This window comes from Schistocerca cancellata, chromosome 11, assembly GCF_023864275.1.
Source record: "Schistocerca cancellata isolate TAMUIC-IGC-003103 chromosome 11, iqSchCanc2.1, whole genome shotgun sequence".
Lineage (NCBI taxonomy): Eukaryota > Metazoa > Arthropoda > Insecta > Orthoptera > Acrididae > Schistocerca > Schistocerca cancellata.
Genome location: NC_064636.1, coordinates 147,773,499 through 147,893,884, shown reverse-complemented (window position 1 = coordinate 147,893,884; position 120,386 = coordinate 147,773,499). Strand labels below are relative to the sequence as shown.

General features: G+C 43.8%; 1 protein-coding gene across 1 annotated transcript; it reads right to left on the bottom strand.

Annotated features, from left to right (window-relative positions):
- Nucleotides 1-14,792: 14,792 nt before the first annotated feature.
- Nucleotides 14,793-96,299, bottom strand: LOC126108372 (ankyrin repeat domain-containing protein 65-like). The gene is made up of 4 exons (XM_049913586.1): nt 96,184-96,299; nt 95,405-95,593; nt 78,871-80,007; nt 14,793-15,267 (listed from the first exon to the last, which is right to left on the bottom strand). Exons 1-4 carry the CDS (start codon nt 96,297-96,299, stop codon nt 14,793-14,795), a joined length of 1,917 nt encoding a protein of 638 aa, XP_049769543.1.
- Between the last annotated feature and the right edge of the window lie 24,087 nt (nt 96,300-120,386).

Sequence of the window (120,386 nt, the reverse complement as noted above, 5' to 3'; positions counted from 1 at the left end):
CGCCAGATATCGCTCTGCACGTTCGGAAAGTCTCCCGAGCGTGCTATTCCACGCTGTGACGTCAGAAACTCGGCACGCTCAATGCTCAACGTTCGGATGCACGGTCCGTGTGCCGACGGCTTAAGCCTGTTTGTTCGCTGGAGGATATTGAAGAGGTACGAGCTGCTCTACAGAGAAATCCCGGGAAATCGTGTAGAAAGGCAGCAGTGCAACTGGGAATATCCAGACGCTCCGTTCAACGCATTCTTAAAAGTGACCTCCGTATGTACCCATACAAGATGACCTGTGCACAGAAGCTCACTGAAGAACACAAGCAGCAGATACTACTGTTTGCTCAGTGGGCGGAGGATAGGGAAGAAACTCTCAACAACGTTTGCTTTTCAGACGAGGCGCATTTTCATTTAGGCGGTGTGGTTAAGAAACAAAATGTACGCTTTTGGGCCACTGAAAACCCAAGTGCTTCATGAACGACAACATTATGCTCCGAGGATTACAGTGTGCGCAGCAATTTCCAGTCACGGACCCTTTTTCTTTGAAGAAACTGCGAACAGCGAGCGTTATCTGAGCATGTTCCGCAGTAGCTTCATTCCACAGCTTCTTGCTACTGCCTTGCCCTTCAACACGCAGTGGTTCGTGCAAGATGGAGCAAGGCCACATACTGCAAACACTGTGTTGGAGTTTTTACACGAGTATTTAGACATGCGGATCATTTCACTCAGGTTTCCAGGTCGCTTCAGTGACGGACAAAATTGGCCCCCCAATAGCCCAGCCCTCAATCAAATGCTTCAAATGGCTCTGAGCACTATGGGACTCAACTTCTGAGGTCATTAGGCCCGTAGAACTTAGAACTAGTTAAACTTAACTAACCCAAGGACATCACACACATCCATGCCCGAGGCAGGATTCGAACCTGCGACCGTAACGGTCTCGCGGTTCCAGACTGCAGCGCCTAGAACCGCACGGCCACTTCGGCCGGCAGACCTCAATCGATGTTTTTTCTTTGGGGGTACCTAAAGGAAAAAAAATTTCCCGAAACGTCCACGTTATTTAATAGAGCTCAGAAGACTTAAGGGGCTCCGGAATGCCCTATACTGGCAATGTTAAAATAACGCTTATAAATTACATCTTTCCTCACAAAGTATTTGAGGTAGGAAGTTGAACTTTTTACAGATTATTTATTGGAATATGGGCTACAACTTAACACAGGGATATTACAAAATTGTAGTTCAGTTATTAAAGATGATTTTTTTTTTCAACTGTAATGAAAATTCACATTTTTTTGCAATTTTTTATTTATATATTCAAAAATATACAGTTTTTTGGAAAAAGGCTGTGTTAAATTATGCAGAAGGTATTGTGTAACATTTACTGAAAGTTTGAAACAAATATGTTTGGAAGATCCTTAGAAAACATGTAATTAGTATGAGAAAATAAAAGTTTTGGGAATCGAGCGACAAAGATTGGATTAACTTTTTAGTGCATTCCGGGTCCTTAGGATGGATTATCTTCATCCTCTGCAAACTCCTCCTCCAGCTTCCTCTTGTTCCTCCTCCTGTTTACTCTTGCTTGTATTTCTAGACTCTTTACAGCCCTGTCTGCAGCCCGAAGGCGTTCCTTGTCTAAAGCAAGCATCGCTCGTACCATGTTAGAATGTTATTATTTACAGTAATAACACATACCTTTGGCATTCCAACATTTTTCCTTTTCTTAAAAGTCTTCAGAGGATTTCTAATAACTTTACTTTTACTCATTATTATACTTCAACAAAACAGAGACTCAAGAAACAGAATTAATTACGAATATTTTCGAGATAACGACAGAGTAAATAAACATGAAACAATCGACAATCACACCAGCGATATATATTGAACCATAACAGGTTAGCCACAACACATACTTTATCTGACATCACTAAAATGTACCTGATGAACACGGACGTTAATAATAACACCATTTGACCGCAGTTTAACAGCGCCACAGTGGGTCACGCCCATGTAGAACACATTTCAAAAAAAATTTAAAAATAGTTGTAGTCTTCGGAATTGAATAAGTTATATATCTATTAAAAGATAATAGTCTGCAGATTCAGAAAACGCAAAAAAGTAAAAATTGAACTTTTCTTGATTTTGAGCCTTTCCGGAGCCCCTTAAAGCTTGTAGTGAAATTACGGAAGACATGTGCCGTAGGGTTATCACTAACTTCAGTATTCGTTTGAAGGAAGTTAGGAAACGAAATTGTGGACATATTCAGCATGTGCTGAGTTTGAACAAATCTCCATGGACGGCTGTTCATTGTACTATATGTTCCTTTCAGATTGTATTGACAATAAAGTTTATATTCGAAAAGAAAATGGTACACACATTTCGTGCGCCACCCTGTATCTGGCAATGTGGAACTGACTAGTGTACAACCTCGTCAATTAATTTAGCTCACCTGATTAGCCATCAGGAACAGCTACTGTACGCCCTTATGTGAGGGGTAGTCACTAAGCTCTAATAATCGCCTCTAAAGAGAAAAATTATGTAATTAATTTTTTGGTTGTTTGCACGTGTGCGCGCGCACTGCCCTGACTTAAGCCCTCGCAAGTTCAACTCGATTTCTAAACTGAAGGAAACACTTCACAGCATCCGCTTCAGTACTGCTACAAATTCGTCCGGAAATAGACCGCGCCGCTCGAACTGTCAACACAACTAGCACTGCTAAGAGTATCCTACGACTTCCACATCGCTGGCAACGGGTTATACACAATGCTGGTGACTACTTTGAAGGTCGATAAAACTTTGAAACACGTATCAATTTTGTGCGAGGTAAAAAAATGGAAATGTCGTGTGGCTAGGGCCTCCCGTCGGGTAGACCGCTCGTCTGGTGCAAGTCTTTCGATTTGACGCCACTTCGGCGACCTGCGCGTCAATGGGAATGAAATGATGATGATTAGGACAACACAACACCCAGTCTCTGAGCGGAGAAAATTTCCGACCCAGCCGGGAATCGAACCCGGGCCCTTAGGATTGACAGTCTGTCACGCTGACCACTCAGCTACCTGGGCGGACTTATTCGACGTGTAAATAAATAGTTGCCAACCCTCGTACATTAACTCGCATTCTGATTCTCCATGAACCTTTTCCTCCAGTACCAGTCAGCCATCGAACTGTCAGTTGTCACCAGCCCATCATTTTAGTTCATCATCTGGTGCTGTCCTTCATTGACAAAAATGGGAGTCATCTGTGCATGACCTCTGAACATCATAACCGCTTGAAGTGGTGATGGGTCAACTGAATGGTTTTAAAAAGGGATTGGCCAGTCAGTTGTTTTTCGTACAGAAGGTTTTCCATTTGAATGAAGCAACCAAATAAAACTTATCTCTGTGCCCACATCAGCTATAGGAATGCTTATCACCCATTTCTAGGAATGCTTATCACCCATTTCTGGGTTTGAGTGGTTTCATTTAATGTCAGACAATCGATTGACACAAGCGTTTGGCCGGCCGGTGTGGCCGTGCGGTTCTAAGCGCGTCAGTTTGGAACCGCGTGACCGCTACGGTCGCAGGTTCGAATCCTGCCTCGGGCGTGGATGTGTGTGATGTCCTTAGGTTAGTTAGGTTTAAGTAGTTCTAAGTTCTAGGGGACTGATGACCTCAGTAGTTAAGTCCCATAGTGCTCAGAGCCATTTGAACCATTGAACAAGCGTTTGAGTAAACACATTCACGTAACAGGTTTGAGTATTTTCACTTGTGTAGTTCTTCAGCCTTTTTGGTTGTTCATGAGCTATGACTGGCTGCCAACTTTCTTAGACACAAATGACATATCTTCTTTGGTTGCCCCTTTCTTGGAATAACGTATCCTATTTCAAAGAGAAAATAAAAAATATATATTTCTAAAAACGAAGTATTATCCAAATTTATAAATTTATTTAATTTTTCTTACTTCTCGTATTAAATATCAATACTTGGTAGGTTTTAAAAGTTTAATAGCTGGGGCTACATTTTAAATTAATGTTTAAACAAATGAAACATTTTTTATCTACAGTAATTGAATTTCTGCCGCCCCCCCCCTTCCTCCCTCCCTCCCTCCCTCTCTCTCTCTCTCTCTCTCTCTCTCTCTCTCTCTCTCTCTACTGATTTTCACCCGTCACAGATAATTCTCTTTCGGTAAATTCTGGGATGACATAATTTGTTTAATTGCGCTTTTCAAGCTTAGTCACTTGTTGGAAGCACTTTTTCGCGAGAAATATTTGTCGTTATTTGTTAATTTTCTTTGAAGTTCTTTAATTGATACAGTTTTAGGATATGAATCACGTTTGCAGTACAGTATACCATACTGAATTTATTTTGAGGAGTCTTTCTTATCCAATCGTATGCTTTCTTCTGTTCACATGCTTCTGAGCAATACAGCATTCTGTTCCAGTTGCAAAGTTCACGATTAAGTAAACGCTTATTTCTAAACATCGACAAAAAACTGAACAAATTGCTACTTATTTCCCCCCATTAAAAAGTAAATATAAAAAAGACAATAGCAGTGACAGGAGTTAAAGCCGATTACAATAGTTTAACAGTGTCAAAACGAGCGAAACTTTCTGCTCAGAACTGAATGTGGCAAGGGTCAGGTGATTCCAGTTGTCTCTTCCAGTCAATAGTACCTCTTCATGGCTGTGAAATGTTATACCTGCTACTTTTCAGGGAGTGTAAAATGCAGGCATGTTTTGTGCATGGGTATAATATAACTTTCAGCACATTATATTTGTCTTCCATATGTATAAATAGCTAAATAATTACGTGCTAGATACAAATGAATTTTAATAAATGGACATTATCACACCTTTTCAACAAAACGGAATGCCATCGGTCACGAAAATATGGCGACATTCTTTCCTTCTTTCTGTATCCCAAATGCAACTTTCATGCTCAAATTTCTACTGCCACGAATACTACGTCAGCTTAATTAGTTATGTGTTAACTGCAGCTGGAAGTACAGCACTATATTAATCAGTTGTAAATCATGAGAAGACCGGTTTCTGCCACAAGAATGAATAGATAGTTTAGTCAACTAAAATACTGAAGTGTGGTTGTTTGAGTTGAAACGAACGAATCAGTCTATATTTGGTAGCTCGCATAAACTGGTTTCACGCAAAATAATGAATGAATAATTGAACCAATACGTAAAACAACTAAATGAGTCGATTGTCTTCCAGCAACCAACTAAATCGACAGTCTTCACTCGGTTGTTCCTATCACTAGTTTCTAGCTGCATCAAACCAGTCTACAGACCGAAGACGACGACGATGACAAGTGTATGTCACAACTGTAAACATGATTTGAAATCAGTAGACTGAAGAAATAGAATTTTTTCGCTCGTCAGGGGGGGGGGGGGACGATTTTATAAAACATATCTCTGACGAAGTTTATAGAAGACACAGCTGTAGTTCACAATGTTACGAAATATGTTACATACACTCGAAAACATTTGAAAATTCTGTAAAATATATCTTTTACTGGGTAAATATGAAATAAAATTAGGGAGTAATTGTTTCTGAATGAGGATACCCGTGCTACAAATTTGCAGGAAGCGCAGAATTGGCGATGTGGTACAAATTCTTCACCGATTAACAATTGTTCAAAAACTCGCGATATCACAGTATGCACAAAGCTGGACACAACCAGTGAAGGATTATGGGAAAACTAGAAGAACCATAAAATACTGTAAGGCAGAATTTCAAATTGAACTTAACTGACGCATGCAGGCTCACTAAGAGTGAAATTCGGTTATCTGCTAATGTGTGTATATAAATGTGGGAAATACAGACTTTGTACTGACAAAGAGAGGCCACAATATTGCGATCACAGCTTTACTTCAAACATTGTACACCTTTAGTATGTCTTTAAAACATATATCTGTGCGTGGGGCTGACACTAGTGTGCTAAAAATGATCGCTGTAGCGTCGGTCTATCACGGACAAAAACCAGAATCATAGGAAAACAGCAAGACACGTTTTATGTGGGGTAAGGGGTTAGTGTTGGAGCCTCATATGACAAATGTGTATGAAGTGATTGTTGACTTCTGCTCAATCTTAATTTGTAGTCTATATTTTTTGTCACTGGTCATATTATTTAATTTATGACATTTGAGAGATAATAATTTAAAAAAAAACCACGTGTATTTGCATAAAGTTTCAGTGAATTTCATGTTATTTGACTACTTACTATTTTAATGAAATTAAATTACTATTTATAACTGTCCACAAGTAAACGAAGAAATGCGTAGAATTCTGCTGAAAATATATGCCTATCGTGATTTGCAAAATCCCTTATACAAGCAATGTGGTAAGGTACCCAGGATTTATTTTTCTTTATTGTAATTTTTAAGCACCTCATACAAGGCGGGCTGTCAGCAGCATATTACGCCGCTCTTCAGCCTTAAGTGGTACAATAAGATGACAGATAGGTGACACAAACAATACAATAAAAACGGCGGGCAAAAATGTAGATACAAAAACAAGAAACATGAAGCCGTTCACGCTGGACGAAAAAAAACACTAACACTTGTTGACACGTTGACACGGCGCACATAACACGGACGACTGCGACGGCACACGTGGACAGTGGAGGCGTGACGACGAAAGAACACTAAACACAGATGAAGGCACACACGAGAGACTGATGGCGATGATCTCCGGCGCGCGAATGTCCACTGAGCGTGTGCGAGTCCGGGGACCTGCCAAGAGAGGAGGAGGGGGAAGGGGATTGGGAGAGGGAGAGGGGAGAGCAGAGATGCCACGGGCAGGGGAGAGTGGGGGAGGAAGGAAGGGGGAGGGGAAGCCCGGGGGAAGAGGGGCAGAGGAAGGGGGACGGGGGAAAAAGGAAAGAGAAGGGAGGGAGGGTGCCTAAAGGAAAGGAAACAGGAAGTGGGGGGAGGATCAAAGTTGATAGGAGGGGTAAATGGAAGGGAGGAGGACATCATCAGGGAGAGGGAGCTGGCGGAAGCCACCTTGGGAGAGGGTAAGGAGGGTGGAGAGATGGAGACCGGGTGGGACGTGGGAATACAGGCGCGGCAGCGGGCGGGGGTGGGAGAGGATCGGGGAGACGAGCGGGTGAGGGGGTTCGAGTTTACGGGAGGTGTACAGCATCCGTATCCGGGACTACTTTGCACTTTTTTGATGCTTCGAGCTGCAGACACACAGCCAGACTCCATTTGGCAGTTAACCTGCGCCGTGGTGAGACGTTGCTTTTGCAGCGAGAACGATTAGTGTAGGTGCAAATTTTTTGAATATCGCAGAATTTACAGTCGTACTACAGAAGTGAAGCTTTGAGTCGGACTCGAACCATCGAACCTAATACACGTTCGTGTTACCCCAGATCGCGTAAGAAACAGATTGACCGTCCTTAGGGCGGAAGAGGCAACCGTCGGTCAACAGATGTCGCAGGCGGCGCTACAATGCTAACTGACCTGTCCCTGTCGCGGACTTGGCAACGCTGTATCTTCGGTGACGTGAATGACGCCCATTTGCGTTCGGCTAGAGCGCTTGCGCGCGAAATGCATCCGTCACACTGCTGACTGTAGCTCATGACCGGCTGTGGTTTTTCCCGAGTTTTCAATCTAAGAATGTAGATTAGCTCCTGTAATTCTACAAACGAAGTTTATTTCTCAAGATCATATGTGAAATGAAATAAATGAAAAGTAACAAACAAACATTTCTCGCGAGTTACTGTTTAAATGCAGAGTGTTTTGCAGTCGCATAGGTTTTACACTCGCCTTCCATGCCGTCTATTTCCTCTTTGCTATACAGCTCTTCTGATACGGATTATGGCGGTAAAAAAAAAAAAAAAGTTTTCAAAATCCGCACTCGGTTATGATGCGAATTAAGGCTGAACATATTTCAGTGACAGTCATTTCAGATTTAAATTATTTTACTGTGCATGTAACTTATCGTAAATGATATAAGAGTGGCACAAAACGATGAATTTCGGATTGTTGTTGAAAGGGGGCTGCAAACGCGGTAATATACAAGTGAAAGCGTCTTTTTCGAGTATATTTTGGCGGTGTCAACTTTGAAGGGCCACAGATGGCAAACCATGATTACGTTAAAAATTTACTTTGTGCAGTTTAAAGATAACCCGCAATTATTCGCAACAGACGTACGCTCTTGTCTGCAACACAGTTATTACTGGGGATATCCGCACTCGCGCAGACCTGTTACTATAAGTAGTGTTGGTTTCGAGTGAAAGCTGTGTGAGGATTATTAGGGCACAGATAAAAAAAAATTAAAATAGGCAGCGTCTATAGTTTCCAGTCGTTCACTTCGTTCGCTCTAGTATATACTAGGATTTAGAGGGACCGATGACCTAGCAGTTAGATGACGGCTATCATTCATTTATTTCACTGTTGCGATTTCAGCTCTAGAGCCATTTTCAAGTACAAAGGGAAAGGTCTTGTAAGGTAATGCTTCTTAAATTGTTTACCAAATGTTACCACACTATGCTTTGCATTTCGTTATCCATATCTTATATTGGTTTCAGTTTTCACATTGCACACAAAAATGCCTCTACAGCCAAAATTACGATAGTGAAGTGAATAAACAGCTTAAAAAAGTCCAAATCGCAGCAAAGATTTCATTTAAAACTTGTATGACACGATTCTTGTACAGGAAGGGCTGCCACATTATATCAGAATATAAGATCGACAAATTTAGATAGGATAGAACGCTTAGGGCTCTTTATTAATTCTTACTCGTAACTAATTTATTGATTTACCTGAACTTAAAATCCACTTCCGTAACCTTTCTTTATCTTTGACAGGAAATCTGAACATTTTTAGTTCAGGATTTGTCCGTCTACTCCTTCCACAGTTGATATACTCGCAGGCCCTCGGCATGACGACTCGATCCACTACGACCGGTATGTCAGAAACAGCTGTCCTTCACAGGCGCCAAATGGTGGAAAGCTGCACGCGTTCGGACCATGTTGCCACATATTTCACAGAACGGAGTGCCATCTAGTGGTTGGTGCCACAAGTAAGGGTGTGACGCTGTTGCCGCCTGGTGGCCATTCCCTGACAAGGGTTGCCTGCGAGACCAAGCGATCGGGCAATCTGTTTCTTACGTGATCTCGGGTGTTACGATGCTCGAACTCTAAACGTCTGGCAACTACACACAGATGTATCGACTTTCGTGGAATTGCCAGAGCAGTGCATCTTCCTACTTCCACGTTATGTTGTTTTAATAGCCTACTAAAGATGTACAAAACTTTGAAGTAAATCCGTGCTTGCACCGTTGTGGCCTCCCTTCTTTGCCACATTTCTAACACTGACGGTAGCGTGCTAAAAATGATCGCTATAGCGCCGGTTCATCACAGACAAAAACGAGAATCACAGGAAAACAACAAGGCACGTTTTATGTGGGGGCAAGTAATGTACGAGGTCTGTCTGAAATGTATTCGACCCTTGATTTTTTTTTTCCCCCGCAAAATAGGGACGATAGCGCGGCGCCACAGTAAAGGAAGAGAAACCTTTATGCGCATGCGTGAATTTTGTCCCCACTTTCCAGCACGTCAGTCACTGAGTGAGGTTCTACACAACGTGTTCGTCGGATTACCGATTCTCTCGAGATGACTGAACGTGTTGAGCAAAGATACTGCATCAAATTTTGTTCAAAGCTTGCTGATTCTCAAAGCGAAACAATTCACAAGGTTTAGAAGGTGTTTCGAGAAGGTGCGATGGGTTCGACACAAATTAAGGAGTGGTTCAACCGATTCAAAAATGGCCGCCCGACACTGCAGAGCGACCAGCGTTCTGTTAGTCCCCACACTTCTCGGAGTGCAGCTGTTGTTGAGAGGGTGCAACATTTGGTGGTGGCAGATCGTCAGTTGACCGTGCACGAGATTGCCCGAGAGGTTGGAGTGGGTAAAGATTCTGCACATGCAATTTTGCGTCATTATTTGAACTTTCACTGAGTGGCTGCGAAAGTCGTGCCCAAGTTGTTGTCTCTGGAACAAAAAGTTCTCCGTTTTGACGTTGCACAGGACCTTCTGCACACCAGCAGCACTTATCCCGGGTTCCTGAACACCGTGATAACTGGAGATGAGTCACGGGTGTACGGGTACGACCCAGAAACAAGAAGACAGTCGTCACGATGATAGCATCCCGAGTCTCCGAGGCCGAAGGAAGTGCGGCAGGTGCGAGGATGATGCTGACTGTCTTCTTTGATGTCCGTTGAATTGTGCATCACGAATACACACCGGAAGGACAGACAGTGACAGAGGAGTAGTAGCAAGATGTTCTCTGGCGACTCCGTGACGCAGTTCGGCGCAAGAGGCCAGCTGTGTGGACAGTGAAAAACTAGCGACTGCATCACGATGACGCCCCCAGACATTCATCCCACTTAATGCACGATTTCTTGACCAATCATGGAATTATAGCCGTTCGCTAACCTCCACACTTTCCAGACATGGCTCCTTGCGACTTCTGGTTGTTTCCAAAATTGAAGACACCACTGAAAGGACCCTGTTCTGAGAGTAGAGAAGAGATAATGTGGAACACGACGACTGAGCTGAACAACATTCCAAAAGAAGACTTCCAAAGTGTTTCTGGCAGTGGAAGAATCGGTGGGCTAAGTGTGTGCAAGCACAAGGGGCCTAGTTTGAAGGGGATTAGGGTCCCAACCCCGTCAGGTATTCGAAACATTTTTTTATGGCCAAAGGTCGGATACTTTCTAGACAGGCCTTGTATATTAAGAAGGAGGAGGTAAAAACAGTCTTAGATGGGTGTGGAGAAGGGGAGACAGGGAAAGATGAGATGTCAAATCCCAGAAACCTTTTAGACAGTCTGCAGAAGAAATGGAGACACGAAGGACCTGCTAACATAACAGAAAGCTGGTGCTATGTGGAGTGCTAATCCAGATTCTTATACACTTCTGGAAATTGAAATAAGAACACCGTGAATTCATTGTCCCAGGAAGGGGAAACTTTATTGACACATTCCTAGGGTCAGATACATCACATGATCACACTGACAGAACCACAGGCACATAGACACAGGCAACAGAGCATGCACAATGTCGGCACTAGTACACTGTATATCCACCTTTCGCAGCAATGCAGGCTGCTATTCTCCCATGGAGACGATCGTAGAGATGCTGGATGTAGTCCTGTGGAACGGCTTGCCATGCATCCAGTCCCAAACATGCTCAATGGGGGACAGATCCGGAGATCTTGCTGGCCAGGGTAGTTGACTTACACCTTCCAGAGCACGTTGGGTGGCACGGGATACATGCGGACGTGCATTGTCCTGTTGGAACAGCAAGTTCTCTTGCCGGTCTAGGAATGGTAGAACGATGGGTTCGATGACGGTTTGGATGTACCGTGCACTATTCAGTGTCCCCTCGACGATCACCAGTGGTGTACGGCCAGTGTAGGAGATCGCTCCCCACACCATGATGCCGGGTGTTGGCCCTGTGTGCCTCGGTCGTATGCAGTCCTGATTATGGCGCTCACCTGCACGGCGACAAACACGCATACGACCATCATTGGCACCGAGGCAGAAGCGACTCTCATCGCTGAAGACGACACGTCTCCATTCGTCCCTCCATTCACGCCTGTCGCGACACCACTGGAGGCGGGCTGCACGATGTTGGGGCGTGAGCGGAAGACGGCCTAACGGTGTGCGGGACCGTAGCCCAGCTTCATGGAGACGGTTGCGAATGGTCCTCGCCGATACCCCAGGAGCAACAGTGTCCCTAATTTGCTGGGAAGTGGCGGTGCGGTCCCCTACGGCACTGCGTAGGATCCTACGGTCTTGGCGTGCATCCGTGCGTCGCTGCGATCCGGTCCCAGGTCGACGGACACGTGCACCTTCCGCCGACCACAGGCGACAACATCGATGTACTGTGGAGACCTCATGCCCCACGTGTCGAGCAATTCGGCGGTACGTCCACCCGGCCTCCCGCATGCCCACTATACGCCGTCGCTCAAAGTCCGTCAACTGCACATACGGTTCACGTCCACGCTGTCGCGGCATGCTACCAGTGTTAAAGACTGCGATGGAGCTCCGTATGCCACGGCAAACTGGCTGACACTGACGGAGGCGGTGCACAAATGCTGGTGTGTCCGCTGTGCCGTGCGTGTGATCATTGCTTGTACAGCCCTCTCGCAGTGTCCGGAGCAAGTATGGTGGGTCTGACACACCGGTGTCAATGTGTTCTTTTTTCCATTTCCAGGAGTGTATATCTACGTCGACATGTGCATCGATACTCCGCAAGCCACTGTACTGTGCGTGGCAGATGGTACACTGTGCCCCTAATAGTCATTTCCTTTCTTGTTCTGCCCGCATCTCGTGGTCGTGCGGTAGCGTTCTCGCTTCCCACGCCCGGGTTCCCGGGTTCGATTCCCGGCGGGGTCAGGGATTTTGTCTGCCTCGTGATGGCTGTGTGTTGTGTGATGTCCTTAGGTTAGTTAGGTTTAAGTAGTTCTAAGTTCTAGGGGACTGATGACCTAAGATGTTAAGTCCCATAGTGCTCAGAGCCATTTGAACCTTTCTTGTTCTACTCGCAAACAGAGCGAGGGAAAAATTTGGCTGACTATATGCCTCCGTATGAGCCCTAATTTCTCTTACCTTATCTTTGTGGTCCTTAAGCACAATGTATGTTGGCAGCAGTAGAATCGTTTGGTTGTCAGCTTCAAATACCGGCTCTCTTCACTTTCTCAGCAGTGTTTCTTGAAAAGAACATCACCTCTCCTCCATGGATTCTCACCTGAGTTCCCTAAGCGTCTCCATAACACTTGCGTTTTGTTCAACCCTACCAGTAACAAATCTAGCAGTCTGCCTCTGAATTGCTTTGATGCCTTCCTTCAGTCCAACCTGACACAGACCCCAAACGCTGGAGCAGCACCCAAGAACAGGTCACATCAGTGTCCTATACACCGTCTCCAACACAGCTGAACCACTCTTTCCTAAAATTCTCCCAATAAACTTAAGTTTACCATTTGCCTTCCCTACCACAATTCTCACATGCTTGTTCCACTTCATACCGGTTTGCAACGTCACACCCAGATACTTAAACGAGTTGACTGTGTCAAGCAGGACACTAGCAATACCGTATCCAAACCTTACAGGTTTACTCCCCATATTCATCCTCATTAAGGAGCTCTGGAAAGGCTAAAAATCATGAAAAGTTCAATTTCTACTCTTTTGCGGTTTCTGAATCTGCAGACTATTACCTTTTAATAGATATATAATTTATTCAATTCCGAAGACTACAACTATTTTTAAATTTTTTTTGAAATGTGTTCTACATGGGCGTGACCCACTTTGGCGCTGTTAAACTGCTGTCAAATGGTGTTATTATTAACGTCCGTGTTCATCAGGTACATTTTAGTGATGTCAGATAAAGTATGTGTTGTGGCTAACCTGTGATGGTTCAATATATATCGCTGGTGTGATTGTCGATTGTTTCATGTTTATTTACTCTGTCGTTATCTCGAAAATATTCGTAATTAATTCTGTTTCTTGAGTCTCTGTTTTGTTGAAGTATAATAATGAGTAAAAGTAAAGTAGCTGTTGCGACTTTCAATGACGGCAACATTGTGAGGTGCAAGGTATTTAGAAATATGGGAATGAAGATAGGTTCTAACATGGTACGAGCGATGCTTGCTTTAGACAAGGAACGCCTTCGGGCTGCAGACAGGGCTGTAAAGAGTCTAGATATACAAGCAAGAGTAAACAGGAGGAGGAACAAGAGGAAGCTGGAGGGGGAGTTTTCAGAGGATGAAGATAATCCATCCTACGGACCTGGAATGCACTAAAAAGTTAATCCAATCTTTGTCACTCGATTCCCAAAACTTTTATTTTCTCATACTAATTACATGTTTTCTAAGGATCTTCCAAACATATCTGTTTCAAACTTTCAGTAAATGTTACACAGTACCTTCTTCATAATTTAACACAGCCTTTTTCCAAAAAACTGTATATTTTTGAATATATAAATAAAAAATTGCAAAAAAATGTTGTGAATTTTCATTACAATTGAAAAAAAAAATCATCTTTAACAACTGAACTAAAATTTTGTAAAATCCCTGTGTTAAGTTGTAGCCCATATTCCAATAAATAATCTGTAAAAAGTTCAACTTCCTACCTCAAATACTTTGTGAGGAAAGATGTAATTTATAAGCGTTATTTTAACATTGCAAGTATAGGGCGTTCCGGAGCCCCTTAACTTACAGTTTTCCACATTTAGGGCTAGCTCGCATTTGTCACACCAACTGGAAATTTTGGTCTTCCTACCTAGCTACATTAACTTACATTTTTCCACATTCACGGCTAACTACCTTTCATCACACTAACTGGAAATATTGTCTAAGTTGTCTTGTATCTTTATACAGTCACTCAGCTTTGACACCTTATGGTACACCACGGGATCATCAAACAATTGCAGATTGTTAGTACCCCCTGTACCAACTTGCCTAATTTTCATCTCAACTATATCTAACATTGCATGTGTATTTAATGCACTCGTGTGTCATGGGGCACGAAATTCTGTGTGAATGTGCAAACGTCACTAAAATAAAATATTTAGTGTTAAATTGTGCTTGTAGTGCCACACAAGATTGAGAGTTTTCCCATTTGAAAAATGTTAATGTGGGAATTTATATTTACTTGATAGTGCACATGTTTTGTGAATACCCTAACTAGGTGGGTCATATCAGTTGGAATGCAGTACCTGAAGCAGAAAATCTTCAAAAATGGTTTATTGTAAAATTTAGAGCCATATAACTAAAGGAATGAAAGTTGAGCACTATATGAGATTTGCTATTAGTTAAACATTGGTTTTGTTGCTGCGATTGCTACACTTGCAGGTATCTTCCCTCTGTAATTCTTTATGTCCGTCCTAGCACCAGCCATCAGCAGTGCCTTCACAGCTTGTACATTCGATTCTGCAGCCCAGTGGAGCGGTGTCTTCCCCCAACGATCCGTAGCATCTAGAGGTGCTGAAGCCGCTATGAGCATACACATAACCTTCAGGTCAAATAGCCATGCGGCGCTGTGCAGAGGTGTCTGCAGACACGAGTCGGTGGCTTTGACGTCGGCTCCAGCATCGAGAAGGCACTTGACAACTTCCACTTGCTTCTTTAGTACTGCACAGTGCAGTGCAGTATTCCAGTGAGCGCTCCTCCCATCAGGTGGTGCACCCATGGCCAGCAGCTGCCGTACCTCCAACACACTTCCACGTGTTGCTGCCTCTGCCAGACGCAGTCCCAGCTTCTGCTTCTCATCTGTGGATAAGATCCTGCAATGCACAGTATAATTGCTCCATCATTTGCTGCAAAAATAATCAAATGGCATAAATACAGTATGCAGAGCTGACACACACACAGCTGTTGCTTTTTGTGTTGAAAACAGCAGGTCAACTTAACTGAGGATGATATTTGTATAAAAAATAAGAGCAACCTACACTCCTGGAAATGGAAAACAGAACACATTGACACAGGTGTGTTAGACCCACCATACTTGCTCCGGACACTGCGAGAGGGCTGTACAAGCAATGATCACACGCACGGCACAGCGGACACACCAGGAACCGCGGTGTTGGCCGTCGAATGGCGCTAGCTGCGCAGCATTTGTGCACCGCCGCCGTCAGTGTCAGCCAGTTTGCCGTGGCATACGGAGCTCCATCGCAGTCTTCAACACTGGTAGCATGCCGCGGCAGCGTGGACGTGAACCGTATGTGCAGTTGACGGACTTTGAGCGAGGGCGTATAGTGGGCATGCGGGAGGCCGGGTGGATGTACCGCCGAATTGCTCAACACGTGGGGCGTGAGGTCTCCACAGTACATCGATGTTGTCGCCAGTGGTCGGTGGAAGGTGCACGTGCCCGTCGACCTGGGACCGGACCGCAGCGACGCACGGATGCACGCCAAGACCGTAGGATCCTACGCAGTGCCGTAGGGGACCGCACCGCCACTTACCAGCAAATTGGGGACACTGTTGCTCCTGGGGTATCGGCGAGGACCATTCGCAACCGTCTCCGTGAAACTGGGCTACGGTCCCGCACACCGTTAGGCCGTCTTCCGCTCACGCCCCAACATCGTGCAGCCCGCCTCCAGTGGTGTCGCGACAGGCGTGAATGGAGGGACGAATGGAGACGTGTCGTCTTCAGCGATGAGAGTCGCTTCTGCCTTGGTGCCAATGATGGTCGTATGCGTGTTTGGCGCCGTGCAGGTGAGCGCCACAATCGGGACTGCATACGACCGAGGCACACAGGGCCAACACCCGGCATCATGGTGTGGGAAGCGATCTCCTACACTGGCCGTACACCACTGGTGATCCTCGAGGGGACACTGAATAGTGCACGGTACATCCAAACCGTCATCGAACCCGTCGTTCTACCATTCCTAGACCGGCATGGGAACTTGCTGTTCCAACAGGACAATGCACGTCCGCATGTATCCCGTGCCACCCAACATGCTCTAGAAGGTGTAAGTCAACTACCCTGGCCAGCAAGATCTCCGGATCTGTCCCCCATTGAGCATGTTTGGGACTGGATGAAGCGTCGTCTCACGTGGTCTGCACGTCCAGCACGAACGCTGGTCCAACTGAGGCGCCAGGTGGAAATGGCATGGCAAGCCGTTCCACAGGACTACATCCAGCATCTCTACGATCGTCTCCATGGGAGAATAGCAGCCTGCATTGCTGCGAAAGGTGGATATACACTGTACTAGTGCCGACATTGTGCATGCTCTGTTGCCTGTGTCTATGTGCCTGTGGTTCTGTCAGTGTGATCATGTGATGTATCTGACCCCAGGAATGTGTCAATAAAGTTTCCCGTTCCTGGGACAATGAATTCACGGTGTTCTTATTTCAATTTCCAGGAGTGTATGTCCACTGAGCTGAAATAAGAAGGAGAGAAGGAGAGACACCAGAAGAAGTTCACAGCTCTCACTGGCAGATAACCACATTGTGCTGAACAAGTTCATCTACCCTGCAGTGTTCAAATAATGCAGTTATAACAGCAACATTTTGGGTAGAATCTTACATTGATGACATCATTTGAATTGCTGGACATTAAGATGTGTGTATCTCTTTTCCAGAGTTATGGCATATTACCTCCACTATTTGCTGGATTCCTCAGATACACTGGGAACTGGTGAATGGCAGCAGTGCATCTTCCATTCCGAAACAGCTTAAAACTGTGCCGGGAACGTATGCTGGCCTCAGTAGGGATGTGACGCCACGGTGTTGTCAGTCACGGTGGCAGCAACTGGTTCCTGCAGGTTGCCACATAAACAGGAACACTTGGTGATACTCAGTTTGAGCACCCTGGGTAATGTAAACTATTGCGCCCCACATGAGGTGTTAACAAATTCAGGTTTTCTAAATCTACAGCTATAAAGCAACAGTGCATAGGTACCAATACATGTATAACCAAATAGGGAAACAGAAAACCTTAAATACTAGACATATCAGTACATAAACCGCATTTATTTTAAATTTTCTGGGTTTTATTCGTTCGAATAGTTCAATTACATGGCTAAAATTTAAATTAATTTTTTTTCAGTTGATGACATTACAAGGTTGCTTGACATTTCCTGGCTCATAGTCGATCTCTGATACGTCTTTATTAGTTTTAATTTGGGAAAACGTCTTTCACAAGTACCATTTCACATAGCGATTGTTAAAAAAATAGTGTCACAACAACGCTAATTAAACACACATCTTACAATTAATCATCCACTCTCATAGTTCTAAAATTGTCCATGCAATAATTTTCTCTCCTGTATAAAGTTCTCCAAACAAAAAAGTGGGGTCTAATAAGATCTACTTCAGTAATCATAGCTGAAGCATTCATCTCGAAATATTTTTAAGATAATTGCTGAATACTTCCAACAATGCATTCAGCTTTTTACTGCATCCAATAGTAGAGGGTGGTTATAAATAAACTATCGCTGCTTAAGGCAGTGTATACGGGAAACTATTAACCATGTGAGTTCTCAATTTTATAGGAATAACGTTCAGACTGCACAGCAGGAATTGTGTTCTTTGTGTGGTAGTGTCCTGACTTACTGTTAAGCGCTGGTACTGGTACACGAAGGGAAATGGATAGGTTAAAGTTAGATATAGTGGGAATTAGTGAAGTTCTGTGGCAGGAGGAACAAGACGTTTGGTCAGGCGAATACAGAGTTATAAATACACAATCAAATAGGGGTAATGCAGGAGAAGGTTTAATAATGAATAAAAAATAGGAGTGCGGGTAAGCTACTACAAACAGCATAGTGAACGTATTATTGTGGCCAAGATATACACGAAGCCCACGCCTACAACAGTATTACAAGTTTTTATGCCAACTAGCTCTGCAGATGATGAAGAAATTGACGAACTGTATGATGAGATAAAAGAAATTATTCAGGTATTGAAGGGAGACGAAAATTTACAGTCATGGGTGACTGGAATTCGTGAGTAGGAAATGGGAGAGAAGGAAGCATAGTAGGTGAATATGGATTGGGGGTAAGAAATGAAAGAGGAAGCCGTCTGGTAGAATTTCGCACAGAGCATAACTTAATCATAGCTAACACTTGGTTCAAGAATCATGAAAGGAGGTTGTATACATGGAAGAACCCTGGAGATACTAAAAGGTATCAGATAGATCATATAATGGTAAGACAGAGATTTAGGAACCAGGTTTTAAACTGTAAGACATTTCCAGGGGCAGATGTGGACTCTGACCACAATCTATTGGTTATGAACTGTAGATTAAAACTGAAGAAACTGCAAAAAAGGTAGAAATTTAAGGAGATGAGACGTTGATAAACTGACTGAACTAGAGATTTTAGAGAGTTTCAGGGAGAGCTTAAGAGAACAATTGACAGGAATGGGGGAAAGAAATACAGTAGAAGAAGAATGGGTAGCTCTGAGGGATGAAGTAGTGAAGGCAGCAGACGATCACGTAGGTAAAAAGACGAGGGCTGGTAGAAATCCTTGGGTAACAGAAGATATATTGAATTTAATTGATGAGAGGAGAAAATATAAAAATGCAGTAAATGAAGCAGGCAAAAAGGAAAACAAACCTCTCAAAAATCAGATCGACAGGGATGGCTAAGCAGGGATGGCTAGAGGACAAATGTAGGGATGTAGGGGCTTATCTCACAAGGGGTAAGATAGATACTTCCTACAGGAAAATTAAAGAGAACCACTTGTATGAATATCAAGAGCTTAGATGGAAACCCAGTATTAAGCAAAGAAGGGAAAGCAGAAAGGTGGAAGGAGTGTATAGGGGGTCTATACAAGGGTGATGTACTTGAGGACAATATTATGGAAATGGAAGAGGATGTAGATGAAGATGAAATGGGAGATACGATACAGCGTGAAGAGTTTGACAGAGCAATGAAAGAGCTGAGTCGAAACAAGGCCCCGGGAGTAGACAACATTCCATTAGAACTACTGACGGCCTTAGGAGAGCCAGTCCTGACAAAACTCTACTATCTGGTGAGCAAGATGTATGAGACAGGCGAAATATCCTCAGACTTCAAGAAGAATATAATAATTCCAATCCCAAAGAAAACATGTGTTGACAGATGTGAAAATTACCGAACCATCAGTGTAATAAGTCACAGCTGCAAAATACTAACGCGAATTCTTTACAGACGAATGGGAAAACTGGTTGAAGTCGACCTCTGGGAAGATCAGTTTGTATTCCGTAGAAATGTTGGAACACGTGAGGCAATACTGACCCTACGACTTATCTTAGAAAATAGATTAAGGAAAGGCAAACCTACGCTTCTAGCATTTGTATTCTTAGAGAAAGCTTTCGACAATGTTGACTGGAATACTCTCTTTCAAATTCTAAAGATGGCAGGGGTAGAATACAGGGAGCCAAAGGCTATTTACAATTTGTACAGAAACCAGATGGCAGTTATAAGCGTCGAGGGGCATGAAAGGGAAGCAGCGGTTGGGAAGGGAGTGAGACAGGGTTGTAGCCTGTCCCCGATGTTATTCAATCTGTATATTGAGCAAGCAGTAAAGGAAATAAAAGGAAAATTCGGAGTAGGTATTAAAATCCATGGAGAAGAAATGAAAACGTTGAGGTTCGCCGATGACATTGTAATTCTGTCAGAGACAGCAAAGCACTTGGAAGAGCAGTTGAACGGAGTGGACAGTGTCTTGAAAGGAGGGTATAAGATGAACATCAACAAAAGCAAAACGAGGATAATGGAATGTAGTCGAATTAAGTCGGGTGATGCTGAGGGAATTACATTAAGAAATGAGACACTTAAAGTAGTAAATGAGTTTTGCTATTTGGGAGCAATATAACTGATGATTGTCGAAGTAGAGAGGATATCAAATGTAGACTGACAGTGGCAAGGAAAGCGTTTCTGAAGAAGAGGAATTTGTTAACATCGAGTATAGACTTAAGTGTCAGGAAGTCGTTTCTGAAAGTATTTGTATGGAGTGTAGCCATGTATGGAAGTGAGACGTGGACGATAAATAGTTTGGACAGGAAGAGAATAGAAGCTTTCGAAATGTGGTGCTACAGAAGAATGCTGAAGATTAGATGGGTAGATTACGTAACTAATGAGGAGGTATTGAATAGAATAGTGGAGGAGAGGAGTTTGTGGCACAATTTGACTAGAAGAAGGGACCATTGTGTAGGACATGTTCTGAGGCATCAAGGGATCACAAATTTAGCATTGGAGGGCAGCGTGGAGGGTAAAAATCGTATAGGGAGACCAAGAGATGTATACATTAAGCAGATTCAGCAGGATGTAGGTTGTTGTAAGTACTGGGAGATGAAGAATCTTGCACAGGATAGAGTAGCATGGAGAGCTGCATTAAACCAGTCTCAGGACTGAAGACGACAACAACAACAATAACTGGTACAGTGACATAGGATTCAGCCACAAGCGTTGTGTGCCTTATAGCTGCAGACAGCTACTTCAGTGTGGCTTCAGCTGCCAGAGACTGTGGTCATGTGTGTGTGAGTTGCGATTGCGTGAGTGAGTGTCTCTGTCTATTTTTGACAAGGGCGTTGTTGGCCATAAGCTTATTTTGTGACAGTCTTTTTATTGTGCCTATTTGCGACTCACCATATCCGCTGTATGTTGAGTAGCAACTATCCATTTCACAATGTTGTTACTTTCCAGTCTGGATTTTCCATTGTTCAAGTCAGCCCCAGTACGATGTAACTCTACACTGTTATAAATAGGCCAACACGTCTGAAACATGTCTGAGATCATCCAGCTGTGGACCAGTATGCCACAATTCCACAGGGTTCCAAATAGCCTGATAGGTCTTATCTGCATTGTGACGCCAGGGAGCCAGTATGCCGAGGCAGTCGGCATATTGATGCATCATCTCAAGTCTGGGTCAGTATGGCAGAAATCCATACTTTTACAAATAGCCCAACAGGTCTGAACTGGATCTTGATGCCATAGAACTGCTTTATTGTGCCCTAGTCACCATCGTGTATTCAGAGTCGGGCATCTTGAATTCTGGTGTCATAGTTAGGCTGGTGCCCATGTACTAAGTCAGCCAGCATGACGATGCACAATTTTTCATTTCCTTCCAATTTATTCTTATAAGGGAACCTCCCCATCGCACCCCCCTCAGATTTAGTTATAAGTTGGGACAGTGGATAGGCCTTGAAAAACTGAACACAGATTAGTCGAGAGAACAGGAAGAAGTTGTGTGGAACTATGAAAAAATAAGCAAAATACAGAAACTGCGTAGTCCATGCGGTAGATTGGCAACGTCAAGGATAGTGTGAACTCAGGAGCGGCGTGATCCCGTGGTTAGCGTGAGCAGCTGCGGAACGAGAGGTCCTTGGTTCGAGTCTTCTCTTGACTGAAAAGTTTACTTTCTTTATTTTCGCAAAGTTATGATCTGTCCGTTCGTTCATTGACGTCTCCGCTCATTGTAATAAGTTTAGTGTCTGGTTTTGTGACCGCACCGCAAAACCGTGCGATTAGTAGACGAAAGGACGTGCCTCTCCTATGGGCACCGAAAACATTTGACTGCGAGGTCATAGGTCAAACGATTCCTCTACAGGAAAACACGTCTGATATATTCTATACGACACTGGTGACGGCATGTGCGTCACATGACAGGAATATGTTGTCGACCCACCTAACTTGTACACTTTGGCGAATGGGTAAAAAGATTCTTCTACCTTCCGATGTTTGTTTAGGTGTAGCGTCCCCATACTAGGGCGCAGTTACCTCGCATCGGACGGTCGGACGGACAGATAATAATTGTCCGAAAATAAATAATTAAACTTTCCACTCGAGGGAAGACAGGAAGCAAGGACCTCTCCTTCCGCAGCTGTTCACGCTAACCCCGGGACCACGGCGCTCCTGAGCTCACACTATCCCTGACGTTGCCTATCTCCCGCATGGACTACTCAGTTTGTATATTTTGCTAATTTTTTTCATAGTTCCACACAACTTCTTCCTGTTTCCTCGATTGATCTGTGGTCAGTTTTTCAAGGCCTATCCACTGTGCCAACGTATAATTAAATCTGAGGGGGTTGCGATGGGGAGGTTCCCTTGTTAGGATAATAGCACTAAATCCATAAGAAATACACTAGTTGAATTTCCCACTAAAATTTTGAATTTCCCACCAAAATTTTGAATTTCCCTCCAAAACTTGAACTCCTGCAGTTTTATACGTAATGCAGTTAGTCTTTGTCAGAAGGAAGCAGTGGAGGGGAGGCAATGGGCGTAGGTGTGACAATGGGAGTGGGGTGGGCGTGGGTGTGGGCATGGGTGTGGTGCTGTGGATGAGGATGGTTTTGCTGGTGGAGGTGGGGGTTGAGGTATGGGTAGGGGGTGGGGAAGACCCACGACTCATAGATGATGTCATCAGTGGTCAATACACTAGAAAAGCGTGCCAGAACGCTCTTTATGTTTACTGTGACCTACTGGGAGTGAAATTTGTCATTCCTTGATACTCCTGCCTGTGTTGGGTGGCAATCCATGACACTTACGTGAATGAGATCAATGGGATGAGACGGGCCATACTTATTGCCATGCCACATCTGAACTGTCCCATGTGACTAGCGCCCAAGAGGACGGACAAACTGATTTTTGGGTAATCTAGGATCCCAAACCACGTTGCTGCTGTTGTGGTCTTCAGTCCTGAGACTGGTTTGATGCAGCTCTCCATGCTACTCTATCCTGTGCAAGCTTCTTCATCTCCCAGTACCTACTGCAGCCTACATCCTTCTCAATCTTTTTAGTGTATTCATCTCTTGGCCTCCCTCTGCGATTTTTACCCTCCACACTGCCCTCCAATACGAAATTGGTGATCCCTTGATCCCTCAGAACATGTCCTACACACTGGTCCCTTCTTCTAGTCAAGTTGTGCCACAAACTTCTCTCCTCCCCAACTCTATTCAGTACCTCCTCATTAGTTATGCGATATACCCATCTAATCTTCAGCATTCTTCTGTAGCACCACATTTCGAAAGCTTCTATTCTCTTCTTGTCCAAACTATTTATCGTCCATGTTTCACTTCCATACATGGCTACGCTCCATACAAAGACTTTCAGAAACGACTTCCTGACACTTATATCTATACTCAATGTTAACAAATTTCTCTTCTTGAGAAACGCTTTCCTTGCCATTGCCAGTCTACATTTTATATCCTCCCTACTTCGACCATCATCCGTTATTATTCTCCCCAAATAGCAAAACTGCTTTAAGTGTCTCATTTCCTAATCTAGTTCCCTCAGCATCACCCGACTTAATTCGACTACATTCCATTATCCTCGTTTTGCTTTTGTTGATGTTCATCTTATATCCTCCTTTCAAGACACCATCCATTCCGTTCAACTGCTCTTCCAAGTCCTTTGCTGTCTCTGACAGAATTACAATGGCATCGGCAAACCTCAGAGTTTTTATTTCTTCTCCACGGATTTTAATACCTACTCCAAATTTGTCTTTGGTTTCCTTTACTGCTTTCTCAATATAAAGATTGAATAACATCGGGGACAGGCTACAACCCTGTCTCACTCCCTTCCCAACCACTGCTTCCCTTTCATGGCCGTCCACTCTTATAACTGCCATCTGGTTTCTGTACAAACGTAGGTTTGTCTTTCCTTAATCTAGGTTCTAAGATAAGGTCAGTATTGCCTCACGTGTTCCAACATTTCTATGGGGTCCAAACTGATCTTCCCTGACGTCGGGTTCTACCAGTTTTTCCATTCGTCTCTAAAGAATTCGCGTTAGTGTTTTGCATCCATGACTTATTAAACTGATTGTTCGGTAATTTTCACATCTGTCAACACCTGCTTCCTTTGGTATTTGAATTATTATATTGTTCTTGGAGGGTATTTCGCCTGTCTCATACATCTTGCTCACCAGATGGTACAGTTTTGTCATGACTGGCTCTCCCAAGGGCGTCAGTAGTTCTAATGGAATGTTGTCTACTCGCGGGTCCTTGTTTCGACTCAGGTCTTTCAGTTAAATACCTCTAATCATGAAACATTCTGGTTTGCACCAAGAAAAGTACCCACACACATTGCAGTGGTGATGATGCCTGGCTAACTGCAGACTTGTCTGCATGGGGACGATTGTTGCCATTTCCCTTGACATGACAGCAGAGAAAATCGCGCCAGCAGTGCACGATAGTCAAAAAATTTCGGTAATGGCATATTTATAAACATAGCGAGCATAAGGACACTCATACATTGACATCAAGTGATGTATGGCTTGCAACTGGAATTTTTTCACTTTTTTGACACGTGAATGTATGGAGCCAATGGTAACCTGTTGGTGCCACCGACTCTTTGCATACGTAGAAGCTTAAATCAGATCGTGAGCTCACAGAGAAGTGGCGCCAGTTAGAGAGTACAAAACGTGCGCCTGGCCACTAGCTGCAGCAGTTAATATATTGTGCAATCGCGATGTGAGTATTGCTAAGGCACAATGAAAGCGCTGTTGATTTTGCATGGAACTGGTTTCAGTAGTCGATGGGCAGGACTAATGCTGAGTGTTTTGAGTGATTTTCTGCAGTTTTCTGACTTAGTATTGAGAATTTCCATATGCCGCTGAGCAACTGGGTAGGTTATCCGACGACTCTCTGAATTATTTGCAGAGTTTCATTACAATTCCTAACTACGCAAGTTTTGGTAGTTTATTAAGGACTGTAGTGAATTATTTGATAGTGGTCGCCGGACGGTGTGGCCGAGCGTTTCTAGGCGCTTCAGTCTGGAACTGCGTGACCGCTGCGGTCGCAAGTTCGAATCCTGACTCGGGCACGGATGTGTGTGATGTCCTTAGGTTAGTTAGGTTTAAGTAGTTCTAAGTCCTAGGGGACTGATGACCTCAGATGTTAAGTCGCATAGTGCTCAGAGCCATTTGAACCATTTGATAGTGGTCATTAAGAAAGGGGCTATCAAGAATAGTTAACTGTTGAGGCGGTAATGTATGACGAAAGAGGTGTGAAAATAACTGATTGTTAGTGATGAACGATTTTAAGCAAGTGTAGTATCAGAGCATGAACAACACTTCCATGGCTTAATTGGCTGCCTTACGGAACCATCTAAGTGTCGTCTAAAGTAGGGGTGGGAGGTGGGTTACATTGGATGGTAACAGATCAAGTGGTGAAATATTATCTTTGCTGTAGTGAATGATTGGCGATAACGAGTAGTGATCTTTGTTTTATTTTATTCTCTTGTTTCATCCAGGCCAAGTAGATAGGTAATGCTCGTGTTATAAACTCCTGGAAATGGAAAAAAGAACACATTGACACCGGTGTGTCAGACCCACCATACTTGCTGCGGACACTGCGAGAGGGCTGTACAAGCAATGATCACACGCACGGCACAGCGGACACACCAGGAACCGCGGTGTTGGCCGTCGAATGGCGCTAGCTGCGCAGCATTTGTGCACCGCCGCCGTCAGTGTCAGCCAGTTTGCCGTGGCATACGGAGCTCCATCGCAGTCTTTAACACTGGTAGCATGCCGCGACAGCGTGGACGTGAACCGTATGTGCAGTTGACGGACTTTGAGCGAGGGCGTATAGTGGGCATGCGGGAGGCCGGGTGGACGTACCGCCGAATTGCTCAACACGTGGGGCGTGAGGTCTCCACAGTACATCGATGTTGTTGCCAGTGGTCGGCGGAAGGTGCACGTGCCCGTCGACCTGGGACCGGACCGCAGCGACGCACGGATGCACGCCAAGACCGTAGGATCCTACGCAGTGCCGTAGGGGACCGCACCGCCACGTCCCAGCAAATTAGGGACACTGTTGCTCCTGGGGTATCGGCGAGGACCATTCGCAACCGTCTCCATGAAGCTGGGCTACGGTCCCGCACACCGTTAGGCCGTCTTCCGCTCACGCCCCAACATCGTGCAGCCCGCCTCCAGTGGTGTCGCGACAGGCGTGAATGGAGGGACGAATGGAGACGTGTCGTCTTCAGCGATGAGAGTCGCTTCTGCCTTGGTGCCAATGATGGTCGTATGCGTGTTTGGCGCCGTGCAGGTGAGCGCCGCAATCAGGACTGCATACGACCGAGGCACACAGGGCCAACACCCGGCATCATGGTGTGGGGAGCGATCTCCTACACTGGCCGTACACCACTGGTGATCGTCGAGGGGACACTGAATAGTGCACGGTACATCCAAACCGTCATCGAACCCATCGTTCTACCATTCCTAGACCGGCAAGGGAACTTGCTGTTCCAACAGGACAATGCACGTCCGCATGTATCCCGTGCCACCCAACGTGCTCTAGAAGGTGTAAGTCAACTACCCTGGCCAGCAAGATCTCCGGATCTGTCCCCCATTGAGCATGTTTGGGACTGGATGAAGCGTCGTCTCACGCGGTCTGCACGTCCAGCACGAACGCTGGTCCAACTGAGGCGCCAGGTGGAAATGGCATGGCAAGCCGTTCCACAGGACTACATCCAGCATCTCTACGATCGTCTCCATGGGAGAATAGCAGCCTGCATTGCTGCGAAAGGTGGATATACACTGTACTAGTGCCGACATTGTGCATGCTCTGTTACCTGTGTCTATGTGCCTGTGGTTCTGTCAGTGTGATCATGTGATGTATCTGACCCCAGGAATGTGTCAATAAAGTTTCCCCTTCCTGGGACAATGAATTCACGGTGTTCTTATTTCAATTTCCAGGAGTGTATTTTGTTCTAGCACTCATGTCACAAAAATTTCAGCCATTTCCTATGTACAAATACAGCTATCCTGTATGACCATGATGTGTCCGGATTTTACAATGTGTGTAACGTTTTTTTACAATGTGTCAACAGTTTTTTCGATTTTTATTTTTTCCATTCTATATGTAAATGAACAAGTGTAGATATGCTCTCATTGCTCCCATTACAAGGTCTGGGTCGCTATTTTTACCATACAACTGCCATAATGAGTATTTAGAAACTATACCTCTTCCAAATGGCAACATACATAACACTAATTGACAAAACCAATGCACATAAATGGACAGTTGTGAGGTTAGCACGTTGCCTCTATTCTGACGTAAACACATAACTCAGCTACACCGTTTTGTGTGTCTCAAAGGAGGATCTGACCGCGTTATGTATGGAATACTGTTCACGGTGGATCTTCAATGTGAATATTGCTCAGGGTGGACTCTCCATGCGCTACATTCAGGAACACTGTTCAGGGTGGACACACCTGCACGAAGTCCAGGATAATGGCTGGGATGGATGTATCTGCGCAAATTCGAGGACAATATTCCAGTCGTGCATAAATTTGGGAATAAAATTTGGAGCCAGGAGATAAGGCATAGGCTTGGGAAATAATGTAACTGAGCTATGTGTGTTCACAAAAGCATAACTTCAACACTCAACCCTTACACCATCCATGTATGTGCATGTGTTTTAGTATTGGCTTTGGCACGTAAAAGGGATAACCCCAAGTGTAAATCAATTATTGTGATAAGTTAGGTTACTTTACGCAAATTAGGTTGCTAGGACATGTTCTGAGGCACCAGGGGATCACAAATTTAGCATTGGAGTGTAAAAATTGTAGAGGGAGACCAAGAGATGAATACACTAAGCAGATTCAGAAGGATGTAGGGAGCAGTAGGTACTGGGAGATGAAGAGCACAGGATAGAGTAGCATGGAGAGCTGCATCAAACCAGTCTCAGGACTGAAGACCACAACAACAACAACGCCCAATTTCACTTCACTTTCAAGGGCTAAAAAACTTCCCAAAAGGTAATTTGGCATTTAGGTTTAGAGGGAACATCTTCGAAATGATGAAATACGAAAATAGTTTTAATATTAAAGTTTACATGTAATTAATATTATCGAAAATTGTATAATTACAGTGAAGCGCCAAAGAAACTGGTATAGGCACGCATATCCAAATACAGAGATGACTATGTAAACAGGCAGGATAGGCCGCTGCTGACGGCAACGCCTATATAAGACAACAAGTGTCTGGCGCAGTTGTTAGATCGGCTACTGCTGCTACAGTGTCAAGATTTAAGTGAGTCTGAACGTGGTGTTGTAGTCGGCGCACGAGCGGTGGGACACAGCATCTCCGAGATGGCATCAAGTCGGGATTTTCGGTACGACCGTTTCACTAGTGAACCGTGAAAATCAGGAATTCGGTAATACAAATCTCCGACATCGCTGCGACTGGAAAAAGATCCTGCAAGAATGGGGACGGCGACGCCTGAATAGAAACGTTCAACGTGACAAAAGTGCCACATTCTGCAACCCTTCTGCGTATCTGGGAACATTGAAATGTGCTGTTCAGAAGAAATCTCCAACCCCTCCTACTCTCACGGATTTATGGACAGCCCTGCAGGATTCATGGTGTCGGTTCCCATTTAGCATTACTTCAGACATTCCTCGTCGTGTTGCAGCACTGCTGCATTCTCGCCGGGACCCTACACGATATTATAGAGCGCGCCATTTACGACGGTGGCCGAGTTTACGTTCGTTCTGCGCATCTGACGTCACAAAACAATAGGCAGCCAATGAACAGAGAACGACGTTGCCAGAGCTCGACCATAGTGCAGAGCATGGACGAGTGTCTTCAGTTTTAGAAACGTTCAGTCATAAATAAAGTAATTGAACAAAAGCAGTGTCTTGATAGCATACTTTCTATAAAAGAAAGTTTGGAAAATGCATTCTTTATACCAATTGCTTCATATTCTATTAATTAATTAAACCAAACAACCAATAAGCCTCCTAATTCAGGCGATAGCAAGGAAATTCATTCTCACTAACTGCTTTTTCACAATAAAGAACAGTGGTAATTGTTTATTTCCTTTTGTACTTCGACGAAACATGAGTAATTCATTGTCATACCGACAGTAAGTGTGGGTATTTTGCGTGATATTTTAGAGCCCTCCAGCAGTTCTGTCGAAGGACGAGCTGTGTTAGCGTAATGGTTAAGGTGTTTAGCTGCTAAAGGAAAGGTTCTGAGTTGAAATCTCCTTCGGCACCCAATATTTCCTTTATTTAAAAACAATATCGAAGTGTCTTACTTCATGAATTTTATTCATTTGAACGCGAGTTTTTCGGTTTTTCTAATTTTGTCCCCCAATATTTCTTTTCACAGCAATTAAAAACAATGAAAAGGCACACATACAATATTCATGTGAAACTTCCTGGCAGATTAAAACTGTGTGCCCGACCGAGATTCGAACTCGGGACCTTTGCCTTTCGCGGGCATATTCATGTTATCTGCTTTGTTTGAATACCTTCTCTTCCGCAGTCGCTGTCTTAATATTCATATTAAGATATATTCTTTTGCGACAGTATTAAAAGTATTATTTAGAGCAGACTTTCGGCTCGTTCGTTGCCGAGCTACTTGATTGTCTGACGCAACTCTTTGCTTCCCTGCTTTGGCAACATCATTTTCGGCGACTGATCTATGTTTTGGCAAGTATTTGCTGTCCGTTGTGACAAACACGAGTTGTTTGAGCACTGCACCTCACTGACAATATATTTTAGTTTTTTCTGTTTTATTACGTCCACAATTCAGTTTTGTGTACTTTGCCAACTTTGTTTTAATCAGAACGTTTTAGAAAAAAGCGGAATGACTGGTACAAATAAAAGTTTTATTACAGTCGCTGTTTATGTTATAAAGGGTGTTCATTTTAACTGGGGACATTCTAATCTCTTGAAAACGACACACAGAGCCAAAAGAAATCCTAATGAAAATTAGTTCCTCTCGGGAGGGGACATCAAATTATAACAAATTTGACCACAGATTCGTCGGATTTGGTATCATTGGATGTCCCACAGTTTTGTTTAATGTATTTTGTCTACTTCCTTTTGATTGATTGATGTGTTTTAAAATAAAACCAAACGCGCCCGGTGTAAATAAAACTTTTATTACATTCTCGAAAGACGGAACATTTCTCAGTATTACATACCCTTAAATTAAATGAGATATTGTTATACAGTAAATTTGATATGAAATTTAGGTATCTTGTCCACATTTCATTCTCAACATTGTGACAACTAAAATCGACCATATGGAAAATATACGCTATGGACTTTTACCTCTGCAAACTCATCAAAATTTCGTGCAATGGTTTACTACATTTAATGCTGCACAATAACTGCGTTGAACATGGAAACAAAATTAAGTCATTTATGGGGGGGAAGGTATCAGTCAAGAAGATGTGTAAAAATCAAACGTAAGTTTGCGAACTATACTATACTATGGCGCTGCTTCTCTTGGCGCGTCGTCATTTACAACTGGGAACGCAGCAATCTCCCGCGACTGGGCGGGCATGCGCGAGCCGCTGCGATAGAAGAATTGAACTATAGGCAGGTATTCCAGTTTCTTTGGCTTTTCAGCGTATATACCTGTATAATCATAAATATGAAGTACACTTTCTGAAAATAAGTTGTCAGAGTTCTTTCAAAATATCTAATGAAAATATATGATTATTTATTATTATTCTAATTATTCATTTTACTTATATTTTTTTATGTTTTAAATTGTCATATGTTTCACATTCGTGGTCTTTTTATTTTGCTGTTTCCATACATATAATTTGTTAATTGAAAACAATAACTAATTATTATAAAATAATTACAATAATGATAGTCTGTAAAGAAACCCATAAAAAATATTTTTTTACACCATATGCACAGAATGAACGAAATTTCTTCGATAAAACACGATAGACATGACAATAAAAATCAAAATTAAGCAGGATTCTCTCACATTGTGGTGGGCGATCTTCTAAATGTCCTGTTTGTACCAGGCATATTTGAATACATTGGAAAACCTCGGCAAAGGGAATTGATTATATACTTATGACTTCAGCTTGGTTATACTGTTTCTTAAGTGGATATTGACATCATAATCATCTAATAGAACTAGATCTGAAAACCTTCTCATAAAATTCTACCAACAGCTGTACCTGTCCCATTGAGCTTTTTGAGACCACAAGGTGAACAAGTTCCTTGTCCTCAAGAATGATGCTCAAATTAGTTCTTTCACACTGATAACCCAAGAATATAACCACAATACAGTTTTCCTCCTTCTCTGGGAATGAAAACGTGTCTCAAATATCGTGTGATGTCGTCAGATGTTAGTTTACCAGTTCGATGTTACCCCAAGATCATTTGGGGCTTCAAAAATAGATTCTCGAATTATCGGTCCTAACTTGAAAACTACGAGAAATGGGTTAAGCAGTCTGCCAGCTGCAGAGACTGCTGGTTGAATACTATAACTCTGAATAACTGATGACAATGACTGCAGCGCAGATTCAATTTTCTTTGCACCCGTTTGGAACAAACACGTCCAGAGTGCTACTCCAGGTCCAATACGCTCTGACCAGAGTTGCACACATTTTCAGGCCCCAAAACTCTGATGTCCTCCTTAGCTTGCTCTAGAAATCGTAAAATGACCTATTTGAGATCTTTGTATCATTTATACAGTGTCTTGTTATAAACTTTGTTCTTTGCGGTGATATAATTCCGCGCGCCTTTACAAAATTCGATAGCCATTTGGGGCTTGCCTTAAAATTGACTTCAGATCCCAGTTCATTCACAAGGCCCACTTTTGAACATAAGTGTCGTGGACAACCAGTTGATGATCCATAGTACTTTTTGCAAAGTCCAGCAATGTGTTACTTTCAACAGATCACATACTGAGCTGTTGTGAAGAACAGTGATACAGCTGAACCACTGAACCAACTTTGCAATATTTATGCTTCATAGGTGAAAGCGACCTTTTCCTCTTTTTTCCACTTTTCCAAAATTCTGCTGCAGAGTTCTTATATTCGAGATTTAATTCGTTTTCTCGAGAAACGACCTAGCTTGGGCTAGACTTCTCACCAGTTTCTGCTATCCAATCACCTTCAATTATTGCTACATCATGCAGCTCTGATCCATCAGACCATAGTCAATTATCTCGAACTGTTGAAATGATCATTTAGCATTCAGCAAATGACAACTATGTTAACGGTTGGCATGTGCCCTATTCGTAAACTGAAGTATTTGACACAGAATAATATGTCTCAAGTTGGCAACACATTTATTCAACACAAGTATCGCCAGTTCGAAGAATAAGTCGAAGAAAAGTGTGTGTTGTTGTATTAGTAGTACATTAATTATAAAACCTACAAATGAATAAAATGTATTAAAATACTGCAATTTAAAAAAAAATTAAGATTGAAGCTATCTTTGTTTAAGTAAGAAAGTTTATCAAGACGATTAAACTGGGTAATTAACTTACGACAATAGTATACTACCGTCACACAGTAGAAAACATAAATTTAATTAAAATGGTCAGTGCTTCTCGTAAGACACACAGCAACCACTCACAAGAAAAAGACATCCAGCTCGAAATGTTCGCTCAATAGTGGTTATCATGTTGACGTTTGGTCCTATCACCATTATGTTATTGGTAAAGTCTTCTACTCGCCAATAAATTAATAATTTTAACTAATAGACTTACAATTTCAATTAAGTCTATTGTTAGTCCGTCAGTATCGTTGTTGTCACTTGTTAAAGTTGTTATTTTTGTTTTCTTAAGGGGAGTTACCTCTATTTGTTCTTCTGTATCAGAAGTTTTTCTCTTACGTCCTGTGTCTATATCTTTTGCTGGTGTCGTTGGTCTTGTACCGTCTTCGTCTGAATAGTCAGAAGATTCTGATGAAATGTCCTTTTTAGACATATTAAAAAATAAATTTATGTCTTTTTGAGTTGGAGTGAAGTATTTAAATTGTACTTCTTCAGTAGTAATAATAGATATGTAAAAAAAAAAAAAAAAATACATTACTGTTTGGAACTTGGGAGCTGAAAGTCTGTTGAAGGACCGATGTCTAGTGTTAAGTGCTTATTTAGTGGTGTATTCAACACAAGATTCAATGTCACGGTCCTGTATTCATTGTAGCAAGCATAGCTTCATACTGCAAGAATGAGTTTCCTCTTATTTGAATTGAAATTTCTCTGATTTTAGTACTGTGTCCCCTGTTTACAATGTTGCCGTCACAGTACTAATTTTAAAAGCGTAAGACTGCATGCATCATTAACAAGATATGAGTTGAAGTCTGTCGGTACAGTGTTCATTGTAGCAAGCATAAGAATCACACCTGGAGAATACACGATGGTAATACTTCATGCAGCAAGCAGCAAGTGAATGAATGTTCGTGTTTATTCAATAACAGTTTTTACATAAATGAACTGACATTAAGGCTGAAGTGAGCTCTTAAGAATGGCAACAGTTTAGGCAGACACGCAGTGTGTTACTCCAAGAGGAGCAGGTGCGCTGTGTAAAATTTCTCCACCGTGTATTCCTCCACCGTCTATACAGCAGGTATGTCTCCCTTTGAGCACCATTATCCCTTTATGGTTGTGTGTTTGTGTTTTCTTTTTGGAGCAAGTTTCAACCACACACGGATTTACTTAGAGTATTGTCAACAAAGCATATTAGTCAGGTGGATCTTACTAAATAACTAAGATGAAGATGACATTCTGCGAAGCGAGCAGAATATTTCATCCTTTCACAGTAAGTGAGAACCCACACTCACACAAAGCTTTCATTTGGTACAGTTGAGCTTCTGGAGGATCTACGAGTAGCCTCCAGACAGTTTACAGAAGTAGAATAAACGTGGGCCCTGACGGGTTTTAACTGCATGCAGCAGCGGAGGCCATCATGTGCGAAAAGTGCGAGTGGATCGGCACACACTCAGATCCGTGTGTATCTCATTTACATGGGACGTATTACACTACTGGCCATTAAAATTGCTACACCAATAAGAAGTGCAGATGATAAACGGCTATTCATTGGACAAATATGTTACACTAGAACTGACATGTGATTACATTTTCACGAAATTTGGGTGCATAGATCCTGACAAGTCAGTACCCAGAACAACCACCTCTGGCTGTAATAACAGCCTCGATACGCCTGGGCATTGAGTCAAACAGAGCTTGGATGGCGTGTACAGGTACAGCTGGCCATGCAGCTTCAACACGATACCACAGTTCATCAAGAGTAGTGACTGGCATATTGTGATGAGCCAGTTGCTCGGCCACCATTGATCAGACGTTTTCAATTGGTGAGAGATCTGGAGAATGTGCAGGCCAGGGCAGCAGTCGAACATTTTCTGTATCCAGAAAAGCCCGTACAGGACCTGTAACATGCGATCGTGCATTATCCTGCTGAAATGGAGGGTTTCGCAGGGATCGAATGAAGGGTAGAGCCACAGCGGTAGGTTAGAAAGGCCCTACCTATGGGAGGGGGTGGGGAGAGATGTTAGGAAGGAAGGTAAGACTGTTTCTAAGCACCTTATAGTTCAATTCTTTTATCTTGGCGGCTCGCGCATGCCCGCCCAGACGCGGGAGATTGCTGCATTGCCAGTTGTACGCACCAAGAGAAGCAGCAGCATAGTATAGTATAGTTCGGAAACTTACGTTTAGGGGGGAGTGCGCAGTTTATGAAGTAAAGCCTCCACGGCCGCATTAACCCTTTCACTGCTACAAAGACATGATCCCCGCATTCCGCGCTGTGCGCGATTTTGTCATCACTGCACTGCTCGCCTGTGCAGACACATGGTGTTCAGACTGCTTTGACACACGTATCATTCGATTTCACAAAAACTATTTGGCCCCGAAAATTTGATTCTTACACATCTTCTTGACTGATACCTTCCCCCCATAAATGACAATTTTGTTTCCAAGTTCAACGCAGTTATTGTACAGCATTAAATTTAGTAAACCATTCCACGAAATTTTGAAGAGTTTGCAGAGGTTAAAGTTCATAGGGTATACTTTCCATACGGTAGATTTTAGTTTCCACAATATTGAGAATGAAATGTGGACAAGATCACTAAATTTCATATAAATATAACAATATCTCATTTAATTTAAGTATCAGCTAGATGTTTTATGTAATATTGAGAAATATTCCGTCTTTCGCGACTGTAATAAAAGTTTTATTTACACTGGGCGCGTTTGGCTTTATTTTAAAGCACTTCAATCAATCAGAAGGAAGTAGACAAAATACATTAAACAAAACTGTGAACTTACAAAAACATTAGGACTTGAATGTACTGTGTATGAGTGAAGTGCTCTGAGCTATGTCAAATATAATTTTTCTGTGTAGCAGACACAAACAGAATTTATTTGCTAAAACACTGATCAGCCGACACAAACGTTGAATATTGTGTTAATGCAGCACAAAACTACGAAAGGTAACTTGACAATGGAGGAGACAAAATACTGTCCACTGAATATGCTTCAAAAGAGAAAAACGCGTCTGGTGAAAATAAAAGGCTTGTTACAGTTGCAGAAGAGGAATATATTTCAAATTCTGCTCTAAATAATACTTTTAATTCTGTGGCAAAAGAATATATCTGAATATGAATAGTAAAACAGCGTCTGCGGAAGAGAAGATATACAAACGAAACCGATGACATGAATATTGTATGTGTATCATTGTTTGTAATTGCTGTGAAAAGAAATATTGGAGGACAAAATTAGAAAAACCGAAAACTTATGATGGTTATAATGAAGAGACAAAGCACTAGAAACTTAAAAAAATTACATTCAAACGAATAAAATTTATGAAGTAGGACACTTCGATATTGTTTTTAAATAAAGAAAATATTATACACGGAACAAGGTTTGATCCCAGAATATTTCACTTAGCAGCCAAACACCTTAACCATTACGCTAACATAGCTCATCATTTAACGGACCTCCTGGAGGACTCTAAAACATCACGCAAAATACCGACAAACACTGTTGGTATGACCTTGAATTACTCACGTTTTGTCGAAGTGCAATAGGAAATAAACAATTACCACTGTTCTTTATTGCGAAAAAGCAGTTCGTGAGAATGATACAAACACCTTTCCTTGCTATCGCCTGAATTAGGAGGCTTATTGCTTGTTTGGTTTAATTAATTAATAGAATATGAAGGAACTGGCATAAAGAATGCTTTTTCCAAACTTTCTATAAAAGAAAGTCTGCTATCAAGACATTGCCTTTGAGCAATTACTTTATTTATGACTGAACGTTTGTAAAACTGAAGACACTCGTCCGTGCTTTGCACTGCAGTCGAGCTGTGGCAACGTCGTTCTCTGTTCATTGGCTGACTGTGTTTTGTGACGTCAGATGCGCAGAACGAACCTACACTCGGCCGCCGTCGTAAATGACGCGCACTTTAGTCTGTAACCACATATCAAGGTGAACACATGTGCAGTTGGCTCCACTCTGTCATGGTGAGTGAGACCTTTAGGGGTTGGTCTTTGTGGTAGCTGTGATATTACAGTGATGTTTCTCAATTCCCAGTGAGCGTATTGCATTACAATCGCTTGCTAACAAATGGTGGTTTCTCATGAAAATTTCTGTGTGTAATTAGAGCAGCGAATCATTTCCCATCATTTGTGGTATCATGTACTGGCCTTCTTACACTTCAGTTTTCTGCCCTGCCCCTTCTTACCATGTATCTGTGCACAAGTTTCTCGGCAGCTAACACTTGTGGATTGGTGGGAGGCTACTCTTCCTCCACTTCAGAGATAGTTTGCTGTGCTGTCCCTTCTTAGTGTGTGTGTATGCATGTGCGCGCAAGTCCTCAACAGCTGTTTGGCTTGTAGATCTGTAGGTGGCCAACTCTTCCTACACTGCAGTGGTAGTTTCCTGCCCTATACCTTCATACCATCTAACAACCTCCTTAGCAGCTATACACTTGTAGATCAGTAGGAGACAAATTCTGCCGGCAGCAGGTGTAGGACAATTTCCCGACGATTTAAAGTGGTATTGTGGACTAGTGCACACAGCAAGTTGAACATATATACACATACATGATCAGAAAGGGGAACGAAACCCATTTCAAGCGCCCATACGCCAAGGCAAGCGCCTCTGTGTAGTACATTTGGTTTTTTGGTAGGTAGTTTATTTTTTAGAGTTTAGGGGGATAGGAACTCGTGAATGACACTACCCCTGATTTTCGATCCGAAGTAAAATTGCCAAAATAAAATTTATTTCTATGTGAACAAATTTCTATTAAAGTTTTCTAAGTCGCCAGAAGAAAGTGTTTTTAATGCAGTATTGAGAATGTAACTTTTCACTACCGTATCGGACAATATGGGTCAATTTACTACAGAAATAACAACCTTGGATAATTTTTGAGATTTAACTGAGTGAATTTGCTTCTTAGAATCCCTTTTTACCCAATTTTACAGTAGGCTGTGTAGATCGTTTTCTCTTGATAGCTGCTGGTCAGGCTATTGTCTCCATTGGTTTTCTCCCTCCGATTCTTGAAGTAGGTAGGTATGGAAATTATTTTTTTCTAACTGTTGATCTTGCTGTTTTTCATATTCATTTATTGCTTGTACCTATTTACGACCATACGAAATTGAGTTGCAATGAAATCTGACATTATCGAATCTTCAAACTGGTCAATGTCATTTACAAGAATACATCAGTCACTTGCACTGTTCCTATGAACTGCGCTACGTGTTATCACAGTAAGAGATTTTAAGGGGCTCTGGAAAGGCTCAAACTAATGAAAAGTTCAATTTTTACTTTTTTGCGTTTTCTGAATCTGCAGACTATTACCTTTTAATAGATATATAACTTATTCAATTCCGAAGACTACACCTATTTTTAAATTTTTTTTGAAATGTGTTCTACATGGGTGTGACCCACTGTGGCGCTGTTAAACTGCTGTCAAATGGTGGTATTATTAACGTCCGTGTTCATCAGGCACATTTTAGTGATGTGAGATAAAGTATGTGTTGTGGCTAACCTGTGATGGTTCAATATATATCGCTGGTGTGATTGTCGATTGTTTCATGTTTATTTACTCTGTCGTTATCTCGAAAATATTCGTAATTAATTCTGTTTCTTGAGTCTCTGTTTTGTTGAAGTATAATAATGAGTAAAAGTAAAGTTGCTGTTGCGACTTTCAATGATGGCAACATTGTAAGGTGCAAGGTATTTAGAAATATGGGAATGAAGACAGGTTCTAACATGGTACGAGTGATGCTTGCTTTAGACAAGGAACGCCTTTGGGCTGCAGACAGGGCTGTAAAGAGTCTAGAAATACAAGCAAGAGTAAACAGGAGGAGGAACAAGAGGAAGCTGGAGGAGGAGTTTGCAGAGGATGAAGATAATCCATCCTATGGACGTGGAATGCACTAAAAAGTAAATCCAATCTTTGTCGCTCGATTCCCAAAACTTTTATTTTCTCATACAAATTACATGTTTTCTAACGATCTTCCAAACATATTTGTTTCAAACTTTCAGTAAATGTTACACAGTACCTTCTGCATAATTTAACATAGCCTTTTTCCAAAAAAAAACTGTATATTTTTGAATATATAAATAAAAAATTGCAAAAAAATGTTGTGAATTTTCATTACAATTGAAAAAAAATCATCTTTAATAACTGAACTAAAATTTTGTAAAATCCCTGTGTTAAGTTGTAGCTCATATTCCAATAAATAATCTGTAAAACGTTCAACTTCCTACCTCAAATACTTTGTGAGGAAAGATGTAATTTATAAGCGTTATTTTAACATTGCAAGTATAGGGCATTCCGGAGCCCCTTAATTGCGACTGCTGCCGCTCTCGACTGGCGGACGACTATCAACGCTACCGCACCTCTTTGGTCAGAGATAGCAATGCCTTGTCTTCGCTGCTTCCGACCAAAGAGCGCGTTTACAAGAAAATTTATTTATTTATTTTAATATTAATTTACAAAAATGATAATTTAAATAATTAATTGCGTAATTTCATTTGAATAAAAAAATTTTTTTTTCCTTTTTCGTCATTTGCGTCAGTGGGGAGGGGTCTGTTCCACTACATCTGGTTCGTTCAGTTTGGGATAGTGGAATAAGAGGAAGTTCTCTCCTGCACTGTGGATTGAACAGCCGTTTAGAAAAAAGAAATCAGGAACACCTAGCACAGGCAATAGTCTCTTTAAGTTGCAAAATGCATCCACAGTCCATAACGCTGCAACACCATTATTTGATGAAATGTACTCCCCCTATACACATCCATTATCGCCCCCTTCCATTTCTTGCCTAGGGGGCTATGGGCGCAGTACTCAGCTGTTTGCTTACAGCTAATACATATATTAAACTCCTCTCTGTCCGACACCAACATATCATCAACTGATCACATTTCCCACCAGAAATAAAGGCAGTACCTTCCACTCCAAACTTTTAAATTAATCATTGGGGGGGGGGGGGGGAGGGGAGGTGGCGATAGGACAATCCGGCAACAGGACAACACCCTCAAATATAAAGTACATGAATAAAGACAGTGCCTCACATACAGGATTATTACAAATGATTGAAGCGATTTCACAGCTCTACAATAACTTTATTATTTGAGATATTTTCACAATGCTTTGCACACACATACAAAAACTCAAAAAGTTTTTTTTGGCATTCACAAATGTTCGATATGTGCCCCTTTATGATTCAGCAGACATCAAGCCGATAATCAAATTCCTCCCACACTCGGCGCAGCATGTCCCCATCAATGAGTTCGAAAGCATCGTCGATGCGAGCTCGCAGTTCTGGCACATTTCTTGGTAGAGGAGGTTTAAACACTGAATCTTTCACATAACCCTACAGAAAGAAATCGCATGGGGTTAAGTCGGGAGAGTGTGGAGGCCATGACATGAATTACTGATCATGATCTCCACCACGACCGATCCATCGGTTTTCAAATCACCTGTTTAAGAAATGCCGAACATCATAATGGAAGTGCGGTGGAGCACCATCCTGTTGAAAGATGAAGTCGGCGCTTTCGGTCTCCAGTTGTGGCATGAGCCAATTTTCTGCGGGCTACGCGTGAAAGTTGCCCGCACGCGTTCAACCGTTTCTTCGCTCACTGCAGGCCGACCCGTTGATTTCCCCTTACAGAAGCATCCAGAAGCTTTAAACTGCGCTTCCATCGCCGAATGGAGTTAGCAGTTGGTGGATCTTTGTTGAACTTCGTCCTGAAGTCTCGTTGCACTGTTATGACTGACTGATGTGAGTGCATTTCAAACAAGACATACGCTTTCTCGGCTCCTGTCGCCATTTTCTCTCACTGCGCTCTCGAGCGCTCTGACAGCAGAAACCTGAAGTGCGGCTTCAGCCGAACAAAACTTTATGAGTTTTTCTACGTATCTGTAGTGTGTCGTGACCATATGTCAAAGAATGGAGCTACACTGAATGTATGAAATCGCTTCAATCATTTGTAATAGCCCTGTACTTTATCAATTGCAGGCAGTTTTCTTCACGACTTGTAATGCATATACTGCTTACGCCACGTGGGTGTGTGGAAACTGATCTGAGCCCACTTGAAGTACCAGAGTGTGCTAAAGTGTATTAATGTTCTATGGAGTGTGGTAGGGCCTTCCGTGAGAATTTTTGTTAGATTTTAACTATTTCTTTCTGAATGATGTTTCGCCATGTGTGTAGTAGCAGTTCACACTGTACAAAATTCGAGTTTTTCAAGTGTTATGTAGTTTCCTGCACAACGATTTAATGATTTTATGGCCATCAGCTATTTGACTGTAATAATTTAGTGATTTTTGGTGAGCTGCCTGTGTGCATGCTAATGGATTCCATGTGTCTCCGCCATTATGAGTTTATTACCCCCTGTCTATGTGTCTCGTTCGTTTCAGTCACTTGGTGTGGAACAGTAATCCATAAACGCTCAATTGATTTATTTAACTCAAATTACAGTAGATCTTTTTTGTGGAACCCATCCACACCATTTTGCTTTGCTAAACGATGTCAGATACAGTGATTGTCTGTAACGTACACTCCTGGAAATGGAAAAAAGAACACATTGACACCGGTGTGTCAGACCCACCATACTTGCTCCGGACACTGCGAGAGGGCTGTACAAGCAATGATCACACGCACGGCACAGCGGACACACCAGGAACCGCGGTGTTGGCCGTCGAATGGCGCTAGCTGCGCAGCATTTGTGCACCGCCGCCGTCAGTGTTAGCCAGTTTGCCGTGGCATACGGAGCTCCATCGCAGTCTTTAACACTGGTAGCATGCCGCGACAGCGTGGACGTGAACCGTATGTGCAGTTGACGGACTATGAGCGAGGGCGTATAGTGGGCATGCGGGAGGCCGGGTGGACGTACCGCCGAATTGCTCAACACGTGGGGCGTGAGGTCTCCACAGTACATCGATGTTGTCGCCAGTGGTCGGCGGAAGGTGCACGTGCCCGTCGACCTGGGACCGGACCGCAGCGACGCACGGATGCACGCCAAAACCGTAGGATCCTACACAGTGCTGTAGGGGACCGCACCGCCACTTCCCCGCAAATTAGGGACACTGTTGCTCCTGGGGTATCGGCGAGGGCCATTCGCAACCGTCTCCATGAGGCTGGGCTACGGTCCCGCACACCGTTAGGCCGTCTTCCGCTCACGCCCCAACATCGTGCAGCCCGCCTCCAGTGGTGTCGCGACAGGCGTGAATGGAGGGACGAATGGAGACGTGTCGTCTTCAGCGATGAGAGTCGCTTCTGCCTTGGTGCCAATGATGGTCGTATGCGTGTTTGGCGCCGTGCTGGTGAGCGCCACAATCAGGACTGCATACGACCGAGGCACACAGGGCCAACACCCGGCATCATGGTGTGGGGAGCGATCTCCTACACTGGCCGTACACCACTGGTGATCGTCGAGGGGACACTGAATAGTGCACGGTACATCCAAACCGTCATCGAACCCATCGTTCTACCATTCCTAGACCGGCAAGGGAACTTGCTGTTCGAACAGGACAATGCACGTCCGCATGTATCCCGTGCCACCCAACGTGCTCTAGAAGGTGTAAGTCAACTACCCTGGCCAGCAAGATCTCCGGATCTGTCCCCCATTGAGCATGTTTGGGACTGGATGAAGCGTCGTCTCACGCGGTCTGCACGTCCAGCACGAACGCTGGTCCAACTGAGGCGGCAGGTGGAAATGGCATGGCAAGCCGTTCCACGGGACTACATCCAGCATCTCTACGATCGTCTCCATGGGAGAATAGCAGCCTGCATTGCTGCGAAAGGTGGATATACACTGTACTCGTGCCGACATTGTGCATGCTCTGTTGCCTGTGTGTATGTGCCTGTGGTTCTGTCAGTGTGATCATGTGATGTATCTGACCCTAGGAATGTGTCAATAAAGTTTCCCCTTCCTGGGACAATGAATTCACGGTGTTCTTATTTCAATTTCCAGGAGTGTATTTTGTGTCTTCATCAACATGAAATACAACCAAGCCCGTCAGGGATCCCAGCTTTGTTTCGTTTTCCTACAGTGCAAGCTGAGGCAATTGGCTGGAAGACCAACCACGCACAACACCTACCTCTCTGCTGTAGTTCCTATGTGGGACTGCGATGTTGCATGCTGTGTGGAACAGCATTGAAATTAATCCATATAGCGTGACGGAACTTCCCGTTTTTGTACGTGGGAGACTAGTTAATGTAAAGTTCATAACTACCATTAATCCAAATGTGATTATCATACTTACAAGGGAACCTCCCCATCGCACCCCCCTCAGATTTAGTTATATGTTGGCACAGTGAATAGGCCTTGAAAAACTGAACACAGATCAATCGAGAAAACAGGAAGTAGCTGTGTGGAACTACGGAAAAAATAAGCAAAATATATCAACTGAGTAGTCCATGCGCAAGATAGGCAACATCAAGGATAGTCTCAGCTCAGCAGCGCCGTGGTCCCGTGGTTAGCGTGAGCAGCTGCGGAACGAGAGGTCGTTGGTTCAAGTCCTCCCTCGGGTGAAAAGTTTAGTTACTTTATTTTCGCAAAGTTATGATCTGTCCGTTCGTTCATTGACGTCTCTGTTCACTGTAATAAGTTTAGTGTCTGTGTTTTGCGACCGCACCGCGGAAACCGTGCGATTAGTGGACGAAAGGACGTGCCTCTCCAATGGGAACCGAAAACATTTGATCGGAAGGTCATAGGTCAACCGAGTCCTCCACAGGAAAACACGTCTGATATAATCTATACGACACTGGTGACGGCATGTGCGTCACATGACAGGAATATGTTGTCGACCCACCTATCTTGTACACTTGGCGAATGGGTAAAGAGATTCTTCTACCTTGCCCGATTTAGGTTTTCTTGTGGATGTGGTAACCACTCCCAAAAAAGTGTGTTTCGATGTTTGTTTAGGTATAGCGTCCCCATACTACGGCGCAGTTACCTCGTATCGGGCGGACGGACGGACAGATAATAATTGTCTGAAAATAAAAAATTAAACTTTTCGCTCGAGGGAAGACTTGAACCAGGGACCTGTCGTTCCGCAGCTGCTCACGTTAACAACGGGACCACGGCGCTCCTGGGTTCACATTATCGTTGATGTTGCCTACCTTGCGCATGGACTACTCAGTTTGTATATTTTGCTTATTTTTTTTCATAGTTCCACACAACTTCTTCCTGTTTTCTCGATTGATCTGTGTTCAGTTTTTCCAGGCCTATCCACTGTGCCAACTTATAACTGAATCTGAGAGGGGTGCGAAGGGGAGGTTCCCTTGTTAGAACCAATGTCATATTTGCATCACCTAACGTTGAAGACAGTGTTTTAGACCAATAAATGCTGATAATTAGACTGCAGGAAGAATGATATGTGTAATGGTAGTTCACGTGATACAAAAATTTGAAAGTGATTCACAAGTTATTTATTTTCCTGCACGACGATATAATGATTTTGTAGCCAGTGCCTATCTCATACGTAATAACTCAGTAATTTTTTTGAGTTTCTTTTGTTAATACTAATTTAATGTGATGAATGCATTTAATTTATGAAATTAATCCAATTAATGAAATAATGCAATTATTTTAATGGAATAATATCAAATAATCTTTCAGTGCTTTTAATGACCAGGCAAATTTTAGTATTTCTGGCTTAGCAGCCATCATATTCAGGTACCCTTCTTAGAGCAGTGGAGAAGGCAGAAGTGGGAAGGTGACGTAATGTGTTGTGAGAGGTCTATGACAGTTGGTTTGTTTGGTACGGGTATCGTGAGAAAGACCGCATAAATTGTGGTTCTTCTCCGTGATTGGCTGCTGTGTTAGTTTCGTGCCAAAAATGACAATATTGTGTTATTGATAATAGACAAACTAAATATTTGCTTGCATTTCAAATTAAAGCCTCTCTGAAAAGCGTGCTATCATTCCATTATTTCACAACTGTTATTAAGCAGCAGAGTAATAAACAACCGCTAAACGAAAAGGCAGACGTCCGCAGCTCGTGGTCGTGCGGTAGCGTTCTCGCTTCCCGCGCCCGGGTTCCCGGGTTCTATTCCCGGCGGGGTCAGGGATTTTCTCTGCCTCGTGATGGCTGGGTGTTGCGTGATGTCCTTAGGTTAGTTAGGTTTAAGTAGTTCTAAGTTCTAGGGGACTGATGACCATAGATGTTAAGTCCCATAGTGCTCAGAGCCATTTGAACCATTTTTTTTTTTTTTTTTTTTTTGAAAAGGCAGACGAAACACTTCAGTGATATTCAGATCGTTACCAAATTGGATGGCGGGCGAAGTGGTTCGGATGTAAGATCAGAGCTATTTCGGCAGTCTCGGGGGACAGACGTGTTGTCTGCTGTAGTATCAGTTAAGACTCAATTTGGAATACGTAGATTGTAGATGTGAGAGCTGGTTCCGAAGCCTTGGAGGACAGACACGTTATCTGCCACAGTCGGCGTCAGGTTAAGACTTTTATTAGCAATGTATGATTATATGGACGTGCAGTTGAGAACAGTGTGACTGTTATAACAGAAATACGCAGTCCATTAATTTGTTGACGAATGTGGAATGAAATTGTGCAGTTTCTCGTGTTCTGTCAAAAAGAGAGTGGCATCACCTATAAACAGACTGATTGGAAATTTAATCATTTCTAAAATAACAGTTCCTCGCTAAGAGTTTCTTACAACCTCAAGATTGCGGATTCACGACTTACATGCTGTTTTCTGCAGAGGGGACAACAACTATAGAAGACTGCAGGTTGGTGAATATTTATTAGAACTTATGCCTTCCACTCACAGTGGTGCTAGCAAAAGGGCACCTCGTGTGTACTGCAATCTTAGTGCAAATTAGATCAGTGACACGTCATCTGTGGGTGTCACAGAGGAGGTATGAAGGAGAGAAATATTTTTGAGGGAAGTTTTTTTTTTCCTTTATTGTTATTTAAACACCTTTACATAAGGTGGGCTGACAGCAGCATACTACGCCGCCCTTCAGCCACAAGTTTGACAATGAAAATACAAAGAAGACACAAAAGATACTGAACAAGGTGGCGGACAAAAAACAGTAGACACAGAAACAAATAACACGAAGCCGTTCACATTCGACGAAAAACACACTAAAAACTGTCGGCACTGTGCACAAACACTGACAACGTAGACGGTGCAGGTGAATGAAGGAGCGTGACGGCGGAGAACACGAAACCACAAACACGACGGCACACACACGAGAAACTGATGGCGATGATCTCCGGTGCGCGAATGTCCACTTAACGTGTGCGAGTCCGGGGACCTGCCGAGAGGGGAAGAAGGGGGTGGGGGGGAGAGGGGAGAACAAAGATGCCAGTGGCAGAGGAGATAGTAGGAGGAATGGGGGTAGATGAGCCCGGGCGAGGAGTGGGGAGAAAGGGAGGAGGGAGGGAAGGGGAAGAGAAAGAGAGGGTGCCCATAGGAACAAACACAGGAAGAGGAAGGGAGGATCAAAGTTGGTAGGAGGGGTAGATGGAGGGGAGGAGTGCATCATCAGGGAGGGGGAGCTGGCGGAAGCCACCTTGGGAGAGGGTAAGGAAAGTGGAGAGATGGAGAGCAGGTGGGACGTGGAAATACAGGCGCAGCAGCGGACAGGGGTGGGAGAGGATGTGAGAGACCAGCGGGTGAGGGGGATCTAGTTTACAGGAGGTGTATAGGATCCGGATCCGTTCGAGCAACAGGAGGAGGTGGGGGAATGGAATATGATCGTACAGGATCCGCATGGGGGAGGGGAGACAGAGAGAAGGGTTTCATCACATGCACATATATATATATATATATATATATATATATATATATATATATATATATATATATATATATACACTCCTGGAAATTGAAATAAGAACACCGTGAATTCATTGTCCCAGGAAGGGGAAACTTTATTGACACATTCCTGGGGTCAGATACATCACATGATCACACTGACAGAACCACAGGCACATAGACACAGGGAACAGAGCATGCACAATGTCGGCACTAGTACAGTGTATATCCACCTTTCGCAGCAATGCAGGCTGCTATTCTCCCATGGAGACGATCATAGAGATGCTGGATGTAGTCCTGTGGAATGGCTTGCCATGCCATTTCCACCTGGCGCCTCAGTTGGACCAGCGTTCGTGCTGGATGTGCAGACCGCGTGAGACGACACTTCATCCAGTCCCAAACATGCTCAATGGGGGACAGATCCGGAGATCTTGCTGGCCAGGATAGTTGACTTACACCTTCTAGAGCACGTTGGGTGGCACGGGATACATGCGGACGTGCATTGTCCTGTTGGAACAGCAAGTTCCCTAGCCGGTCTAGGAATGGTAGAACGATGGGTTCGATGACGGTTTGGATGTACCGTGCACTATTCAGTGTCCCCTCGACGATCACCAGTGGTATACGGCCAGTGTAGGAGATCGCTCCCCACACCATGATGCCGGGTGTTGGCCCTGTGTGCCTCGGTCGTATGCAGTCCTGATTGTGGCGCTCACCTGCACGGCGCCAAACACGCATACGACCATCATTGGCACCGAGGCAGAAGCGACTCTCATCGCTGAAGACGACACGTCTCCATTCGTCCCTCCATTCACGCCTGTCGTGACACCACTGGAGGCGGACTGCACGATGTTGGGGCGTGAGCGGAAGACGGCCTAACGGTGTGCGGGACCGTAGCCCAGCTTCATGGAGACGGTTGCGAATGGTCCTCGCCGATACCCCAGGACCAACAGTGTCCCTAATTTGCTGGGAAGTGGCGGTGCGGTCCCCTACGGCACTGCGTAGGATCCTACGGTCTTGGCGTGCATCCGTGCGTCGCTGCGGTCCGGTCCCAGGTCGACGGGCACGTGCACCTTCCGCCGACCACTGGCGACAACATCGATGTACTGTGGAGACCTCACGCCCCACGTGTTGAGCAATTCGGCGGTACGTCCACCCGGCCTCCCGCATGCCCACTATTCGCCCTCGCTCAAAGTCCGTCAACTGCACATACGGTTCACGTCCACGCTGTCGCGGCATGCTACCAGTGTTAAAGACTGCGATGGAGCCCCGTATGCCACGGCAAACTGGCTGACACTGACGGCGGCGGTGCACAAATGCTGCGCAGCTAGCGCAATTCGACGGCCAACACCGCGGTTCCTGGTGTGTCTGCTGTGCCGTGCGTGTGATCATTGCTTGTACAGCCCTCTCGCAGTGTCCGGAGCAAGTATGGTGGGTCTGACACACCGGTGTCAATGTGTTATTTTTTCCATTTCCAGGAGTATATATATATATACTTCTCACTTTCTCTTTTTCAACTTTCTGTAGAATGGTTACCGCCCTCTATGCTGAGAGTGTTCCCTTGAGGTGCTGTTTGCATTATCTGTTGCAATGTTCAATTCATTATTCTTGAGGTTCCAAACTAGAACCAGTAAATAAAATTAAAGTTGGGTTGTCGTTGATAATTAGATTCGCTGTGCCAAGAACACTCAGATTAAACCAGCTGACGTTTGACGGAGCTGTCACTTAGTTTCTGCTCTGCCTGACTGTGTTCGGCGTTAGCAGCGCATATCGATATATCTCCCCTCGTAGTATCTTTGCTCAACTGCTATTACTTCCCGGTCGTTGTCTGTCGTTAGGAGTTCGGGTCGGGAGATAGTAAACAATTTCACGGTAGTGTTCGGGTTTATGTATTTCTTTGTCATGTTTTTTCATTCTTTTATATTTAGAAATCGTTACTGGTTATTTTAGTTTATCGGTCTACACTGCCCCTACATTATTAGTACTATTTTTTATTAAATTTTGTGCACTGTATTTAGATAATAGTGTTTCTTGTTTACATTTTATGCACTAAATTAAAACTGGAATGTGTCTGGAGTGCAGTCCGGACCAGCCAGTCGGGGAGCTGCAATGCGGCACCAGTGCAGTCAGGTTGGAGCAGCAGTAAGGTCCATGTCGACATGGCTTGCCTGACCATTGCCGCCACACATCACTTGAGCCGGGCCATGGTTTTGGTGCATCGTCACTCAGTTGTCCTACCGGACGACGCGTATTGGCTCGCCGATCGTTGACGAGTCGGCTCTGTGTGTGTGTGTGTGTGTGTGTGTGTGTGTGTGTGTGTGGGTGGGTGGGTGGGTGGGTGGATGGGTGGGTGGATGTGTGTTCTATCAATACCACCACTTGCAAAGTAGGTTAGAAATCAGATTAAGAATGTTGCTCACGCAGCATATGTTTGCTGTTATATGAAGTCACTGTAAAACAGTCATTAATTTTGGCACGTATCTTGAATGGATTCCCACGTAGATTTCGACGAAGTTGTTGTGGCTCATCTTGTTGATTCTAGGGTGATTCCACTTTGACTGCTAGAAGGTCCAGATCTGTATCTTAGCAATATTCGAAGACCTAACAAATGCGTTTTTCAGGAAATGCTTAATGACCAAACAATCCCAGATCAGAACAATGGTATGGTAGAAATAATTTTTGACTTGGTGTTCACGATGCATGTTTTTATTAAACTTCTTGTAAATTCACATATACTTCTTCTTAATTGTCACATCATCAAGAAAACAGTTTTGTATCAATCTTCATATATTTAATTTCCACTTTAACCAAACACAAGACTTCACTGTTCTTTTACAGAGCAAAATAACAACTTTTTAACCTCTGCAAAGTGAAACAAAGACTGCTCTGTGCGCATTCGTGCCAAAACGGTTTCAACTAAGTGAAAGATTATGACAGTCTCACAGAAATGAATACACACAAGAACCATATGACTGTAATATATCGAAATATGGGAGTACCTATACATTAATAAAACCAAATGTGAATATTGGGACAAAAATATGACTGGTGGGAAGGAATGGTGAATAAAAAGGGGTTTCAAAATCGTAAATGACCGTGAAAAAGGGAAAGAATGAAGAGCAAATCGGACTTCGTATTACAGAAAAGTTATCGGACTTCTTGATTCGGAAAAGCTATTGTTGGGGTTGTCCTTGTGGCGTTTTTGAGCAAAAGTTAAACCAATTTCCACTACAAGAATTATTGAAAAAGAACAGAGACTAACAAAATGTAACTGACAGGGAGAAATGGCGTAGATAAGAGTTCATCCTTTACCAGGTTAACATATCTTCTTTCGTGCGGCGTCCAGGTCTTCAAAAATCTCCTACTTCATTTCTGCGTGAGAAGTCTGCTCCGAAATCTTGGAATAAGTTTGATTGTCCAGGAATTTCTAATGCATACAAAAACCGTCTCGATATTAAATGCAATTTATTTTACGTTGCTTCCCTCCTCCAAATGTCATAACAACTTCCACAATATGTCTACACATTAATAAGTTTTTTTCGTCTTCATCAGATCGCGTCTGCATTAAGCTTCCGCTCTCGAGACACACTAAAGAAACGGATAGGAAACAAAGAAGAGCTACTCTCTGCCGTCAAGCGCTCGTACCGCTGCGACGGTATATTTTTTATCTGACGGAACGAGTGTAGCGCGGCGAAATTCAAAGTCCCGCTACAGTTACTTCGCAGAAAAGTAGTACGATATTACTGGTATCGAGAACTGGTGTTGGAGTGCCGTAATGGTCACGTAAATAATCAACCATTACAGTGAAACTTCCTGGCAGATTAAAACTGTGTGCCCGACCGAGACTCGAACTCGGGACCTTTGCCGTTAAAGTTTGGAAGGTAGGAGACGAGGTACTGGCAGAAGTAAAGCTGTGAGTACCGGGCGTGAGTCGTGCTCCGGTAGCTCAGTTGGTAGAGCACTTGCCCGCGAAAGGCAAAGGTCCCGAATTCGAGTCTCGGTCGGGCACACAGTTTTAATCTGCCAGGAAGTTTCATATCAGCGCACACTCCGCTGCAGAGTGAAAATCTCATTCTGGAACCATTACAGTGTGCTTGTGTGTGTGTGCGTGTGTGTGTGTGTGTGTGTGTGTGTGATTGTGTGTGTGTGCGCGTGTGCGTGCATCGACTCCCGATTTGTCTTCGTGCGTGCTTAGTCACTGTTCAGTATCGTTCAGTTCTTTGTGCAAGTTTTTGTCAGATTGTGTGTGTAGTTGGCGTTGACGACTGTTTTAGATAATGTCGGCATTATGAGAGGAGTCGGTAGGTTGCTGCGGACCAGGGAAGTTGTCTCCGCGTGGTGCAGTCGGCTGGGTCCGCTGGCGGTCCCTGCGCAGTACTGGAGCGTGTGTGGGGCTGTCCGGTCGCCACGAGCTTCGTGGTTCACCGACCCAGCACGGCAAAGTTGAGTAGTGGTTTCGACTACCCAAGCCACGTCCATTCACGTTGTGAGGTTCGTTTTGGTGGTTCGCTGTTGGGGAGGTTTTCGTGTGAGCAGCACCGAGAGTTTCTAAGGCTGAAATTTAGCCGCCATGCGGTGCAATTAACTATAGAAGAGCGTAGCGTTCCAAAGGATTGGAAAAGGGCACAGGTCATCCCCGTTTTCAAGAAGGGACGTCGAACAGATGTGCAGAACTATAGACCTATATCTCCAACGTCGATCAGTTGTAGAATTTTGGAACACGTATTGTGTTCGAGTATAATGACTTTTCTGGAGACTAGAAATCTACTCTGTAGAAATCAGCATGGGTTTCGAAAAAGACGGTCGTGTGAAACCCAGCTCGCGCTATTCGTCCACGAGACTCAGAGGGCCATAGACACGGGTTCACAGGTAGATGCCGTGTTTCTTGACTTCCGCAAGGCGTTCGATACAGTTCTCCACAGTCGTTTAATGAACAAAGTAAGAGCATATGGACTATCAGACCAATTGTGTGATTGGATTGAGGAGTTCCAAGATAACAGAACGCAGCATGTTATTCTCAATGGAGAGAAGTCTTCCGAAGTAAGAGTGATTTCAGGTGTGCCGCAGGGGAGTGTCATAGGACCGTTGCTGTTCACAATATACGTAAATGACCTGGTGGATGACTTCGGAAGTTCACTGAGGCTTTTTGTGGATGACGCTGTGGTATATCGAGAGGTTGTAACAATGGAAAATTGTACTGAAATGCAGGAGGATCTGCAGCGAATTGACGCATGCTGCAGGGAATGGCAATTGAATCTCAATGTAGACAAGTGTATTGTGCTGCGAATACATAGAAAGATAGATCCCTTATCATTTATCTACAAAATAGCAGGTCATCAATTATAAATTATCTGGCAGTAGGCATTAGCAGTGATTTAAAACTGAATGATCATATAAAGTTGATCGTCGGTAAAGCAGATGCCAGACTGAGATTCATTGGAAGAATCGTAAGGAAATGCAATCCGAAAACAAAGGAAGTAGGTTACAGTACGCTTGTTCGCCCACTGCTCGAATACTGCTCAGCAGTGTGGGATCCGTACCAGATAGGGTTGATACAAGACAGAGAGAAGATCCAACGGAGAGCAGCGCGCTTCGTTACAGGATCATTTAGTAATCGCGAAAGCGTTACGGAGATGATAGATAAACTCCAGTGGAAGACTCTGCAGGAGAGACGCTCAGTAGCTCGGTACGGGCTTTTGTCAAAGTTTCGAGAACATACCTTCACCGAAGAGTCGAGCAGTATATTGCTCCCTCCTACGTATATCTCGCGAAGAGACCATGAGGATAAAATCAGAGAGATTAGAGCCCACACAGAGGCACACCGACAATCCTTCTTTCCACGAACAATACGAGACTGGAATAGAAGGGAGAACCGATAGAGGTACTGAAGGTACCCTCCGCCACACACCGTCAGGTGGCTTGCGGAGTATGGATGTAGATGTAGATGTAGATATTGGTTGACTACAATTCCATTGCACCAGCGGAATTTTCTGCCTTTGGCCGTTAGTGTTTTAGTTACCTGCTCTGACCACTGACGTAAATTCACGCAGTGTTCCTTTTGGGTGTAGTTAACTATATTACCATATTTCAGATTCGAGTGTACCAGTGGAATTTTCCGCCTTGTGGTCGTTAGTGTTCCGGTTACCTGCCTTGGCCACTAACTTAATTTCAGGCAGCGTCCTTTCCTCACCTGTTGTCGTTATCGAACATGGTGTGTAGTTTTGACAGATAATACATATTTCATTGGGGGTAATCACGTTCGTAGACTTTTGTGTTTGAGTTCCCATGTACTGATTGGTGGCAAGCAAGTCGTTGTGTCGGTCGGTCTGTGGCTGTCCCCTTGTTGGGTTCCGATGGATCAAGTGTAGTTCGGCTCACCACCTGTCTAACCTAAGTGAACGAGGGCAGACCGACCTCCCTGGAGGTTTCTGAGTGCCGTTTTCTCTTTATTGTCCTTCTCACCACTGTTTAATTGTCTGTTTGTAATCTATCATAGCCAGTGATTTAAAGATTCTAATTTTTACTGGACTTTGTGTATTTTTGAGTTCTCGAAAATCAATTGTGGGCCTTAAGCCACTTGAAACCTTATTCTTAAAGCAAAAACACTGCGGCCTTCTGCCTTAAAAGATTATGGTAATAAATTTTCAAATTTTCAAATTTAATTGTGGTCCTCAGTCGCTTGTATTGCACCTTGCGCATGTTTGTTCTATCTACTTTTCCCTTGAGGCTTTCCAGCATTGCTGTGATATCGTATATACGAGGGCAGTTCAATAAGTAATGCAACACTTTTTTTTTCTCGGCCAATTTTGGTTGAAAAAACCGGAAATTTCTTGTGGAATATTTTCAAACATTCCCGCTTCGTCTCGTATAGTTTCATTGACTTCCGACAGGTGGCAGCGCTGTACGGAGCTGTTAAAATGGCGTCTGTAACGGATGTGCGTTGCAAACAACGGGCAGTGATCGAGTTTCTTTTGGCGGAAAACCAGGGCATCTCATATATTCATAGACGCTTGCAGAATGTCTACGGTGATCTGGCAGTGGACAAAAGCACGGTGAGTCGTTGGGCAAAGCGTGTGTCATCATCGCCGCAAGGTCAAGCGAGGCTGTCTGATCTACCGCGTGCGGGCCGGCCGTGCACAGCTGTGACTCCTGCAATGGCGGAGCGTGCGAACACACTCGTTCGAGATGATCGACGGATCACCATCAAACAACTCAGTGCTCAACTTGACATCTCTGTTGGTAGTGCTGTCACAATTTTTCACCAGCTGGGATATTCAAAGGTTTGTTCCCGCTGGGTCCCTCGTTGTCTAACCGAACACCATAAAGAGCAAAGGAGAACCATCTGTGCGGAATTGTGCGGAATTGCTTGCTCGTCATGTGGCTGAGGGTGACAATTTCTTGTCAAAGATTGTTACAGGCGATGAAACATGGGTTCATCACTTAGAACCTGAAACAAAACGGCAATCAATGGAGTGGCGCCACACCCACTCCCCTACCGAGAAAAAGTTTAAAGCCATACCCTCAGCCGGTAAAGTCACGGTTACAGTCTTCTGGGACGCTGAAGGGGTTATTCTGTTCGATGTCCTTCCCCACGGTCAAACGATCAACTCTGAAGTGTATTGTGCTACTCTTCAGAAATTGAAGAAACGACTTCAGCGTGTTCTTAGGCACAAAAATCTGAACGAACTTCTCCTTCTTCGTGACAACGCAAGACCTCACTCAAGTCTTCGCACCCGAGAGGAGCTCACAAAACTTCAGTGGACTGTTCTTCCTCGTGCACCCTACAGCCCCGATCTCGCACCGTCGGATTTCCATATGTTTGGCCCAATGAAGGACGCAATCCGTGGGAGGCACTACGCGGATGATGAAGAAGTTATTGATGCAGTACGACGTTGGCTCCGACATCGACCAGTGGAATGGTACCGTGCACGCAATCAGGCCCTCATTTCAAGGTGGCGTAAGGCCGTAGCATTGAATGGAGATTACGTTGAAAAATAGTGTTGTGTAGCTAAAAGATTGGGGAATAACCTGGTGTATTTCAATGCTGAATAAAACAACCCCTGTTTCAGAAAAAAAAATGTGTTGCATTACTTATTGAACTGCCTTCATATTTTAATTATTTTACTTGCTATTTTAAATGCGTTTTTATTTTGTTTACTTTTAAGATTTCTTGTTTGGAGACCCTCAGCCATGAAATAATTGCCTTTTTGAAACTCGTAGTTCTAAATGTTCGGCTATGTGCCGTTTTGGTTTAGAGGTGTTATTAAATTACAAAAAATTGCTATTTTGAGCGAACCGGACCGACATCTTATTTGGCCCTTTCCACAATCCTAATCACCTGTTCTGACCAGCGGCTTTAGCGGGCATCTCACTGCTAGTTGTGGTCAGTTTTGCTCTTGTTTCTATTGAATCTGTGACGTCGTATTGTTTGCCTAGTTATTGTTTCTGGTGTTACGATAATGGCAGTCAGACAGAGTCTACATCTACATCTACATCCATACTCCGCAAGCCACCTGACGGTGTGTGGCGGAGGGTACCTTCAGTACCTCTATCGGTTCTCCCTTCTATTCCAGTCTCGTATTGTTCGTGGAAAGAAGGATTGTCGGTATGCCTCTGTGTGGGCTCTAATCTCTCTGATTTTATCCTCACGGTCTCTTCGCGAGATATACGTAGGAGGGAGCAATATACTGCTCGACTCTTCGGTGAAGGTATGTTCTCGAAACTTTGACAGAAGCCCGTACCGAGCTACTGAGCGTCTCTCCTGCAGAGTCTTCCACTGGAGTTTATCTATCATCTCCGTAACGCTTTCGCGATTACTAAATGATCCTGTAACGAAGCGCGCTGCTCTCCGTTGGATCTTCTCTATGTCTTGCATCAACCCTATCTGGTCTGGGGATGAGCGTCCTAAGAAGGCCATCCTGTTTACGGGTTGACAATCAGATGCCAACCGACTGAGGGCAGTGCCGCCATGCTGCAGCCGGTTGACGTCAAGTCGGTGGAGGGAGCGGTAATTCGGTTTCCTTTCAGGCTACTGAAGGCCTTGAAGACACTATTTGTCTTCTAGAGGGAACCCAACCTGGTTACAGTCAGCTGGATTGAGTGCGGGCACTGGTAATCCGTTAAGTTCAGACATTACCTTCTGATCTTAAAGTTCTGGTAGCTCTTTGGTTGTCAGCTTCGAATAGTCCCTTCAACTTTGGTCATCTTGTGAGGCTTAGCTCGGCGCCTTCTACTGTGTAGGGATGTCTGCTTGCCTGGGGCACGTTTCCTCTGCTTTGTCGAAGTCCAAGCGGGTATCTCGCTATTTTCGTTGCTGGCTAACAACGGCTGTGAATTGGTCGTCTTGCAGGACTTAGGTTGGTCTCTTCCCGGGACACGGATGTCGGGTAGCCAGTGGGCGTTATAAAGGCTCCTTTGAAAAAAAAAGAAAATTTTCTTCGTTTACCACTACTACTACTACTACTACTACTACTACTACTAGGCTGTGCGCTAAGTCCGCCGCTGGCGCGCTGCCAAGTTGACGTAGCCGGCCTTATCGGCGCGGGGTCAAAGGTCAACTGGTCAGTGTGATGACGTAACATGCTGTTATATACTCTATGCCGACAGATTCTAGATGTACCCTTGTCCGGTTTTCAGCTACGCTACAGATCACTTTATTTATGAAAATACAAAGTACAGTCTCCAACAAACTTTACATATTCACATACTCCTTTACCTTTAACCCAAATGAATACAGACTCATTAACAGATATTTTTCTTTTGTTACGAGTATACAAAGACAATGCAGAGGTAGACATATAAGCAGATTTACCAAAGTCTTTATTTGCAAGTTCTGCCATATGGTAGGTACGGTAGGCAATAATGTCTCTGTCTACAAAACTTTCAAGTCCAGGAACATTGGGTACTCCTGTACCTCCTCGTACAATAGCTACAGTAAGCCAACCATTACCATGTGTAAATGTATCATTAATATCAATACTAAAATCACTCGCGCTGCTGCTGCTGCACAGGCAACTGCATTGAACGTTGCCAAGATGCCTTACGGAAGATATCGTCGTCGCTCTAAGCAAACAGTCTATAAAACCATCGAGAACATTGAATTCTCAACATCTGCTGCAGACAAGAAGAAGAATGCTGTGAAGACCGTTGCTGCCACTGCTCTTGTCGACGGACCCTGTGTTTTCTGTGGATGTAGACTTAATTTTAGTATTGATATTAATGACACATTTACACATGGTAATGGTTGGCTTACTGTAGCTATTGTACGAGGAGGTACAGGAGTACCTAATGTTCCTGGACTTGAAAGTTTTGTAGACAGAGACATTATTGCCTACCGTACCTACCATATGGCAGAACTTGCAAATAAAGACACAGCTACTGTTTACCTCTACAGGACCTTTTTACTGAAATGTTTCCCACACCACATTGTATTGTCTTTCTATGTGTGTGAGTAACTGTATGTTCACTGTTGTGGGTAAATACATACAGCGTACACAGGGCGATGTGTGAAACTGACAGCGATTACACTCTTCCGCTGTTGTAGAAATCTGCTCCAGATGCTGCAGATACCGTGTTGAGCTGAAAGTGGTAACCAAAGTACGGAGAAATATTATTCGGAGCTCTGTTGCATAGCAATCAGACTGCTTTCAGTTCTGAGAAATGACCAGCTATTATTGTGGATTTGAATGATCCATGAAGTGACTTCTTTTCCGAAGAAAACATCGAACTATTTCATTAGAACTGATCGCTCACGTCGGAACCGTCCTCAAGCTGGTATTTACGAGGGCTATCCACAAAGTACATTACGTTTTGGAAATAAAAATAAATAAAGTACTGGAATTTTTTTTGTTATATACAGATGAAAGCCACACTTAAATACTACTTTTCTACATAGTTGCCATTTAAATTAAGGCACTTATCGTAGCGATGGACCAGCTTGGAAATCCCTTCCTCGTAAAATTCTGCCGCCTGCGCCTTCAACCACGTGGTTAATCAGTAACCCGGTAGAAATACGGTATTTGTGGAATTCCTAGAACGAGGCACTACAATAAACTCTCAAAGGTATTGCCAAACTCTGCACAACCTCAGAAGAGCAATACAAAACAAGCGCAGGGGAAAGTTGGGCTCAAAGATCTTGCCGATTCACGACAACGCCCGGGCCCACACGGCAAATGCCACTCGTGAAGTTCTCGAATCTTTTAAGTGGGAGTTGTTTCCTCATCCGCCGTACAGTCCCGACCTGGCACCGAGCGACTTCCACTTACTCCCAGCAATGAAGAAGTGGTTGGCTATGCAGCGTTTTGATGACGACGCACAGCTTCAAGAAGAGGTAACCACGTGGTTGAAGACGCAGGCGGCCGAATATTGCGACGTAGGAATTTCCGAGCTCGTCCCACGCTACGATAAGTGTCTTAATTTAAATGACAACTATGTAGAAAAGTAGTATTGAAGTGTGGCTTGCATCTTTATATAATAAAAAAAATTTCCAATACTTTATTTATTTTTAATTCCAAAACGTAATGTACTTTGTGCATAGCCCTCGTATTATTAAATCACAATAGAAGTATACGCTGGGTGTATAATAACACGTACCTTCTTGAAATGAACAACATTTTATTGTTCTGTTAACTGATTTCCTTCCATATACACATATATTTTACAATGGTGAATCAAAAACTCGCAATGGCGTCGATTTTTACATCACAAGAATGGCTCTCTTCTAGTCAAATTTACTCTAAAGAAGAACCAAAGCTCTATCTCCTAAGAATAATTATGTGAGCGCTGACCGCCACAGAGTAACAAACAATATCTTTCTCTCTCTCTCTCTCTCTCTCTCTCTCGCACAGTCACAGCAAGTTACGCTGCCTGATACATCATAGCGTGTTTCCTCTGCAGGGGGGGGGGGGGGGGGGGTCCGACCGAGTGTTTTGCTTGTGGCCTTTCTGGGCCACTGTCTTGAACCTGTTTAGAAGCTGCTAGTTACTTTATTTCGGCATATCACCCCCCCCCCCCCTCCCGGGATCTTGTTTGAGGGGGGGAGGTTCAGCCGTGCAAGGCTAGTGTTCCCGCCATCGTGTATTTTACACCCTGTTTGTAATGTACAGGGCTATTACAAATGATTGAAGCGATTTCACAGCTCTACAATAACTTTATTATTTGAGATATTTTCACAATGCTTTGCACACACCTACAAAAACTCAAAAAGTTTTTTTAGGCATTCACAAATGTTCGATATGTGCCCCTTTAGTGATTCGGCAGACATCAAGCCGATAACCGTTCCTCCCACACTCGGCGCAGCATGTCCCCATCAATGAGTTCGAAAGCATCGTTGATGCGAGCTCGCAGTTCTGACACGTTTCTTGGTAGAGGACGTTTAAACACTGAATCTTTCACATAACCCCACAGAAAGAAATCGCATGGGGTTAAGGCAGGAGAGCGTGGAGGCCATGACATGAATTGCTGATCGTGATCTCCACCACGACCGATCCATCGGTTTTCCAATCGCCTGTTTAAGAAATGCCGAACATCATGATGGAAGTGCGGTGGAGCACCATCCTGTTGAAAGATGAAGTCGGAGCTGTCGGTCTCCAGTTGTGGCATGAGCCAATTTTCCGCGGGCTAGGCGTGTAACTTCCCCGCACGCGTTCAACCGTTTCTTCGCTCACTGCAGGCCGACCCGTTGATTTCCCCTTACAGAGGCATCCAGAAGCTTTAAACTGCGCATACCGTCGCCGAATGGAGTTAGCAGTTGGCAGATCTTTGTTGAACTTCGTCCTGAAGTGTCGTTGCACTGTTATGACTGACTGATGTGAGTGCATTTCAAGCACGACATACGCTTTCTCGGGGTCTGTCGCCATTTTGTCTCACTGCGCTCTCGAGCGCTCTGACGGCAGAAACCTGAAGTGCGGCTTCAGCCGAACAAAACTTTATGAGTTTTTCTACGTATCTGTAGTGTGTCGTGACCATATGTCAATGAATGGAGCTACAGTGAATTTATGAAATCGCTTCAATCATTTGTAATAGCCCTATACTTCCCACCTCACTACGTTAATTTTAATTACTAATGTCACTAAGTTGCTGCTTTGACTGACCGTGAGCGGCATTAGCAGCACATATCGATGAATCCCCTCTCGTAGTGTCTTTGTCCGACTGGTATTACTTCCCGGTCGTTGTCTCTCGTTAGGAGTTTGGGTCGCGAGTTCGGGCTGCCAGTCAGTTGGAATGTGTCTGGAGCGCAGTCCGGACCAGCCAGTCGGGGAATTGCAATGTGGCAACAGTGCAGTCAGGTTGGAGCAGCAGTGAGGTCTGCGTCCACATGGCTCGCCCGACCATTGCCGCCTTGCATCACTTGAGCCGGGCCACGGTCTCGGTGGATCGTCCTGTCGGTCGTCCTACCGGACGACGCGGTTTGGCTCGCCGATCGTTCATGAGTCGGCTGAGTGTGTGTGTGTGTGTGTGTGTGTGTGTGTGTGTGTGTGTGTGTGTGTGTGCATAGACTACCGATACGTCTTCGTGAATGCTTAGTTACTGTTGGGTGTCGTTCAGGTCTTCGTGCAAGTGTTTGTCAGGTTGTGTTTGTGGTTGGCGCTGTTTCCACTGGTGACTGTTTTAGATGTTGTCGGCATTCTGAGGTGAGTCGGTCTGTTTCTGCGGACCAGGGAGGATATCTCCTTGCGGCACAGACGGCTGGTTCCACTGGCGGTCGCTGTGCAGTGTTGGAGCGTGTGTGCAGCTGTCTGATCGCTATGAGCTTCGTGGCGCACCGGCCTAGGACGTCAAAGTTGAGTGGTGCCTTAAGGGGCTCCGGAACGCCCTATACTTGCAATGTTAAAATAACGCTTATAAATTACATCTTTCCTCACAAAGTATTTGAGGTAGGAAGTTGAACTTTTTACAGATTATTTATTGGAATGTGGGCTACAACTTAACACAGGGATTTTACAAAATTTTAGTTCAGTTATTAAAGATGATTTTTTTCAATTGTAATCAAAATTCACAACATTTTTTTGCAATTTTTTATTTATATATTCAAAAATATACAGTTTTTTTGGAAAAAGGCTATGTTAAATTATGCAGAAGGTACTGTGTAACATTTACTGAAAGTTTGAAACAAATATGTTTGGAAGATCCTTAGAAAACATGTAATTAGTATGAGAAAATAAAAGTTTTGGGAATCGAGCGACAAAGATTGGATTAACTTTTTAGTGAATTCCAGGTCCATAGGATGGATTATCTTCATCGTCTGCAAACTCCTCCTCCAGCTTCCTCTTGTTCCTCATCCTGTTTACTCTTGCTTGTATTTCTAGACTCTTTACAGCCCTGTCTGCAGCCCGAAAGCGTTCCTTGTCTAAAGCAAGCATCGTTCGTACCATGTTAGAATGTTATTATTTGCGGTAATAACACATACCTTTGGCTTTCCGACATTTCTCCTTTTCTTAAAAGCCTTCAGAGGATTTCTAATAACTTTACTTTTACTCATTATTATACTTCAACAAAACAGAGACTCAAGAAACAGAATTAATTACGAATATTTTCGAGATAACGACAGAGTAAATAAACATGAAACAATCGACAATCACACCAGCGATATATATTGAACCATCACAGGTTAGCCACAACACATACTTTATCCCACATCACTAAAATGTACCTGATGAACACGGACGTTAATAATAACACCATTTGACAGCAGTTTAACAGCGCCACAGTGGGTCACGCCCATGTAGAACACATTTCAAAAAAAAATTTAAAAATAGTTCTAGTCTTCGGAATTGAATAAATTATATATCTATTAAAAGGTAATAGTCTGCAGATTCAGAAAACGCAAAAAAGTAAAAATTGAACTTTTCATGATTTTGAGCCTTTCCGGAGCCCCTTAAGTTCCCAAGCCACGTCCGTTCATGTTGTGTCGTTCGTTTTGGTGGTTCGCTGTTGGGGAGGTTTTCCTGTAAGCAACACAGAGTGTTTGTATTGCTGAAATTTAGCCATAATCCGGTGGAATTAAGTATATTGGTTGACTACGGTTCAGGTGCACCAGCGGAATTTTCTGCCTTGTTGCCGTTAGTGTTCCGGTTACCTGCTCTGGCCACTGGCGTAATTTCAGGCAGTGTCCTTTCCTCACCTGTTGTCGCTGTCCAACACGGTGTGTAGTTTTGACAGCTTAATACATATACATATTTGATTGTGGGTAATTATGTCAATAACATGTTGTGTTTGACTTCTCATGTACCGATTGGTGGCAAGCAAGTCGTTTTGACTGTCGGTCCGTGGCTGTCCCTTGGTTGGGTTCCGACGGATTAAGTGTAGTTTGGTTCAGCCGTGAAATAATTGCCTTTTTCGAAACTCGTAGTTCTAAATATCCGGCTACGTGCCATTTTGGTTTAAAGGTGTTATTAAAATATAATAAATTACAATTCTGAGTGAACTTGACCAACACTTTATTCGGCCCTTTCTACAGTCCTAATCACCTGTTCTGCCCTGCACGTTTAGCGGGCCTGTCACACATGTTTCAATTGTGTAAAATTACGTTCATTCCTGAGTGTGTGACTTTTTTGTCATGGTGTAACGTCATCTCTCTTAGAAGGTATTTCAGAGTAACTGCAATGCTAGGGAAGGACTCTAATGCTTGGCGTTATTAGATAGTAAACAATTTCATGATAGTGTTCAGGTTTATATATTTCTTTGTCATGTTTTTTCATTCTTTTATATTTAGAAATCGTTACTGGTTATTTTAGTTTATCGGTCTACACTACCCCTACATTATTAGTGCTATTTTTTATTAAAGTTTTTGCACTGTATTTACATAATAGTGTTTCTTGTTTATATTTTATGCACTAAATTAAAACTAATAATCTTATAAATTAACTGAAACTTCCTGGCAGATTGAAACTGTGTGCCGGACCGAGTCTCGAACTTGGGACCTTTGCCTTTCATGGGCAAGTGCTCTGCCAACTGAGCTACCCAAGCACGACTCACGCCCCGTCCTCACAGCTTTACTTCTGCCAGTATCTCGTCTCCTACCTTCCAAACTTTACAGAAGCTCTCCTGCGAACCTTGCAGGACTAGCACTCCTGAAAGAAAGGATATTACGGAGACATGGCTTAGCCACAACCTGGTTGATGTTTCTTATAATTTAACTGTTATGAATTGTACCGACTTAATTATAGGATTTAGAGCGTTTGACATATTACTGTTGTGTGTTTGACAGATGTATTTAGTTAAAACTTGTATGAATGAGTAATTTATTTAGTCACAAATTATCATTTGCTGAAAATCAGTCAGATATATTGGTTAGTAAGTTATATATTTGAAAATGTAAGCATTATTGTGGTCCCTAATTTATATGGATTGTTAAATTTGGTGTTTAGAAGTTTTCCTTCAAGATAATTTAGAAATAATTTCCATAAGAAACGTTAAATTTTTGCTGTACTTTGCTGTGGTACATGCTTGATGTGGAGTTTAAAGTGTGACTGAATGTTTATTATTTCATTGAATTTGAAAATCACTAGTCTGTTACCTGGTTGTTGTGATATCCTGCTGGAATTTGATATCTGTTTACAGACCAGTTGAGTTCATGTTGATATATTTATGAACGTCTTTTTCAAATATTTATGCTCTGCCAATGCATGATAAACATTTTATTTCCTTTCCCTTTGGTTATTTTGCTTCTGTAAATAAAGGTTGTGTAATTAAGGGTCTTGAAGATTAGAGGCCTCCTCCAACATATGTCAACAAGAAAAATGATTGGTACAACTGTGTACTGTCTTCAAATCTGTAGTCGATATGTGATGAAGCAGCAGTGTTATAACTCTAATGTTAGAATGTCGCTAGACTGACTATCATGGTACTTTGTAAGAATGAAAAGATACTGTTATGTCACAGTCATGAAATGTGGTGTGTAGACATGAGAATAAATCCGTGGCCGATTTATTTCAATGTGTCGCACTTTCCAGTTCCTCTATATAGCATTCTGCAAGTGTGTGATTGCATGAAGTTCAGATGTAATGGGGTATAGGAAGTTGAGGTGTAAGATGGCAAGAACTATGCCCCTTACATGAAGTCAATAAAGATCACCTATCTCACGTTGAGCGAACAGTAGGGCTGAACAAAAAATGACTGACAAGGCACAATGCATCTTGTGGAGGGTATAGTATAGACATACTGGAATAATTAATGTCGGGTGATGGTTTTAAAGTAATTCACACGACATGAAAACTTTGTGGAAACGAGTCGATTTAGTGGACGCTAGTTTACCCCAGGGAAACATTTAGAGTTGACCGTGGCCAGCTGGGGAATGGCGAAGGGAAGCAACAATAGGCAGCTTAGGGCGGCTCAAGCTCTGAGAAAGCGGTAACGCGGCGCGGCCTCCAGTGACAGTGAGTGGGTGGTTGACCCAGACTCCATGCTGGTGTACCGGGAAACAGACGGAGAACTTGTACGCCTGTTGATAAATGTCTGTCGTCCCATTTTCTGTGAAACGTGCGACAAAGCCGCGCAAAGCTACGGTGGAGCGGTCAACAGAGGTCAAAATATGCATGTTCATGACTATAGCAACTTCACGCTGAAATCACAGTCCGCAGAGCCTGAAGTAAATCAGGTGAAGAGAGACAGCATGAAATACGCTGGCCTCCGATGGGAACGTAGGACCGAGGAATTTGAAGTACTCTCCTGGGAGTCAGAATTCCCGAAAACTTGGTGTTGACGCTAACCTTGATGGGTGGCCTGGGGGGAGTTAAATAGAAGAAGTTGAGAGGAAGGGAAATTTTGTGGGAATTTGTTCACTTCCCAGAGCAGGCATTGGTCAGCGCTGGGAAGCGATGCATAATTAATGCGACTTGCGCTGCAATTGGCGTAAGTGATTTTGCTGGAGGGGAAACCGAGGCGAAGAGCGGACTGGCAGAAGTCTCAGTAGAAGTCTTCTTCCGTTCCCAGCTTGCCTAGAGTGCGGACGTGAAGTTCTTTGCTCAGCTTGCCTGAGAAAGAGTGAGCATCTCTGCAGTTTAGGACTTAGCAAATGGACCAATTGAGCTTGGAGATAGAAAGTTTTGGTTCAGCTATGTACCGAGCAAGATAGCTAGGAGTGAATAGACGAGTGCAGCCTTGCAGCAGCACGAGGTTGGCCGACGACCACACGACGAGGACGCTCCGCCAAGCTGTATTCGGTGATATTGCGCCTGTTCTGGCCACTGATTAATTTGTTGGATCACGTCGGCAAAGTTTCCACGAGGGTTTCATGGGCCATGTACTGTAGAACTCTTCTCGCACTTTGCATTACGCCTGGGTCAGTCGATAGGAATTACTTTTGAGTTATCGAGCTTTACTCCACGCAAACGCAATTTATTACCACTACCTGGTAGGAGAGTCATGTAATGTGATGATTGAAGGTCGTGAGTTAAAATAAATTTGTGATAATCGACTGCATCTGTTTTCAATCAAGTAGTTGAAATCCCAAGTCACTTTCTTGATTAATTTTATGTTCAACATTTGCATCTGGTGTTCAATAGCTGCATATAACATCAATGTGCACCTCCTTGTTAATTAAATGTGATCAATTCTGAATCAATTAATGTCAACACTGCCACCGCAGTTCAATCAGGAGTCACAGGGCCTTATTACTTTCTTTGCGTTATCCGATATTGCGGCAGTTTTGCACTCTCTGTTGATCTGTTAGTCAATTAGCTGGAGTGAACACGCGCCAAAACCAGATAAGTAACGTGGGGTGTTACAGAGGAAGTAGCCAAAGATAGGCAGAGTATAGTGAGGTTGGGAAAAGTGTAAACTGTGGGAAACGTAACCAAAGAGATTGCCTGTAAGCTTCAGAAAATATCGACAGAGTCTTAGAGTAGCGGGCGTCAGGTGGTAACAGCCAGTAGCAGGTGTTTACCTTGAGGCGGTTTGACCAAGGAGACGCTGCCCCCAGAAGTTCGCCATCCTGGGGCATTGTTAGGTGGGCTGTCGTTAGGTGCGGACGCTGATGTTTCGGACCTTTTGCTGACGATGGACAAAAGGTGTAAAAATTAGTTATATTAACGTGGATAGCGTTCATAATACGTCGTCTCTAGCTAATTTAGTGAGGGAAGTGCCAGTAAACGATTTGATTATCATAATTTTGTTCATGGAAAGCAATCGGTAAATTGCGGTCATGAGCATTAAATTTTAGTTTTAGGCACTAGCTGTGGACTCTTTTTGGGGAATAATTGCTAGTGAAATCCATTCATTTTAGAGAATGTGCCGAGTTATTGCTTAATTAGTAAAGTTTTACGAGATAAAATTTAAATTTTGTACCAGTTGTTTTTGTGATGTGGTCATGAGCACTTGTTTGCACCAATTCTGTGAGAGCAGATTAAGAACTAGGAAGTCAAGGTTTTGCATGTGATTAAGCAACTTAACTGCTTACTAAAGAGAATGGATGGCAGGCGATAACATTTTTACTCAGTTGTTTTATCAATTTTTTTTAGTTTTCTTCGTGACATGTGATGCATCTACTGTGCGTAGAATTTGGTCTGAGTCCACCTGACGTATTAGTGTGTGTTAAAGTGTATCAATGTTTTCAAAAGTGCTTCTGTTAAGTGTGATATCCCCTTTCATTAGAATGTTTGTTTTATTTGAACATGTTCTTTGTGAATGATTTTTGGCCGCATGTATAGTAGACCCTAGTAGTTCACATGGTACAAAACATTTGAGAGTGATCCAGAAGTTATTTAATTTCTTGAACAATGGTATAATAATTTTATGCCTATCAGCTATCTTGTACTAATAATTCAGTAATTTTCGGTAACCTGCATTTGTGGATGGTAATGGACTCCATGTGTCTCCGCCGTTGCGAGTTTATTACGCCTTGTCTATGTACTTCGTTTGTTTCAGTCAGTTGGTGTAAAGGCTAAATTCATTAATTTGTTCCAAATTTTAAAAGTCGTGGTAGACCATTATTACTGAATCCATCCACACTATTTTGCTTTGCCAAACGATATCAGATACAGTGACTGTTCTACTAATTGTGTGTAACATAATTTGTGTCTTCGTCAACGTGAAATAATATCAAGGGCGTCAGGAGTCTTAAGTTCTTTTTCGTTTTCTTACAGCGCAAGTTGGCGCAGTTATCGGAATACCTGCCATGCGCAAGCTCTTGCCGCGTTGCTGTAGTATTTACATTATTTTGTGTGACTGTGATTTTGAGTGCTGTTATGTGGAAGAACATTGAATTTAATCCATTCCCTTTCCATTGAGTGTGACGGAAGTTCCCTTTTTTTTGTACGTAGGTGACCAGATAATGTAAAATTCATAACAATTCCCATTGGTCCAAACGGGGTTATCATAGCTAGAATTAAGGTCATATTTACATCAAACCTAATGTTGCATTCAGTGTTTTGCGTCAATAAATGCAAATAATTATAACGAGCCACATTTTATGGTCAGAATAACAAGATCACTTCTCTATTTCTAGCTAAATGCAGATTGTGATATAAAAATGTAAAAGAAAAGTTTGCAGGGAGGATTGTCAAATATGTAAGGGAACAATATCAACTAACCTTTAAATGCTGTTCATATCAGGCAGACCGTTACCTCCCTCTGTATTGAGAGTGTTGCTTTGAGATGCAACTAGCAATGTCTGTTGCATTGTTGAATTCATCAGCTTTGAGATTCGGAAGTAGGACCAGTAACTGTAGTAAAAGTCGAAATGTTGTTGTTAATAAGAATTGCTGTACCAAGAACCCTAGCATCTAGTAAGAGGTTAAGATATTGGTATAAGCCTCGATTACGTACTTTTGAATGTAGAGAAAAATAGTGCAGATTACGAGAGAATTTGCGATCATGCACCACTGAGTTCGAGTTAGTCACACTGACGGTAATCGAACAGTGTGATGTGACATTGATATGATGCATTGTGACATGACGTTACATCGAGAGCAGTTCGCCGAAGCTCGCGCAATTGGAATAATAATAACATTAAATTGTTCTTCTTCTTCTTATTATTTATAACAAATACCCATACCCTGATCCCAAACAACGGCTCCCTGTGGAGCCCAGATCTAAAATCACGAAACTCACGTGATTGGAATAACAGTAAATGTAATTCATTATTATTATTACTTATCATTATTTTTCTTTCCTTTCTCAGACGTTAAGTCTGGTTAAAAATGGAAAGTGACGCGGACCTTGATCGAGCGTGACTTCCTTTTAACTGTACGGTATATGTTACATTGCATTTAGGAACTTTCGGGTAATTGAACATGTATCAATAATTACAGATTTCTGTAGTTGTATACAGGGTGTTACAAAAAGGTACAGCCAAACTTTCAGGAAACATTCATTACACAAAAATAAAGAAAAGATGTTATGTGGACATGTGTCCGGAAACGCTTAATTTCCATGTTAGAGCTCATTTTAGTTTCGTTCCACCTACGCTCAATGGAGCACGTTATCATGATTTCATACGGGATACTCTACCTGTGCTGCTAGAACATGTGCCTTTACAAGTAAGACACAACATGTGGTTCATGCACGATGGAGCTCCTGCACATTTCAGTCGAAGTGTTCGTACGCTTCTCAACAACAGATTCGGTGACAGATGGATTGGTACAGGCGGACCAATTCCATGGCCTCCACGCTCTCCTGACCTCAACCCTCTTGACTTTGATTTATGGGGGCATTTGAAAGCTGTTGTCTACGCAACCCCGGTACCAAATGTAGAGACTCTTCGTGCTCGTATTGTGGATGGCTGTGATACAATACGCCATTCTCCAGGGCTGTATTAGCACATCAGGGATTCCGTTCGACGGAGGGTGGATGCACGTATCCTCGCTAACGGAGGACGTTTTGAACTTTGCCTGTAACAAAGTGTTTGAAGTCACGCTGGTACGTTCTGTTGCTGTGTGTTTCATTCCATGATTAATGTGATTTGAAGAGAAGTAATAAAATGAGCTCTAACATGGAAAGTAAGCGTTTCCGGACGCATGTCCACATAACATATTTTCTTTCTTTGTGTGTGAGGAATGCTTCCTGAAAGTTTGGCCGTACCTTTTTGTAACACCCTGTATATACGTTTGGATTAGCTGTATTGCGTTGATGTACTGGTGGATACTGTGTGCTATGACTATTGTAGTTGATAGTATAATTGGTATAATGTCAACTTTATCCTGATGCCACAAGACCTTGACTTCCTCAGCCAGTTGTATGTATTTTTCAATTTTTTCTTCTGTTTTCTTCTGTATATTTGTTGTATTGGATATGGATATTTCGATTAGTTGTGTTAATTTATTCTTTTTATTGGTGAGTATGATGTCAGGTTTGTTATGTGGTGTTGTTTTATCTGTTATAATGGTTCTGTTCCAGTATAATTTGTATTCATTATTCTCCAGTACATTTTGTGGTGCATACTTGAATGTGGGAACGTGATGTTTTATTAGTTTAGTTGTATGGCAACTTGTTGATGTATTACTTTTGGTACATTGCCATGTCTTCTGGGGTATTCTGTATTTGCTAGTATTGTACATCCGCTTGTGATGTGATCTACTGTTTCTATTTGTTGTTTGCAAAGTCTGCGTTTATCTGTTGTGGTATTGGGATCTTTAATAATATGCTTGCTGTAATATCTGGTGTTTATTGTTTGATCCTGTATTGCAATCATGAATCCTTCCGTCTCACTGTATATATTGCCTTTTCTTAGCCATGTGTTGGATGCGTCTTGATCGATGTGTGGCTGTGTTAGATGATACGGGTGCTTGGCATGCAGTGCTTTCTTTTTCCTATTTACTTTCTTCTTATCTGTTGATGTTATGTGATCTAAAGGGTTGAAGAAGTGGTTATGAAATTGTAATTATTGTTATTATTTTTCTTTCCTTTCTCAGAAGTTATGTCTGGTTAAAAATGGAATTATTATTATTATTATTATTATTATTATTATTGTTATTTGTAACAAATATGCACACCTTGATCCTCTCTCTACGGCGCGCAGAACAAGACTGACGGCATTCACTAACTGCTCTCGTTTTAAACTGCCGAAACTGCCTCACTGTGCAACCTGATAGCTTGGAAGTCTTTGTCCTATCAGTGTAACTTGATAGTTATTATCAAGTCAGTCTCATATCTGCCCTGATACCCTATTGCCCGCTGCCCCTGCGACAGACTGTTGTGTGTCCTGGGGAAGGAAGTATTATCCACCTTCTTAGAGATCAATGCACAACAATGTGCGTCCCACATGTTGCTGAACAATTATCTCGACGCATCAGAGGATATCTTATTTGCATATGATCATTGCATTTCCATGGTTTTCATAAGTATCTAATTAAAGAAGTGCACACCAGGGTCCTACTGATTCTAGAGTTTTTTGTTTTGTGTTGTACGTGCGCCACTGTAGATACACAGCCCACTGCCACCAATGTAAATTCAGCACTGCGGGAAATGTAGTAGAGGATGGACATTTGAAGTTGTGAGGCGCTGTTGTTTGATTAATTTGGGAGAAATATATTTTGAGAAATCATTATGACCCTGGAGTAAACATCTTGTACTATTCTCTTGCTGAGGGTGAAGTACATTTAGGTGAAATGGCACTTAGATGTGATATTTCACTAACGGAAGATATTACGCGCGAAGCACTGTTAGATGAAGTCAGTCATGAAAGTAACCTAATTGAATTTCGTGATGAAACTGATTCTGAAGCTGATGTTCCAGCAGCGTTTATGGACAATAGCGAAACTGATCAGTCTGCTAAATTTGAGACAGTGATGAAGGAAATAGTCGTCCACGGTAAGAACGGTCATTGTGGGAACACAGCTGTCCCTAATACAAGAGGCTAGCCAACACTGAAGTCCGTATTCCAAGAGCGTGGAAATAATTATTGGATCGATTTATGAATAATTTAGATCCCTTCAACATTTTTGTGGAATATGTGCATTTTATTAAATGAATAGTATCTTTATCTAATTGTTGTTGTCGTTGTTTTTGTTGTGGTCTTCAGTCCTGAGACTGGTTTGATGCAGCTCTCCATGCTCCTCTATCCTGTGCAAGCTTCTTTATCTCCCAGTACCTGCTGCTACCTACATCCTTCTGAATTTGCCTGCTGTATTCATCTCTTGGTCTCCCTCTACGATTTTTACCCTCCACACTGCCGTCAAGTACTAAATTGGTGATCCCTTGATGCCTCAACACATGTCCTACCAACCGATCCCTTCTTCTAGTCAAGTTGTGTCACAAACTTCACTTCTCCCCAATCCTATTCAGTACCTCCTCATTAGTTATGTGATCTACCCATCTAATCTTCAGCATTCCTCTGTAGCACCACATTTCAAAAGCTTCTATTCTCTTTTTGTCCAAACTATTTATTGTCCATGTTTCACTTCCATACATGGCTCCACTCCATATAAATACTTTCAGAAATGACTTCCTGACACTTAAATCTATACTCGATGTTAACAAATTTCTCTTCTTCAGAAACGCTTTCCTTGCCATTGCCAGTCTACATTTTATATCCTCTCTACTTCGTCCATCATCAGTTATTTTGCTCCCCAAATAGCAAAACTCCTTTACTACTTTAAGTGTCTCATTTCCTAATCTAATTCCCTCAGCATCACCCGACTTAATTCGACTACATTCCATTATCCTCGTTTTGATTTTGTTTATGTTCATCTTATATCCTCCTTTCAAGACACTATCCATTCCGTTCAACTGCCTTCCAAGTCCTTTGCTGTCTCTGACAGAATTACAATGTCATCAGTGAAGCTCAAAGTTCTTATTTCTTCTCCATGGATTTTAATACCTACTCCGAATTTTTCTTTTGTTTCCTTTACTGCTTGTTCAATATACAGATTGAACAACATCGGGGAGAGACTACAAACCTGTCTCACTCCCTTCCCAACCACTCCTTTCCTTTCGTGTACCTCGACTCTTATAACTGCCATCTGGTTTCTGTACAAATTGTAAATAGCCTTTCGCTCCCTGTATTTTATCCCTGCCATCTTTAGAATTTGAAAGAGAGTATTCCAGTCAACATGGTCAAAAGCTTTCTCTAAGTCAACAAATGCTAGAAACGTAGGTTTGCCTTTCCTTAAACTTCCTTCTAAGATAAGTCGTAAGGTCAGTATTGCCTCACGTGCTCCAATATTTCTAAGGAATCCAAACTGAACTTCCCCGAGGTCGGCTTCTACTGGTTTTTCCATTCATCTGTAAAGAATTTGCGTTAGTATTTTGTGACTTATTAAGCTGATAGTTCGGTAATTTTCACATCTGTCAACACCTGCTTTCTTTGGGATTGGAATTATTATATTCTTCTTGAAGTCTGAGGGTATTTCGCCTGTCTCATACATCTTGCTCACCACATGGTAGAGTTTTGTCAGGACTGGCTCTCTCAAGGCCGTCAGTAGTTCTAATGGAATGTTGTCTACTCCTGGGGCTTTGTTTCGACTCAGGTCTTTCAGTGCTCTGTCAAACTCTTCACGCAGTATAGTATCTCCCATTTCATCTTCATCTACATCCTCTTCCATTTCCATAACATTGACCTCAAGTACATCGCCCTTGTATAGACCGTCTATATACTCCTTCCACCTTTTTGCTTTCCCTTCTTTGCTTAGAACTGTGTTTCCATCTGAGCTCTTCATATTCATACAAGTGGTTCTCTTTTCTCCAAACGTCTCTTTAATTTTCCTGTAGGCAGTATCTATCTTACCCCTAGTGAGATAAGCATCTACATCCTTACATTGTCCTCTAGCCATCCCTGCTTAGCCATTTTGCACTTCCTGTCGATCTCATTTTTGAGACGTCTGTATTCGTTTTTGCCTAATTCATTTACTGCATTTTTATATTTTCTCCTTTCCTCAATGAAGTTCAATATTTCTTCTGTTACCCAAGGATTTCTGCTAGCCCCCATCCTTTTACCTGCTTGATCCTCTGCTGCCTTCACTACTTCATCCCTCAGAGCTACCCATTCTTCTTCTACTATACTTCTTTCTGCCATTCCTGTCAATTGTTCCCTTATGCTCTCCCTGAAACTCTGTACAACCTCTGGTTCTTTCAGTTTATCCAGGTCCCATCTCCTTAAATTCCCACCTTTTTGCAGTTTCTTCAGTTTTAATCTACAGTTCATAACCAATAGATTGTGGCCAGAGTCCACATCTGCCCCTGGAAATGTCTTACAATTTAAAACCTGGTTATTATATCTCTGTCTTACCATTATATAATCTATCTTATACCTTCTAGACATAGGGCAAATTTAAATTGCATCATTTGGGTAGAACTATACTAAGAGCCAAAGAAACTGATACACCTCACTAATATCGTGTAGGGCCCCCGTGGGCACACACACGTGCCGCAACACGACGTGGCATGGACTCGACTAATGTGTGAAGCAGTGCTGTAGGGAAAGTGACACCATGAATCCTGCAGCGCTGTCCGTAAATCCGTAAGACTACGGCGGGGTGGAGATTTCTTCTGAACAGTATGTTGCGAGGTATCCCAGACTTGTTCAATAATATTCATATCTTTGTTGCTTGGTGGTCAGCCGAAGTGTTTAAACTCAGAAGAGTGTTCCTGGAGCCACTGTGTATCAATTCTGGATACGTGTTGTGTCGTATTGCCCAGCTTGAAATGCCAAAGTCCGGCGGAATGCACAATGGACATGAATGCATGCAGGTGATCAGACCCTGTGCTTGTGTACGTGTCACCTTCCAGAGTCGTGTCTAGATGTATCAGAGGTCCCATTCATCAGACTCCACATGGCCCACACCATTACAAAACCTCCACTAGCTTGGACAGTCAATGGATCCATGAGGCTGTCTCCTTACCTGTACACATCCATCCGCTCGATACAATTTGAAACGAGACTCGCCCGACCAGGTAACATGTTTCGTCATCAACAGTTCAATGTCGGTGGTAACGGGTCCAGACGAGGCATAAAGCTTACTGTCGTGCACTCATCAAGGGTACACGAGTGGGCCTTCGCCTCCTACAGCCCATATCGATGATGTATCATTGAACGGTTCGCAAGCTGACATTTGCTGATGGCTCAACATTGAAATCTGCAGCAATTTGCGGAAGGGCTGCACTTGTCACGGTTCTCTTCAATCATCGTTGGTCCTGTTCTTGCAGGATATTTTTCCGGCCGCAGCGATGTCGGAGATTTGATGTTTTACCAGACTCCTGATATTGACAGTACGTACCTCGGAGATGCTGTGTCCCATCGCTCATGCGACCACTATAACACCTCATTCTAACTATCTTAAACTTGATAACCAGCCATTGTAGCAGCGGTAACTGAATTAACGACTGCGCCAGACACCTGTTGTTTTATATAGCCGTTACCGACCGCAGCGCCGTATTCTGCCTGTATACATATTTCTGTATTTGAATACACATCGCTATACCAGTTTCTTTGGCACTTCCTCCTGTGTGTGTGTGTGTGTGTGTGTGTGTGTGTGTGTGTGTGTGTGTGTGTGTGTGTTTGCGCGTGTGCGTGTGCATGTGTGTATACACGCTCACACACACACACACACACACACACACACACTGAAGTGCGAAAGAAACTGGTCTAGGCATGTCTATTCAAATACAGAAATATGTATACAGGCAGAATACGGCGCTGCGGTCGGCACCAGATATGTAGAGTCAAATGAAAAGCAATTTTCGACGTTTCTACATCTACATAGAAACTCCGGAAGCCACCATACGGTGCGTGGCTGAGGGTACCTACTAATCATTTCCTTACCTGTTGCACTCACCAACAGAGTGAGGGAAAAACGCCTGCCTATATGCCTCCGTACCAGCCGTAATTTCTTTCGACACACATCATCTTAGCTACAAAAATCGGATTATGAAATGGTTACATGATCACGGAGCAGGGTTATCAGGCAATGTTTAAACAGAGTGCTGATGTTAGTATATATATATATATATATATATATATATATATATACACACTCCTGGAAATGGAAAAAAGAACACATTGACACCGGTGTGTCAGACCCACCATACTTGCTCCGGACACTGCGAGAGGGCTGTACAAGCAATGATCACACGCACGGCACAGCGGACACACCAGGAACCGCGGTGTTGGCCGTCGAATGGCGCTAGCTGCGCAACATTTGTGCACCGCCGCCGTCAGTGTCAGCCAGTTTGCCGTGACATACGGAGCTCCATCGCAGTCTTTAACACTGGTAGCATGCCGCGACAGCGTGGACGTGAACCGTATGTGCAGTTGACGGACTTTGAGCGAGGGCGTATAGTGGGCATGCGGGAGGCCGGGTGGACGTACCGCCGAATTGCTCAACACGTGGGGCGTGAGGTCTCCACAGTACATCGATGTTGTCGCCAGTGGTCGGCGGAAGATGCACGTGCCCGTCGACCTAGGACCGGACCGCAGCGACGCACGGATGCACGCCAAGACCATAGGATCCTACGCAGTGCCGTAGGGGACCGCACCGCCACTTCCCAGCAAATTAGGGACACTGTTGCTCCTGGGGTATCGGCGAGGACCATTCGCAACCGTCTCCATGAAGCTGGGCTACGGTCCCGCACACCGTTAGGCCGTCTTCCGCTCACGCCCCAACATCGTGCAGCCCGCCTCCAGTGGTGTCGCGACAGGCGTGAATGGAGGGACGAATGGAGACGTGTCGTCTTCAGCGATGAGAGTCGCTTCTGCCTCGGTGCCAATGATGGTCGTATGCGTGTTTGGCGCCGTGCAGGAGAGCGCCACAATCAGGACTGCATACGACCGAGGCACACAGGGCCAACACCCGGCATCATGGTGTGGGGAGCGATCTCCTACACTGGCCGTACACCACTGGTGATCGTCGAGGGGACACTGAATAGTGCACGGTACATCCAAACCGTCATCGAACCCATCGTTCTACCATTCCTAGACCGGCAAGGGAACTTGCTGTTCCAACAGGAGAATGCACGTCGGCATGTATCCCGTGCCACCCAACGTGCTCTAGAAGGTGTAAGTCAACTACCCTGGCCAGCAAGATCTCCGGATCTGTCCCCCATTGAGCATGTTTGGGACTGGATGAAGCGTCGTCTCACGCGGTCTGCACGTCCAGCACGAACACTGGTCCAACTTAGGCGCCAGGTGGGAATGGCATGGCAAGCCGTTCCACAGCACTACATCCAGCATCTCTACGATCGTCTCCATGGGAGAATAGCAGCCTGCATTGCTGCGAAAGGTGGATATACACTGTACTAGTGCCGACATTGTGCATGCTCTGTTGCCTGTGTCTATGAGCCTGTGGTTCTGTCAGTGTGATCATGTGATGTATCTGACCCCAGGAATGTGTCAATAAAGTTTCCCCTTCCTGGGACAATGAATTCACGGTGTTCTTATTTCAATTTCCAGGAGTGTATATATATATATATATTCGGCCAAAATGGTTCAAATGGCTCTGAACACTTTGGGAGTTAACATCTGAGGTCATCAGTCTCCTAGAACTTAGAACTACTTAAACCTAACCAAGCTAAGGACATCACGCACATCCATGCCCGAGGCAGGATGCGAACCTGCGGCCGTAGCGGTCACGCGGTTCCAGACTGGAGCGCCTAGAACCACTCGGCCACTCCGGCCGGCATATATATATATATATATATATATATATATATATATATATATATAAGTGTTGTTCTATTAACCTCAGCCCTCTGTTTAAACATTACCTGATAACCTTGCTCCATGATCACGCAACTGATTTTTTAAAGAGCTAATTACAGAGCTCATTGAAATGCTGGGAGCTGCTCCCGCATTGTGGGACATTAAGTGCAGGGAATGCTGGGATAGAAACGTGAAAACTGATGAAGCATGGAAAATTGCTTTGCAGTTGACAACAAATGTTGATGGTATAACCAGGAATATTAAGTTCATAAAAACTTAACATGGCAGGGAATGGGAGAAAACGCAGGAGAAATTTAAAACTGAAGTTGACGAAATTTCCGAATTCAGTATGTGGTCTGGATACACTTCTACGACCTTCCTCGTAGCAAACTGTCTCTCAGATGGAAGTCGCAGCGCTATTACGGTACATGCTTGTTTCTGTATGTTATTGGCTTAGGTTTTAAAAATAACTAATACCACAGCAGTGTTATTCTATTAGATGTGACTACATACAGAATAGGCGACCACTGAAAACTGTAATCCCTCGGATGGTTACTTTCATTTGTAATGTAAAATATAATAACGTAAAGGAAAGCACACTTATGCAAATTTATTTGCCACGGTAATTACCCTTCTTCTGAAATAAAAATCAGGCTGATGTTTTTGTGATCTTTTTTACGTCCTGAGAAGCATTGCTTGGGATGCGCGGTAATTCCAGTAAACTTCTCTGATCTCCTGACCTCCAGGAACCAGGCGTCACTGTACCAGTGTCTAAATGTTCATTGTCTGCTTTTGAAACTGTTCTATTGGACTTGTCCATTTGTGACATTTCATTTAATATCTAGACTTCTGTCTACCTTGTAAGGGACTGTGAAAAATCTTTGAGTCAGTCCGTTATGCAGTTCAGACATTTATTACAGGTTTACGTATTAGATCAACATGATAGAAAATACTGGTGAGGAAAAAAGAGAAATTAAATTATAGTTTGAAAACATAGATAATCTCAGAATAACGGCGATCACGCAGAAAGTCCAATTGCACAACAGCTGCCTTCACGAAAGGTCTGGTTCATTGACATTGTCAGAAACTCCTCCCTAATCCACATCCTCCTTCCTAATCCACATCCTCCTTCCTAATCCACATCCTCCTTCTTTCACTTCATGTTCACAAGTTGGTACTGCAGCAGGGTTTACTATGTGACTTCTTTCTTTGTAATTATGTCCTCAAGTCTTACACGATTTGTTTAAAATTCATCTTCACTAATGCGAATACTCTTTTTCCCTTGTCCTTCTGATGAAAGAGATCTTACAGTTTGAAATTCTGAAGGAAAGTGACTGTGTTGATTTCGTGAGTCTTACTTTCAGCTCTCCAGTCATATGCTATTCGGTCATACCCCATAATATTCACAGCTCCATGGCTGGAATTCCGGTGTCTGTTCTCTTCAGCTCCTTCTCTATTCGTGCAAAAACTCTCTCGGGAGACAGAAATTAATCGCCAGTTATTGGAAAGTAAATCTCAATATTCGTAAGAGGAGCACGGCAAAGCCAGTGAGACAACATTGTCAGCGAGGTTAAATTTTTATTGTCGCCTGGGGCTCCATCAGCGAAAGTCTTATTAAATTTATGCCTTGCAGATCTGGCATTTGGCGCACATTGTAAACAGCAGATATCACCCCATTGCAAGTCTTAGTGCATTGATTCTACATCTACATCTACATACATACTCCGCAATCCACCATACGGTGCGTGGCGGAGGGTACCTCGTACCACAACTAGCGTCTTCTCTCCATGTTCCACTCCCAAACAGAATGAGGGAAAAATGACTGCCTATATGCCTCTGTACGAGCCCTAATCTCTCTTATCTTATCTTTGTGGTCTTTCCGCGAAATGTAAGTTGGCGGCAGTAAAATTGTACTGCAGTCAACTTCAAATGCTGGTTCTCAAATTCCCTCAGTCGCGATTCACGAAAAGAACGCCTCCTTTCCTCTAGAGACTCCCACCCGAGTTCCTGTCTCTCTCTGTCCAAGTGTACAAGTATGGAGAAGTATAGAGACGTATTGAGAAGTATCGAGAAACCCAGCCTCTAGACCCCATCTGCAAGCAACATCATTGAGGGGATGACTGTGGCTTTTGTGAAGGTTTGATACACACCATGCCCCACAACTGATCTAGGTAAAATATTGTTTCTGCATGTTCCTGAGCAGAGTGGTATAACTTTACATTTTCAAAGTATGAATATCTGTGGCACACCCGTCAGGTAGCTAATGTGGACAGTAGCTGGAGAGCAGATGGCGACATTTTGACTACTGATGACTACACCAACAGGGTCTGTATGCCTACTAGCCTCACGATACGTAGCACTGGGAAGTCTGCTGGATATGAGTAGACTCTTGACACCATTCTTCCTCTTAATTTCCAGCATTCTTTGGTTCGACAGGTACTCAGTACATCACGTTGATAATAAGCCAGTAATGTGGTTTCAGTAATTCCTCTGGTGTCACATGTCGGTGCTTATGGAGAAGTGTATTTAGTGTCCACTAAGAACTAAAGACTGTGACCCAGATTTCTGCCATATCATTTCTACATGTAGATTCAAAGCACTGTGTAAGCTGAGGGGGGGGCGGGTTTCTATGATAAAATATTGTAGAGGTTTCTTTTGCTAATCATGTATTTGGGAATGTTACACAGTTTTGCAAAGTGTGTATGAGAAATGTAATCACACAATTTTCCCAAAACAAATTTTATGTGCTGCAGTTTACATTAGTTAGCGTGTATCTCCCTTTAATTTATCTTTCCTGCACCATTAGTAGATTAGTTACATGCACCACAGATTTATCTTAACAATTCCACCAACTCTAGGCGAACCCACCGTTTAGCGATGTCCAGGGGCGTTTTCCCATTGTCAGTCCTGAGCGACTTGTCTGCCCCTGCCTCGAGCAGCACAGCAGCCACCTCCGCATAGCCTTTTGCTGCTGCCCAGTGCAGTGGCGTCGCCCCGTGCCACCCCACCACATTGGGCTGAGAGGAGGACGCCAGCAGCCGCTGCAGTACACCGACCTTGCCCTTCTGTGCAGCCAAGTGCAGAGGTGTGTACCCTCTGTTATCCCTGAGCTCACTGTCTGCCCCTGCCTCGAGCAGCACAGCCGCCACCTTTGAGCGACCATATACTGCCGCCCAGTGCAGTGGCGTCCACCCGCGCTGCCCCCTCACGTTGGGGTGAGGTGAAGACGCCAAGAGCAGCCGCACGACAGCCACGCGGCTCTTCCGCGCAGCCCAGTGCAGAGGTACAGTCTTCCACCTGTCCGTGGCGTCCAACCGTGCCCCACCTTTTAGCAGACACCTCACCACTCTGAGGTGTCCCCTGCCTGCTGCCCAGTGCATTGCAGTCCTCTTGTCCTCGTCCTTCACTTTTACATCTGCTCCTGCCTGCAGCAGCACAGTCGCCACCTGTGCACGGCCATTTGCTGCTGCACAGTGCAGTGGTGTCCATCCGTACTGACCCCTCACATTTGGGTGGGGGGCAGACGCAGTCAGCAGTCGCACCACGGCTGTGTGGCCATTCCACGCAGCGCAGTGCAGAGGCGTGTCCCCATCGTCATCCCTGAGTTCCCTGTCTGCCCCTGCATCTAGCAGCACAGTCGCCACCCTGGTGCAACCATTTTCCGCCGCCCAGTGCAATGCTGTCCACCTGTCCTCCCCTCTCACATTGGGGTCAGGTGAGGACGCCAGCAGAAGCCGCACAACAGTTGCGTGGCTCTCCCGTGCAGCCCAGTGCAGAGCCACGTTTTTCCACCTGTCTGTGGCGTCCGGCTGCGCCCCACCGTCCAGCAGACATTTCACCATCTTGAGGTGACCCCTGCCTGCTGCCCAGTGCAAAGCAGTCCTCTTCTGCCTGTCCGTCACCCTAAGGTCCGCACCCGCTGCGAGCAGTGTTCGTAGTTGATCCAGTTGTCCCTTCTGAGCTGCCTCGATCAGCCCACAGCCCTTCTCGTATGCAGACCAGCTCCTGCACAAAACAGTGAAATTATGACATAGTACTGAAAACACAAACATCTCATAGAAAAGAAAACCGTTCTAGAGGTGAAAGAGTAGTTACACTATGTGATCAAAAGTATCCGGACACCTTACTGAAAATTCCAGGCATACTTTCAATCAGGTGGAAGAAGGTGGGGAATGGCAGCCCATTCTTCACAGAGTGCTGCACTGAAGAGAGGTATCGATGTCAGCCGGTGAGGCCTGTCACAACGTGGGCGCTCCAAAACATCGCAAAGGTGTTCTATAGGACTCAAGTCAGAACTCTGTGCAGGCCAGTCCATTGCAGGGATGTTATTGTCGTGTAACCACACTGCCACACGCTGTGTATTACGAACAGGTGATCATTCGTGTTGAAAGATGCAATCACCATCCTCGAATTGCTGTTCAAGAGTGGGAAACAAGAAAGTGCTCAAAACACCAATGTAGGCCTGTGCTGTGATAGTGCCACGCAAAACAACAAGGGGTGCTAGCCCCCTCAAAGAAAATACGACCACACCATAACACCACCGCCTCCGAATTTTACTGTCGGCACTACACACGCTGGCAGATGACGTTCACTAGGTATTCACCATATGCACACCCTGCCATCCACACAATTGTTTTCCACCGTTCAATCGTCCAATGTTTATGCTCCTTACACCAAGTGAGGCGTCGTTTGGTATTTACCGGCGTGGTGGGTGGCTTATGAGCAGCTGCTCGACCATGAAATCTAAGTTTTCTGACCTCCCACATGTCATAGTTCTTGCACTGGATCCTGATGCAGTCTGTAATTGCTGTGTGATGGATATATGTCTGCCTGCTACACATTACGATCCTCTTCAACTGCCGGCGGTCTCTGTAAGCCAACAGACTAGGTCATCCTGTATGCTTCTGTGCTGTACGTGTCCCTTCACGTTTCCACTTCACATCCGCAACAGAGACCTAGGGATGTTTATGTGGTGTCACCGCCAGACACCACACTTGCTAGGTCGTAGCCTTTACATCGGCCGCGGTCCGCTAGTATACGTCGGACCCGCGTGTCACCACTGTCAGTGATTGCAGACCGAGCGCCGCCACACGGCAGGTCTAGAGACACTTCCTAGCACTCGTCCCGGTTGTACAGCCAACTTTGCTAGCGATCTACACTGACAACTACGCTCTCATTTGCCGAGACGATAGTTAGCATAGCCTTCAGCTACGTCATTTGCTACGACCTAGCCAGGCGCCATTACCAGTTTATATTGAGATTGTGAAGCATGTACAGTCAAGAGAGATGTTCACCAATTGTGGATTAAAGTTAAGTATTCTACCAGTTACCTCCTTTTTTTACTAAATTCAACCCCTATAACTGTTCCAGACCTCACGCCAGCCTGCGTGAGCTTAAAGGCGTGCATTTCGGCCTCCTCTAGCAACACGGTGTTGGCTCTTCTGCCAACACAATAGTTTAGGAGTATGGAAATCTCGCGTGCGGACGTACGACACAAGTGACATCCGTTCGAAGTCCCTGAGTTCTGCAGAGCACCCCATTCTGCTCTCACACGATGTCTAATGACTGCTGAGGTCGCTGATATGGAGTACCTGGCGGTAGGTGGAAGCACAATGCACCTAATATGAAAAACGTGTGTTTTGGGGGATGTTCGAATACTTTTGATCACATAGTGTATAAAATCATAGATCTGCATTGCTCTTCTTTCTGTAACACTGATCAGTGTAAATCTCTGTATAATTAGATAAGTGCGAATATTGCGCTCTGTTAGTGAATGGTCTGTGGGTACAGAGCGCACAGCCAATAGTGGCCCAAATGTCTCCAATTTCGTTCATATCAGGAAATTTTGGCGGTTAAGACATCAAAGTTAGTTCATTATCATTCTCCCCTACTACTGAAGTGTCATTCTGGCCTTGATAAATGGACAGTTATCCTACTACAAAAAGGCATGACTGTCAGGGAAGAGGTAGAGCAAGAGTAGATGCAAATAGTTTGCCATAATGTGTACATAGTCCACAGCTGCCACAGTGGCTTCAGTTACTACCATAGGTCAGAAGGAAGCCCAGGCGAATGTCTGCCACAACATAACACTACCTCATCAGCCAGAATCCGCAGTTTGTTTTGAGCAGCTTTGCCTGCATGATGGCATATCTAGACACCATCGACCTACTGCAAAGATAAATGTAATTCATCTGACACAGTTTCATATATCCATGCTCTGATATTGATGATCCATGCCCATTGCATTTATAACTAATTATATCACTGAATCACCCCCCCCCCCCCCCCCGCCCTATGAACCATGGACCTTACTGTTGTTGTGGAGGTTTGCCTGCTTCAGCAGTACAGATAGCTGTACTGTAGGAGTTGAACTGTATGTTTAAGAGATGATGTCATCCTCTTGGGTAAAATGCTCCATTCGAATCTCTGGTTGGGGACTACTCGAGAGGATGTAGTTATCAGCAGAAACAAAACTGGATCAGAAGGGGGAATGAACTTCCCTTCAAAATTGGACAGGTAATTAAAAAAATTTAAAAAGGGGGATCGATTGGTTAAAGATATAGTGGCAAACAATGAAATTGAGTGGCAGGAGGAACATGGCTTTTGATCAGGTGAATACAGGGTTATAAATACAAAATTAAATATGGGAAGTGAAGGAGTAGCTTTAATAATGACCAAGGAAACAGCAATGTGGGTAAGCTACTATTAACAGCATAGTGGATGTCAAGATAGACACAAAGGACATATTCACTACAGTAGTAAAGCTTAAATGGCAACAAGCTCCACAGGTGATGAAGAGGTTGAAGAAATGAGATAACAGAAACTATTCAGATATTAAGGCAGACAAAACCATAAATGTAAGAGGGGATTCGTAACAATGAGAGCAGGAAACAATGTAGGTAATATGGACTGGGGGAAAGGAACGAAAGAGGAAGCTGCCTGGCAGAATTTTAACCAGACCGCAATTTCATCATCACTAACACTTTTAATAATGATGAAAAAATGTTGTAAGCATGGCAGAGACCTAGAGACACCAGAAGATTTCAGAGTGATTATATAAAACTGAGACAGAAATCTGAGAACCAGATTTAAAATTGTAAGACATATCCAGGGGCAAATGAGAAACTCTGATCACTATTTATTCGGTGTAAACTGTAGATTAAAACTGATGAAACTGAAAAATAGAAGGAAGCTAAAAAGATGGGATCTGGATAAGTTTAAAGAACCAGAAGTTGTTGAGAGTGGCAGAGGAAGCAGAAAGCATTGGATAATACGGAAGATATTTAATTTAATTGACGATAGAAGAAAATACACAGCTGCAAGTAATGAAGCGTGTGAAATGGAACGCAGTGCTTAAAAATGAGATTGACAGGAAGTACAAAATGGGTAAGAAAGAATGACTAGAGGACGAAGATAAAGATTTAGAAGCATGTTTTATTGGGGGAAACATAGTCATCATCTACAGGAAAATTAAGGAGGTTTTTGGATAAAAGAGAAGCAGATGTATGAGTATAAAAAATGGTTCAAATGTCTCTGAGCACTATGGGACTTATCATCTGAGGTCATCAGTCCCCTAGAACTTAGAACTACTTAAACCTAACTAACCTAAGGACATCACACTCATCCATGCCCGAAGTAGGATTCGAACCTGTGACCGTAGCATTCGCGCGGTTCCAGACTGAAGTGCCTAGAACCGCTCTGCCACTCCGGCTGGCGTATGAGTATTAAGAGCTCAGATGGAAAACCAGTCCTAAGCAAAGAAGAGAAAGGTGAAAGGTGGAAGATGGAAGACGGAAGGAGTATATTGAGGGTCTATACAATGGAGATATAGTTGAGGGTGGCAGTATTATACAAACGTAAGAGGAAGTAGTTGAAGATGAGATGGGACATGTGATAGGAAATATGATACTGCGAGGAGAATTGCCAGAACACTGTAAGACGTAAGTCGCAACAAGGCCCAGGAAGCAGACCACATTCTGTCAGAACTATTGGCAGCCTTGGGAGAACCAGCTGTGATGAAAGTATTCCATTTGGTGTGCGAGATGTATGAGAGATGCGAAATACCCCCAGACTTTAAGGCAAATAGAATAATCCCAATTCCAAAGAAAGCAGGTGCTGACAGGTGTGAACATCTATCAATTTAATAAGTTATGGGTGCAACATACACATACAAATTCTTTACAGAAAAGTGAGAAAATTTGTAGAAACCGACATCAGGGAAGATCAGTTTGGATTCTGGAGAAATGTAGGAAAATGCAAGGCAATACTGACCTTAGGACTTCTCTTAGAAGAGAGTTATGGAAAAGCAAATATATGTTTAGTGTTTGTATACACAGACAAATCTTCTCACAACGGTAACTGGCATACTCTCTTTGAAATTGTGAAGGTAGTAGAGGTGAAATACAACTTGTACAGAAACTAGATGGCTGTTGTAAGAGTTGAGAGTAGAGGCGCGTACGCGGCAGACTGTTAGCCCACCGTAGTCCGCTAGGGGTGGGCTGTCTGCTTGCAGATCACCAGCCCGCCTCACACGGAGAGATCCACAGCGATGCAACTGACTTTTTGAAACTATCTATACGATGGTGTAGGTTAAGATCCCAGTTATCACACACTGCCGCCGTTCACCAAAGTGGGCCCTCTTTTCCAGGTAACTGCCAAGAAAAAAATGCGGATTTTTGTGTTATACTCAATAAAATTAAAAAAGTTATGTTATTTAGTCTGGTTGTGTGCTGTAATGGGTAGGATAACAACTTTACACGAGGAGGTCCTGTGTTCGAATTTTGCCAGGTGCAGAAACTTTTTCTGTTTTTAAATCTTTATCAAAACGACTTTGATCATCATTTTTATTCAATTAATTGATGTAAATGTATTTTTTAAATTTCATTCCTTTGTCACATAATTTTAATCATGATACCAACTTCTTGATTTGATCTAATTTTTCTTACTATCATTCTTTCTCCACTTGAAATCTTTGCTCCTGTGTTTTTATTTTATGTATTAATTTCGATTTAATTTCTTGTGTTTCATCACTCTGTTTTTTGTCCACATTATTGCATTGATTATATATTTTTCTCATTTTGCTTCAATTTTTTTTTTTTTTTTTTTTTTTTTGTAAACCGTCATTCATTTAAATTTTCATCTCTGGTATTTTGTCCACGGTGCAGTAGGTATTTAGGTTATAATTCAAACTTTTTTGCTTTATCACCTTGTTTTTTCGTCCACATTACTGCATTTCTTATATCTATTTCTCATTTTGCTTGAATTTCTTTTTACTTATAAACCCGTCTTTCATTTAAATTTTCATCTGTTATTTTGTCCACAGTGTAATAGGTATTTAGTTTATGTTTTACATGTTTGTATGGTGGTTACCACGAAAAAAATTCTACTTCTGCTAACAAAAATACATTTTTCACACCATTGCACATATATAAATGGATTACGTCATGTCTTCTTTTTTTAACTGTTAGATCGGAATTTTCAAAAAATTGAATATTATAACAGCTAAATAAAATAAAATTTTTGTACACGAAAATTCCGACTGGGAAAGAACAGCTAAAGAGAGCTTAACCCACAATCTGCTGTGTGTGAGAGGCTGTTATCCTAGCCACTAACTAAAATTACATTTTAACCAACTAATGGAGTAAAAATAATGGTCAAAGTAATTTCGATAAAGATTTAAAAATAGAAAAAAATTTGTGTACCTGATGATATTCGTACCCACAATCTCCTGCGTGAGAGACTGTTATCATATCCATTATACGACGCAACCAGGCTTTATAAAGTACTTTTTTTAATGCTAGTGAGTGTCATACAGAATTCAGAATTTTAAAATAACTTCCGAGAATTCAGCGAGGTAACACTTTCAGCGACCGCCGATATTTCGGCGGGAGAATACCCCGTCATTTTCAAGGCAGCTACAACGGACAGGCGACATACATGCAAATTTGAAACCTCGGTTCTCGGACTGATGCAGCAAAGATAACACACACACTGAACACTAGTACCACCAAAGATGACCAAAGTCAGAGCAATCGATAGTGAGACTACGAATTCGCAGGTGAGGTAGCATTGACTCTGTCCCTCTGTTTTTTGACAAGGGAGAGAGCCAGATTCCAAACAGAGTTTAAACAGAAACCTCCATCCCTGTTAACGAGGTTGCTCGCTAATTTAATCTCAACTGCCTCCTTAATAACACTGTCCCAATAGCTGGACGTGCATGCCAATATCTCGGTGTTGTTATATAACATAAGGTGACCAGTATCCAAGCAATGTTTGGCAGTAGCAGATCTCCAGAATGAGATTTTCACTCTGCAGCCGAGTGTGCGCTGATATGAAACTTCCTGGCAAATTAAAACTTTGTGCTGGACCGAGACTCGAACTCGGTCCCGAGTTCGAGTCTCGGTCCGGCACACAGTTTTAATTTGCCAGGAAGTTTCAGTAGCAGATCTACTTGGCTGCTGTAATCGTGTGTGCCGTTTATGCTCAGTACATCGGTCCTCCACGGTCCAGATAGTTTGACCAATACACAGCTACAAGGAATGAGATATACACCCGCCTTACGCAGACCAAGATCATCCTTAACAGGACTCTAACTTTAGATGGAGGTCGAAAAACACATTTCACATCGTATTTCCGTAAAATTCGACCGTTCTTGTTGGAAGTGTTTCCTACGTAAGGCAAAAACGCAGTAGACTTAGGTGTCGACTCAGAATTATCATGAATCACCCGATGTGCAGTTGTTCGATAGCGCAACGCACGTTCAATCTGTATATCACTATAACCATTTTGACGAAACGTAACTTTCAGATGGGACAGCTCAGCTGGCAAAGTCTCAGCGTCGGAAACAACATGTGCCCTGTGTACCAAGGTACGAAGTACCCCTTCACGCTGAGCCGGATAGTGACAACTATTAGCCTGTAAGTACAAGTCGGTGTGAGTACGTTTCCTGTAGACTGCATGTCCCAATGATCCAGCATCCTTCCTCCTAACCAACACGTCAAGACAGGGAAGGCAACCATCCTCTTCCACCTTCATCGTAAAACGAATGTTCGGGTGGATCGAGTTCAGATGTTCTAGAAAGGCATTCAAATTCTCCATGCCATGAGGCCAAACAACGAACGTATCGTTAACGTATCTAAAGAAACATGCGGGTTTCAAAGGCGCCGACTCCAATGTACGTTCCTCGAAGTCTTCCATAAACAAATTTGCGAGCACAGGAGACAACGGACGACCCATCGCAACTCCATCTGTCTGCTCGTAATACTGGTCATTGAATAAAAGGTAAGTGGGTGTCAACACATGCCGAAAGAGATTAGTTAATTCAGCACCAAACCTAGCCTCAATTAAGCGCAACGAATCAGACAGAGGAACACGAGTGGAGAGAGAGGCCACATCGAAACTCACTAAAATAACAGAGTCGAACTGCAGTCCCTCCAAACGACTTAAAAAAAAATCAGCTGAGTTCCTGACACGATGTTCACACCGACCTACTTGTGGACTCAACAGAGAAGCAAGATGCTTGGCTACACGATATGTCGGAGCGCCGATATTACTCATTATAGGACGGAAAGGAACCCCTTCCTTGTGAACCTTCGGAAGGCCATATAACCTAGAGGGAACGGCACTATAGGTGTTAAGATTCTTGATAGTGTCCTGCGACAAACCAATTTTCTTCAGAAGGCTGTTGGTCTTTCTCTCAACACTTTTTGTGGGGTCAGCATCGCTGCGATACGCTGAATCAGATAGTAAGCGATGCATCTTTTGTACATAATTCTTTTTATTTAAAACAACGGCGGCATTGCCCTTGTCCGCAGATAAAATAACAATATCAGGATCAACTCTGCTGCTGTTACATTACTCTTGGGTGGACGAGCCCTAGTCAGCACACGGCGTCTCTCCCTCCTAACTTCCTTTGCAGCGTCAGAAGGTAGTTTGCAAATTAGCTGTTCAGTTGAGCTAATAAAATCAACTGCCGGTAAACTCTTCAGAATGGGTGCAAAATTTAAACCCTTCCCAAGCACGGATAAGGTAGAGTCGTCAAAATATTTCTCTGTGAGATGTATCACAGAACGTCGAGATATAACATCACACTCCGCGCATTGAAAACGTTCAAACTTTGCCAAATGCCGGGCAGTGACGGAATTGTATTCTCAGTCAGCATGAGTCCATGAGGCACCGTCCAATCAATCCGTAGTGAAATCAGACAATTCCGATGCAACCATTAAATAAAAACGAAACAATTCTTTGGAAACAGAATCCAAACGTCGACGAGTAAAACGAATCCTTTCACGAACAAGAGCCAAGCCAGCACATTGCTTGATGCGACTGGCGGCAGGACAATTAATATGGTGCACAACCTTGGCAAATGTTGTGACATGATTTTCATCACGACACCTCAATAAAAACGACAAAGAATATTGCAGTCTAATTCGACAGCTACAAAGTTTATCCAACTTACGTAAACACCGATACATTGCCTCCCTGTAGAGGTAAACAACGTGAGACCTGAGTTTCTCCTGGCGTATACAACTTTCAAATACCTTCCGGGAATTCAACCAGCTAACACTTTCAGCGACCGCCGCTTTGTCGTTTTTATTGAGGTGTCGTGATGAAAATCATATCCCAACATATATCGGCGGTCGCTGAAAGTGTTACCTGGCTGAATTCCCGGAAATTATCTGAAAGTTGTATACGCCAGGAGAAATTCAGGTCTCAGAATTCGGAATTTTTGTTTCGTCAAATACTTGGAAACGAGAATATTGGGACAAGGGGGACACGGCCCCAAAGAACCGTTATCCAAGATGGCGGCCGTGATGTCACATGATGACGCAAGTACCATTAGACCTGTGATGTCACAGACACACCCTCAAGATGGTGGCGATGGCGTCATCCAAGATGACAGCTTGTAGACTTGGCAACAGCGCATGACGTTATGCCAAATGGCGGCTGTGACATCACTGATGATGCAAGTGCCACACACCGTGCCACCCCCCCCCCCCCCCCGCCCCGCCAGGTGGGAAGTTTGAATTTTGGCATGAACATAGGTCAACTGGGCTACATCCACTAACCTAACCCCCCCTCCCCCAGAAAAATGGCTGGAAGTTCAAATTGCAACAGGATAATACATCACACCTAAGAGAATGGCGGGAAAGTAAGGGCAATTATGCTACCCCCGCTACCGTAAGTCACTCGACCGACACCTTTTCCTAGGAAATGGTGCCAAGTTTGAATTTTGGTAGTAAAGAAAGGTTAATTCACGTACCTCTGCTAAGGTAAGAAAATGACATGAAAGACAGGACACTTGGACCACCTCCACTAACCTAAGTCACCTGTCCGCCACCACTTCCTAGCGGTTGGTGACAAAAGGACTCAGCCTGCACTGTGCTGGTGGAAAGAGGAAGGAGTGTACTTCATTTTGGAGCAATTTATTTAGGGATGGAATATATTACTGGACTGATACAAAACACAGGCTCCGACATGATTGGCATCATGGCACACAGCCTACAGACATGCGAACCACTAAAAGACTCTGCAAACGTGCTTGCTAATTGTCAACTGTTGATATCATGCACCAGTCTTTATTTAAACAATTTGAGCCAGTACCGCCATCCGGTGTGTTCGCCACAAGATCCAGAGCCCAACTGACCTAGTACACAGTACCACCACCAGAGGGCACAATCATACCTCTCAGTTGTTTGACCGCTTTCAATCTCCTGCAATTCTAACGGGACACGTCTGACATGCCTAGCCTGCATGCAGGCATAGTGACGTCACATCCTATAACCCGCACTAGCACACGGATGTCGCATCTTTGTCTAAATAAGCACCAAGTCGTCCTCTGGGCGGTGCACGTGCATGTTCACCGCCGCTGACGTAATTCCCAACACTACCCGCATTCCAGCGAAGACCTATTTGCAGAGCGGCTCGCCCTTGCAGACGCTATAGAGAAACTGTTCTACCGCTCATGACATGTGTGTGATGTGCATACTGATGTCGCAGATTATGGAAGAGAAATCTGTTCCCGATTGTAACGTTACTTGTGCAATATGTGTAGCCAGTCACAGTGTATAGCCCGTATATGTATACAGATGTTGCAGATCGTGCAATAGAAATCTGCCTGCGATTCAAATGGAACACGTGGGCACTGCTGCTCTTGGCCTCGAGCCCATCCCGGCCTCCGCCACCAGAGGCATGAATGTACACAGACATACAGAAAACAGCAAACGCTCTCTGGATGTGGAGTTGACTGGAGAACAGTGCTATATTTCGCCTTCCAGTCAGTGCATCTGGGCTAGGGTTTGGCAGCTGTGCTACGTTCAAAAGCAATTTTAGAACACAAAACGAGAGATTATGTCCTGATTGCATGGATATATCTGACATAAAATCGATAGAACTGCGAAAAATGATGAGGGAACAGATATAAATTGACCGAATATACACCAAAATGCGGGTAAATTAAGGAAGTTCTTGTGTATCTTCTGGTCCGCGCTGGACAATTTGTACATGGGAACAAGTATGCAGCAACAAGAAGAATCCGAGAAAACGTCGACATCTAAACGAAGGGAATCAGGGAGGCAGTCAATTTTTTTCCATCGAGGCAGTATTATACTGCATGTCTATTGAGGTAGCAGTGATACACTCGAGTTGACTACTGTATCTGATGCTTTTCAGGAGGACAGAAAACCTATCACCTCTGAACTTACTTGCATCTGCGTTAAAGGATAACAGAGAGTGGACGGGGCGATCGATTGAGATAGAGCTGTAACAAGGTGCGATTTAATGGTTGACTGATGCATTCTAGAGAAGGAGAAGTTGCTGCAGGTCAATTTTTTTTTCCTGTGTTCTGTCCAGGTGCATCAGTCATGTGACATAGCTTGCGTTCTACTTGTATACAGCTACGTGTTCTGTATGTGCTTTAAAGGACTGTCTACTTGCGATAGTTAATGGTAAACCTGTCAGTCATCAGGAGACTTCCATCTCATGTGTGATTAAACTTGACACTCACCTCTAAACGAACTTTGACTTATGCGATCCCCACCCTGTCACATCCTGGGTGTAAAATCGAAACTTCAGACGTGTAGCATTTAAATGCAATTAAGTGACTGGTCCACTCTGATAGGACCTGTACTGTTACTTGTAAGCTTTTGTTAAGTGTAGCGAAGCCGCTACAATACTGTGTTTGTGTCTGAACTATTTTTACGTCATTTTATGGTTATACTTGTTTTGTTTCTATAAGAACTTATTCTACGTAACTGCTGCCGGTAGTGAAGATTGTGGGGAATGATCTGCAGGAATCTTATGTTAATAAATTAAGTATGTGTAAATCAAAGTACAACTACCAACCATGATTCGTCATCCCATTTCCAATCGTGATAATAGTTGTGGTATTGATTGTGCAAGGTTGTATTAAAGGAGCCACATACCAAGTTTGATTTCATCAAATATGATAATTTCCTTGCCTCAATCAAAGGAGGCATATTACTAATTTACTCTGTTTTTCCTGGTGTTTAATGAAACTATTTTTGTACAGCAAATATATTAGTCACTCAACCTTTGTGTAATACCATTTTATCTTGTACCATTAATAACCTTGGTATGTTACTGAGTGGTTTTAATGTGGCAATGCCGGTGAGTCTGATTGTACGAAGGACAATAATCGGTTTAGGCGTTGTATGTTTAGCCACCATTGTGGCTGTCTCACTGAGGCCTCTTTGAACTGTAGTAGTTATTCATGACATGTTTGTTATTTAATATAAAAAGTGTGATTCGCTAGTGCAAACAAAGTTCGTGCACTTTAGATATTCGAATCTGACATGGTTTCGAAAATAAGAAAGCATGCCAGTTATTGCATATTTCCTAAAGACTGAGATTTTCTATATATCGTCAATTTAACTCTCCAGGAGAGTTATGCAACTGTCTGTAGTTGTAAGAGCTTGGTTGCTTATGTTTGTATTATTAACGTTGTTGTAACGATTACCACCAGAATGCTGGTTGTAATCTGTGAGTCTAAAAGGCATTTATTTTGCCACATATTACCATTGTTAACATGTATTTGTTGGAATTTTCTACGTCAATTAGCAGCGCTTTCAGTCCTATGGATACAGCTACCTTTTCCATTCCTGCAGATACTGTGGGTTGCTGAGTTACTGTTTTGTCTGTGCTTCGACATTTACACTCGCCTCTGTAACAGAGATCGCTAATGCTCGCTTGTGTACTTGCGTCCAACTCGGAACTAGCCAATTCAAATCCTGGTTGTGGAGGAAATTTTCACCATCGGCGGAAGACTTCCGGCTTAAGTTCAGGTATACATGCCAACGGCCTTGTCAAAGAGGGCAGAGGGACAGACAGGTGTTCAGGGCACTCTCTTGTCTGTGGGTTGGTAGACTGCTCCTAAAAGCGGAAGAATCAACAATGATCAACCGCATGAGGACGCAGAAGGCAATGGAAACCAGTGCATGAAAGTCACATAATGTGTACCCACAGGACATGTGGCCTATAATTGGAAATGTCTCATGATAATCTCTCCATTAACAAAATATTCGAGAATAGCCCCCATTCGGATCTCCAGAAAGGGAGTGCCAAGGTGGAGGTGACCATGAGATTGAGTAATCAGCGAAAGGATAACATTCTACAAGACAGGGCGTGGAATGTCACAATGTTGAACGTGGTAGGGAAGCCAGAAAATCTGAAAAGGAAAATGCGAAGGCGCAATCTAGATGTAGTAGGGATCAGCGAGGTGAAATGGGAATGAGACAAGGTTTCTGGTCAGATGACTCTGGGGTAATATAAACAGCATCAGAAAATGGTAAAACAGGAGTAGGATTCGTTATTAATAGGAAGACAGGGCAGAGAGTGTTTTAGTGTGAGCAGTTCAGTGATAGGATTGTTCTTATCATAATTTACAGGAAACTGACACCAACAACGATAGTTCAGACATACATGCCGAGGTCGGAAGCTGAAGATAAAGAGACAGAGAAAATATATGAGGATATTCAAACGGTAATACATTACATAAATGATTATAAAAACCTAATGGTTGTGGGGGACTGGAATGCAGCTATAGGGGAAAGAGTAGAAGAAAAGGTTAGAGAAGAATATGGGCTTGGGGCAAAGAATGGTAAAGGAGAAAAACTAATTGAGTTCGGTAATAAATTTCAGCTCTTAAGAACAAATACACTGTTCGAGAATCACAAGGGCAGGAGGTGTACTAGGAAAAAGCTGGGTGATATGGGAAGATTTCAGTTAGATTACATCACAGACAGAGATTCCGAAATCATATACTGGAATGTATGACATAAGGAGGAGCAGATATAGACTCAGATCACACTGTAGTAGTGATGAAGACTAGGCAGAAGTTTAAGAGGTTAGTCAGGAAGAACCAATACTCAAAGAAGTGGCGTATGGAAGTACTAAGACATGACGAGATACACGTGAAGTTCTCTAGGGTTATATATACAACAATAAGGAATAGGTCATTAGGCAGTACATGTGAAGAGGAATAGATATCTCTAAAAAGGGCAATCACAAAAGTTGGAAAGAAAAACATAGGTACAAAGAAGGTAACTGTGAAGAAACCATGGGCAACAGAGGAAAAACTTCAGTTGGTCGATGAAAGAAGGAACTACAAAAATGGTCAAAGAAATTCATGAATCATACAAGTCGCTGAGGAACGAAATAAAAAGGAAGTGCGGGGAAGCTAAAACGAAATGTCTGCATGAAAAATGAGAAGAAATTGTAAAAGAACTCATTGTCGGAAGGACAAACTCAGCATACAAGGTGAAAGGATATCAATGATACGATTCGCCGATGACATTGCAATCCAGAATGAAAGCGAAGAAGAACTACATGATCTGTTGGATGGAATGAACAATCTAATGAGTATACAGATTGAGAGTAAATCGAAGAAGGACGAAAGTAATGAGAAGTAGGAGAAATAGGAACTTGACATCAGGATTGATGGTCACAAAGCAGATGAAGTTAAGAATTTCTACTACATAGGTAACAAAATAACCAATGATGGACAGAGCAAGAAGGACATCAAAAGCAGACTAGCACTGGCCAAAAGGGCAGTACTGGCCAAGAGAAGACTACTAGTACCAAACATAGGCCTTAATTTGAGGAAGGAATTTCTGAGAATGTAGCTTTGGAACACAGAATTGTATAGTAGTGAAACATCGAATGTTGGAAAACCGGGGCAGAAGAGAAACGAAGCATTTGAGATGTGGTGCTACAAATGAATGTTGAAAATTAGGTGGACTAATGAGGTAAGGAATGAGGAGGCTGCATGCCAAATCAGAGAGGAAGGAAACATGTGAAAAACAATGACAAAGAGAAGGGACAGGATGATAGGATATCTGTTAAGACATCAGGGAATTACTTCCATGATATTGGAGGGAGCTGTAGAGAGCAAAACTGTAGAGGAAAACAGAGATTGGAATACATCAAGCAAATAATTGGTGATGTAGGATACGTGCTACTCTGGGAAGAAGAGATTGGCAAAGGAGAGTAATTCGTGCTGGACCACATCAAACCAGTCATAAGACTGATGACTCAAAGAGAAGGGGGAGAAGAAATAGTAGTGAACGTTCCTGATAACCAAACTTTGCACCAGTGTCCTGGACTGAATTGCAAACTTCTCCACAATGTTTTATTGAGTGACGGAACATGGCAGTGGTCTGTTTGATGGACAAATACTCGCATCTACCTCCAGAATGGTGCAGTGGGATTCTTGGGTCTGCCTCCAGTATTAATTTCCTGAGTGTGGGACTGTCTGACTTCTGACGTTTTGGACATTCGTATGTGCTCTGGCAATCTTCCCTGGTTTTTGGATGTAAAGAAGTGGGGAACTTGGTGTTGTAAATATGTTGTTGAAGCAGGCAAATACATAACTTACAGAGGTGGGGTGTGATTTTCTGCTGTAGTTGTGACATCGCTGGGACTGGCACTGATGCCTCCCTATGAGGATGAGTACCCAGTGGAGTGTCCTGTAATGGTGCGTATCATGCTATGGATCTAGAAAATCTGACTCCGTAGTAAACTCACTGGATGCTGGAGATGGTGGCATCATCATACGGGGCAGTTTGGCGAAATGCCACGGATGGCGCTGCTGCGGAGGGAGTCCTGTCGTGGTCCTTGTGGCGCCAAGAGCCAAAGGTTATATTGCTGTTTGTGGAGGGTGTCATGCCTTGGCCCCTGTGGCGCCAAGAACCGGAAGTTACGTTGCCGTCTGCAGAGGAAGTCGTGCCGTGGTCCCTGTGGTGCCACGACCCAGAGGATATCTTGCTGTCTGTGGAGGGAGCCATGCCATGGTCCCTGCAGCGCCAGGAGCCAGATGTTGGGTTGCTGTCTGTGGAGGGAGCCATGCCATGGTCCCTGCAGCGCCAGGAGCCAGAAGTTGTCTTACTGTCCGCAGAGGGAGTCTTGCCATGGTCCCTGCAGCGCCAGGTGCCGGAAGTTATCTTGCTGTCTGCAGAGAGAGTCGTTCCATGGTCCCTGTGGCGCCAGGAGGTGGAAGTTACGTTGCTGTCTGTTGAGGGATTCATGCCCTGGTCCCTGCGGCGCCAGGAGCCAGAGGTTATCTTGCTCTCCATACCTACCAAAAATAAAAAATAAAAGAAAATGGGTTGATTCACACCTATGACGTATCTCAATGAAACTGTTGGTGCAATGCAAAGTACAGAAAAATGTCGGTATGAAAGTCGATATTAGTATTTAGTAAATGTTCCTTTGACGATCTTAACTTTTCCACAGCCTCAGTCTGCAGCTAAGGATACAGACACAGTTGTGTTTTAGTGTCAGATCACTGGCACTTAACCACAGAGTTGCAAGTCGCATCTTTGAAGTACCAATGACTTGTGAGGCATGATCAGCAGCAATATTGCCATAATGCAGGAAGCAGTTGTTTGATGAGATAGACTAGTGTGGAGCTTAACATTCAACCCAGAGGAGCACAGATTGCTACATGCTTATATCTCACACACGTTTCCAACCTTTGGAGAGAGGAGACAAGCACTGGTGTAGAGGTGGGAAACAATGCCTGCACTGGACTGCTTTCCCAGCTGTCTTACCAGCTGAGCCAGAGGAGGCCTGTCATCAGCTGCATGTGGCTCTAATCCATAGGCTCGGTGCAGAAACGGAAAAAGGCTCAAGCCACTGCCTCATTAACAGAAGGGAGGTTATCACCAAGCAGGAGGAGCTGCCTCTGACTTCACCTTCATCACCTGCCCACTCAGACTGATGAAGAAGATGCCAGCTGCTACAGCTGCCCCTGTGTGAGTGGCACTAAGGCTGGTCACCATCGTACAAAAGCAGCACAGAGAGACAGACATGATCTGGCACACTGAAGAGTCGCCCAAGGTGCCATCTTGCAGGGAGGCTGAAACACCACTCAGCTGCCAGCAGGGAAGGAGGATGAGCACAGCTCGTGATGCAGCCCAGAGAGGCCATCACGAAAGAAGGAACTCCTGCTTAAATAGGGCCTCTGCTACACCACTGATGGTCTGTGGCAGTACAGAGCAGTGGGGGGCCTTAACAACAGCACATTCAGCTGCCGTGTTAATTTGAACTGACATAGTGTTGAGAAAGTGATGGGAGTGACGCTGGTATCAAGCTTCATGGTACCCACCACTAACATGTCCTCACTGGAATGATCTCTCACATCCAGCAAACCACTCCACCACTACTTGTCCTGACTGTCATGAAGGTTTTTTTACCCATAACACCTGCCAGGGCATTTTCCCCTCTTCCTTTAATCTACTATTTCTTCATGTGTTTCTGTCCACTACCAACTCCAGATGGACCTTTAATAATAGGGAATCTTACCCAGATACACATTCAACATCACAGTCTTGCATCCTCTTATTTCCTCAATTTGAATAATTAACCAGTGCAGATGTGACAGTAGAATTTTTTCCTGGTGGTCACTATGCTAGTATGGGTGTGGAGAGTCTCCCTTCATTATATTCTTTGGAGACCACATTTCCCTGTTGATCCCTGTACTACGGCTGAGCAAATCAGTCCAGAGGTCGTAGGAGGACAAACGAAAGCACACTGTTTTGAGCAACACACTCCTTTACTAGGCATGGTCTCACTGGATGCAATCTTTACATCGATGACTGTATTGTAGTAATAATTGTTTTATGTGAGTCCACTAGGAAAGTGTCACGCATCTGTCAGTGGAAATCAAAATTCTGGAATCTGTCAGTGGGTTTAGGCAAAAGGGAGCTGTTTCATTTATGACATAAGCTTATAACAAGACTGCTAGTGCATGCTGTATTATGACAACCCATATTTCTACATATCACTGCCATTGGTTAGGAGACATCTATGGTCCCATAACTGATAACTTTGGGAAGAAGATAATGATGGGTACAATGAAAAACAATGTTTGTAGCGAAAACATGGACAGCATGATTTATTGTCGAATGCATGACTGATAGCAAACACTTGATTAATTGTGCATATTACAAAGATTCGGCATGCCAGTATACAATACCAATCATTTCACTCTGAGACCAGCAAATGACATAGTGCACCACAAATAATCATATACAAAACAGATTATCAGCTTCAACCAAATAGTGCCTGTCCACTCATATTCTCAACCGAACTGCATGGTTCACAGGGCACAGCTATACCTGCTGATTGCAGCCAACAAAATGTTCCTAAGCGTTTGCACCCAGCAAGATTAATCAGTCTTTATTTCAAGACATTGTCACTGGACAGCTGTTAGTTTAAAATCCTATGTAGGCAAAACCAGAGGTACCCACAACATAGAGACTCCAATGAAGTAATTCAATAAACTGACTCTCAGATTTTATAAATAATAGCAGATATCTCTATATGTGACGGTATAGGCCTCTCATATATACGGGGGCAGTTCAATAAGTAATGCAACACATTTTTTTTCTGAAACAGGGGTTGTTTTATTCAGCATTGAAATACACCAGGTTATTCCCCAATCTTTTAGCTACACAACACTATTTTTCAACGTAATCTCCATTCAATGCTACGGCCTTACGCCACCTTGAAATGAGGGCCTGTATGCCTGCACGGTACCATTCCACTGGTCGATGTCGGAGCCAACGTCGTACTGCATCAATAACTTCTTCATCATCCGCGTAGTGCCTCCCACGGATTGCGTCCTTCATTGGGCCAAACATATGGAAATCCGACGGTGCGAGATCGGGGCTGTAGGTTGCATGAGGAAGAACAGTCCACTGAAGTTTTGTGAGCTCCTCTCGGGTGTGAAGACTTGTGTGAGGTCTTGCGTTGTCACGAAGAAGGAGAAGTTCGTTCAGATTTTTGTGCCTACGAACATGCTGAAGTCATTTCTTCAATTTCTGGAGAGTAGCACAATACACTTCAGAGTTGATCGTTTGACCATGGGGAAGGACATCGAACAGAATAACCCCTTCAGCGTCCCAGAAGACTGTAACCGTGACTTTACCGGCTGAGGGTATGGCTTTAAACTTTTTCTCGGTAGGGGAGTGGGTGTGGCGCCACTCCATTGATTGCCGTTTTGTTTCAGGTTCGAAGTGATGAACCCATGTTTCATCGCCTGTAACAATATTTGACAAGAAATTGTCGCCCTCAGCCACATGACGAGCAAGCAATTCCGCACAGTTGGTTCTCCTTTGCTCTTTATGGTGTTCGGTTAGACAACGAGGGACCCAGCGGGAACAAACCTTTGAATATCCCAACTGGTGAACAATTGTGACAGCACTACCAACAGAGATGAGTTGTTTGATGGTGATCTGTCGATCATCTCGAACGAGTGTGTTCGCACGCTCCGCCATTGCAGGAGTCACAGCTGTGCGCGGCCGGCCCGCACGCGGGAGATCAGACAGTCTCGCTTGACCTTGTGTCGATGATGACACACGCTTTGCCCAGCGACTCACCGTGCTTTTGTCCGCTGCCAGATCACCGTAGACATTCTGAAAGCGCCTATGAATATCTGAGATGCCCTGGTTTTCCGCCAAAAGAAACTCGATCACTGCCCGTTGTTTGCAACGCACATCCGTTACAGACGCCATTTTAACAGCTCCGTACAGCGCTGCCACCTGTCGGAAGTCAATGAAACTATACGAGACGAAGCGGGAATGTTTGAAAATATTCCACAAGAAATTTCTGGTTTTTTAAACCAAAATTGTCCGAGAAAAAAAATGTGTTGCATTACTTATTTAACTGCCCTCGTAGATGTATCCTACAAACTAAATTTTACATGGAAATTTATGGCGACAAAGCTTCAGTGAGAAATTAATCACTCAAGAGGGGCCCCAGTAGATAGGAGGGACAAAACAGCACAAACTTTGAACTACTCATACATGACTGGTATAGTCACACAACAATATATTTAAAGTTGTAGTGACTGTCACATTATCCACTAATTCTTTATATTATGACCATGAAAATATTTGTACAGGAAGAAAGAAAATAAAAAGTATTCACCATACGTGTCTTTGACTAAATGTCAGACAATGAACAGCACATCTGTAGTGCATACCTTTTATCTCTATGTTTTCATTAAAACGGCAAGTGTCTGGCACAGTTGTTAGATCGATTACTGCTGCTACAATGGAGGGTTATCAAGATTTAAGTAAGTTTGAATGTGGTGTTATAGTCATCACATGAGTGATGGGCTACAGTATCTCTGAGGTAGTGATGAAGTGAGGATTTTCCTGTTTGGCCATTTCACGATGAAAATCAATGTCTGACATTGCTGCAGCCAGAAAAATATCCTGGAGGAATGGAACCAATGCCAACTGAAGAGACTCATTCAGCATGACAAAAGTGCAACCCTTCCTTAAATTGCTGCAGATTTCAATGCTGGGCCATCAACAAGTGTTGGGGGGCCAACCATTCAATGAGACATCATTGATGTGAGATTTCACAGCTGAAGGTCCAGTCATGTACCCTTGAAGACTGCACGACACAAAACTTTATGCCTCACCTGAGCCTGTCATCACTGACATTGGAATGTTGATGACTGAAGCGAGCCTCGTCTGAAGAGGCAACATGTTTCCAAATTGTATCGAGTGGATGGATGTGTAGGAATATGGAGACAACCTCGTGAACCATGGACCCTGAAAGTCATCAGGAGAAGGTTGAAGTTGGTGGAGGCTCTGTAATGGTGTGGGATGTGTGCAGTTGGAATGATATGGGACCCCTGATACATCTAGATACAACTCTGACAGGTGACGCATATGTAACTGCTCTGTCTGATAGCCTGCATCCACTCATGTCCATTCTGCATTCTGGCGGACTTGGGCAATTCCAGCAGCACAGTGCGACGCCCTACATGTCCAGAATTGCTACAGATTGGCGGCAGGAGCAGCCTTCTGAATTTAAGCACCTCTGCTGGCCACCAGACTTCTCAGACATGAACATTATTGAGCATATCTGGGATACCTTGCAACATGCTGTTCAGAAGAGATCTCGGCCCCCTAGTACTCTTATGGAGTTATGGTCTGCCCTGCAGGATTTATGGTGTCAATTCCCTCCAGCAGTACTTAAGACATTAGTCAAGTCCGTGCCATATCATGTTGCAGAACTTACACATGCTCACGAGGGCCCTACACGATATTAGGCAGATGTGCCAGTTTCTTTGGCATTTCATTGTATGTTAGACAAGTAGTTATCATGTGAGTAACATATACATGTTGACTAATAACATCTTAACCAACAGCAACTAAAAGTTTTGTCTCAGAAGAACCTATTAGGACATCTCACTATATTTTGTTCATTATTTTTAAAGGAAACTCCATAAAGATTACCAAACTTTATCTCAGGTGGAATAAATCTTGACACCTGTGACCCCATGTTATGCGAATATGGTAACATAACGAAAGTGATGGTGTAGGTAAGGAAATGAATATACAATGTGTTACAAAAAGGTACGGCCAAACTTTCAGGAAACATTCCTCACACAAAAATAAAGAAAAGATGTCATGTGGACATATGTCCGGAAACGCTTAATTTCCATGTTAGAGCTCATTTTAGTTTCGTCAGTATGTACTGTACTTCCTCGATTCACCGCCATTTGGCTCAACTGAAGGAAGGTAATGTTGAATTCGGTGCTTGTGTTGACATGAGACTCATTGCTCTACAGTAGTAGCATCAAGCTCCTGCACATTTCAGTCGAAGTGTTCGTACGCTTCTCAACAACAGATTCGGTGACCGATGGATAGGTAGAGGCGGACCAATTCCATGGCCTCCACGCTCTCCTGACCTCAACCCTCTTGACTTTAATTTATGGGGGCATTTGAAAGCTCTTGTCTACGCAACCCCGGTACCAAAGGTAGAGACTCTTCGTACTCGCATTGTGGATGGCTGTGATACAATACGCCATTCTCCAGGGCTGCATCAGCGCATCAGGGATTCTGTGTGACAGAGGGTGGATGCACGTATCCTCACTAACGGAGGACATTTTGAACATTTCCTGTAACAAAGTGTTTGAAGTCACGCTGGTACGTTCTGTTGCTGTGTGTTTCAAAAAATGGTTCAAATGGCTCTGAGCACTATGGGACTTAACATCAATGGTCATCAGTCCCCTAGAACTTAGAACTACTTAAACCTAACTAACCTAAGGACATCACACACATCCATGCCCGAGGCAGGATTCGAACCTGCGACCGTAGCAGTCGCGCGGCTTTGGACTGAGCGCCTAGAACCGCTAGACCACCACGGCCGGCACTGTGTGTTTCCATTCCATGATTAATGTGATTTGAAGAGAAGTAATAAAATGAGCTCTAACATGGAAAGTAAGCGTTTCCGGACACATGTCCACATGACATATTTTCTTTCTTTCCGTGTGAGGAATGTTTCCTGAAAGTTTGGCCATATCTTTTTGTAACACCCTGTATGCACAAAAAAATCAACATTTCAATTAAATAGACTGAAGTTAATAATTAACAAGGCAAGAGACGGGAAAAAAAGAAAAGAGAAGGGCGTAACTGTAGATAACTGGCATGCAGTTCACAGATCCAGTTACACGAATACATAGTATGCCATCTGATATTAGGCAGTCCAAAAATCCACGTTTTACATTGTACCTTTTTATCACACTGTGTCATTGCACTTGTGGCTACTCTGCTTTTTGTAATCCTAACTGGCACTATAAACGTGTCGCACGCACTTGAAGATTCAGGTTGCTGCTGCGTCACAGGAAATGAAAACGCCCACCAGGCCGCCTGCTGTGAGGGTGGGTGGAGGTAGGGAGTGGGGGAAGACGCAGCCGGTTCGCGCGGTGCAGTCAGCTGGATCGCCGCTGCGTGCTGAACGACTCAACACAGTGGCGAGCTCCACAGAGAGAGAGAGCTCGAGAACTGTCCTGTTGATCTCGCCTCTCAGAAGCCGCCGCCTCCTTGCACGGTCTGACGCAACAATGCCTTAGCGTTGCTGTTGCACACAGCGCGAAAACGAAAAGGAAAGATGTGGCACAATCATTCTAACACAAAATTCGCATAGCTCAACATTCACACGTAGGTAGTGATGTAATTTTATAGACAGACGCTAACGAAAACGTTAATATATTCCTGTAAGGCCGCCCGCCCCCCCCCCCCCCCCCCCCCGCAGAAGTACCACAAACACGACTAATGTCTGAAGTAGTGCTGGTCGGAATAGACATCGTGAATTCTGCGAGGCTGACCATAAATGTGTAGGAGAATGACGGAGTGGACATCTCTCCTGAACACAACGTTGCAAAGCTTCCCACATACGCTCAATAATGTTCATCTCTGGGGAGTTTAGTGGCCAGCGGAAGTGTTTAAACTGAGAAGAGTGTTTCTGAAGCCACTGTAGCTATACTGGACGTGTGGGGGTGTCGCATTGTCCTGCTGTAATTGCCCAATTGACGATTTCAGTTTCGTTTAAGAACAACATTTAAAGCGAGTTTTACTTCCAAGCCTTTCGTCTGCTTTCGTGTAAGCATGACGCGCAATTTGTAGTGCCAGCACTGCAACTGGCAGGCGTGTCTTGTCCCCCCCCCCCCAACGGCTCCTCACCCCTCGCCAGCCAGCCAGCCAGCCAGGCAGTCAGTGTGGCAGGCGGCAGTTTGGAAAACCACAGGGGCCGGTCGGCTACATGCTACACTCCAGCGACATTCCAGCAACAGCGGTTAACGGTGCGTGCGCATACCTCTCCAAGATCAATCCTCTCTTTCGCTTCCTCGCTTCTGCTAGAGAAAGAGGAAGTGTGTGTGTGTGTGGGGAGGGGGGGGGGGAAGGGGGGGGCTGTGAAGCTGTTATACACTGAAGCGCCAAAGAACCTGGAAGAGGCATACGAATTCAGATACAGATATGTAAAAAGACAGAATGCGGCGTTGTGGTCGGCAACGCCTATATAATACAAGAGTCTGGCGCAGTTGTTAGATCAACTGCTGGCGCTACAACGGCAGGTTATCAAGATTAATGTGAGTTTGAACGTGAGACACAGCATCTTTGAGGTAGCAAAGAAGTGGGGATTCACCCAAATGACCATTTCACGAGTCTACCATGAATATCAGGAATCAAGTAAAACATGAAATCTCCAACATCACTGCAGACGGAAAAATATCCTGCAAGAACGGGACAAATAACGACTGAAGAGAATCGTTCAACATGACAGAAGTGCAACTCTTCTGCAAATTGCTGCAGAGTTCAATGCTAGCTATCAACAAGTGTCAACGTGCGAACCGTTCAACAAACAACCATCGACATGGGTTTCCGGAGCTGAAGGCCCACTCGTGTACCCTTGATGAGTGCATGACACATCCATGGGCCCATCAGCTGTGACATTTGACTGCTGGTGTGAAGGCAACCTCACGAATCCATAGACCCTCCATGTCAGCAGGGGACTGTTCGAGTTTGTGCAAGCTCTGTAATGGTGTGGGGCGTGTGCAGTTGGAGTGATATGGGACCCCTGATACGTCTAGACACCACTCTGACAGGTGACAGGTGTGTAAATGCTGTGTACATAGTTCCGCGTAGTCAGCACGTACGCAACTTTCCCACTACATCTACATCTACATCTACACCTACATCCATACTCCGCAAGCCACCTGACGGTGTGTGGCGGAGGGTACCTTCAGTACCTCTATCGGTTCTCCCTTCTATTCCAGTCTCGTATTGTTCGTGGAAAGAAGGATTGTCGGTATGCCTCTGTGTGGGCTCTAATCTCTCTGATTTTATCCTCATGGTCTCTTCGCGAGATATACGTAGGAGGGAGCAATATACTGCTTGACTCTTCGGTGAAGGTATGTTCTCGAAACTTCAATAAAAGCCCGTACCGAGCTACTGAGCGTCTCTCCTGCAGAGTCTTGCACTGGAGTTTATCTATCATCTCCGTAACGCTTTCACGATTACTAAATGATCCTGTAACGAAGCGCGCTGCTCTCCGTTGGATCTTCTCTATCTCTTCTATCAACCCTATCTGGTACGGATCCCACACTGCTGAGCAGTATTCAAGCAGTGGGCGAACAAGCGTACTGTAACCTACTTCCTTTGTTTTCGGATTGCATTTCCTTAGGATTCTTCCAATGAATCTCAGTCTGGCATCTGCTTTACCGACGATCAACATTATATGATCATTCCATTTTAAATCACTCCTAATGCGTACTCCCAGATAATTTATGGTATTAACTGCTTCCAGTTGCTGACCTGCTATTTTGTAGCTAAATGATAAAGGATCTATCTTTCTGTATATTCGCAGCACATTACACTTGTCTACATTGAGATTCAATTGCCATTCCCTGCACCATGCGTCAATTCGCTGCAGATCCTCCTGCATTTCAGTACAATTTTCCATTGTTACAACCTCTCGGTACACCACAGCATCATCTGCAAAAAGCCTCAGTGAACTTCCGATGTCATCCACCAGGTCATATATGTATATTGTGAATAGCGACGGTCCTATGACACTCCCCTGCGGCACACCTGAAATCACTCTTACTTCGGAAGACTTCTCTCCATTGAGAATAACATGCTGCGTCCTGTTATCTAGGAACTCCTCAATCCAATCACACAATTGGTCTGATAGTCCATATGCTCTTACTTTGTTCATTAAACGACTGTGGGGAACTGTATCGGACGCCTTGCGGAAGTCAAGAAACACGGCATCTACCTGTGAACCCGTGTCTATGGCCCTGTGAGTCTCGTGGACGAATAGCGCGAGCTGGGTTTCACATGACCGTCTTTTTCGAAACCCATGCTGATTCCTACAGAGTAGATTTCTAGTCTCCAGAAAAGTCATTATACTCGAACACAAAACGTGTTCCAAAATTCTACAACTGATCGACGTTAGAGATATAGGTCTATAGTTGTGCACATCTGTTCGACGTCCCTTCTTGAAAACGGGGATGACCTGTGCCCTTTTCCAATCCTTTGGAACGCTACGCTCTTCTAGAGACCTACGGTACACCGCTGCAAGAAGGGGGGCAAGTTCCTTCGCGTACTCTGTGTAAAATTGAACTGGTATCCCATCAGGTCCAGAGGCCTTTCCTCTTTTGAGCGATTTTAATTGTTTCTCTATCCCTCTGTCGTCTATTTCGATATCTACCATTTTGTCATCTGTGCGACAATCTAGAGAAGGAACTACAGTGCAATCTTCCTCTGTGAAACAACTTTGGAAAAAGACATTTAGTATTTCGGCCTTTAGTCTATCATCCTCTGTTTCAGTACCATTTTGGTCACAGAGTGTCTGGACATTTTGTTTTGATCCACCTACCGCTTTGACATCAGACCAAAATTTCTTAGGATTTTCTGCCAAGTCGGTACATAGAACTTTACTTTCGAATTCATTGAACGCCTCTCGCATAGCCCTCCTCACACTACATTTCGCTTCGCGTAATTTTTGTTTGTCTGCAAGGCTTTGGCTATGTTTATGTTTGCTGTGAAGTTCCCTTTGCTTCCGCAGCAGTTTTCTAACTCGGTTGTTGTACCACGGTGGCTCTTTTCCATTTCTTACGATCTTGCTTGGCACATACTCATCTAACGCATAATGTACGATGGTTTTGAACTTTGTCCACTGATTCTCGACACTATCTGTACTTGACACAAAACTTTTGTGTTGAGCCAACAGGTACTCTGAAATCTGCTTTTTGTCACTTTTTCTAAACAGAAAAATCTTCCTACCCTTTTTAATATTCCTATTTACGGCTGAAATCATCGATGCCATAACCGCTTTATGATCGCTTATTCCCTGTTCTGCGTTAACTTTTTCAAATAGTTCGGGTCTGTTTGTCACCAGAAGGTCTAATATGTTATCCCCACGAGTCGGTTCTCTGTTTAACTGCTCAAGGTAGTTTTCAGATATAGCACTTAAAAAAATTTCACAGGATTCTTTGTCCCTGCCACCCGTTATGAACGTTTGAGTCTCCCAGTCTATATCTGGCAAATTAAAATCTCCACCCAGAACTATAACATGGTGGGGAAATCTACTCGAAATATTTTCCAAATTATCCTTCAGGTGCTCAGCCACAACAGCTGTTGAGCCAGGGGGCCTATAGAGACATCCAATTACCATGTCTGAGCCTGCTTTAACCGTGACCTTCACCCAAATCATTTCACATTTCGGATCTCCGTCAATTTCCTTCGATACTATTGCACTTCTTATCGCTATAAACACGCCTCCCCCTTCACTGTTCAGCCTGTCTCTACGGTATACATTCCAATCTGAGTTTAGGATTTCATTACTGTTTACGTCTGGTTTCAGCCAACTTTCTGTCCCTAGTACTATATGGGCATTGTGACCGTTTATTAATGAGAGCAGTTCTGGGACCTTTCTATAGACGCTCCTGCAGTTTACTATTAGCACATTAATATTGTTATTCCCTGTTGCACTAGAGCGCGCCCCGCTAAGCACAACAGTGCAGGCGCAGCGCTCGTCCGTCTCCGCGGTACCAGATGGCGCTGCCTTAGAGACGGACCAAATCCTGCTTCCGCCGATCCGTGTATTAATATGTAACACAGCCAATGAGATTGCTGCTAACGTAGAACGTGTTCTCCTTGGGGATCACACTCGCGCAGTGTTACTTGAACGCGCGAGGTATTATAACGAGTGTACAGACCTTCGATTAGTCAGTCTGCATTAGTCTATAGTCAAGTTTCAGTCTGCGCCTAATAAGATTATCATATTCCTGTACATAGCCGTGAAGAGAAATGTATAGACACTTTGTCAAGTATCAGAGATATGTGAGAATAAGATTAACGTACCAAGACCAAAGGAACTTCAGATTGTCAATTGTAAACAGCATCCAGAATCAAGTTATGTAATATCTATGATTTTTATTATTTTAATAAATGTGTGTGAAAATTAATCAAGTTCTGTTTAAAGTTGGTCACCATCAATCTGCTACTCTAAGCGTGCAAGTGGGATTTCTATCATCTGACCTAACGGCAGACGATAAACACGCCACGATAAGACCACGAGACGTATTGCTGACACTCGCCTACTTCGTTAGAGCGACAAGTCAAATAATCTGATGGTGTGTGTACCGAAGGTCTTACAGTATGCACACCACAGTAAGCATCCTGTCTGATCACCTGCATCCATTCGTATCCATTGTAAATTCCGACGAACCTGGGAAATTCCAGCAGGACAGTCCAACTTTAACCACTTCAGCTGGCCACCAACCTCTGCAGACATGAAAATTATTGAGCATATCCGCGATGCCTTGCAATGTGCTGTTCAGACGAGATCTCCACTCCCTCGTACTCTCACGGATTTGTGGACAGCACTGCAGGATTCATAGTTGCCAGTTCCCTCCATCACTGCATCAGACATTAGTCGAGTCCATGCCTCGTCATGTTCGACACTTCTGCGTGGTCGGTGGGGCCCTACACGACATTAGGCAGGTGTACCAGCTTCTTTGGCTCTTTAGTGTATTATTTACTCACTATAATTTCAGTGAATAGGTATATTTTTTACGAATTTTGAATTAGTTTCTGTGTGAATGGAAAGCAGGGTTGCTGAATCAATATGGACGAAGTAGCGGGCTCCTCAAAAAATATAAACATGTCAGATTACAGAAGTGCGTTCGAAAGTCTATGAAGTCCATTTGGAGGACTTTTGTTGATACTGTCTAGCGTCGGTTAACTGTCAAATATACTGACTCGGATAATTTGCAGTTTCTTTTACTTATATATAACGTCCCTAAGGCTGGATATTTTCATACTCCTCGACTAAGGATGGAACTACGTGGTATATTCTTCAGATGAATTCCGGAACCAACCAGTATTTAGACAAACGTCAATATCTCACCTCCTGTGATCTCAGTGAAGTAGTACAGAGGCATCAAAACAAATGAAATTAATTTCAACCATTCCTGCAATCAGTCTTTCGACAAAAAGATCATTTTCGGCGTTGAAGAGACTCAAAAGTTATCTTCGAAATACACAGTCGGAGACCAGACTGACCCACCTAGCTTTATTGTCCATTGAAAAACTATTGCTCAAGTCTGTGAAGGAACAAGTGACATACGACAACTCTATGACTGAAGTTTTCGACAAGAAGTATGGCAGAATTGACCTTAAATATATATAAAACTGTGATTAATAGAACTTTTACTAACATCCTTGTTCATGTAGATACAATAACATGTATATTACCCTCCGCCACACACCGTCAGGTGGCTTGCGGAGTATTACTAAAGATAACAGAAGTATTCAGCAATGATATAAATATGGCTTTTGGAACAGACAAATGTAAGAAAAATAGCATAGTCAAGGGAAAACACACTAAACTAGAAGATTACATACTGGATAATCACAGTGACTCCATAGAAGCGATGGAAAAAACAGATGCCTATAAATATCTAGGATACAGGCAAAAATAAGAATAGATAATACAAATATTGAAGAAGAACTAACAGAAAAATATAGACAAAGACTAACAAAAATACTGAAAACAGAATTGACAGCAAGAAACAAGACAAAAGCTATAAATACTTATGCTATACCAATATTGACCTACTCATTTGGAGAAGTGAAATGGAGTAACACAGACCTAGAAGCACTCAATACACTTACATGATCACAATGCCACAAATATAGAATACATCACATACATTCAGCAACAGAAAGATTCACATTAAGGAAGGAAGGGGATTCATCGACATAAAAAGCTACATTATGGACAGGTAGACAATTTAAGAAAATTCTTTCTAGAACGAGCAGAAACTAGCAAAATACACAAAGCAATCACTCATATAAATACATCGGCTACACCACTGCAATTTCATAACCACTTCTACAACCCTTTAGATCACATAACATCAACAGATACGAAGAAAGTAAATTGGAAAAAGAAAACACTACATGGCAAGCACCCATATCATCTAACACAGCCACACATCGATCAAGACGCATCCAACACATGGCTAAGAAAAGGCAATATATACAGTGAGACAGAAGGATTCATGATTGCAATACAGGATCAAACAATAAACACCAGATATTACAGCAAGCATATTATTAAAGATTCCAATGCCACAACAGATAAATGCAGACTTTGTAAACAACAAATAGAAACAGTAGATCACATCACAAGTGGATGTACAATACTAGCAAATACAGAATACCCCAGAAGACATGACAATGTAGCAAAAATAATACATCAACAACTTGCCATAAAACATAAACTAATAAAACAACACGTTCCCACATAGAAGTATGCACCACAAAATGTACTGGAGAATGATGAATACAAATTATACTGGAACAGAACCATTATAACAGATAAAACAACACCACATAACAAACCTGACATCATACTCACCAATAAAAAGAATAAATTAACACAACTAATCGAAATATCCATACCCAATACAACAAATATACAGAAGAAAACAGGAGAAAAAATTGAAAAATACATCCAACTGGCGGAGGAAGTCAAGGACATGTGGCATCAGGATAAAGTTGACATTATACCGATTATACTATCAACTACAGGAGTCATACCACACAATATCCACCAGTACATCAATGCAATGCAGCTACATCCAAACGAATATATACAACTACAGAAATCCGTAATTACTGATACATGTTCAATAACCCGAAAGTTCCTAAATACAATGTAACATATACCATACAGTTAAAAGGAAGTCACGCTTGATCAAGGTCCGCGTCACGTTCCATTTTTAACCAGACCTAAGGTCTGAGAAAGGAAAGAAGATAATAATAATGACTTCGTCAAGGAAACATTGACCAATACTACCTCCAAGGTGAAATTCATGGGTGAAATATCCGAGCCCTTCCTGATCAAATCTGGAGTCCGATAAGGTGACAGTCTGTGCTGTCCAATTCAGCCTTGTGCTGGACAAGGTCATCCTCGAATGGGAAAAGGAACTGAAGAGTAAGAACTGATGGAAACATGGCTCTGAGCACTATGGGACTTAACATGTGAGGTCATCAGTCCTCTAGAACTTAGAACTACTGAAACCTAACTAACCTAAGGACATCACACACATCCATGCCCGAGGCATGATTCGAACCTGCGACCGTAGCGGTCGCGCGGTTCCAGACTGAAGCGCCTAGAACCGCACGGCCACAAACGGCCGGCAAGAACTGCTGGAAACCTATACACATGGGACGAGTCAAGAATGACAAAAGAATTACATGTTTAACTTTTGCGGACGACTTAATCTCACTACTGGATGATGAGACAACAGCAACTGAACAGGTTGAAACCCTTAAAGAATGTGCAAAGAAAGTTGGTGTGCAAATACACTCCTGGAAATTGAAATAAGAACACCGTGAATTCATTGTCCCACGAAGGGGAAACTTTATTGACACATTCCTGGGGTCAGATACATCACATGATCACACTGACAGAACCACAGGCACATAGGCACAGGCAACAGAGCATGCACAATGTCGGCACTAGTACAGTGTATATCCACCTTTCGCAGCAATGCAGGCTGCTATTCTCCCATGGAGACGATCGTAGAGATGCTGGATGTAGTCCTGTGGAACGGCTTGCCATGCCATTTCCACCTGGCGCCTCAGTTGGACCAGCGTTCGTGCTGGACGTGCAGACCGCGTGAGACGACGCTTCATCCAGTCCCAACAGATCCGGATCCGGAGATCTTGTTGCCCAGGGTAGTTGACTTACACCTAGAGCACGTTGGGTGGCACGGGATACATGCGGACATGCATTGTCCTGTTGGAACAGCAAGTTCCCTTGCCGGTCTACGAATGGTAGAACGATGGGTTCGATGACGGTTTGAATGTACCGTGCACTATTCAGTGTCCCCTCGACGATCACCAGTAGTGTACGGCCAGTGTAGGAGATCGCTCCCCACACCATGATGCTGGGTGTTGGCCCTGTGTGCCTCGGTCGTATGCAGTCCTGATTGTGGCGCTCACCTGCACGGCGCCAAACACGCATACGACCATCATTGGCACCAAGGCAGAAGCGACTCTCATCGCTGAAGACGACACGTCTCCATTCGTCCCTCCATTCACGCCTGTCGCGACACCACTGGAGGCGGGCTGCACGATGTTGGGGCGTGAGCGGAAGACGGCCTAACGGTGTGCGGGACCGTAGCCCAGCTTCATGGAGACGGTTGCGAATGGTCCTCGCCGATACCCCAGGAGCAACAGTGTCCCTAATTTGCTGGGAAGTGGCGGTGCGGTCCCCTACGGCACTGCGTAGGATCCTACGGTCTTGGCGTGCATCCGTGCGTCGCTGCGGTCCGGTCCCAGGTCGACGGGCACGTGCACCTTCCGCCGACCACTGGCGATAACATCGATGTTCTGTGGAGACCTCACACCCCACGTGTTGAGCAATTCGGCGGTACGTCCACCCGGCCTCCCGCATGCCCACTATACGCCCTCGCTCAAAGTCCGTCAACTGCACATACGGTTCACGTCCACGCTGTCGCGGCATGCTACCCGTGTTAAAGACTGCGATGGAGCTCCGTATGCCACGGCAAACTGGCTGACACTGACGGCGGCGGTGCACAAATGCTGCGCAGCTAGCGCCAGTCGACGGCCAACACCGCGGTTCCTGGTGTGTCCGCTGTGCCGTGCGTGTGATCATTGCTTGTACAGCCCTCTCGCAGTGTCCGGAGCAAGTATGGTGGGTCTGACACACCGGTGTCAATGTGTTCTTTTTTCCATTTCCAGAAGTGTATCTTCCCTAAAGTCTGAGTTCATCGCCACAATAACTGGCTCCAAAAACTAACTACAAAATACGGTAATATCAATAGAGTCCCATATTTTAAATACTGAGATGAAGTCCTTGAGCGTACAGGGGGTGAGAAAATAGCATAAAACATTCGCTTCCAGAAACTAAAGAGAGCATGTGGAAGGACCTACAACGTATACAATAAAAATGCTTGTCCAAAAGCACTAAAATTAGCCACTATGATACAGTATTAAAATCTGAAGTCCTGTATACCAGTGAAACAGTGACTGTCCACATAAAAGTTGAGCTAGAGAACTTATTAAAGGAAAAACGTAAAATCATCAGAAGTATACTAGGGCCAAAGAAAACAGAAGACTACAATCTCGTCAAAGAACTGAGAAATTGTCCAACCTTGCAGCAGACAATAGAAAAAGGCGATTAAAATTTTATGGTCACGTCTCCAGGCTTCCCGAAACAAGACTTATGCACAAAATTGTTACATACATAGAAGGACTTAAAATTATACCCTGGATACAAAAGGTCAAAAAGGATCTACGAAAAAGCTCAGATGAATTATTCACATATTTCGTACAGGAAGATACTTAGGCAGAAAGTTGGCAGATGGTAAGTTACGTCAGAGAACGAAGCTCTGAAGAAAGCAGGACAAAATGGTCACAGGAAAGGAAGAGCGCCCATGCAGAAAAAGTGCGAGTATTGTGGGAAAAAAGGAAAAAGAATCAAGAAGCTTTGCGTGATGCAACAGGGTCTAATCGCACATAGTAATATAATAATAATAATAATAATGGCAATGACAATAATAATTACAACGAAAATACTGTTACTAGGATAATCGTAAACAATTAGACAATAGTAACAATGACAAGGTTAAGATTAGTTACAACAACGAGACTGTTACTTGAAAAAAATTTTCAAAAATGGTTACATTTACAAATACCTCAAGCCACGGCACTAAAGAAGAGTATTGTTTAGCAGAACACGAGCAGTGCGATTTATTGTCGTAGTAAACACTTTGAAACACATACAGTTAATTAATATTCCATGTGCTACTATACACCACTGATCCTTTCACAATGAAACTCTCAAATCAAATAACTTGTCTCGAATGACCATACACTAAACAAGTTAGCGTCAGACTTTATTTCAAAGTACTGCCAACGGGCAGCGATTACCTCAAAATTCTGCCTCGGCGAAGCCTGACCTAGCTGCAACACAGTCACTGCCATTAAGCAGTTCGGTAATTTGACTATCATATGCTGTGAACAGCAGTAAATATCTCTATATGTTCCGCGATACACTATTTGATCAAAAGTATCCGGACACCCCCAACAACGTACGTTTTGTGCTTCCACCTACTGACAGAATATAAGCGACCTCAGTAGCCATTAGACATCGTGAGAGAGCAGAATGTGGCGCTCAGCGGAACTCACAGACTTCGAACGTGGTCAGGTGATTGGGTGCCACTTGTGTCATACGCCTGTACGCGAGATTTCCACACTCCTAAGCATCCCTAGGTTCACTGTCCCCAATGTGATAGTGAAGTGGAAACGTGAAGGAACACATACAGCGCAAAAGCGTACAGGCCGACCTCGTCTGTTGACTAACAGAGACTTCCGACAGTTGAAAAGGATCGTAATATGTAAGAGGGAGATATCTATCCAGACCATCACACAGGAATTCCAAAACGCATTAGAATCCACTGCAAGTACCATTACAGGAGAAAACTTGGACTTCATGGTCGAGCGACTGCTCATAAGCCACACATTACGCCAGTAAATGCCAAACTTAGTGTAGTGTAAGGAGCGTAAACATTGGACGATTGAACAGTGGAAAAACGTTGTATGGAGTGACGAATCATGGTTCACAACGCGGCGATCTGATGGGAGGGTGTGGGTATGGTGAATGTCCGGTGAACCTAATCTGCCAGCGTGTGTAGTGCTAACAGTAAAATTCGGAGACAGTGGTGTTATGATGTGGTCGTGTTTTCCATGGAGGGGGCTAGCACCCATTGTTGTTTTGCGTGGCACTATCACAGTAAGGGCCTACATCGATGTTTTAAGCACCTTCTTTCTTCCCACTGTGGAAGAGGAATTCGGGGATGCCGATTGCATCTTTCAACACGATCGAGCACCTCTTCGTAATGCACGGCCTGTAGCAGAGTGGTTACACGACAGTAACATCCCTGTAATGGACTGGCCCGCACAGACTCCTGACCTGAATCCTATAGAACACGTTTGGGATGTTTTGGACTTCATGCCAGGCCTCAACGACCGCCATCGATACCACTACTCAGTGCAGCACTCCATGAAGAATGGGCCCCCATTCCCCAAGAAAGCTTCCAGCACCTGACTTGAACATACACTCCCGGAAATTGAAATAAGAACACCGTGAATTCATTGTCGCAGGAAGGGGAAACTTTATTGACACATTCCTGGGGTCAGATACATCACATGATCACACTGACAGAACCACAGGCACATAGACACAGGCAACAGAGCATGCACAATGTCGGCACTAGTACAGTGTATATCCACCTTTCGCAGCAATGCAGGCTGCTATTCTCCCATGGAGACGATCGTAGAGATGCTGGATGTAGTCCTGTGGAACGGCTTGCCATGCCATTTCCACCTGGCGCCTCAGTTGGACCAGCGTTCGTGCTGGACGTGCAGACCGCGTGAGACGACGCTTCATCCAGTCCCAAACATGCTCAATGGGGGACAGATCCGGAGATCTTGCTGGCCAGGGTAGTTGACTTACACCTTCTAGAGCACGTTGGGTGGCACGGGAACAGCAAGTTCCCTTGCCGGTCTAGGAATGGTAGAACGATGGGTTCGATGACGGTTTGGATGTACCGTGCACTATTCAGTGTCCCCTCGACGATCACCAGTGGTGTACGGCCAGTGTAGGAGATCGCTCCCCACACCATGATGCCGGGTGTTGGCCCTGTGTGCCTCGGTCGTATGCAGTCCTGATTGTGGCGCTCACCTGCATGGCGCCAAACACGCATACGACCATCATTGGCACCAAGGCAGAAGCGACTCTCACCGCTGAAGACGACACGTCTCCATTCGTCCCTCCATTCACGCCTGTCGCGACACCACTGGAGGCGGGCTGCACGATGTTGGGGCGTGAGCGGAAGACGGCCTAACGGTGTGCGGGACTGTAGCGCAGCTTAATGGAGACGGTTGCGAATGGTCCTCGCCGATACCCCAGGAGCAACAGTGTCCCTAATTTGCTGGGAAGTGGCGGTGCGGTCCCCTACGGCACTGCGTAGGATCCTACGGTCTTGGCGTGCATCCATGCGTCGCTGCAGTCCGGTCCCAGGTCGACGGGCACGTGCACCTTCCGCCGACCACTGGCGACAACATCGATGTACTGTGGAGACCTCACGCCCCACGTGTTGAGCAATTCGGCGGTACGTCCACCCGGCCTCCCGCATGCCCACTATACGCCCTCGCTCAAAGCCCGTCAACTGCACATACGGTTCACGTCCACGCTGTCGCGGCATGCTACCAGTGTTAAAGACTGCGATGGAGATCCGTATGCCACGGCAAACTGGCTGACACTGACGGGGGCGGTGCACAAATGCTGCGCAGCTAGCGCCATTCGACGGCCAACACCGCGGTTCCTGGTGTGTCCGCTGTGCCGTGTGTGTGATCATTGCTTGTACAGCCCTCTCGCAGTGTCCGGAGCAAGTATGGTGGGTGTGACACACCGGTGTCAATGTGTTCTTTTTTCCATTTCCAGGAGTGTATACCTGTGAGACTGGAAACTGTCATCAAGGCTAAGTGTGGGCCAACACGATATTGAATTCCAGAATCACCGATGGAGGTCGCCACGAACTTGTATCTCATTTTCAGCCAGGAGTCCAGATACCTTTGATCACTAAGTGTAGGATCTTCACAAGCTATTACGCTGTTTAGTTGCGTTGTGTGTCTCTTGAAAACATTGGCTATACATAATGGTCTTGCTTTACTGATGATGTGTGTGATTGGTATTTATTATAAATTTCTGTAACTTATCGAGCAATTTAGGTTTGGAAATGGTGAAGGTAATCAGTTTGCCGTTTTTTCAGTATTTATAAATTACTTCTCCATCAACATATCTAAGATTATTCAGCATGGTGTCTGTTCTTTTGGGTACGTCCTGAAGCAGAGAAATTGTCCTGGCATAATATGTCGGCAGGACTCCGATCAGCAAAACGAGCCTGCGAGAAGATCGATAGTAGGCACCAGAGCAAGTGAGCCTGTCAGGAGAGAGGCCAAAGACAAACTCTTTAGAAAAGCGCCGCCAACGTCCTCTCGACTGCACAACATCACCTGGACTAGTAGCTCTCTGTTTCTGTTAATAAGGAACCCTGTTAATATCTGCACACAGTTGTGTTATAGAAAGAGGATACCGGCCACCAAACAACACCCTGTCCTTGTTTCCCACGGCACGAGTCTACAGTGACAGTGAGACGATACAAAAGAAACCACAACGTAATCCAAAGCTGTGACACATATTACGAGGGCAGTTCAATAAGTAATGCAACACTTTTTTTTTCTCGGCCAATTTTGGTTGAAAAACAGGAAATTTCTTATGGAATATTTTCAAACATTCCCGCTTCGTCTCGTATAGTTTCATTGACTTCCGACAGGTGGCAGCGCTGTACGGAGCTGTTAAAATGGCGTCTGTAACGGATGTGCGTTGCAAACAACGGGCAGTGATCGAGTTTCTTTTGGCGGAAAACCAGGGCATCTCAGACACTCATAGGCGCTTGCAGAATGTCTACGGTGATCTGGCAGTGGACAAAAGCACAGTGAGTCGTTGGGCAAAGCGTGTGTCATCATCGCCGCAAGGTCAAGCAAGACTGTCTGATCTCCCGCGTGCGAGCCGGTCGTGCACAGCTGTGACTCCTGCAATGGCGGAGTGTGCGAACACACTCGTTCGAGATGATCGACGGATCACCATCAAACAACTCAGTGCTCAACTTGATATCTCTGTTGGTAGTGCTGTCACAATTGTTCACCAGTTGGGATATTCAAAGGTTTGTTCCCGAACTTCTCCTTCTTCATGACAACGCAAGACCTCACACAAGTCTTCGCACCCGAGAGGAGCTCACAAAACTTCAGTGGACTGTTCTTCCTCACGCACCCTACAGCCCCGATCTCGCACCGTCGGATTTCCATATGTTTGGCCCAATGAAGGACGCAATCCGTGGGAGGCACTACGCGGATGATGAAGAAGTTATTGATGCAGTACGACGTCGGCTCTGACATCGACCAGTGGAATGGTACCGTGCAGGCATACAGGCCCTCATTTCAAGGTGGCGTAAGGCCGTAGCATTGAATGGAGATTACGTTGAAAAATAGTGTTGTGTAGCTAAAAGATTGGGGAATAACCTGGTGTATTTCAATGCTGAATGAAACAACCCCTGTTTCAGAAAAAAAATGTGTTGCATTACTTATTGAACTGCCCTCGTATGTAAGTTGAAGGTGGTGGGAGGAGAAAGGAAAGGAAGGAGGAGGAAGGTAAGGAAGTGGAGCGAATTGCTGATACCAGCTGCAGCGAGGCTTTATCAGCGGCGACGAGTGAGAACGTGTGCCGGGCCGGGGTTTGATCCCGAGGTCTGTTGCCTACCAGGCAGCCGCGTTGGCCCCTGCGCCACCCAGGCACAGTGCTTAGGCCGGTATTACACTATCAAATTTCTTTGTCAAAGATTTGATCAAAGATGTGATCCAATATTCCGTCCAATATATTTGACAAAGATCTTTGACGTAGCGCTAGAGGGGGTATTACACTGTCATCAAATTTTTCGTCAAACTTCAAGATGACTGACAACAACTTGTTACTAACGGCAGCAGTTCTACGTACTCCAATTGCATTGTGTGCACATGCGGAAAAGAAGTGGGGAAAAAATGGAACCATACATACGAGGTTGACAGTCTTAAAAGTCCTGGGATTACAACTTGATAATAAATTCAGTTGGGAGGAGCACACCACAGAACTGCAGAAAGGCCTTAACAAATCTGTATTTGCAATTCGAGTGTTAGCAGACATAGGCAACATAAAAATGAAAAAGCTTGCATACTTTCATTCCATAATGTCATCTGGGATAATATTTTGGGGTAAATCTTCAAGTCAAACAAATGTTTTCAGAGTCCAAAAGCGTGTAATACGTATTATTTGTGGAGTAAATTCACGGACGTCCTGCATAAACCTCTTCAAAGAACTGGGTATACTAACTACTGCCTCTCAGTATATTTACTCCTTAATGAAATTTATCCTAAATAATATATCTCTTTTTCCAACAAACAACTCAGTTCATACATACAATACCAGGAACAAAAATGATCTGCACAAGGACTTAAAAGCACTTACTTTAGTTCAAAAAGGGGTCCACTACTCAGGAACACTCATCTTCAATAATTTGCCAGGAAACATAAAAAATTTAGTTAGAAATAAAGATCAGTTTAAAAGGAGCCTGAAAGACTTACTACTGGCCAACTCCCACTCCATTGGCGAAATTTTTAATAGAAACAAATGATGTATTGTATTTATTCATACTATAAGTATTGTTATTTCAGCTTTAAAAAAATCGACATGTTCCACATCCACGAGGCTCTCCTCAGCACGGATCTATGGAACGAAAAACTAATCTAATCTGGGTGAAGCCGTGAGTTTTACGACGACACGATAAAAGCATTCAACAAAACTTGTTACGTGAGCTTACAGTGGAAGACATCAAGTCGTACATCAATTACTTAAGAATGGATGAGCATACATTTCTGTATGTGCTCAATGAAGTGTATCCTCATATCACAAAGCACAATATTCACTTAAGAACTCCTACATCTTCAGAAGACAGGCTCACTATAACACTCCGATTCCTTGCTACAGGAGAGGGTTATGTTAGGTTAGGTTAGGTTAGGTTAGGTCAGGTCAGGTCTCCAATCTTCTTAATCTATTTTTGTATTCAGGGTGCCTCACGTTGTAAAGCGCCTCATCAGCTTCAGACATCTCTATTAATTTTGTAGTTGTCGGCACACACCAACTGTATTTACCGGCAATGGTTATAAAAACACTACAGACGACAGTACGCTGCAGCGATGCTAGCGCTCCATGTGGTAACATGTCACATTGCAGTGAACAGAAGACAAGCGGTTTCTTTGATCAAATATACAGCGAGGCCCTAGATTTGATCAAATATTGGACCACATTTGACAAAGTCCCTATTACACTATCAAATATCTTTGACAAAGATTTTGGACAAAGATATTGGACAAAGAAATTTGATAGTGTAATACCGGCCTTATCACAGCTGCGCAGACTGCCTCCGGACTCCTCCCGGCTGACCCGCGCTCCCATCCAGGGCCACCTAGCGGCAGTTTGTGTCCTCCACACTCACTGCTTTGAGGTTCCCACTCAGTGGAAGTGTGGTTTGGATCGGAGGTGGCCCAGGATAGCCCGCACAGTTGCGATAAGTGCTGCATGCAGATCGTGCAGTGCTTAACGCGACTGCCTGCTAAGCAGGGGACCCCGGGTTCAGGTCCTGGTTCTGCACACATTTTCACCCACCGCCACCGGTTCTGCATCAAGTACTGACGCAGAAAACATTAATAATTTGTTTCCTTCACCTTTCTTTTCTCCTCCCTCCATTCCCATCTATATAATAAGGGTGTTTCAAAAATGACCGGTATATTTGAAACGGTAATAAAAACTAAACGAGCAGCGATAGAAATACGCCGTTTGTTGCAATATACTTGGGACAACAGTACATTTTCAGGCAGACAAACTTTCGAAATTACAGTAGTTACAATTTTCAACAACAGATGGCGCTGCGGTCTGGGAAACTCTATGGTACGATATTTTCCACATATCCACCATGCGTAGCAATAATATGGCGTAGTCTCTGAATGAAATTACCCGAAACCTTTGACAACGTGTCTGGCGGAATGGCTTCACATGCAGATGAGATGTACTGCTTCAGCTGTTCAATTGTTTCTGGATTCTGGCGGTACACCTGGTCTTTCAACTGTCCCCACAGAAAGAAGTCACAGGGGTTCATGTCTGGCGAATAGGGAGGCCAATCCACGCCGCCTTCTGTATGTTTCGGATAGCCCAAAGCAATCACAAGATCATCGAAATATTCATTCGGGAAATTAAAGACGTCGGCCGTGCGATGTGGCCGGGCACCATCTTGCATAAACCACGAGGTGTTCGCAGTGTCGTCTAAGGCAGTTTGTACCGCCACAAATTCACGAAGAATGTCCAGATAG

Coding starts and splice junctions, on each gene's coding strand:
- LOC126108372 (XM_049913586.1), bottom strand. CDS start 96,299: ATGGTGACCAGCCTTAGTGCCACTCACACAGGGGCAGCTGTAGCAGCT. Junction 80,008..95,404: donor CAAGACTCCCTCTGCGGACA/GTAAGACAACTT, acceptor TGTTTTGTGCAG/GAGCTGGTCTGCATACGAGA. Junction 15,268..78,870: donor CCCCTGGACATCGCTAAACG/GTGGGTTCGCCT, acceptor TGTGCATTGCAG/GATCTTATCCACAGATGAGA.